Here is a 121693-nt window from a genome sequence, read left to right on the forward strand (position 1 = left end):
ATGCCCTCTCTCCTTGACCACCTGAGCCCTTGGGTCCATCTCTCTCGCTGACACAGCCCCTGTCCTCATCCTTGGGGATTTCAACGGCCACTTGAGAAAGACCTTCCAGCCACAGCTTCTCAGTTCCCTGATGTCCCCCCATCCAAGGCCCTGTGCTCTTTCCCTCCCATGACCACACCTGGACCTCGTCATGACCAAGGACACTAGACCCCTCTCAGGTGACCCTCCAATCCTTACAGTGTCTCAGTCTTTCCATTTTTCATGACCTGACACTGTCGAAGCGTGCTAGTGGGTATTTTGGGGGGTCCCTCAATTCAGGCATAGCTGATACTTTCTCATGAAGGGACTAATGGCCCTGGAGCAAGACCAGCTCCTCGCCCTGCATCACACCAAGAGGGGTCTTATATCAACATCCCTCTGTCACTGGTGATACCAAACTCGATCACTGCCTTCATCTTTATTATAACGTTTTCTTACCTTTTCCTTCACATGAAAAAATAAGACTCAGATAAGGCTTCAAATAAGCCATGTTCTGAGTCACACCGTGTGTTAGTATTAGCAGGACTACAACCACAACAGAAGGAAACCCAACAAGGAGACGGGGAGATTGGCTGCTGGGTCTTCAAGGTCCTTTCCTGCTCTAAATTGCAGTCCTGTTATAAGCTATTTACTCTTCTCTTATCCATATTGATAAAAACATATTGGAGTCTCGTTTGAAAGAAATGAAAACTCACTATGCTAGAGGTATAATTCCTGTAAACTTTCCCAAGAAATGCAACAAAATCATATGATAAAAGCAGGTAACGGAGTTTCCCATCGTGGCACAGTGGAAACGAATCCGACTAGTATCCATGAGGACGCCGGTTCGATCCCTGGCCTCGCTCAGTGGGTGAAGGATCCAGCATTGTCATGAGCTGTGGTGTAGGTCACAGATGCAGCTCGGATCCCGGGTTGCTGTGGCTGTGGGGAAGGCTGGCAGCTGCAGCTTCGATTCGACCCCGAGCCTGGGAACGTCCTCACGTCGCAGGTGCAGCCCTGAAAAAATAATAAATAAATGGGTAAGAACGTGCTCTTGGGCCATTCGGTGTTGAAACATGCTTCCACCTGCATGTTTCCTTGGCGGAGAGTAACAATAAAAAGTCGGCTGGAGGACCGGCCAAAACCAGGTGAGCAGAGACGGCTGGAAGTCAAAGTAGGAGCCTGCTGAAGGTGCAGCCGACACAGAGAAGGGCCCGGCCCCAGACCAGGAGAAGCAGATTCATCTACACACACACTGGAGCCGCCCTGAGAACTCAGGGGTGTCAAAAGAACAAAGCCCACAACAAAGAATTACCTACATTTGGAAATGGCTTCGGGGTTTTCAATAGCGTTTTCACTTTTCTCACTTAGCATCCACCATGTGCTGCTGCTTCTGAAGACACAGTGTTTACGAGAGGTTTAGGAACTTGCTCTGGGCTCACAGATAACAAGGCCCGGGGCTGGGACCCCCCCGACCCCGGGACCCCGGGACCCTGTGTACACCGCGCTTCCCACGGCACATACGGGGGCTCCGCCTACGAAGGTTCGTTTTCACGCTCCTTTTTGCTTCTCCTTTTCCATTCTAAGACCTTCTTGAAGCGATTTAAATAATCACTTCTTAGCAGCCTCCTAACAATTTTACTGGATCCCATGACAGCTTCTCCGGACTGTTTGGGAGGAGGTCTGTCTGTCTGCAAACTGGAGGAAGTCCACACACCCTGCTTGGCTCCCGGGAAGCAAAGGAAACGGCCCTGCTCCACACACCCCGGGTACACACACCGTCTTCAACCCCCAGAGAGGAAAGCTGCCACAGAAACCCAGCTTGGTCGGTAACTGCTCCGAAACCATTCCATCAAACTCAAAAGGTCCTGGAATCAGGCGAAGACGAGTCGGCCTACAGGAGACTGAGAGGGCCTTGGTATACCGGTCAAACACGATCCGGGAAATAAGTTATTTCTACCAGCACCGAAAAGAGAGATTTTAGACTCTCATAAACAAGGTGTATTTAAATAGTAAGGAAAGTATCAAAAGGGGGAAAAGCGTCTGAACACGTTTTCTTGAACTATTAGGGTTTCATTCTGTCTAAAGGCAAAGACTCTGGGTTGCAACCTCAAGCAACCTCTGGCTGATGGAGTCACCCGACCGCACCGCCCAAGCGCCCGCTGAGCGCCTGTCCACAAGGTCGTCCTCCCGGACTCTGGCCCCAGCCTCAGCTCGGGCAACGGCACGGAGCAGGTGGGCAGCTCCCCAGACACACTCCTCCGTCCAGAAAAGCTAACGGGAAGCGCTGACCCCCACGTGGATTTCAGAAAATCTGCGAGACTCAGAACCTAAGAAAGGAACATCTGACTCCACGGCCTCCTCCTGCCCGTGACTGCGGGCCCTGCGCCTGGTCAGGGGGGACACAGCGGGTCCAGGGCCATCGGCAGGCCTTGGGGATGCAGGCTCAGTGCTCACCCCCCCGGCCCCGGGGGGCAAGTGAACGCATCATTTTACCCCTAAGCAGAGGATCACAGCGTATCACGCAATGGACGTGCCCAACATTGAGCCTCCCAGAGAAGAGCCATGAATTATAGAACTGGAAGAAACACCAGCTGCCTGGGTCACTGCTTCCAGCACAACTATGAGAAAGGACGGGAGCACGTGCTGGCAGACGGGCGGCGTTCGCAGCGCGAGAGCCGGGCCCGAACACCCAGCCACCAGGCACCGCCTGGTTTCCTTTCAGGCCCTCATCCTTGGGTAAAAGGAGATGCACAGTCCGGGGACTAGTTCCCTGCGTGGCTGAGACCCTCCCCTGCAGAGCAGTGTCGCTCTCACAGGCCCCCCTGGACAACGGTTAGCCCATCTCGGTTTAGAACCCAACTCCCAGCCTCAGCTTCTTCAAAGAAAAGGCGGCTTCCGTTCGCAAGGGAAGCTGACACGGATCTAATGCCACGTGCGGTCTACGTAACAGATGACAGCTCCCAGGAGCAGAGGCTCCATCCACTGACCCCCCGAGAGGAACAGAAAGCGGGGGGCGGGGGGATACTCCCAGGGGCGGGCGAGACGGTGAGGCCACCGGGAGGGCTGGGAGCCCTGAAACCCACCAACCCACAGAGTCACCGTTCTGCTCACGGCCACCCTGAGGAAAGCCATGCAAACGGCAGAGAAAATAAGCAGACGCCTGGCTCAGGCACCGAAGTCCCTCAGCTTTCCCCAAAGACATAAAATGAGACCATTTAAATAAGATGAGAATGAGAAAGAAACCCTGATGATTAACTTTGCTAGAGGAGGCTGCTCCCACGTCAAAAGAGGCGGTCAGGAGGAATGGGTACAGAAGGTGGGGTACGTGCATGCAGCGGAGCAGACACAGTGCGGTACAGTGGGGTACATGCATACAACTACTCAGCCGAGAAAAGTGCCATTTGCAGCAACACGGATGGACCTGGAGATTCTCATACGTGAAGTTAGAGCGTGGAAGACGAATGCCATACGGTATCACAGGTATGTGGAATCTGCAGAAGGTTACAAACAAAAACTTCTCTGCAGAACAGAAACAAACTCCGGACTTTGAAAACAAACGTATGGTCACCAAAGGGGACAGGAGCGGGGGAGGGACGGGCTGGGGGTGGGGGACTGGCACACGCACTGAGGTCTCTGGAAAGACTGGCCAACGGGACCTGCTGGGCGGCACAGAGAACGCTGCCAACATTCTGTGATCGTCTACGCGGGAGAAGAATCAGAGGGAAGGGGTGCGTGTCCGTTTATAACAGAACCACTCTGCTCTGCAGCAAGCACGACGACAACCGTGTGCATCAAGTCTACTGCAATAAAAACAAAAAAACAAAAAAAAGAGGCCATCAAAACAGCGTCAGGAAAGGCACGGCAAAGCCCCGATGTGCTCCAAGGGGCGGGCGAGACGGTGAGGCCACCGGGAGGGCTGGGAGCCCTTGTGTTGCTCCACAAGGCAGGGCGGGCCCTGGGTCTGTGCTCTCCCCTCTGGAGGCCCTCCCATCCTGCTCCTGGACCCAACCTGTCACCAACTGTGAGCAGCTCTTTGAATGACCATCACAGGTCATAACAGAGCCAAGCTAATTTATGATCCTTAAAAAACGCTGGAAAAAAACAGAGTTCCCGTCATGGCGCAGTGGAAACGAATCCGACTAGGAACCATGAGGTTGTGGGTTCGATCCCTGGCCTCGCTCAGTGGGTTAAGGATCCGGTGTTACCATGGGCTGTGGTGTAGGTTGCAGACACGACTCGGATCCTGCATTGCTGTGGCTGTGGTGAGGCCAGTGGCTACAGCTCTGATTAGAACCCTAGCCTGGGAACCTCCATATGCCGCAGGTGTGGCCCTAAAAAACAAAAACAAAAAAAATTATTTTTAATAATTCCTAAGTTGCCAGATTGACGAAAATCATAAAGGAAAAAATCCCTCTAATGAAGCCTTCAGGCAGAACGAGCATCAGGCCTGGCTAAACTCCTCCCCTCAAAATTCTGTGCTCAGAGCCCCCAAAACGGTCAGCAGACCCATTGGTGCCTACGCTGCCAAAAGGATTTCTAAGCCAGGCGGCCCAGGCCCTGGGCAGCATGTTTCTGTGGCTTTGTCCTTGCAACTGGGAACAAAGAAAAGCAGGTAGAAAAATCACAACGGAAGAAAATGGATTTTTTTTTTTCTGATTCTTTGGTTTCTTCCCTTTGAGTCTCCCTCCACCTCCCAATTCCCAAAGCAAATAAAAATAACCGCAACAGAACACAGCCAAAAACTATTCTCAGTGAGGAAAGAAAAGTATTCCTGCCTTGAATTCAGCTTGAGGAACTTCAAACTGCCTCATTCTCCTAGAAAAATGAAACCAGCAAACTCTCACAAAATAGAAGGTACCGCAATGTTGTAGAAACTGTCTTGCAGCAGCTAAGAATTCCGAGATTTTTAAGCACCTGATTCTATAGAAGTCGACAGAATGCGTATTCTGTAGGAAAGGTCACATTTTTAGAAAAAAAAAAATTAAGTTTTATTGACGTATCCGTAATTTACAAGGCTGTGCTAACATCTGCGGTACAACAAAGTGACCCAGTCATACATACACACACATCCATTCTGCCTCAGGTTCTTAGGGAAGGTGACATTATTTAAGGGAGCTGCGACATGGGCTCATCTCCTTCCACCGAATAAATCTTTGGGTTCGGCCACTGTTTCCCGTGACCTTGGATGAGCGGATTGACCGCATGGACCGCAACGGCTCCGTGTAACGTGCTGGGGTGCCGGGCTGCCCGGAGACCGTGGAAGCGGTAACTGAAGCCCAGAGCTCGCAGGTGGAGCCCAAAGGCACCTGGAAACTAACCGGAGGGGCCCCTCAGCGCGCGAGCCACCCCCACCTCCGCCCCCGCCCCGGCACGGGAGCAGAACCTCGAGGGCAAGAGGGGAGAGTGGGAAGCCAAGGGGGTGGCGTGCATGTCTGCGTTACTTCTGCCACCCCCTGTTACTGCTGCTGGTGCCCTCGGCCACCAAGGACGAGACAGGGCGCGTTCTGCTTCCTCCTCTTACCGTGAAGAGCACCACCTGGCCAGGCTGTGCAAATGGAAAGTCAGAAGGAAATACCTGCGCAGCGACGGTGCAATCTCGGTGTGTTTTTAAACAATCCTGACCGCAGATGGTTCCATGTGCCTTGCATCTGTTTAAGGCTCGGTGAAAGCCAGCAGCTCAAGTCCTCGGGACCTTCGACGGCAGGGAAAGGGCCCAGGAGGCGCCGGAAGGGAAGACGGCTTAGACCCGCCCATAGAGATCTCTCTCTGGGGTGAACGCCACGTGAAGAGCATCCTTCTACTAAATGCCAGGTAACAAAAAGGAGAGAGAAGCAGGGACTTAGATGACACTAAACCAAAAGGACCCGCTTTTGCGTCAGACTTGTGACGCCCGCCAGGGTTCCTTCTGGTCACTAGGTGGCGCTGTGGGTCCCTCTACTCCCTGGGGTGCAAACCCCACCTTCACACTTTAATATCTGGGGGATCCACTTTATAAACTCCTTTTGAAAACAAAAGTTCTTCTCTCAGAGTTCCCGTCGTGGCTCAGTGATTAACGAATCCAACTAGGAACCATAACGATGAGGGTTCGATCCCTGGCCTCACTCAGTGGGTTATGGATCCGGCATTGCCGTGAGCCGTGGTGTAGGTCACAGACGAGGCTCGGATCCCGCGTTGCTGTGGTTTTGGCATAGGCAGGTGGCTACAGCTCCGAATGGACCCCTGCCCTGGGAATCTCCATGTGCCTCTGGTTAAAAAAAAAAAAAAAAAAAAAAACTCTCATCATTTATTGGCATTTATGAATGATGATTTTTTTCTCTTAAGTTACCAAGAAGGGTAGCATATCAAAAGGTAGACAGATGTTCCCCTCAAATTCAATGGAAATTTTTACACACACACACACACACACACACAGGTCAAAAAATGGCTTTTATTTTTAACATTTCATTCTTCACAATAAATGTTAGGTAAAATAAATTATTGGTGTTAGTAAATGTTTATGAGGTATGGGAAAATCCTCTTATAGGAAAAAACACCATATGAAAAACTTGAGTGCATTTAAGTTGTGCAAGCTCTCACTTTTCTAACTCAACGTCCACTGTTTTTATCTCTTGATTTGATTATGATTAAAAATACTCTTACATTTGATATTTTAGAAACTTTTTTAATACCCACTGTCTAAAAATGATACTTGAATGAATCATTCCAGAAAATATAGTCTCATACATTTTAATCGCTCCCACCAGGTGTTTCAGAAGAAACATATCGATAAGTGGTTTACCAGCAAATTCAATGGAAATTCTATTTCCCTCACATTCAGTGGAAATTGTCGTTGAGAGATTTTGATCGTGGGGCATTGACAGTTACAATGAACTTTTTAAACTGAAACCCAAAATGTCATCCCAAAGGGTCACTGAGCCTGTCCTCCTCCGTCTGTTCTTCCCCCCAGGCCACCAATGAGAAGCAGCACGAAAGGTCACTTCCCCAAAGAACTCGCCACCGCCTCGGAGCCTGAAAACCAGCCCTCCCTTGAATCTGCCTCGCTGGTCCCCAGACGCTGTCCCTCCCCAGCTCCCGGTGACCCTGCCTCCTGGTGCCCAGCAAGATGCGTGTGTGGCCACTGCCACTGAAAAGCCTCCGTCTGTTCTTTCAGACCTCCCTGTCCTCCCAGGCTCCCCTTGGGGTTGGTTTAGTCTAATTTTAACCACGCATGTGAGCTAAAGGAGTCGGCTACCGAGCTGTGATGGACCGAGGGGGGCTGGAGGACACGGGCTCACAGGACCGGGGAGTCCGGGCGCATCCCCCTGCCTGCCAGCTGACAGAGACCCCGCCACCTCTCCCGCTGGCAAACCCTCCTCCCTACTTTCTTCAAGGGGAACCATCTCAGGCCCTCACACATAGAGCCCCAAAGAAGGGAAGGAAAGGAACGGGGTGTTAGAGAAACCCCACTACCCGCTGATCTCACAGGACACGGGTTCAGAAAACCCCACTACCCGCTGATCTCACAGGACACGGGTTCAGAAAACCCCACTACCCGCTGACCTCACAGGACACGGGTTCAGAAAACCCCACTACCCGCTGACCTCACAGGACACGGGTTCAGAAAACCCCACTACCCGCTGACCTCACAGGACCCGGGTTCAGAAAACCCCACTACCCGCTAACCTCACAGGACACGGGTTCAGAAAACCCCACTACCCGCTGATCTCACAGGACCCGGGTTCAGAAAACCCCACTACCCGCTGACCTCACAGGACACGGGTTCAGAAAACCCCACTACCCGCTGACCTCACAGGACGCGTATCTCACAGGCCTGTGATGACCACAGTCAAGGAACAAAGAGCTGCACTGCTTCGTCTGGAGGACTAAGTTACATCTGAGGAGCATATGGCTTTTTGATGGACATCTGAGCCACGGCGCAAGGCTAACTGCAGGGTTTCTGTCCCTCCCCATGGATACAAGGCCCAGGCTTCAGACGACACACCCTGGAAGAGAGTTCTGGCTAAAACATGACAGGTCCAGTGATGTGGCAAACGACCCTGTGACCTGGGGAAGGATACCCACCCTCGCGAAGCCTCAGTTTCTCCATCTGTAAAATAGCCAGCTTACATCATCAAAAGAGGAAGGTGACACGTCCATTTCTGTAATCTGCAAGGCACCGTGCCATCTCACACTGTGATGTATCATGTCCCTGCTCTTCGTGGTAACATGCGACCAGAAAAGCACGTTCACGAAAATCTTTTGTAACCTGATTTTAAAACTACAAATCTAAACAATTATGATTATAAATAGTTATAACTAGTTATGAGAAAATTTAGGAGAAGAATTTATAATTTGGTGGTGGTATTATTACGGGGAGTTTAGGGGGGTTCAGGAAATGAGACCTTTTCTCTATCAAGTGTTCTATGCATATTTTAACTATATCTCAGGAGACAAATTTGACTAGCTGTTGACAACAGGATCTCACAAGTATCCTCACCCACAGTTAAATTATTACAGACTAGAGACATTTCTATTTCTTCAACATCTACTCAACATACCTTCTTTCTCTGTGTTGTGTCTTAAGAGAAACTTTTTCTTAAAAGACATTGGTGAATTGTCTTCCTGAAATAGAAACCATCAGTGTTAGCAGCTGATACTTTTTCTCTGAATATAAACAGGAGTCATCAGGAGTGGAACACCCAGCTATAACTGGACCTTGAGAATGGAGTTTGCAACAAAGGTGAGACCAGCAGAAATTTAGCGCACTCAAGAGCGATGTGCCAAACCACACAGCCCATGCTGGAAGGCCACCCATCGCTCCAGGTCCAGCATGGGTCAGCCTTCCTCTGGCCTGGCCAGGGAGTCAAGGATGAAGGAAGCATGGACCAAATAAGCTCCCCCAGTCTGGCTTCAGGGTCCAGGCCTTGTCTGCTGGACTCTTTAACTCGGGGCAGTTCAGGGACCAAACCGGAGACCAGGACCTACTAATTCTCATGGTCACTCCGAGTTTTCCAGCACCATCTCGTCCTCCCAAACATTTCCTGTGCAAAGATGGCCCAGCTTCCAAGAGAGTCCCTGCAGAGAGTCACTCCCACCCGAGCAAGAAAAAGCTAGATAATTGACAAATTAAAACCGTCCTGATGTCATCAGAGAGTCGGGTCACAGGGCAACCACCTAGGCTGGACTCTAAGGACAGATGGACTCCTCCAAGGAGGTGTGGGGCTGAGCACTGGCGGCCCTGGGGCAGAGCACGAGAGGAGGTGCCCGCCAGCCAAGGGGTCAGAGGACTTCCGCCCAAAGTTTCAGTGAGCACAGGGGGCGTGTAAGCACGTACAGCCCGGGCTCCTTGGCTAAAAGGCAGGTTCTACGGCGGAGGGCGTACAAGAGGAGCCTGGAGAATCCTGGAGTCACAGAAACAGAGGAAATCCTTAAAATAACAAAAGGTGCCAAAGGGACAAGTCAAAGGAACACAGGAGCCAAGCTGAAGGGACACCAAAGACCAAACAGGAACAACCAGAACAACGGCAAGATGTGCGTGAGTCCATAATGATAGGAACAAATGTAATACTGGATTGCAACCCAGAAGAGAAATACACATACATATATAGGAATCCATAATGCTACGAATAAATGCTTGTAGAAATAAATAAATTGGACATAAAAAACAAACATTCCCAGAGGAGACCCCCGAAGAACAGATACACAGAGATCAAGCTCCCTGCCACGGAAGGTGAGGGGTCATTCTCGGCCCACCGCCTTTGGAGTCTCGCCTTGGTGCCGTGCTTCCGACGAACAGAGTCAGGAAAGGGAGGAAGAGAGCGCCTACAGCGTGGAACCCTGACGCCCGTTAGACGAGGAACGAAGGTCAACGCCATTAGGGACGTCGGCGGGCTTCCCCTGGCACCACGCGACAAGGATCCTCCCTCCACCTCCGCGGCCTTTCCAAACCCCTAAGTCCAGTCTGACCAGGAAAAAAGCTCTCAGGAGGCCGGCATCACCCTGCCCTCAAACCAGAGACATTCCGGCAATGAAAACGGCAGACGGACACCGTCTTGGAAACAGACAAGAGGCTCCTTCATAAAATACTAACCCACCGAATCCAACTACATGGAAAGAATGATAACCCATCATGAGCAAGCGAGGTCTATCCAGGCAGTCGAACCTAGTTCAACGTTTGAAAATCAATCAACTCATCTCAACAGACTAAAAGAGAAAACCACACATTTGTCTCGAGAGATGCAGAAAAAACATGTGACAAAAAGTGCTTTTACTGCTTAAAAATGAGGGTAAGTGCGGGACTGCTGTGTTTGCTTTTTTCTTTTCTTTCTTCTTTCTTTTTGCTTTTCAGGGCTGCACCCATGGCACATGGAGGTTCCCAGGCTAGGGGTCCAAATCAGAGCTGCAGCCACCGGCCTGCACCACAGCCACAGCAACGCCAGGTCCTTAACCCACTAAGGGAGGCCAGGGGTCAAACCCGCAACCTCATGGTTCCCAGTCGGATTCACTTCTGCAGCCCCACGACGGGAACTCCTGTATTTGCATTTTATCAAACTGTTCAGCTGAGCAGGCAGCACCACTGAAAGCGTGTGGGGAGCAGTCTAGAAACCCTTACCATCACCTCAAAGATGAAACACTCAAGACCTATTTGCAAAAAGCCTCATCACTTCCCTTAAGAGGTCATAAAACACTTCACAGAAGCCCTGGGGTGGAAACACAGGCAGGAGACCACCCGGTCTTTCTGGGCCGCGTTTTGGGTCACTGGCAGCTGACACAGGCGTCGAGGAAGCGTCTCCTCACCTAGCTCCCCTCGCCCCTCCAGAGGCGGATGCTCCAGAAGCGCCCTCCTCAGCCGCAGGACTAAGAACAGAGAGAATAAAGCAGCAGCGGTGGGTCTTCTTCACGTCCACTCTTCTCCCGCTCTCACCTCGTCCACCAGGAGGGAGCAGACTGGTCCCCGCCGACACCAGGGAAACTCGGTGGATCCTGCTCCCAGCACCCACACGCAGCCCCTCGCCGGGGCCCGGCCCCATCCGTGCAGCTCCTGGGGAAACCTGCCCTTAACCTCAGGCTCCCGCCCGAAACGCCTCCGGAAGGGAAGCAGGTGGAATAAGAGGTGCACAGCTTGCGACTGGCTGTGTCCGTGCTTCCCTGGGGCGCAGGGACCGTCACGCAGGTGAGGCGGTTGGGGGAGTCCCTCGATTTTCAGTTACCCACGGTACTGATTCACGGCGGAGAATATAAGTTACCTCCACACAGGTCAGTGAATACAGGTGAGGTGACAAGGGAACAGCCACCAGCAGTGGGAGGGCCAGGGACAGCGCTCAAGGGTGACACCTCTGCTCCATGGAGAGAAAGCGCAAGAAAGCGGGGAGCGACTGACGACACCAGGGAGGTGGAGAGGGGCCGCGGCGCCCGGACCCTCAAGAGCTGAGGACAGAAGACACCATCGAGAAGGATGGAGGCTGCGGTCACGCAGGAAGCACGGACGGTCGCTCCTTGGGGGCTTGAGGAGAAGGAGCCCGACTAGAAGGAGCCGCGCGCACCCAGGGCGCTGAGCCGGAGGCCGGAAGTGGGTCCTCACTCCTGACGTCTTTGATTTGCCTGTTAAAGCCTAACACTGGCCAGTGGTTCCTGGTCTCTCACTGCACCCAGCACAGTTCTCGAGTCACCTCGTTCTCCCCTCGCTGCAACCCACCCGCTCCCGCGACCCACATGTGGATGAGGGGACCACGGCCTGGGACAGGCCACCTAACGAGGGGGCAGTGCTCTCGGCCCCACAGCTCTGCCCAGGGCCCAGGGCTCCGGCGCCTCCACCCTGGGCTCCCACGTGATGAGGCTGGAATCACATGGGAACCCTCTGCAGGAGATGCACGAAAACACTGTCACATCACCGCATCCGACGCCCTGGTTCCCAAGAGGTGGTCCCGATCCCAGGGCCACAGGGCCTTCCAGGGGGTCAGTGCAGTCCAACGCGTCCCAGGAAAACTGCGCCCTGCGGGCCTCACCCCCAGTGACACTGGCACACTAACGGTGCGAAAACAGCAGAGGTAAAACCGCAAGAGCCTGAGAGCAGCCGCACCTCTCAACACCGAATTCCTCGGGATGGGCCCCTGCAACTCCAGGGTAAAAAATGCCTGTGTCACTTAAAGTGTCTCTGATAAAGGAGCGGAAATGACCCACGTTATAAATATTGACCTTGAGCGCACGTCTGAACACTCTGTGTGAGGAAGTAAGAACACGGGAGGCCCTTTGGCTGCCATCACAGAACCACAATCGTCTCTCGACGGTCCGGAAGGGGCCAGGCTGGCCACCTGCCTCGAGCATCTGCCTGGAGCCTCTGCCTCAGGCACCTGCCTCGAGCCTCTGCCTGATGGACCGCTGCTCGACTTGAAAGGATGCACAGCAAACCACTTATTCAGCCAGGGGTGCTGGGCAGACGCTCTAATGAACAAAACAAGGCTATACCTTCAGTGAAAAAATCTCGCAGTGTCTGACAGCTCCCCAATACCGAAAGTATTTCCTAAAATGATTCCTGTAAATATTAATGCATGTGATCTTTGTTAAAAAATATTATGTAATTGTGTTGATATTGTCATAACCTTTTGAACCAATATTTCCCGAATCACCAATGCATCCTCTTGCAAAATCATGCATGTCTAACAATCTATTCAAAGTGCAAGATATTACAACGGATTTTAATGGAACAAAAAATTAAAAATTCACCGATAGGGTTTCTGATTCCAAACTGCAGTTTACCCTTAAGAAATTATCCCTTGTTGAGTTTGGGGTAGTATCAAAGAATATCCACAATAATCTGAAAAAGCTCTGAAAACACTCCTCTCTTTTCCAAGTACATATCTATGTGAGGCTGGAGTTTCTTCATCTACTTCTTCCAAAACATCCTATAGCAACAGACTGATGCAGAAGCAGATATGAAATCCAGCTGCCTGCTGTTGGACCAGATAGCTAGAGAGACCCGCCAGAAGGTAACACATGCCGCTCTGCTCACTGATTGCTTGTTTTCACAATTTTTTTCATGAAAAATGTTACAGAAAAATATTATTGACTTATTATAGCTATTTTTAAATGAATAAATAAGAGGTCCCGTCACGGCACAGAGGAAACGAATCCGACTAGGAACCATGAGGTGGAGGGTTCAATCCCTGGCCTCGCTCAGTGGGTTAAGGATCCCCAGCATTGCCGTGAGCTGTGGTGTGGGTCCCAGACGAGGGCTGGATCTGGCGTTGCTATGGCTGTGGCGTAGGCCGGCAGCTACAGCTCCAATTTGACCCCTAGCCTGGGAACCTCCATATGCCACGGGAGCAGCCTTAAAAAGACCAAAAAAAAAAAATTGATAGAGTACCACTGAATTCATCCAAGATATTACAAAGAATAGATGCTTGTGCGTTTGCTCTGAGTGGTCCCTGAGCCCATTATCAAACCTCCAAGACTGAAAATAAACTCAGCTACAACTTTCAAGCTCACTGTTTGCAAGGAGAAATTCCGAACTAGAATTTGGGGAAAGAAGTCACCAGCTTCGCCCATGCACACAGCTTTTATTATTTTCATTTTTAATCTGACCTTTGGGTTTCCAGTGCATATTTTTATATACAGGAAAAGCAAGAAGAGAAACTGCAGGAACAACACGGCGCCAACTCCCTCTGCCTCCGCAGCCTCCCCTCCCCACGCCTGCAGCCTTTCTGCCAGACTCAGGAGAGCAGCCATTCACGGCCAGGCTGCATCTTGCTGCATCTTTCTGAGTCTGAACTTTGCAAGGAGTCTTTTACACCCGAAAGCTACTGAACGCAGAGTATACCCTCACTGGATATTTGAAATTGGCTTAAAATATTTCTAATGTGATATGGAAATTACTAAAAATTACAACATTGAAAGAGGCAAAGAGCTCTTTCCACCTCTTCCTCTGTATCATGAAAGAATGGAGAAGAATCGTGTCTGGGGTGCTTCTGGCTCAAAAGGTAAAGATTCTGTAGACCCGGGCTATTCCACGGACCAATCACTGGCCAGGGCAGGGGGCCAGGGCTGGCCTGATACAGGCTTACGCAACAGGAGGAGGTGCACACAGACTCTGCGATACGTGACTGGACAGTAGCGACAGAGATGCTGAACCAAACAGAGGCTTCTGACACGGGGGATGGAAGCAGGATGTCCCGGAGCCTCTCACTGCTCCCCACATACATGCACAATTTGCTCAAATTCCTGCGTGTCCCGTGCCTACAATATTTGCCAATTTGTGAAATGCACGACTGCCTGCATTTCAGCACGAAATGTGCATCTGCTTTTTGATATATTACAACTTCAAAAAAAAAAAAAAGCCTCTCTCTTCCTTCTCACTCTGTTTACAAGCAGAAACGTGCGTTTGTTCAGAGAACTGTTTTTCACAAGGTCATGGATTCTCCTCCTGCAAATATCCACAGACAAACCCTGATGATGAGTAACTGAGAACCGTGCCTCCTCGACGTGAAGCGATACTACGCGGTCTCAGAGCCGGCTTCTCCAACCTCCGTACAGCCGACCTCAGCTCCTTCTCAGCGTCGCTCCCTCTTGGGGAAAAGCCGCCAGATTCACAGCAGAGGCGTGGAATCAGGGGAAAGGCCCTAGACAATCTCGTGGGTCAATTCGAAGCGCCGTGGCCCTTCCAGCCCCGCCCCCTCATGTTTCTGATTTTTGTTCCTCTAAGCTATTCATGGGAAAAGGTATTTTTTTCTCCAAAAACATGCAGCTATCAATTTCACTTGGCTGAGTTCACCCAAAAGTGCTTTCCCAGAATAGGGGGTAGGCAGCCAGGAAAGGTTTCTCATTTAACTCTCCCAGAAGTGAAAATCTTAAATGCTACTTTTTTTGTTTCCAGAAATGGGATTTATGGCCCTGTCTACGTTACACAGACCTAAACCCTAGGTTGGTCGGGACCTTCTAAAAACACTGGAGGCAGACCACGTCGTTCTCATAATTCAACATCATTCACATGCTTTAAAAGTTATAACAGCATCTCTATGTCACATGCGAAAGGCTTTCCTTTTGCTACTGCAATGGTTCGTGGATTCCGTGGTCAGATTTTAGTGACACCTCCACCTGAGACCACGAGATCATGACCACAAAACCACACAGGAGACAAGAAATGGATGACGATGCCTTTCCCGCCCCCCCCCCGCCCCCCCCCCCGGGCCAGACCCACAGCTCAGAGGCCAACACGCTGGTCCAGGAAGGGTCACTGCTTCTCCCTCTGCGCCGTCCCTGCGCCTTGGGCACCGAGTGCTATAGAGACCCCACAAAGGTACCTCTGCTGGCACTCCGAATTAAGGGTATGCTCACAGCGAAGTCCCAGGGTGTCCTTGTCTGTGTCCTAGCAGCTGGTTCATCTGCTAAAACCAATTTTCTGTAACAGACCACACTGCAGACCCCGGGTGAAGGGAAAAAACTAACAAAGGGACGGCCAAGCACAGGCTGGTGAGGAGCAGTGCGCCCACCTGGCACCTGGTTTCATCCAGGTCACCTCCTTCCCTTTCATGGTGTCAAGGTCAACAAAGAAATCTGAGAGACAGAGAGCCCGGCAACAACATATTCCCCGAGCGCCACCTCCACTGGGCCCTCTGCCCAGAGTGGGAGAGTCTGCAGAGGGGGTGGGGACGGCGCCCAGGCCACTGCCAACACAGGCTGGGAGAGGGCGCTGGAGCAGAAGGGGCGCTGGGAGGGCGTCTCGAGTCCGTAGCCTAGAAACCGGAGGCAAAGTTAGGAAGTTCCCAGGATGCAGCTGCTGGCGGTGGAAACTGGCCCAGGTTTGCTGGTCTTTTCCTCCAGCTTTATTGGGGTGCGACTGAGAAGTGAAACATATTTAAGTGACACAACGCCATGCTGTCTATGCCACAGCTACAGCAACGCTGGATGCAGCTGCATCTGCAGCCTATACCACAGCTCACAGCAATGCCGGATCCTTAACCCACTGAGCGAGGCCAGGGGTGGAACCTGCATCCTGACGGAGACAACATCAGGTCCTTAATCTGCTAAGCCACAACGGGAACTCCCCCCCCCACATTCTCTAAAGACAATCTCATAGATGTAAACGTTATGAAATGAGCCCCGCAAGCGAGTTAATTAACACACCCATGACCTACATCCTCACGCGGCCCGTGGAGCGAGGACACCTAACTCCACTCTCGGCAAATCCCAGGACACCACACCATCACCTGCGGGCAGCGGATCCCCAGCTCCCGTCCTCTTCTGTGCTCTTCCGACTCGCCGCGTTTCTAGACCAGATGGGAGTCACTTCCTTTCCCCCTTCAGGTCCGTAACGGCGATTTCTAAAATTGGCATGAATTCAACAAAAGTGTTTCAGTGGCGCCCACTGTAGGAAAAGATAAATGGATTCGTCCGTGTCTTCCTACCATCAAACATCAACACGACGCCGTCTGTTTTACTCTGAGAGCATCACACAGAATGTATGTCTGCCACTGTGTTCAAGGTGAAACACCTCCTCTTTTCTAAAGGGGACGTTTCTCCTTTCGCTTAAATCCAGATGTATTTCCTATGGATAGAGGAGACAAGCCTGATTTTTCTAAAGCCACATGATTCTCCAAAAAGTGTGTTTCTTAATATTTAATTTACCATATCCCACTCAGCATCACTGATGGCTTACACTTGGCTTTCACACTCCAGTGGGGCTCAGTATTAACCTCGTCTCTCCAAGAAGCAATAAAACACTTAGCTGTAGTGGCAGAGTGGTATCAAGATAACAATGAGAAACAAGAGTGACGATGCTGGAAAGGTGATGAATTTCAAAAAATCCATCAAAGAATCAATGCCATTTTCATTCGGTCATGAAAATCCTGAGTCAGGGACAAGCTAGATCAAAAGCTCCCGGGCTCTACTGGTATTTCTGGCAAGTGGTAATGAAATGAAATCCCTCTCCTGAGTGCACAATAAAGCACACGACGAGAGTCAACAACTGTTTTGGATTTGTGCGTGCATTTGACTCCAGCAAGATGCTTAAATGGTGCGTTCATCAGTGGCTGCAGATGATGGAAAATGCCTTGGCATTTGTTCTGAGCTCAGCATTTGTTAAGTATGTTAAATCGCTTGCATATGATTTATGTAAATTCATATAATCCATTACTTTGATTCTTTCTTTAAAAGGCTGCACTGTTTTATCACTCATTTGACAGCTAAAAACATATCAACCAGTCACTTTTTCCTTCCTGATCTTGTCTGGCACGAGGCCCACCCTTTCCCAGCTTAGGCAGCCTGGCTGAAGCAGAGGTTCACACAATAGGAAAAGCCCATTTCTTTTTTTTTTTTTTCCCTTTTTTTTTTTTTTGGCTGCACCTGCAGCATGCAGAAGTTCCCAGGCCAGGGATCAAACCCATCCCACAGCAGCAATCTGAGCCACTACAGTGACAACACTGGGTCCCTAACACACTGAGGCACCAGGGAGCTCCTCCTATGAAGTTTTGATCCACAATAAGATTTGAGGTGGAGCCATAATGACAAGAAAACTGCATCACCTCAGGTCACTGCTGTGGCACAGGTTCAAACCCTGGCCTGGGAACTTACACACGCCACAGGCACAGCCAAAAAAAAAGGATTTTAGGAACAATTTGTGCTCCCTGAGCAGAAGATATGGCCCCTACACAAGGCACTTCCACCTCATAGGAAAAAGAAACAGCGGGCATGCAAGAGAGAATTGTGTTGAAACTTGACTGCACACGCAACATGACTTAGGGGTCCTCAGGAAAAAAATGACACGATTAAAATAGCACACAATTGCCCAAAGAAGACAGCGTTAGGAAAGGACCAGAGAAGGCAATTTAAGAGTTTCTCAGAAGAGGAGTCTTGTGCACCAAGCAGAGATAAAGCCTGAGGAAAAGAGTGGAAGGTGGGGCCGGAAGTGAAGAAGTAGGAGTCTCCTTTCTCCAGGAGGGGGAAGGGGCGGGCCCTGCAGCTCAAAGGAGGTGTGGCCTCAGGGAGGAAAGCAGCCCCCAGCACTCACACCCGGTGAGACCAGCCATCACCTGAAGATACAGAGGCCACTTTTTCTCACCTGAGCACTGCTACTCCTGGCTCAAGGGCCCAGCGCTCTTAATGGAGCCCTGCCAGCTGAGGCTGCCTCACGTTAATTCCAGCCTAGGGCAGGGCGACGGCCGGCAAAGACAATCCCCCACCTTCCACGGCCACATCAGACACTAGACTGCAGAGTCTCCATTTACTCTTACGTTCTAAATGTTTTCATTTATAAACATCAGGATTTTAACAGAACAAGCGACACTCAAGCATACGTTGTTAAGTGTCCATACATCCCAAGAGTAAATGTAAACAGAAGTGAGCGCTAGTCGTGTGTGGCCAGATTCTTTTTCTCTCTTGCTTTTCCCATGAGGTGAATTATAAATGCTTCAAAGGCAGACAAAATCTGCTATCTTTCCATCACACTGACAGCATTTAACACAATGCTCAACAGGTTTTGAGGTTTGGTCCCATGTTGCCTTCAACATGCAGGTGAAGTGACTTCAGCCGGATCTAATCATGCATAAGTTGGTCACAAAAAAATGCACAAAATGCGCCTCTACAAGGTGAGGGAACATGTCATAAGCCAATTAACATATATGCTAAAAATCTTACCCAAGAAATTTTTTTTACTGATAGCGCACTTGTTAATCAAATTATACTTGATTCTTTTTTTTTTTTTTGTCTTTTTGCTATTTCTTTGGGCCACTCCTGCGGCATATGGAGGTTCCCAGGCTAGGGGTCGAATCGGAGCTGTAGCTGCCGGCCTACGCCAGAGCCACAGCAACGCGGGATCCGAGCCGTGTCTGCAACCTACACCACAGCTCACAGCAACGCCGGATCGTTAACCCACTGAGCAGGGGCAGGGACCGAACCCGCAACCTCATGGTTCCTAGTCGGATTCGTCAACCACTGCGCCATGACGGGAACTCCCTTTTTTTTTTTTTTTTAATACTTGATTCTTAAAGACTCTGAAAAAACTTTTCAAGGTTATCATTTCACCTCCTTATATATTTTGTACCTGGAATCTGTCACCATGGCAACCTGTCTGGATGCCTGTCAATCAGGAGTGGTCTATGTGTTCTGATGACAGCCTATGATGCAGAAACAGAACCAAACTGCCTGGGAACTCACACGCCCCGAGGTGGCCAAAAAAGAAAACAAAACAAAACAAAGCAAAACCACCAACCTGCACACCACGGCGTCTGAGGGTCCTTTGCTGGTGTTAGTTTCGGTTATTATCAGCCAATGCAGGATGGAAGCAGAGTAATTGCCACATCTAGTTTCATGAGTTAAAATTCAGTTTACATTTAAAAACATATTACTGGATAAATTATTCCGTTTGTTTACAACAGACCCTTGGACAATGAGGGACTACAGGACGACTCCTCCAGGTAGTCAGAAATCCAATTACAGGGAGTTCCCGTCGTGGCTCAGCCATAAAGAACCCGACCAGTATCCCATGAGGATGCAGGTTCGATCCCTGGCCTTGCTCAGTGGGTTAAGGATCCGGCGTTGCCGTGAGCTGGGGTGTAGTTAAAGACATGGCTCGGATCCCACGTTGCTGTGGCTGTGGGGTGGGCCAGCAGCTACAGCTCCAATTCGACCCCTAGCCTAGGAACCTCCATATGCCGTGGTGCAGCCCTAAAAAGAAAAAAAAGAAAAGAGAGAGAAAGAAAGAAATCCGAGTATAACTAGTAGTTGGCCCTCCACATGGGCTTCCTCCCAGTCTGAGGTTCCACATCCACGGGTTCAAGAGAGAGAAATAAACCTTTTCTTAACACTGGCATGAGATTAAATGGTCAAAACAGAAGACACCCAAGAAGGGAACATGCAACCCTGCTCTGGGAGAATTCCACACAAGCGCAGGACTCACGTGTTGTTTTGTTGGTGGATGTTTTTAATGTGAATGGCATCTCTGCTCAAAATGCTTAAATTTATTTAAAATAAATAACATGAGCATTTCAAAGTATATTGAGAAAGAAATTAAATGTCGAAAATACCCTCAATACTGATTCGCAGCTTTGTTACATAGATTTTTCTATTCTCGGCAAAGTCATGACCCCTTTACGCTGCATTAAAGAAAAAGTGGGAAACGAAGAATACACAGAAAGCTGAAAACAGACTCTAAACAGGAGTTCAGTGCTTTTATTTTTTCTTAAAAATATGAATTATTTATAATCTGATAAAGCACTCTTAACTTTAAAACATGAGACATCACAGAAGAAAATTCAATTTTAAAATGCAATTAATGACAACTATGAGTAAGGTACTGTGTGTGCCTGATGCTGAGAAAAATGAAAATACAAATAAAGTCAAATTCCTACTTCCAAGGACCTGAAGCCTCGGCTGAAACCATGATTAGACGGGAGAATAACAATAAACAACAGTAGCTATAATGAACTCTCAACCACTGCGTAAGGCACTTCATGACTCTTCCTAATCCTTACACTCACTTCACAAGGTAGAAATTATCCCAGTTTCACAGATAAAGAAACAGGCTCAGGGGCGTGAAACGGTGCTCCTGACACAGTTTGCCCGTGTCTAAAAGCCGCAGTCTCTAGCCACTGTGTTTGCCAAAACATTTGGATTAAAAGAACAAGTAACACTTATGCCCAACAAATGCTGTTTTCCAAAGAAACACTGGACATGAAAAGCCAAGCGCATGTCACTTAAACTTACAGGGACATCCGGTCAACACCCACCAGGGTCTCTCTAACGCAGGCTGGTCCCTGAGATTTCTGTCCCAAGGACAAAACGCAAGATAAAACTGATCACACTGGGAGTTCCCATTGTGGCTCAGCAGAAACAAACCCAGCGAGCATCCAGGAGGACACGGGTTCCACCCCTCCCCTCGCTCAGTGGGTTAAGGATCTGGCGTTGACGTGAGCTGGGGTGTAGGCTGCAGATGTTGCTCGGACCCTGCGTGGCTGTGGCTGTGGGGTAGGCCGGCAGCTGCAGCTCCCATTCAACCCCCTAGCCTGGGACCCTCCATACGCCGCGGGTACGGCCTTAAAAAAAAGGGATTACCCGTATTTTAGCAAGAGATTGAAGAGCGGGAACAGGCAGTGTCTACTTTCCAACTAGAAATCACGCGCTCTCATCATTTAGCTTCAGCATAAATAATGTAAACATTGGTGGAAACAGACAGAGAACACTTTTTAAGAACTTTCAAGTCCACTGGCTCCGCTGATTCCTTCACAGCAAGTAATGATGCAGAGTAACTTCGGATGGAATGAATGAGGTGCAAAGAGGTAAAACTACTTAACAAAGGACACCTGCAAATTAATAGAAAAAAAAACTGGACATCGGTGCTTCTTACACGGCCATGTGCACACCTGCAAGTTGACACACTCCCGGACAGAAGAGCAGCTCCCCAGAGACTGTCGGGGTTCTCCTACCCTCCCGTGTTTCTTCGTTGTTGTCATTCACCCACAGAGCAAATCAGTCCGCCCGGTGCTAAAACGGCCTCAGAGAAATTCAGGGCCACCTCCGCTCTGTCTCGCTGGGGAGCAATTTGTTATGTGTAATAACACAACCACAGAGCCGAGCATCAAGTGTGAGCACGTTTAACCGGATCTTCTGTTGCACAGAAGACATTATCGCAACATTGTAAATCAACAGTACTTCAGTAAGACTTTTAAAAATGAAAAAAAAAACAAGTATAGCATCAAGCATATTTTATCCATCCTGTCTCGCAGGCTAGAGGTTGGCTGTGTTATAAATAGATGATCAAACAACAAAGTTCCAGCAGAGGGAACCAAGGCTCTGAGAGCTTAGGGGGGCTTCCCACGGTCGCACGGCGAGAGTGATGGATGAGCAGAGAACTCCAGGCTGATCCGATGGCAAATCCCAGTGCTGGTTTTGATTAGGTATCCTCCCAAGGATTCGTGTTTACGGCCCAAAGGATCAGCATTTGTGGCCCAGGTGTTTTAGGGAGTGACGAGGCAGGCGTCTGAACGGACTTAGGAATAAATGAGTAAAACCTCAGACACAATCACCGGGATTGCTTCATCACTTAACACGTAACAGCGAGGCCCTGACTCTACCTAGGACAGAGCTCTGGACAGCAGCGGCCATGCGGGGCCAGCTGCCCAGCACAGCCACAGCCTCCCGTCTTCCCCCGGTGCCCTCCCCGAGCTCACAGCCAGGACAGCGTGGGTGCTCTGACTGCCTGGACAAGCCGAGGGGGTGTCTCCAGGTGCCTGCTTGCAGGTAACTTAGCCGGGCAGTCACCTGATACCCAACCAACAGGCATCTCCCCTCCCCTGCTTTCATCTGCCTTTGGTGGACCCGTCCACCTCCCCGAAATGCCTTAATGTTTCTCTTCCCCTGATTTCATTTCCCACCTCCAAGAACAGAGCTATACGGTGGACGACCGACGACGTAGACAGGTGTCACGTCCCTAAAAGGCACCTGACAAGGTTTTGGAATCCTCTGATTCGCTTGTCAGGAATGTCTTCAGAATAGGAGCCACAGAACTACAGAATCTGATGGTACAAACCTTTTTGTCATTATCCTCATAGAGCCTTTTCTCTTCTTTTTCCTATTATTACAAAAATACGTACAGTAATCAACTCTCTGCAAGAAGGATATGGCCAGATAAGTCCTGCATCGCCCGACGTCTTCTCGCCTTCCTGGTTGGGTCAAGTGCCTGCTTGTTATCAGTTTCCCACGGGAGCTGGGTCTCGAGCCTCGACTCATCCTTGGTACCACTTCTGTGGTCCTGAGGCTCCTCTTTCCCCTCCATCGCATCCAGCAATACCCCTTTCCATCAAAAGCTTTGTTTTGGAGTTCCCGTCGTGGAGCAGTGGTTAACGAATCCGACGAGGAACCATGAGGTTGCGGGTTCGGTCCCTGCCCCTGCTCAGTGGGTTAACGATCCGGCGTTGCCGTGACCTGTGGTGTAGGTTGCAGATGCGGCTCGGATCCTGCGTTGCTGTGGCTCTGGTGTAGGCTGGTGGCTACAGCTCCGATTGGACCCCTAGCCTGGGAACCTCCATATGCCGCGGGAGCGGCCCAAAGAAATAGCAAAAAGACAAAAAAAAAAAAAGCTTTGTTTTTACGTACGTTGGGTGACATATTTTTATGCAAAATGCAGCACAGAATGGTCTCTGTTGCCACTTGATTTTTTTCCCCTTAATTAACATTTTGGAGCCTCCACCCTCAGTACACATGGGTCCAGCTTATTGTCTTCATAGCTGCAGTGCTTTCGGTGTGGGCGAAGCATAAATTGATCAACCAATCCCGACGGATAACTATCTCGTTTGTTTCTTTTTTTTGTTATTTATGAGTATATTTGTGAGATATTCCTGGCTATGGTTTTAACATATGTGCTGAGTCAAAAAAAGTAATAAAATAAAGCAAAACATCTACAGATTTAGTTTTACTAAAAGAAGCAAAATTCCCTTCCCAAAAGGCTGCACCAATTTATATGTTGACCTTGTTAAGAAGCATTTGCTGCCTTTCTGCACCTTCCCAGCACTGGACATTGATAATCTGCTTTTTAAAATAAACTCATTGCTTACTATTTGCATTTCTTTTGTTGTTGTTGTTGTTGTTGTTGTTGTTGTTGTTGCTATTTCTTGGGCCGCTCCCGCGGCATATGGAGGTTCCCGGGCTAGGGGTCGAATTGGAGCTGTAGCCACCGGCCTACGCCAGAGCCACAGCAACGCGGGATCCAAGCCGCGTCTGCAACCTACACCACAGCTCACGGCAATGCCGGATCATTAACCCACTGAGCAAGGGCAGGGACCGAACCCGCAACCTCATGGTTCCTACTCGGATTCGTTAACCACTGCGCCACGACGGGAACTCCTACATTTCTTAAATTAGGAAAAACATGAAATTTTTCTCTTACATCTTTTGGGGATTTGTATTCTTCTCTGCGAATTTTCTATTTGTCTCCTTGGCCTTTCTTTGATTGAGTTGTATTAATGACCTAATGAACTCACTATAAATTAAGAAAATTTAATTTGTGTTGCAAGTGTTTTCTCCGTATTTTGGTTGCCTTCAGGGTATTTTCCAGAGAGAAAGGTCAGGGCTTTGGGCGCTATTACTGCTTAAGATGTAGTGTCTTGAGACGCACTGAATATTCTGCTTCATTGCTAGTCCTCTCTTTTGGAAACCATTTCTCAGCCCTGGCTTGGCCACACCCCACCTTCTTCAAAACCTCTCACCCCCAAAGCTGCCACTGCAACCCACAATGGTTACCTACTGTGGTCAAGGTTCTTGCAAATTCAGGACCAGTCACACCTGAGTGTCGGGTCAAGCGAAAGGTGCCAAGAATACAGTAGAATGAACTCTTCACAAAACTTAACCCATCAGAGCAGACAGCGGAAGCACACAAACAACACTAAGAAGAGCCAAAGTGTAATTCACAAGGGGTTGGAAACACAAGCAAAATACTACTGGGGATCAAGAAAGAGGAGCAGCCAGCTCTTGGTGAAGGATGCAAAAAAAGCCTAATCAGGACATTGGCATTGGCAAGGAGCCCAGACGGTGGGAGGAACTTGACGTGGCAGCAGTGGGGCCCAGGCACGCACGGAGCAAAAGGAGGAAGAAGCGCAAAGATGAGCTCCGAAGAAGAAACACTCAGCATCCGGACACTGAAGTCACCCTCTCCCTCGCCTCCTCCCGAAAACACAAAATTACCCCTGAACTGTTCATGTGCACAGCCTTTTGGAAGGTCGGGAAAACGAAAAACCCATCAGAACCTTGATGGCCCAGACCTCAGAGTCCGAACAAAAGCCCGAGAGTCACAGAGGCTGCAGCACTCCTGGGCATACGCACCTGCAGATCCCCCCCAAACGCTTCCCTGGATGGGGATTCCGCCAGCCTAGGAGACCCCCAAACACGTGGTCTGTGGACTCACCTTCACATGCCTCTGGAAAGGAACCGAATCTTTGCAAAACTTCTTCACACTGTTTACAAACCGAGGAGGTGGCATAAATTAAAAAGTGCTGCCTGAACATGGATGGAACTAGAGGCTCATCCTGAGTGAAGTCAGTCAGAAAGAGAAAGACAAACAGCATATGACGTCACTTCTATCTGGAATCTAATATACGGCACAAATGAAGCTTTCCACGGAAAAGAAAATCATGGACTTGGAGAATAGACTTGTGGTTGCCAAGGGGGAGAGGGAGGGAGTGGGAGGGATTGGGAGCTTCGGGTTAATAGATGCAGACTATTGCCTGTGGAATGGATCAGCAATGAGATCCTGCTGGGTAGCACTGGGAACCATATCTAGTCACTTATGATGGAGCATGATAATGTGAGAAAAAAGAATGTGTACATGTACGTGTAACTGGGTCACCATGCTGTACAGTAGGAAAAAAATCATATTGGGGAAATTAAAATTAAATAAAAAAATTTTTAAATAAGAAATGACAAGTGCTGCCTGGCGTCCCACTATGGCACAGTGGGTCAAGGTTGTGACATTGTCTCTGGCAGCGCGGGTTCCATCCCCACCCCAGTGCGGTGGGTTAAAGGTTCTGGCATTGCCACCACTACGGCATAGGTCACAGCTGCAGCTCAGACTCCATCCCCAGCCCAGGAACTTCCATACGCCATGAGTGCGGCCATCAAAAAATAAAAACAAAAACGAATGTTTTAAAAAGTGCTTCTTGCATATAAATTGCTTTATAATCAATGGATCCAAACACACTAGGCCCTCAAAGGACTGGAGAAATTGCAGTCGGCCTCAATTTGGACAGTTTTCAAGGACCCAATTTAATTAAAAGCGTGTGTCAGGAACGCAGTTTGAAATAGGGAAAGGGGGAAAGTATACATGCCATCTTTATAAGTTCACAGAAGAATTAATGAACGCTGCTAACATTCCATTTTTCAGATGGAAAATATTCTGAAAGTGCCAGGTATTGGCAGGGTTGTCCTGACTGCTTAATTACCATATTCGAAGCACTCCAAGGATGAAGGCGCATCACAGGAGCACGGGTCTGTCTCTGCACTTGATTTTGCTGTCGCCGACTTCTGCGCCTGCGACCCACATGACGACAAGATAAACACACTTGGCAGAACCCCCCTGGGCCGGGGCGAGTGGGATCAGCTCGTGGCACTTATCTCTAAGTCACTCCTTGGGTCGGAGGTTGTTTTAAATGCATACATGGGGGATGTGCTTGGGCTGTGGGATGGAAATCCTGTGAAATTGGATTGTTATGATCATTACACAACTACAGAGGTGATAAATTCATTTGAGTAATAAAAAAAAAGAAAAAAGAAAAGAAAAGAAATGCACAAATGACAGCAGGGTTGGAGCCGGAGCGGGGCCATGGGGGTCAGTGCCCAACGCTTACAGGGTTCTACTTGGGATGAGGAGAAAGAGGCTCAAGATCACAGAGGTGCCTACGCATCGCAAATGTGTTTAACGTCACAGAATTTAACGGCAGTGTTGAATTTTTTACGTCCACTTAAAAACCGGTCCAAATGGCCCATTTTATGCTGCGTGTGTTTTACCACCAAAAATCCCCCCCAAGGGACACAGAACCGTCGCGACGGTCAAACATCTGAAACACGTGTTTTCAAATAATGTTCGTGACGAGGTGCCGGACACAACGTCATCACCGTTCCCTGCGGGATCACACGCCGCGGTTTAAACGGCGACTCCAAGCAAACCCGCAACATTTATGAGGCACCCCCTGCATGTCGGGTGCTGCCCAGACCCTGGAGGGATGGAGAGGTGACAAGGGGGCCTTGGCCCCTGAAGGCTCTGGCACTCTAATTGGGGAGGGTGGTCAGGCCAGAAACACCCCCCCCCCACCCGCCCCGAGATACCCACCAATTCAATGTCATTACACATCACAGGATCAGGTTTTCAAACCAAAAGACAAATGAAACGCCAAGGGACACCACTGTCACACACACACAGGCCACTGCGAGGTCAGCTGCATCTCATTTACGTGCGTCATCACCGCCAGCTACGGGGACGCCCACGCATCGCTTGCTCTCTTTCCGATCCCACAAAAACACGGACGGGATTTCAGGGCGGAGGACCTTCGACTCCAGGGGGCGTCTCCACGTTTTTGTCCAGCTCGTGCTGAACCAGAGGGGGAGTCTGTGGCTGTGAGACAACCGAGACACATCCAGAAGGTCGCACAGGATCAGCGCAGCCCCGAACACCCAACACCGCAAAGCAACCGCTGGGGGGACAGACCGCAGGCTGGGACCGGACGCAACCAGCCGGCTTTGCTGGGGAGGAGGAAACGCAGGCGTGGAATGGTTCAAACCCAGGTTCAAAGCCAAGCCTCCTGATGCAGGGGCGGAAGCATCTGTGACGGGCCGTGGACATCCTCTGGCAGAGTGCCGCGAGGGCGACCTGGGAGGCGTGTGACCGGCCGGCAAAGGCTTCACCACGCTCCAGCCCATCTGCCCCACGTCGGTCGCCCCTGTTTGGGCAGGAGAAAGACGTTTGGCTGTTCCCGATCGCCTTCCTTCCCCAAAAGCTTAGGTCCTGGACCCCGATTTCTACAAGCTGGGTGCTTGGGTTCCCCACAACGCCGCTGATACTGCCTGCGTGAGGACCTGAGAGTCAGACCAAGGAATCAAGTCTCCCGGATCCAGGCTAGGGATGACGTCAGGCTTCCGACCCACAGAGGCCCCGGAGGTTTACCTGCAGAGCAAATCCCTAAGGCTGAGAGGGTGAATTTCAACAGCGGCGTGCGCAGACGCTCCAGGGGCTGAACACACTCAATGCAGGCAAAAGGCGGGGTGCGGCTTCCATTGGAACGTGGTGCTCGGTGGTTCCGGGACCGAATCCCAGCAGCGCCCTCTCCTCTACGGCCCCAACGCAAGCAGGTGGCCCAGGGCTCCGGGACCCACCCCAGACACCGTCTCACCTGTCCCCAGCCACGCTCGTCCTCGAGCAGCCGCCTGTGAAAGGCCCGCAACCACCCAGGTACACACAGGCTACCTTTCCCCGGACGCCACCGCCAGGTCAGAAGGAGTTAAGGCTGTAAGGAAGGGAGACAAATCCTTCGAAAGACGATTCCTGCTGTTTTAGACCCTACACTCCTTTTGTGATGAAAAACCTGAAGAAACCTCCGGAGACCCCATGGCCTTTCCCGCAAACGCCCTTTTCCAAGGTGGGAAAAGCCAGGCACCGATTCTGGCTCCGGGCCCCTCCCCCAGGCTCTGGAGTCATCGTCCCTCTTCCCGAACGGGAAGACAGGCAGCTGCGGGGCGGGTTTCAGAGCAGGAACGGACCGCTGGCAAGGCTAAGGCATCCGCGGATTTATTTATACTCCGTCATCAGAACAGACCTGCACTTGACATCCCAGCTCTGCTACAAAGACCCTGCCTGGGGCCAAACAGTTACAAGCCAGAAACCACCTTGAAAAACATCTAGAGATGGAATTTTAAAAACAAATTCCCCAAATCTGTTTCTTAGCTACTCAAATTATTTACACTAAATTTTGCCTTGAATATTCTCACCACCCCCTCAACACCCACACACACACACACAGACACACAGACACACACAAACACACAGACATACACACAGACACACACACGCACACACAGAGCTACGTTAATGAGCTTGATTGTGATTATCTCATAGTGTGTGTGTTTATCAAATTGTACACCTTAAAAACGTACAATTTTCAGTTGCCAAGTCTTCCTCAATTAACAAATAAACATACAAGTAAATTCTGTTTCCCAGGACACGCATTTTACATAGATCAGCCACATAATCTCCTCAAGTACCACAGAAACAAACATGCTTCCTGTGCTGATGGCACATCTAAATCATCTGGATGGGGAGGGAGAAAAAACACAAACCACACAGTGCGTTCTGCACTAGCTCCTGCCGCCATCTGTAAAGCGTGTGCTACGCGCATCCACAGCCAAGACGTGTTGATTACACAGCCCTGACAGCCCACAAAACCAATGTCCACGGTATCCATGACAACATGGTTCCCCTTTCCTTTCACCTCCTCTAAAAAGGCATCTGGGGGAGTTCCCGTTGTGGTGCAGTGGTTAACGAATCCGACCAGGAACCATGAGGCTTGCAGGTTCGATCCCTGGCCTCACTCAGTGGGTTAAGGATCCAGCGTTGCCTTGAGCTGTGGTGTGGGTTGCAGACGGGGCTCTGATCCCACATTTTGTGGCTGTGGTGTAGGCGGGCGGCTACAGCTCCGATTCGACCCCTAGCCTAGGAACCTACGCATGCCGAGGGAGCAGCTCAAGAAAAGGCAAAAAGACAAAAAAAGGGGGGGGGCATCTGGAAAGTTGTCACACAAAAAAAGCTTTCCAGTCTGTGGCTGGAAGCAGAGTACAGCTGATCGGGATCGGAGCAGGCGCCAGGCGAAGGACCCTGCGACTGCTGGCACACAGAAGACCATGGAAGGCGCAGCCCCTGAAGACACACGCGCTGGTCCGATTCTGTCGGAAGGACTGGGCTCTCGGACCCTTTCTCATCACATGCCCGCTCCACCCAACGAATTAAAAGAACAAAGAGATTAAAAGGTGCCTTCGAGCCGAGCTGCTGACTACAAGATAAAAGGAGAAACAACTCACCTTATTGCTTTCAAAATCAGGGCTGTTCCTGTGTGTCTCTTCAGCTTCTTTCACCATCTCCGCCGGTTTCTAGGGAGAAAAGGGCACATCTTAGAGTTCGTTGTCGTCAACCCAGGTCCCGCTCTTGTACAGACGCAAAGAGCGGGTGATGCCGTGTGACTCTCTAACCACTTCTACGGGCAGAGCCGAGGAGGGGCCGCAGCTCGTCCACGGTGGGTGCTCAGGCCCGGGACTGCGTCTGCTCTGCACTTTGACCTCTGGCTCCTCTAAGTGCCAGTCCATGTAATCAAACCGTGGGAGACACCTTTCAGAGGCCACATAAACCCCTCTTGGGTAGAAAGGGGACACTGGTCCCGTCAGACGCCTGTGCCATCCTCAGCGCCTGAGGACCCCAGCCAGCACCCTTCTGCTCCGGGTGCAAGAGCCAGGGCCCAGCTGACCTGCTCCCCACGTGGCAGGGGAGCTCCTCTCCTCGTGGGTTATGTCCCACGTGTCATGACTGGCTGCAAAAGGCAACAGGCTGTCGTGGTTGATGCCCTGGAACCTCCCTCCAACCCCGGGGACAATCCTGTGGTTCTCAGCCCAAAATAAAGGCTCCTATGGGAACAGGTGGACCGGCCAGCCCTCCTCCCCGCACAGCTCTTGTACACCCAGGAGACTCCAGGCCCCGGGTTCACGTGACCTCGGGGGCAGGGGGAGCTTGGGGCCAAGTCCCCGTTGCCTCTTAAGGCCCCTGCCTGGAGGTGCCACCTGTCATCGGTGACGGCAAGTCCTGATGCCACACCTGAATTAAAGTGGGTGGAGAAGCTGGCTCTTACTGAGCCACCAGAATGGGTGTTAGTGACGAGCCCCAAGGACCCGACAACTCCTGCCAGCTGGTGCGCGCACCTGAGCTCTGCCGCTGTGTAGACAAGTGGGTTCAATACGGTCGATCCCATTAGCCCAGACCTTCCGGGAAGTGAGACCCTGACCTTCCAAGCATTTTCTCCCTGCGGTTTACAGGGAGCAGAGACAGCAAGGAGGAAAACTCTGGGCGGGGCTCATATCACACTAAAGACAAGTTCAAGGCACACTTTCACTACAGAACTGCTGTGATGCTGGCCTCTGGCTCATTCCTTGATTCGTGGATCAGAGCCTCCCTGCCTCTCCCCTGAAAAGGCCGCAGGGAGGAAGCACCTCCTGTCCACGTTCACGTGGCTCAAGGTGCCACCCAGAGCCAGGCAACCGTCCTGGGGAAACAAGCCCAGGGCCAAAGGTCAAAGGCAGGTGGAGCCCGAGGAAGACGCCCTCGGGTCCCCCGTCCCCTGCGCTGACCAGCCCTGGAGCGTCTACTCCCGGAAGCCTCTAGACCTGAGACAGGCGGGGGAAGTGTTCCCCCCGGTTCAAGCCACTCTGCTTAGGTTTTCTGCTCTTCGCCACTGAAGGCAGGCTAACAGCGCTGTTACGCTTTGTAATTTACGCACTAGGATCAGAACCCCGCTATTAACCAACGTGCGCTTAGCCTGGGTGACTCTGCGCCTGGAAGCAGCAAAGCTTCAAAGCCCTGCCGTGTTTTGTCCAATTAGACAGTCCAGAGATGACATGGACTTCGGCTGACCTCCTAATTCATGTCTTTTGATTTTGTTTTATGTCTTATTCCGAGCTCATCTCTGAGTGGCGTGAATCCTGGCAGGTGTGGTAAAACTGCATTCTCGTGGATACTAGTCAGATTCGTTTCCACTGAGCCACCAAGTGACCTCCACTCTTTTCAGAGTATTTATAAAAATAAACATAATCTGAAATCTAGCAGAGGCCACTACTTTGGCGACAAATGTGTTCCTTAAATCAGACCCAACTTGAACACCAATGTCTTAATATCTGGATGTCATTTTTTCGCAGATTACAAATGCTAAAAATTGTTCCCTTAGCATTGGGATATAATAACTCAGGACTTTACAGAAAAAGAAGGACAAATACTATATGATATCACTTATATCTGGAATCTAACATACGGCACAAATGAACCTGTCTACAGAAAAGGAACAAACGCATGGACCTGGAGAATAGCTTTGTGGTTGCCAAGGGGGAGGGGAGGGAGTGGGAGGGACTGGGGGGTCTGGGGTTCACAGATGCAAATGATTGCCTTTGGAGTGGATAAGCAATGAGCTCCCGCTGTGTAGCACATGGAACTGTATCCAGTCACTCGTGATGGAACATGATGGAGGAGAATGTGAGAAAAAGAATGCGTATGTGTGTGTGACTGGGTCGCTTTGCTGCACCTGGGGCCCTGCGTTTACACAACCTGCTCTTCATAGAAAATTGACAGAAGCTCCAAACCAACTGTAATGGAAAAAATAAAAATCTCTGAAAAAATAAATTTTTTTAAAAGTTAAAATAAAAGAACTCAGGACTTTAAAATAGAAGCTAGCGTCAAAGACCACTGCTCTCCGAGAGCAAAGGTCACGAGGCAGAGAGTGTGTGTATCACCTTCGAGGCCCCCACTCAAGCTCAGGGGATAAAAACATTGGAGGGGAGTTCCCGGCGTGGCGCAGTGGTTAACGAATCCGACGAGGAACCATGAGGTTGCGGGTTCGGTCCCTGCCCCTGCTCAGTGGGTTAACGATCCGGCGTTGCCGTGACCTGTGGTGTAGGTTGCAGACGCGGCTCGGATCCCTCGTTGCTGTGGCTCTGGCGTAGGCCGGTGGCTACAGCTCCGATTGGACCCCTAGCCTGGGAACCTCCATATGCCGCGGGAGCGGCCCAAGAAATGGCAAAAAGACAAAAAAAAAAAAAAATTGGAGGAGACATGGCAACTGCCACTAAAACCGAAGAGAAACAAAAACACTGAAAACAAATGACAACTTTTTTTTTTTTTTTTTGCTTTTTAGGGCCACACCCGCGGCATATGGAGGTTCCAAGGCAAGGGGTCCAATCCAAGCTGTAGCTGCCGGCCTGCCCCACAGCCACAGCAACTCGGGACCCGAGATGCGTCTGCGACCTACACCACAGCTCACAGCAGCGCCGGATCCTTAACCCACTGAGCAAGGCCAGAGATCAAACCCGAAACCTCATGGTTCCGAGTCAGGCTCATTAACCGATGAGCCACGACGGGAACTCCTTTTTCTTTTCTTTTCTTTTCTTTTTTTTTTTTTTTTTTTTGGCAGGCCTGCATCATATGGAAGTTCCCGGGCCAGGAATGGAACCCATGCACAGCAGTGACCCAAGTCGCTGCCGTGACAACACCCGGCCCTTAACCTGCTGCACCGCAAGGGAACTCCAAAAATAAATCACAATTTCTTAAATGGAGACAGATGCATAGGAAGAGGGAAAGAGGGACTAAAGACTATGACCCTACCCCCGTCACCGTGCTTGACCCCCGTCACCGTGCTTGACCCCGTCACCGTGCTTGACCCCATCAGTAACGTGGTCACTTTCTAACGCCCAGACTCTCAGCCCCTGGTACTCTCGCCCTCTCGCTGTCATCACACTTCCCGCAACTCAGCTCTGAGTCCTCTTCGGGAATCACTTGGTTCAGGACAGGCCGGGTTCAGAGACTACAGCTTCATCCCTCATGACACAGGCACCAAAACCACTTGGTTGACGGAAACGGACCTCAGGCTCGAGTCTCTCGCAAGCCAAAGGTGAGTGTCAACAGAATTCTACAAGGATCTCGATGGCAAAGCTTCTTCTCAAGGATAAGCTTTTAGGACCAGGGCCCTGGATGTAAAGCCACACCTTCCAACAGATGCAGGAAAATGAGCAGCTCTTTAAAATCACCTGCAAAGGTCTCAGGAGGTAGAAAATCCGGTGGCTGACGCAGGAGGACAGAAAAGGGAGGTGTAGGATCGGAAGTTTATATCGCGCTGTGGCCAAGTTAAAAAGAAAACCATCGGGAGGCAGAGCCATTAAACTGGGAGCATCTGGAGTTCCTGCTGTGGCTCAGCAGGTTAAGAACCCTACGTAGCGTCCGTGAGGATGCGGGTTCAATCCCTGACCTTGCTCAGGGGGTGAAGGATCCAGTGTTACCCTGAGCTGCAGCGTAGGTGGCAGATGCGGTTGGATCTGGCGTTGCTGTGGCTGTGGTGCAGGCCGGCAGCTGCAGCTCTTTTGAGCCCTAGCCTGGGAACTTCCAAATGCTACAGGTGTGGCCATATAGAAAAAAAATGGGATCGCCGTAGGAATCAGAGCACAGGTCAAAATGCACAGTAACAGCCGTCTCGGGCCATCAGAAAAACCAAGGCTCAGAGCAGCCGATCACATCCCTTCGCCGCTAAGTGTCTGACATCTTTGCCCCGTATCCCTGCCCCACCTCCGCCCAGCTCCAAGGGGTTCGTGAACCAACTCAGAAGTCCTGGGGGAAGCTTCTAGGCCCTAGAATGAGGGAAGATTAAGGAGGACACAGCGTCAGCCTTGCTCGTCCTCACAAAAAAAAAAAGACGTTACACGACGTCAGAAGCCATGGACAGCCCACCTTCCTCACACACCGAAACCTCAGCTTCGACCTCCACTCGGCACCGGGCGTGCAGGGCACACGGTGATGCTGCCTGGGGGACGCTGGGACCGACCCGCCCACCCTCCGTTATTAACAGACACCGTCAGCCCCAAACCGCAGCCACGCCCTCCGGCCTGGAGGGCTCCTCATCCTGGAGGTTCAACCTCAGCTCGCTCCAAATACACACACCGCTAGTTGGGATGTCATGGTTTGTAACGTGTTACATCTCCAGCCACATGGAACTGGAGAGCGTGTCGGGGGCGGGCACGGGCAGGGTGGGAAAGAATCAGGCTCTCCTGCCAGCACGAAGCCCGTCTCTCCAGAACCGGAGGAACGAAGCCCAGATTAGGATGAAAGTCAGCTCTCTAACCCAACAGTCTAAGGCAAAGGCCAAGCCGTGCCTTGTTGATGATCAAGGAAATTCTAAGGGCTGAAAATGAGTACCTCCCTCTCCTTCCACAGGGAAACCGGTGGCACGGAGCTCACCCAGCCGCAAACAGCGAACTCAGGCCTCCAGGCGTGGGGCCACCCTGGTGTGGCCGCCACCGCCCCCAGGCCAGGGCTGCCCAGGACGAGGGCGCCCACCCCCTGCAATGAGAGAGGTCCTCTGGGCCCCTGCAGGCCACACGTGCTTCCCACCCCAGGACCACCTCCCTCCCTCGCCCTGCAGGAGAAAGCTCCTGGATGCGGCAGAAGGCAGGGCCGACCCTGGACCCGTGGGGCCCAGGGAGGAAAATCACTCGGGAGAAATAAAGTTAACCGAAAGCTCTAACATCGCCTTTAAACGCGAGGACGCCCCGGAAACACTGACTGCGAGCAGCAGGTTCCCCAAGACGCAGATCTCAACTTGCCAACCTGGGCCCGTCCAGACCATCCAATGTCACAGCAGCCTGAAGCTGCTCCCCCAGCTGCTCCCCAGATGCTCCCCAGATGCTCCTCCAGGTGCTTCCCAGCTGCTGCCCCATTAAAGGAGCTTCTTATCTCCTTCAAAGTCACGGAACCTGCTTTAGGACTCTCTCCCGAACTAGAAAGTCTCCACCCCCCAGGCCTGGAGAAACCGATAGACAGAAAGCAGCTCACCAGCCTCTCTCTCTTAGCTCCCCTCCCCCAGTGGCCAGGAGCATCCTGGCTCAGGCCTCCCCGTCTCCCTGACCCCCCCTCACTTCACTGCCCCCCCCACCGGGCCCAAACTGCCCCTCGTGGGGCATCACCCAGGTCTGTCATCCACGCCCCTCTTTCTTCTCACCAGCGGCCCGTGTCCCTCCACGGCCGTGGGCACAGCGGAGACCAGGTACACTCACTGGGGACTGGTATTTACGGTGCCCAAACAGCTGCCGAAATGGTACTCGTCACGGTGGGATTTTAGTTCTGCTTAAAACGGCGTCAGACACGCTCAGTCGCTACCCAGGAAACACATAATAATAGACGAATAATAATATTGAATGTTGGAGGTGGGAGGATGGATGATAAATTTGGTACAAAAGTAACTGCCTCAGAAGATCTAAATGGACATTTCTCCGAAGAAGACATACGGGGATGGCCAAAACCACAGGAAAAGCTGCTCAGCATCGCTCATTATTAGAGGAATGCGAACCAAAACTACCATGAGGTACCACCTTACACCAGTCAGAACAGCCACCATCAAAAAGTCTACAAACAAAAAATGCTGGAGTGTGGGGAAAAGGGAGCCCTGCCACGCTGGGGTGGGAATGTACGCTGGTACAACCGCTATGGGGAACCGTACGGAGGGTCCTCAAAAAGCTAAAAATAGAGTTACCATATGATCCAGCAATCCCACTCCTGGGCATCTAGCCAGAGAAATCACAATTTTTTTTTGTCTTTTTTGGGGCCGCACCTGTGGCACAGGAACGTTCCCAGGGCAGGGGTCGATCAGAGATACAGCTGCCAGCCTACACCACAGCCACAGCAATGAAGGATCCTTAACCCACTGAGCGAGGCCAGGGATTGAACCCACATCCTCAGGGATACTGGTTCATTATCACTGAGCCACAACAGGAACTCCCAAGAAAACCATAATTTGAAAAGATACCTGTATCCCAATATTCACTGCAGCACTACATACAATAGCCAAGACATGGAACCAACCTAAATGTCCATCAACAGAGGAGTGGATAAAGAAGATGTGGTGTGTATATACAATGGAATACGACTCAGCCATCAAAAAGAATGAAATAATGCCTTTGCAACAACACGGGTAGACCTAGAAACGTTCACGTCAAGTTAGACAGTGACAGACAAACGCCATGTGATACCACTCATATGTGGAATCTTAAAAAAAAAAAGGATACGAATGAACTTATTTGCAGGACAGAAACAGATTCACAGGCTTTGAAAAATGTATGGTCACCGAAGGGGACAGGTTGCAGGGTGGGAGGGACGGGCTGGGGGTGGGGGACTGGCACACGTGCACTGAGGTCTCTGGAATGACTGGCCAGCAGGGACCTGCCGGGCGGCACAGAGAACTCTCCCTAATGTTCCGTGACCGCCTGTGTGGGAAACAGTCTGAAGGAGAACGGATGGGTGTGTGTTTAACTGACTCCCTTTGTTGTGCGGCAGAAAAGATCAAACCTTGTAAACCAACTCGACTTCAACACGACATAAAAATCTTTAAAAAGCAGCTGCCTCAAGTGTCTTAATATTGGCCCTATAAACGTCTTAAATGTGCAATAAAAATATTGGGAGTTCCCGTCGTGGCGCAGTGGTTAACGAAGCCGACTAGGAACCACGAGGTTGCGAGTTCAATCCCTGCCCTTGCTCAGTGGGTGAAGGATCCGGCGCTGCCGTGAGCTGTGGTGTAGGTGGCAGACGCGGCTCGGATCCCGCGTTGCTGTGGCTGGGGTGTAGGCGGGCAGCTAGAGCTCCGATTCGACCCCTAGCCTGGGAACCTCCATATGCCGTGGGAGCATATGGCAAAAAGACAACAATAAAAAACATATATATATATTTAAACAGTTTAGGTTTTAAGATAAGACCAAACTCTTTGGTCATTTTTTGGTCTCGCGGAAGAAGAGGAGAAATAACGTCATGAATGACAGAAAATACAACCGGACACACGAGAACTGTCTCAAAATGCTGAAGAGAAGTGGGAGGTTAGTACATTAAGGGGGGGTCGAACACTTTTTAAGCATATCCTGGAAAAAAACCAGCACAAGTTAAGAATAAATGACAGGTGAAGAATGAACAGTTCTTGAAAGGGGAGCAGAAAAGCTCGCGGGTCACTGGGCTGGGGGCGCGTGCAGGGCCAGGACCTACTCTATTTAATGGGGATAAAAACGAGATTCAGATGCTAATGTTGGCCTTTTCCAGAATGTAAATTCTTTTCTCAAAAACCAACGATTGGAAATGCACCTGCAGGCAGACAGGAGGCAACGTCAGCATCTAGCGATTACCCCGCCCAGGCTCCCGTGAGGTGCTGGGATGGGCCCCGGGGGCTGTGAGTCCTGCCTGCACCAGGTGGGGGCAGAGCTGGGCTGGAACCAGGCCTCCGACTGGCCAGGGCCTCTGTCTGCTCCTGCCCGGCCCCAGGCCTCGCTGTCAGCCCCTTCCTGTCTCGCAGGACCCCACCCACTCCTGCGTGAGGCCAGGAGGAGGGGGACGGTGAGTGAGGGTCCCCGGTGCACCAGACCCTGGACCAGGCACTTCCATGTGCATGGCGCCCCTCAGTCCCCATGCAGACCTGCTCGGTGGCATCACCCGTCGCAGGGCTAGGGAGGCTGAGGCCTGGGGTGAGAAAGCCGGGAGGAGGAGGCAGACCCACCACTCCTGAGCACATGTCTGACTACACCATCCGATCCATCGTCCATCGCTCCACAGAGACGGCTCAGGGCCTCCCAACTGCCAGGAACTCTGCCAGGAACAAGGGCTGCCGACGTGAGCAGAGCAGAACCCTGTTCTCACGGGGCTTACAGCTTAGTGGGGGAGGGGAGGGTCTTCAACTAATGACAAGGCCAGACATGCACAAACTTCGACAAGCGTTAGGAAGGGTCCTGGCAGCAGAGGAGCCTTGCGGGGGAAGATGGGCCGCCAGGAGAAAAGGATGAGCAGCAGCTCCCTGGAGGGATAAGGAGCATTCTAGAAACCAGGGAAGGCTGGGGGGTGGGGCTGGGGACGAGATGCAGGCAGGGCCACAGAGCAGGAGCAAGAAGGCGCTGGGCACTGTCACACACAACGCCCGCCACCCACCTGGTCCACAGGTACGTCCACGGGCACGTCCGGGGCCTCCTTGATTTCCAGCGCACCTGAGGTGTCCTCGTCAAGAGTCTGGGCTTTGTACACGCCGCCATCTGCGGGACATCGACAAGGCTTTCAAACCAATGTCCATTTTCCCTTTTCTGACCCAAAGTTATAGGTCGCCATCGCAGAGCTTCCTGTGTCATCGTCAGATGGCCTGGCCCGGGGACCCCTCTGTTTCTCCATCGCTCCTGATTTTGCTTCAGTCGAGGTGCTGGGCTGGGAGGCCCTCGACCTCCGCACTGCCTGCCTCCGTCCGGGTCTGCGGGAGCCCTCCCCCTGGGGTCACGGTCATTCCTGCATCCCGGCCGCCCTGGGACTCGGGCCACAATGAAACACAGTGAATGTCTGATGTCTGTGTGTCCGGCTCTTTCAGTGAGAAATACACGCAGAGCAGCCCACCAGCCACCGACGTCGGAGCTTAAGGACACAGAGATGCACCCGCGACAAAAACATTCAGCACTGGGCTTGGACAAAGGAGAGCAGGCGCTGGACACTGCAAGGCTCTCAACTGGATTGACAGATAAAATCCTCTAATTCCATGACTGGACTATTAAATGCTTATAAACCTCCGAGGTCCTTGAAAAGGTTGTCCTCGAAAAGGTTGTCCTCCCCCAATCAGAAGCAAGAGGCGGGAGTTCCCGGTGTGGCTCAGCAAAAATGAACTCAACTACTATCCATGAAGATGAGGATTCGATCCCTGGCCTTGCTCAGTGGGTTAAGGATCCAGCATTGCCGTGAGCTGTGGTATGGGTGGCAGACTCGGCTCGGATCCCACGTTGCTGTGGCTGCGGTGTAGGCCAGTGGCTACAGCTCCGATTTGACCCTAGCCTGGGAACGTCCATATGCCGCAGGTATGGCCCTAAAAAGACAAAAAAAAAATTTAAATAATAAAAATCACTTCTGAAGTTTAATCTTTTTTTCTTTCCTTTTTTTGGCCACATCCCTGGCAGATGGAAGTTTCTGGGCCAGGGATCAAATCTGAGCCACAGCTGCAACCCACACCACAGCTGCAGCAACACCAGATCCTTAACCCCTGCTCTGGGCATCAAACCCACACTGTGTAGAGAGAATGCTAGCTCTTTAACCCATGGCATCCCAGTGGGAACTCCATGAAGTTTAACCTTTTCAATGCCTCTCAGACTGGGTTCCCTTGTGGTTCAGTGGGTTAAGGATCTGGCATTGTCACTGCTGTGGTGCAGGTTCGATCCCTGGCCCAGGAACTTCCACATGCCATGGGCTTGGCCAAAAAAAAAAAGAGAGAGAGAGAGAGAGTCTCTCACACTCAAAGAGTGGACCCAAACAAATCGGGTGGCTCTTGTGTCCATGTTTGGTTGCTGTGTGGGTTGGTCGTTTTCTGTGTCACTGGTCCTTAGGGGAGGAATGCCCGCCCTGGGGTCCGCAGGGCCCACAGGATGCCTGCTACAGTCCACCTGAATCGCGGAGGCTTCGGCAGGTGAATCCCACGGCCTGCCGCCCTGGGACTCTGTGTCTCTGTTCTCCTTGCCGTAGCCTGAGTAAAATCAGAGTTATGAGTCAGGTTGTTTCACCAGATAGTTATAACCACCTCTTCGCAGAACAAAACTGGCCTGAAAAGCACACCCTGGACCCGGCAGCGGGGGCACTGGGGCCGTGACGTCGAGTTCACGTACCTGCCCTGCTCGGCGTGAAAGGTTCTCCGTTTGGCTTCTCTCCCTCTTTGGCATAAAAAACAGAATCCTGGGTTTGGGGTGGAAAGCTGTCAGGGGTTTGCGTTTCTTTCTCCTTGGGCTCCTCCTACCGTACAAATTAAGAATAAAAAGCAGGTCAGCACAGAGGCGAACAGTGAGTCTTAGGAGCCATGTGGAGGGCAGCCAGGAAAGGCACAGGCCCATCGGGTGGGGTGGGGGGGGGCAAGGAGGCTGGAAGCCCCGCTTCTCGCACCATCTGGACCGTGGGGCTGCCTGCATTCCTCTCCCTAAAGTGGCAGCAACGCTCCCCCCTCTCCTAGAGAAGAGAGGCCCATTCTCGTCCTGCAGGAAGGTGGCCACGTGCCGCCTGGAGGATGAAGGGCTGCCTTGGCAGGGGGACAGGCCGGCCCTCAGAGGTCCCTGGGGTGTTAGACACACCCCTACCACCTAATAAAAACCGTTTCGACAAGGACGACCGCGCCATCCCTGCCGGAACCTCTGCACAGGACGGAGCATCTCTGGTAAAAATGAGACACATGGCAGACGTGTGTTGGGTTACGATGGAGGGGAACTGGGATTTTTAAAAAGTCTATAAACGGTAATAATAAAGCATAACTGGATCACAGGGCAGATGAACTGACTCGTAGCACCACCCCGAGTCTCCGCCACAGGACAGAATTCTGGTCCAATTCTGAGTTCCCGTCGCAGCGCAGTGGTTAACGAATCCGACTAGGAACCATGAGGTTGCAGGTTTGATCCCTGGCCTTGCTCAGCGGGTGAAGGATCCGACGTTGCCGTGAGCTGTGGTGTAGGTCACAGATGCAGCTCAGATCTGGCGTTGCTGTGGCTGTGGTGTAGGCAGGCGGCTACAGCTCTGATTTGACCCCTAGCCTGAGAACCTCCATATGCCGCGGGAGTGGCCCTAGAAAAGGCAAAAAGGCAAAAAATAAAAATAAAAAAATAATAAAAAAGAATTCTAGTCCAATTCCATCCCCTCTTTACACACAAGCCATCTTTTTTAGATCTCCTTTCTTTCTATCTTTACTGAAGTATCTGGAAGCAAATTCAGGCAAAACTATATAAAGAGCTGTTTGTCGTGATCTCATGAAGAAAATGTCAAACCAAAACCACCTACCTCGTACCGTTTATATAGGGCATCATACGTGCATTATACAAACCACCAGGGTTTTTTCCCTGGTGGCAGCGAAGGTGTGAAAATAGTTCTTTAGCCATATAGCAGAGCCAAGTAAGATCTTTCTACCTATTTTAGGAGGCTTTCTTGCAAGTTGAAATTGTGTTCACCAGTACAGGAAACAAGGTCCTTGCAGAATGGGTTTCAGAAACAGAAAATGGTAAATGGCGCTTGTGTCTCAGAAGCACCTGGGGGCTGGACCTACTGATTCTTTTCAGCATCACTCCTACGTCCTCATCACAAGCATCTCCCATACCTTTGGCCTCTGAGATCAAGACATCCTAGGTTTACCTTATTATCCCTGAAGCAGTAGCAAAGGACAGTGACAAAAAGAAATAGTCCCCCCGGGTTATAAGGGCCCAGAAGCAGCAAGGCCGCCCAGCAGAGGGCACAGAGCAAACCACTTCCTTTGCGGTTCCACCAGCTCCCACCACCATGGGGGCTGCAGAGACAAGAACTCCCAGGACAGGGGGACGGCGGGGGAGGCAGGCATCGCGTTACTGTGCCAGTTGTACTGTTTAATCTCACACCATACCCAACAAGCACAGAGAGGGGTGGCAGGCTTCTAACGCCCCTCCCTCCTCTGCAATCCAGTGAACCCAGAGCCCCGTGGGTTTGGCCTCATCAAGCACTGACTTGCACAGAACAACTGCATCTCAGACTTGCTTAGATGGCCCTCAGCCTCCCCCACCTGGCACACAGCAGGTGCTCAATGACTGAGAGCCACCCCACCGCCCCCCACCCCAGCAACCCTGCTCACGGCACATCTCCTCTGGGGCTGTCCCAGGACTTGATAAGAATTCCTTCTTGGGGTGACCATGAGGTGTGTGGAGCTTCATGCAGCAAGGATTTTAGAAGCCTGATGGGCAGACAAGTGCTCCTTGGGTGAGCAGGTTTGAATCCTGAGCTCTGGAGAGCCATGAGGACAGGGTGGTGGTCTGGAGGGAGGCAGGGTGCACTGGGTGGTGCTCCTCTAGACCCTGGAGGGGACTACCTGTCATGTCCTGTGAGCATCCCAGGTCTGCTTCCCCAGGACAAAGTGCAAACCCCAGGAGCGCAGCTGAAAGCACAGGCTCCTACCTCCCAGCCCAGCCCCACCCGCCAGCCCAGCCAGCCTTCCACCAGCAGCCTCAACACATGCCTTGCTGTTCCCAACAGGCCAGGACCTCCAAATCCCTGGGTTTCTCCTGAATAACCTCTCCTCTGGGGGCTGGCAAACTCACCCTCAGACCCCAAATCCAGCATCATCTCGTTCCTACAGAGACCCCTGCCCCACTCCCCACCCCCCCACTTTACACACCACTCCATGGCCACAGGCCAGCAGGTTCCTGCTTACACAGCTATCCCTTGGCCTGAAGGCTCCCTGAGGACCGAGGTGGGGCCGCCTGCATCTCCACACGCCTGGCGCTCGGCCCACGTGAACACTGGATGTCTTGTAATCGTCAGGGCAACACGGATTGACAGCAGTTCCCAGAAAACGGTGGAGAAGCAAGAACCAGAGTCCACCCACTGCTTTCTACCATCTTCCCTGCCCCCCGTCTCCAGCCCCTCAGAGCCAAGGTGAGCGCTACTTACAAAGGCCACAGTGCTTCGTTTCAACTTCCTTCATCTTTCTTTCTATTCAAACATTTGCGGGTCATATACCTGAGGCACTTCGGGTTTATTACTCTGGCACTTTATGAAATATCGTTTTCCTCCAGAGCCCAGGTCCATCAACCCAGCTGCTCCGATGCTGCCCTAATGGGTTATCTTGCTCAGGCACAGGAAGGGCAGCCCCCAGGGTGACAGCGGCTCATGGAAGAACATAACAACCCAACTCAGAGTCAGTTCATCCTCAGGTAGAAAATGACAGCACTTCCCCGGCTCCCCGAGTGAATGTCCTGGTTCCAAAGTGGGCCAAGGTCTTCCAGCAACAAACCAGTTCCTGCTTTGAGCATCACTAATGGAGAAGATCTGCTGACATTCGAACCGGGCTGACGCACCTCCAGGATGCTGGAAGTATGCGGTGCGTTTGTGAACTTGACGCCATCAGCCTGCAGACGTCAGTTCCGAGCATTTACCTCACACTGAACTTCTCAGTTTAGACCCAGACATCACAGCACAGGTGTCAGACCCCCACACACATCTGGTGTACTTGGTGTGCCTGCGCCGTAATCTCAGCTCAGTGCTCTTTGCCACCAACATCTGCGTTTATGTCCGAGAGAAAAGTAGGCATAGAATGGCAACTTCTGATTGCAGATGTGACAGAAGTACATATACTGATATTTTACAGAGGCTTTCTCCTAAAATATTCATTTAAATAGATGAATGCAATGTTAAGTATTCACTGAGTTGGCCTCACTCCTTTGGAAGGTAACAGCACAGGCAATGCAGCTGCCATTAAGCTGAATTTGATGTCACAGAGTAAGAGTAGCTGCATTCAATCACTTACATTGGACCCAAAGAGTCATGGCCCGAGTTAACTGGACCACTTAAGGCCTTGGCAGGCTCCTAACAACGTATTTTCCGGCGTTCAAATGTGTGAATCCAGCCATAAGTGAGCTGAGCCAATCCAAGAAGACAGCCAGTGTCCCGAGTACAGTTCAAGGGCGTCAAACATCTGTGAAAATGCACAGATGTGGTTTCTTTACCATCTTCCTGGTAATGGGGACTTTTTAACAGTGCAGCTTGAAGTTCTGCTACGTTAAGACAAAACCTTTCATTCCGTTCTAAATGTGAATCAAGATGTAAGAAGCAAACAGATTTGCTCTTCGATTTTTTTTAAATACTCTGTTAGGATATTTCTATTAGCCTGAATTAGAAATTCATGCCATTGGAAGGAAGTGTGATGACAGGAAAAGCAGGAAGTAAAAGCGGACCAGCGTTCACTGATGGAGACCCTGAGAGGTCGGTGGCATCGCGTCACACGGCTGCTCAGCACAGGGTTCCACCCAGCACGTCTGAGTCCAGAAGGCTTGTTCTTCACCTCAATGTCCATCAGCAGATGAATGGATATTTTGGTACATATACAAAATGGAATACTACTTGGCCATGATAAAGAGCAAAACAATGCCTTTTGCAGCAACATGGATGCAACTAGAGATTGTCACACTAAGTGAAGTCAGAAAGAGACAGACAACACTGTGTGACATGACTTATATGTGGGATCTAAAATACGGCACAAATGAACCTAAAGAACAGAAACAAACCCACAGACACGGAGAATAGACTGTGGTTGCCAGGGGGAGGGACGGGGATGGACGGGGAGTTTGGGGTTAGTAGATGCCAACTCTTGCATTGAGGATGGATGGGCAATGACGTCCTGCTACGGCACAGGGAACTCTATCCAGTCTCCTGGAGAGATGGTGACGGAAGACAGTACGAGCAAATGAATGGACACACGTACGACTGGGTCACTTGGCTCACAGCAGAAACTGGCGAAAAACTGTGAACCAACTATACTCCAAACAAAAAGTTTAAAAAAAGAATGCTTGCTCCTGAAGCCCCGGGCTTACCCTGGGTGGGAGGAATAGGTTTATTTTGTTTAAAAAAAGTTTGTTATCTTGAAACATAGAAAAGATGTCACCCACTTCCTACACATCCAATTTGATCCAAAGAAGAGTCATCGTCTTACTCATGAAAGAATCCAGACGAGGGGGCAGCAGACCCGTCCTCTGCCACATATTATACGGAGTTCTGTGTGACACTGACAAACTTTTCCGCAGGACACCGTCTCCCACGTCTTCCCTTCCCTCTCCCCGGTGAGCGTGCTGATCTAGAGCAAAGCAACTTCCCACACACACACCAACGCCAAGCCCTTCTCATCCTTTCCCATGGCCCAGGCCTCGGCTCCTGACCTGCCAGCGTTCCCCCCAGAAACTGGGAGGCACCCCTGGCTTCTCCCACCTCCTCACATCCCACAGCCGCCTGGTCCTGCCTCTGTCCCTCCCAGAGCTCTCCCTCCCGTCTCACTGAATCAAGATCCCAGGATCTCGGGGATCGAGGGGGCGGAGGAGCAGGATGTGGCGCTCACCTCCTCCCACGAAGACACCCAAAATACCACCTACGTGTGCGACGATTTACACAGCGCAGCTTCTGGACGGTGGAGAGGCTCAGCCCTCCAATAAGGGCAAGAAGCCTCCGCAGAGCCAAGGGAAGATCCGAGAATCCTAGGACACAAGGGAACTTCCTGTGTCGCTAACAAAGACACCAAGCTGCCCCGTGAGCCACGTCACGCTGCTTCCTTACAACCTAAACCTCCTTTTTTCTGCTTCCTGAAAAAGCTGTCTGGAACTGTTCAGACAGACATTTACCAGCAGATATTTATCACAGAAATGAGCGACTTGCGTCTTTCCAAGACTTTCCCTCCTGCCTGTGGCTCTTTTGAACTATTTTTGCCTCAGAGTCAAAACATCTATGCTGATGGCGGGGAGGGACTGACGGTGGGAAAACTCGTCTACACGACCGTATAAACCAGACGATTGTCGAGAACCTACTGTAAAGCACAAAAATCTACTCGAGGGTTTATAATAACCTATACGGGGAAAAAAAGAATGGATCATATGTATGTATGACTGATTCACTTTGCTGTATACCTGAAACTTAAGTTGAAAAAAAAAGAAGAAGGAAAAAAAATGGCATCTGTGCTTTTGCATGTCCTGGGGCTCACGGTGCCCACACTGGCCCTGGAATTCCCTTCCGGTGCTCAGCACCTGCGCTCTGCTGCCTGGACCGCGGGAGGCAATCCTGCACTAATCTCGGGGAGGAAACGCGGACCAGGAGGCGGGCTGCCCCCTGGCCACACAACCCCCTCGGGATGACAGCCAGCACCAGCTTCCAGACACGGGCACACAGCCAGCTTGGACGACCCAGCCCAGCACACCCTCCCATTCAATGCAGCCTGGCGAGTAACGCAGTGGAACCGGCCCAAGACCCAGTCAGCCAGCCCACAGAACCTACAGAAATAAGAAATCGTTGTTTCAGCCCCTAGGTTCGGGGATGGCTCTTTATTCAGTACCAGGTTATGGAAGCTGAGAGCGTGGGCAACTCCTTCTCCTGGGTCCATCAAAGAATTGGCTGTTGCTTTGCAAACAGAAAGGAATGGAAGGGGAATACGCCCCACTGACAACAAATTCACATCTCGCTGTTCTGTCTTTCTGCTTTTCCGCATCTAGAATAACTTCTCATTTCCATTCTGAATCACCAGCAAAATCACTCTGAAGACACTGACACAGCAGTTAAACTCACCGTGCGTGGCCCGGCCACGCACCCCTCAACCAAAGACACAGGAAAGTGAACAGGTGCGGCCAAGTTCACCATGACAACAAACTGCAGCATGACAGCCAAGTCGCCGGCAGCATAAGGTGCACCCCTGTTTCAGAGCCGCGAAGATGGGGAGTGCCCATCAGAGGACCGGGGCCACCCAGCAGCTCCCACCCAAAAGCTGCCCACCTGCCACCCCAGGGCACTGCAGCTGCCTCAGCACCAGCCTCTCTCCTCCCTTCTTGCTCCTTGTTTGGTCCGAACATTTCGCCCATCACTAGCAGTGACTGGGAGCAGTCACTCCTTTGCTGAGGTCAGGATTCCTGGGAATGCAAGCGTTTCACTTGCCCTGCCCGCCCCTGTGACCGTCCCTGCCCACCGTCCAGCCCGCCGCCTGCATCCCCCCTTCCCCACTGCGGGCACTGCCGATGGAGAGGCACAGGTGCGTCCAGAAGTTGGGTGGTTTACTAGCAGAGGGCCTGCCGCCCTATCGGAATTGTGTGCAGGTGAGGTGTATGTGTGGGGGGGTGCTGGTGGGATCCGGCACGGCGTCGCAGTGGGGCCCAACCAGGAACGGCTTCCATCCCCCGGGTGAGGACTGTGAAGGTCCCTGCGTCCTGCTCATTGGCACGTCTGCCTTCTCCATGGGCACAAACTCACACCCAGCTCATCTCTGTTTTCAGCACATAAAGGCTTCCTGGGTCACTGGATGAATCAATGGATGCCCCCTTCAAGTCTGCCAGTCTGTGGGTCAGAAGCTCTGCGCATGGCTGTAATCTGTTCCTGAAGAGTCTTGTACTGTGGGCGTGTTTTTAAAACACCTGCAGATTTAAAAGAAAACTCAGCCCTCGGTCTTACAGAGAGCTGCTACTCTGCACACCTCGACACCTTTAGAATGTGACAGTGACCAAGTCCATGGCAGCCCCCCATGTGCTACAAGGCCATGTCCCCACTGAGAGGCAGCCCTGTGTTGCCAGAATTGATTTTTGTTCGGTTTTGTCTTCTTAGGGCTGCACCCACAGCATACGGAAGTTCCCAGGCCAGGGGTCAAATCAGAACTGCATCAGCCGGCCTACACCACAGCCACAGCAACACCAGATCCGAGCTGTGTCTGCAACCTACACCACAGCTCATGGCAATGCCGGATCCTTAACCCACTGAGCGGGGCCAGGGATGGAACCCGCAACCTCATGGACACTAGTCGAGTTCTCAACCTGCTGAACCGCAACAGGAACTCCTCGTCCGTCCTTTTTGAGTCTCGATGATGCCTGCTCGTGCATTCAATGAACACCTCACAGTCAATGCAACCCTTAGAGAAAACTGGAAACAAGTAAGGTGACCACTCGGCCTGAGAAGCGACTACAGCAAAGAAGTCAATTCAGAGAAAACCTGACACCGAAAGCCAGACAACTGGCGACCGAGGGATACTAGGCCAGTCTCACATACCAACAGCCGTTTGAAAATCCCTAACCCCATTGAGCAAAACGATTCAGAAAAGCATGTTTTTAGCAAGAAGGCTTTTTCGGCGCAGGCGGGTGGGCCAAGGATTGTGGCCAGGAATCCGAGGTGAAGAGGGTGGGTCAGCGGTTATCACGTCCCAGAACACTGAGCCGAGGGCTGGGCTCCAAGGCTGGGCCTCCGCCAGGCGAAGGCCAGTGAGGTAAGAAGCCACAGCTCCTTGCAGGCAGGTAACAAAGGGGCAGATGCGAAATCTGAGCTGCAACAGGACAAAAGCCAACCCCAGGGCCTGGGGGGAGGGGGAGGGTGCAGATACTGGAAAAGAATGAGTGCATCCACCAGAGAGGCCTGGGGCCAGCAGGCTCCGGAGGCCGGGACTGGGGAGAAAACAGTCGGCGCTGGACTCTTGGTTGAGCAAACATTCACGCTTCTGAGCCACTAAGGCCCCGATTTCCGAGGCTGGTTTGGGGTGTGTGCACATCGCAGGTGAAAGGGCCTGTCTGAGCCGCCAAGATGCGGCTTCCACCCGCCTCCCTCGTCTGGAGCTTTGTGTTGCAATATCGAATTGTGTGTGTAAATGAGCACACGCGTGCACACACACATTCCTGTGCCTTCCTCCAGCTGGCACATGGGCCTGAAATCTCCTCCCAGCTCCCCCCAGGCCGAGCGTGGTTCACTTTTGCTCCTTCCTCCCCTAAACCTTGTCTCTTTTATCTCTGCAAGCACTGTGCCCCCTGGGCCCTGACTCTGAGCTCCAAGGATGCGCCTGATGGCCTGCTTCCGTCCTCTTTGTTGTGGTTGTTTTGTTTTTTGCTTTTGGGGGCCGCACATGCAGCCTATGGCAGTTCCCAGGCTGGGGGCTGAATCGGAACTACAGCTGCCAGCCTACACCACAGCCACAGCCACACAGGATCCGAGCCACATCTGCGACCTACACCACAGCTCACCGCAACGCCGGATCCTGAACCCACTGAGCGAGGCCAGGGATCGAACCCGCATCCTCATGGATACTAGTCGGATTCGTTTCCGCTGCACCACGACGGGAGCTCCCTGCTCCTTTTTTTGTTGGTGTCCAGGACACCAGAGTCAACCACAGCGGCCAGCGGCCCTTAGAAACTACTCACTTTTTTCTTTCTTCGTGAATATTTCTCCATGTCTGAGTACTTTCTGAAAAACAAAAGATAGTCCAGCTTGAAATCTTTACTTCCCAGCCTAAGACATCTGAACACAAATGTAGACGCTGCCTTGGCCTCGGGAGGCACTGACCCGAGGAAGGGGGTGACCACCCCACCCCCCCAGAGGACACAAGTCACATCGACAGCAGCCCCCAGACTCAGGGGACAAGGGACAAAGAACATCCGTCCACTTTCCTTCCTGGCGGTCTCTGCAAACCCCATGGCTTCTCCCGGGGCGGGGGGGGGGGGGCCGGTCCTGCCCCAAGGGCTATGCAGTTACAGGCACCCTCTGTCCTCAGGCTTTTAGATGATCCCGCGCGGGTGGAGGGGAACCTGAGCATTTTTTAGTCCTTGACAGTTTCTGAATCACGTTTGCAATCACGTGGTGTCTGCACTTGCCCGCCCCACGGTGACACGCAGAACAAGCCCTGCTGCCCCCCTCGGGCTGTAAGGAGCCCAGGCTCCAGGCAGGTGCGTTTCCCCAACGCCCCAGCCCATCAGCAGAACTACAGTCCCATCCCACACCCAGTCCACCCGCTTTCTGACCCACCGCAGAGCTCTTGGCTCCCTGCCCCACTCCCTCGGCACCTGACAGCCCTGAGGACACCCAGGCTGCCTCTCACACCTCCTCTCCAGGGCTGACTCTGTGTGCGCATCTGGAAAGGTCCCACCGGGCGTGTCCCCAGCACACGGGCACCTCCAGGGTCCGCTTCCTGGACTTCAGCCTCTCACCGACTCTGCGGACTCCTGTTACCCCAGGCCCAACCTCTCTGGGAGGAGGAAGATGCTTAAACAACCAATAGACTCAGGTCAGGGTTCGACACGGACAGGAGACACAACGCACTGGAAGGCAAAGGGACTTGTGCGGGGCGCAGGAGACGTGGAGCAGAGAGAACCATCCAGCTCAGTCCACCAGCGCACCAACCTCCAAAGCCTGCGGTCAGGGTCACCAGCAATGAAGAAAGAAGCCGATAAAATCAGGAAATATCGATACTCGTCAGACACGCGGGCAGGACCCCGACCTAACCGCCTGCCTGAGCCTCACACTGCTGGGGGGTCACCAGCATCAACAGGGCGGGGAGGCCTTAAGGTAAAACCCGAACACTGCAGCCAAAAGAGACGCGAGGTCCACCACAGACACTGTCCCCACGGTGGGATCTCAAGTGTCCCACAGGCACTGGAGCTGCAGCAGGGACCTGAGGGGGGAGGGGGGAGGCCACCACCCGCAAGGCTGGGACCACCTGCCGGCCCCGCACACAGCAAGGGGACAATGGACACCTCGTGTTCTCAACACAGTGACCATAAAAACCTGGCCCAGAAGCACGACAGAGAGACTGGTTCCCTGACGAGCCCTCGAACACCGCATGGGGTCTAAGCAGCCAAGGATGCGAATCCCATGGACGGAAGCTGCTGTCTCAGCAAGACCTGGACGTCAGGAGCGCCGCGTGGTGCCCGCCTTAAAAACCACGTGGACAGTCTCCTGAGGAAGCCCTGGGCGCGTGTGTACAGGCGCGCACGCCCCATGTGCCGGAGCGGGGAAGGCCCAGTCCCCTGCAGCTGGAGGTCTGTCTCCCCCAGAACACATCTGGGGACCGCCTGCCATACCCCAGGCACACACCTGGCACTTCCACTCGGGACCAGAACTGAGACGCTGGATCAGTCCGTACCTCTGACGTTCAGGCCCGCAGGTCAGCTGAGCCTGGTCCAGCCCCGACACCCAGTGTCAGACACGCAGGGGCTCATCAGGGGCTGCGGCCCAGGGCCCCAGACTCCCAGAGAGCTTTCTGCGTCTGGCCAGCACGACAGGAGACAGGGAAGGCACTGGGACCCTCCAGGCCTGCAGAGAGGGGGGCAGGAACACTGAGGCTTTACCTACAAATGCCACCGGGGGAGCAAGGCGGGGGGCCCACGGAAATTCAGGGGAATTCTGCCCAGACCACCTCGCCGGGACCTCAAGGAAACGGCACACAAGCCAGAGCTCAAACGCTGGGCTCTTCTGCTGCAGCGTGAGCCCGGGGGCACCCTGAGGCCTGAGCCCACAGACAGCATCCCCTTAACCCGGCGGGGGGGGGGGGGGGGGGGGGGGGGCAGGCGCTGCCGGCCCTATTCCAGATGCAAGCACGGGCCGAGGGCACGTCTCATTCTCTCCCGTGACAGGAGCGGGGTCCCCACTCCCCATCCTCCTCCTAGCGGTCCCCAGGGAGCACAGACGCACACACGAGGTGAGCCGTCAGCCAGGCCAGGGGTGACCAGAAAACCACTGCCGAGCTCTCGGGGAAGCGTCCGGCTCACGCCCTATTTTCCCCTCTAAGAAAACAGAACCTTGCCGGATGGAGCGGGGCCGCCTCGACCGTGGCGGGGGCCAGCGCCCCCTGCATACCCAGGCCCTGACCTCCCGACCCCAGGGACCCCAGAGAAAGACAGGGGTCACCTACGATTTCACAGCCTTGTGACTCTATCAGACAGCAATGATTCCTCCGCGCCTAGAACTTGGAAAATTCGAGACTGTACCGCGCGTAAACCAAGAGGATGACGTTTCAGCACAGAAGTAACTTGCGGGGAGGCCGGTTCGCCGCGCAGGGAGGCAAGGAAGGAGAAGCACACTCACTGTCGCACTGCGCTGGGCACCCTCGGGGACTTCCAGTAAGGACAGCGCTTGAAGGTCTCCAGCCCCACGGCCACGTAGAAATGGTTGTCTTGCAGCTCCTTGGAGTCTTCCAGAAGACGCCCGTTCATCGTGAACAACCTGCGAAGAAAGAAAGAAGACGCAGAGCCGTCAGGGCGGGGCCCGTGTGCCCGCGGGACCGGTGCGGGGTGGGGGGGAACCCCGCCCCCGCGAGGAGCGCACGTGACCCCACAGGCGGAGGGAGCCCTGCGGGGCCGCTCCGCCACGATTGGGCTCGCTTTCCATGTTTAGACTTTTTAATTAAAGTGCGTTTTTAATTCTGTACAAGTGCTCAGAGGCCCTGGAGAACATTTGAAGCTGTTGGTTGGGGTTCAATTAATTTGAACGAATAACAGCTAAAATTAATGCAAATTGGCTCGTATCGTGTAACAATACTTGGAAAACAAACCGGCATTTATCAGCAAATAATATGTCCTTTCATAAGCACCAAAAGACTAATATTTGTCTACATTTTATTCTGCACTCTGCTTTGTAGAGTATTAATTCGCTAATTTATTTATGTATTTTATTTTGCTTTTTAGGGCCGCACCCTCGGCATATGGAGGTGCCCAGGCTAGGGGCTGAATCAGAGCTACAGCTGCCAGCCTACACCACAGCCACAGCCACAGCCACTTCTGCGACCTTCACCACAGCTCCGGGTAACACCAGATCGCTGACCCACTGAGCAAGGCCAGGCATCAAACCTGCGTCCTCGTGGATACTAGTTGGATTCATTTCCGCTGCACCACGACAGGAACTCCCACTAATTCATTTATTTAAGAAACTATTCAATTCAATCAATGTTGAGTATCTGTTATGCAACAGACCACAAAGTAGGTAATGCCTTGGATAAAAAATACAAACAAGAAAGTCAGAGCTTGGCGTTCCCACTGTGGTGCAGTGGGTTAAGAACCCAACTGCGGTGGTTCAGGTCACTTCAGAGGCATGGATTCAATCCCAGGCCTGGCACAGTAGGTTAAAGGATCCAGCATTGCTGCAGCTGTGGCATAGGTCGCAGCTGTAGCTCAGATTCAATCTCTGGCCCAGGAACTTCCATGTGCCATCAGTTCAGCCCTGGAAGGAAGGAAGGAAGGAAGAGAAAAGGAAAAAAAGGAAAAGAAAAGTCAGTGTTTGCCCCAAGTCAAGAAGTATGGGAACACCTATAAAGACAAATAGGATCAGAGAAGGGCAAGTGCCAGCCTCCTAAGAGAAGCAAGATCACAGGCAATAATTGTAGGGGTCACTAAGCTGGGAGAATGTGCGGTGGGGTTTGCAGGGCGGGTAGGAGTTCCTCATGTGAAGCTGGGATGAAGCTCTTCGGGCGGCAGTAGGGCCTCTTGCAAGAAGCCAGAATGTGGGGTTGACTGTCACCAAAAGATGAAATGAAACACAGACCCAGAACTTGAACACCGAATCCCAAAGCCTGGAATCCTAGGTGGCGTTACCATCCATTTAGAGTAAAGTGCAGACTCCCATGGACGCGCTGCGATTTAGCAACAGTGGGCTGGGGGAGGGGACGTAAAGGGGAGTCAGAGGATTGCGGGTGGGTGCCTGCGGGTGGGTGACGGCAGGGAGCCCAGGAGGGGGGTGGCCGGGAAGGATGCGATCCCGGAACAGGTGGGCGGGAAGGATGCAGGGCTCCCGGAACAGGACTCGCCCCTTCCTCCATGGAGCACCCCCACCTCAGCACAGGGACCACCAGGGAGGCTCGCCCAGGCGCAGGCTGATGGGCCCCAGCCCCAGAGGTCCTGACCCGGAGTCTCGCTGAGGCCAGAGCATCCATTTCTAACAAGTGCTGCTCCTGCGACTCAGCCTTGGATCAGCCCTGAGGACAAGCAGGACAACGTGAGACGCAGACAGCCGTGGTGAGTCTCAGGGAGCGGGACACAGGGCTCGGAATTCCCGTCTCCCGCCGTCACCTCAGGACAGTCAGCACCTGTCCCCTACCCCACCCAGGGCTCACAGCGGGCACAGTGTCCCCAGGAACAAGTGCAAGTACAGACGCCCCCCAGCGGCGGTAAGGGGCCCGGGGAGGCGGTGGGGGGGATGCGGGGGACTGACTGCTGCAGCCTTAAGGACAGCCTCCCCCCCAGAGCCCAGGCGCAGGGGGGTCGGGGAGGGGGTGGGGGGCGGGATCCCACTGGACGCGCAAGTGTGTGACAGAAACATGGAACTTAACGTGAAGATGGAAAATGTTATCAAAGAAGCAACGGGGGAAAGAAAAGGTACAAAGTACTATTTGGAAGATAAAACCGAGGCACTCAGAGTTCCCGCCGTGGCGCAGCAGAAATAAATCCGACCAGCATCCCTGAGGACACAGGTTTGATCCCTGGCCTCGCTCAGTGGGTTAAGGATCCGGCGTTGCTGTGAGCTGTGGTGTAGGTCGCAGACAAGGCTCAGATCCCGCGTTGCTGTGGCTGTGGCGTAGACCAAGAGCTACAGCTCCGATTTGACTCCTAGCTTGGGAATCTTCATATGCCGCGGGTGCGGCCCCGAAAAGACCAAAAAAAAAAAAAAAGGAATAGAGGAACTCCCCCAGAGAAAGACAACAGAACAGAGAGAAGAAAAGCTAAGGAAAAAAAAAGAGAGACGTGCCAACCTCCAGGTAATAAGAATCCCCGAAGTAAGTTAAAAAGGCGTGGAAAGGAAGATGCAGACCCAGAAATAATGAAGATGAACGCCACAGCCGGAAAGAAAGAAGGGAGGCCTCCAGCTGGGAGAGCCCGCCGATGCTAAGGAAGCAGACAGAAGAGCCTTAGGTCTGACGCAGGTGCCCAACAAACTCGGATTCAATGAAAATTGAGACTGGAAATAGTTGTATCTCGGAGTCTCAGACACAACCTCCCAGGACGCTCCCCACCCTCTCCTCCGGCAGGTGGCAAGGAAGCAGCCCGGGGCTTCGAGCCCTTGGGCAGCTCGCCCTCCTTCTTGCTCAATTTCCTCCCCATGCCAACACCTTCCCTTCTTGGACAGCATCTGGCCAACCCTCACGTCCAGGCATTTCCACAACTGCGTTTCCCCACCAGGGCTGGACCAGGGGAGACCAGAGAGGCACCGGCGTACAAATCTGGGGGTGCCCCCTTTAGGGGTGGGCCAGCACCTCCTCCCAGACCCAGCCCACCCCCCCGCCTCTACACACTCCCCCAGCCTCGGCGAACCCCTCTCCTGAGCGCGGCCCTGGATGGGGCTCCAGGCAGGTCACGGTCCACTGGGATGACTCTCAATTCTGCGGGGGGCCACAGGCCTCAGGGGGGAGCGGAGCAGGCTGGGCTCAGTCCGGAGCCTAGCACGTGATCGGCACACAACCCACATCTGCGAAAAGCATGTCTTTCTAACACCGAGATTAGCCGTAATCAGTCACACAGACCCACACGCGATCCTACTTAAGGATTTCCCCGCAAAGAAAATTCAGAACTACCCACTAAGCCAACTAATTGTAATACCACGGAGCATGTGGCAAAGTGTCCATCCGACACAAGGCAAAGGTCTAATAGAAAAACCTCCGCCGAACCACGTGAATATTATCTAAGGAGGGAGAAGCGCCGATAAACGCAAGTGACTTTTCAAGCGTGTGCTGAACATTCTCTGTAGGTTCCATTCAAAGGTAACACGTACCTTGAATTTAAAAAACTAGAATGTGGAGTTCCCTTCATGGCTCGTCAGTTAATGAACCCACCGAGGATCCAGGAGGATGCGGGTTTGTTCCCTGGCCTGACTCAGGGGGTTAAGGCATGAGCTGTGGTGTAGGTCGCAGACACAGCTCGGATCCCGCGTGGCTGTGGCTGTGGTGTAGGCCAGTGGCTGCAGCTCCAATTCAACCACCCGGCCTGGGATCCTCCATTTGCCGCAGGTGCGGCCCTTAAAGGCAAAAAATAAAATAAAATAATAAAAAATAAAAAACGATAATGTGCACACTGTATCCCTCTTTCAAGCTTATCATTTGCACTTTCAAAGCATGTCTTTTATTTCCAAGCTCTGCGCTTTTTCTAAACTCAGCCATAGAGAACTAATTTAAGCCCGGGGGAAAGAAGAAATAAGCGTATTGATCTAATGTTTGTTTTCCCTCCAAATATCCTATTTCCTTGCTTTCTGCTCCTCTCCCAGGACTGTCTCTCTTAACTCTCACCGCTACGTGATACTCACAGTCTTATATGCAACGCTTGTGACTAACTCCGCTGCTGTTTCTGGCTTCTTCCAAAAAATAGGCCCAAGTCTATCTGCTCCACACAAATCGTCTCTATTTCTTTAAGGACAAAACACTAATATTTCTCATTGCATTCTGGAGTCACTTGGGCATTTCTGGTACTAATTATATAAACCGCTGCCTTCTGGAACATTTGATTCACCATTTCTCACCAGCCGCGATAGGCCAAGCTCCATCCCACTGCGGTAAACGTCCTGACAGTTACGTCGTAGCAGGAACACGTCCGTTTTCAGTGTTGATATCACAACTTGACTGTAAATCTATCTTCTATATTTTAATTTACCCCTCAGAGAATCAGTTCACCAAAAAAGTGAAAAAGGAATAAAAGTGGGAGTTCCCCTGTGGCCTAGTGGTTAAGGACTTGGAATTGTCACTGCTGTGGCTTGGGTCCCTGCTGGGGCACAGGTTCAATCCCTGGCCTGGGAGCTTCTGCGTGCCAAAAAAATAAATAAATAAATGCGTTCTTCCAGCCCAGAGCCCACCAGCTGGTTCATCACTTCCGCAAAAACAACCCTTCTAGTAACCCTTCAGCGTCGTATGCCTCTCCTGACTCCCTGGCCTGAAAGAACTCTGTGTCTCCCGCGTCCCCAGCCCACTCCCCCGGCAAGACTCTGGGCCTTCTCGTCAGCCCAGCATGTCCCCACCACCAGGCCCTCAGCTCTCCCGCTGCAGCCCCGCAGCCTTGCCACCCCCCATCGCTGCCCCCTCCATCCTCTGACCGCCCGGCCTGAGGTCTAAGACCAGCGGGCTATCCCTGGATTCACTGGCACAGCCACCTCTCCCTCCACCCACTTCGGCTTCGCCCCTGCATACCCAGAGAGCCCCCCACCATCCCTCCCAACCTCGGCAGTGGACCAGTCCCTCCCCCGCCCATCCCCCGCCCCAGGCTGCCGAGGATCCTGGGACACCCCAGTCCTGCAGCGGGTCCCACTGCCAGTCCTGGGTCTGGGCTGGCAGGGCCCCCAACACGGCGACAACCCTCCTGTCCCCCCCGCACGCTGACCCCCCACCCCCGTCCACCCACAGGAGACCGCCTGTGAGCACCCATCCTCCAGCCCAGCCCCTTCCATCTGCTCAGCATCTTGTCCCCCGTGGCCACCCCGCCTCTCACCCCCGACCTCCAGTCCGCCGCTGTGACCGCCACTGCGAGCATCCGCCCACGTACACGGGACCCAGCGGCCACGAGACTGCAGGATGCCAGCCTGAGGGACGCTCACGGTCTGGGTCCCAACAGCTGTTGCCACCTCACGGTGACACTCACTTGTGGACATGGAACCGGATAGAATTTGCCACAGACGCCAGGCTCCTTGACCACGATCGCCAGCCCGCCTCCCGCTCAGGTCACACCGAGCGCTCCGCCAGGACCAGAGCCACATCAGGACTCCTGGGAGCAGGTTCTGTTACCACTTCCGATCGTCCACATGAGGAAAGAGGCCTCGGGAAGCTACGCACGTCCCCGAGGGGGCCAGGGCAGGCCCAGCTCCCAGCCACCACACCCACTGCCCAGTGGTGCCAGGCCTTAGCTCCCACTGTTAGGACAAGTCTGCTCAGAGGCCGGTCCCCCCACAGATGCCGGACTCCTGCTGCCCACGAGGCGTCCTTACATCGCTGGAGCATCGCATTGAACGTTCACTGTTGCAGGGGCACAGGGGGCGGGGGGACCCGTGGGCAAGGGGACAGGGGCACGTCTGCCTTGACAGCTGTACTCAGCACACCCAGTGAGAGGCAGGTGCTCAGTAAACTTTGCTGAATGAATAAATGAAAGAATTAAAAATACGTCTGGCCCAAAGACAGCGGGAATCTCGTCTGCCTGAAGACTTAAAATTCGAGCTCACGATGCATCGTCTTAGACCCCACGGGTCCCGGCAAGGAATTCTCACGGAGAAGCACCAAGCCAGCCCCTGGGACCCACGGGTCCCGGCAAGGAATTCTCACGGAGAAGCACCAAGCCAGCCCCTGGGACCGGGGTCCCCAGGGCCAGGCGGGGGCCTTACTTTCGGACGCCTCCCAGAGGAAAGACCTTCTCTCCAATCACGGCCAGCACGCAATTCCAGTCCGTCAGGCAGAATCTGGGAATAATAATCTTGACAGGTGGGAAAAATAATCTCCCATTTGTGAAAACGCTGCAAGAATAAAAGAGAAAGCCATGTTAGTGCCTCACACTTTGGGGGGAAACACTGGAAATTCAAGAAAGATACATCATTTCAGGACCAACTGTGAAAGGCACCTGGAGCCCTGAGCAGCCCTCAGAGGAGGGTCCGCCATCCGCAGGAGACGGGGACAGAACAGGAACGCTGGGGACACAGCCTCATAGGACAGAAGAGGCCCAGATGAATAGAATTAACTCTATTCTTTTTAAAATGTGCCTCCATGACACAGGATATCATGGAAGAAAACTGTGTCCGTTTGGAAAACAGGGAATTTTTGCTGTTAAAATAGCAGCCATTGTCCCCTCCATGGAGCCGAGAGGATATCCCAAAGGAAATAAGGTGCAGTCCTTTGGAAAGAGGATAAAAACAGCTGATGGAGGTCCCATCGTGGCTCCGTGGAAACACATCTGACTAGCATCCCTAGAATGCAGGTTCGATCCCTGGCCTCGCTCAGTGGGTTATGGATCTGGCAGTGTTGCCGTGAGCTGTGGTGTAAGCCGATGGCTACAGCTTGGGTTTGACCCCTAGCCTGGGAACCTCCATATGCCTCAGTGCAGCCCTAAAAAAAAAAAAAAAAAAGATAAAGTTTGGAGTTCCCGGCATGGCTCAGTGGTTAACGAATCCAACTAGGAACTATGAGGTTGAGGGTTCAATCCCTGGCCTCACTCAGTGGGGCTTCCCAGTGCATGAAGTCATGTTGTACCACACCATAGTCTACTGAGGATGCGACAGCAGGATGTCTATAAAAACAATGTGCAGACCTTAATTTAAAAGATACTTTATTGCTAAAAAGTTGCTAACCGTCATCTGACAGCAGAGAGTAGCCAGAAATCTTCCATTCGTTACAAACAAAAAGAAAAGAAAAGAAAAGCAGTATCTGTGAAGCACAACAAAGCAGAGCTCAGTGAAACAAAGTGCACCTGTATTTATCAAAACAAAAATAGAAAAACAACCTAAAAGTCCAAGTGCAGAGGATGGTTAAATAAACTGTAGCACAGCCATGCAATAATAAATAAAGCGGCTATTTAAAACTGTTTACTCAGAATTTGTCTTTGGGGGGAAATGGTCAAATACAATTAATGCTGAAAAAAACAAAAAAAGCACAAGAGCAGCTATAGAGAGCCAAGATCACATTCCTCGGGTGAACAGGGCTTGTCTCTGAGGAGTGAGAGAAGAGTTTTATTCTTAACACATTTTATTCTTAACACATTTCTAGATTCCCCTTTTTCTAATAAGCATGTAAATATGAGGGAAACGGCCTACAAGGATTCTTTAATGATTTTTATTTTTTCCATTATAGTTGGTTTAGAGTGTTCTGTCCATTTTCTGCTGTACAGCCAAGAGACCCAGTCTCACACACACACACACACACACACACACACACACACACACACTTTTATATATATATATATATATATATATATATATATCTTCTTTTTCTCACATTATCCTCCATCATGTTCCATCACAAGTGACTAGATAGAGTTCCCAGTGCGATGCAGCAGCATCTCATTGCTTATCCACTCCAAAGGCAATAATTTGCATCTACGAACCCCAGACTCCCTCCCCCTCCCCCTCCCCCTTGGCAACCACAAGTCTGTTCTCACGTCCGTGCGTTTCTTTTCTGTGGAAAAGTTCATTTGCGCCATATATTAGATTCCAGATATAAGCGATATCATAGCAAAATGGCTTCAAGACTTAAACGTACGACAAGACCCCGTCAAACTCCTAGAGGAGAATATGGGCAGAACACGCTCTGACATCACCTGGAAGGGTTTTTTCAACTGCGAACAATAAATGCTAATCCCGTTGTGTAATTTAGGAAGCTGCAAGCTCGGAGGGAGTGATGGACGTAATGCCTCTCCAGCAGTTGGCTGGTTGAGCTGGAGAATGGCTGAGAGGAAAAAAATCTTTGCTCTGCCGGATTCTATGTCTGTGCTGTTCAAGCATCAAACAGCCCATCTTCCACCTGACCATCCAGGGCCGCGGATGACCACCGCCAGCAGAAACACCCAAAACGTCCCTGGACGGTCGGCGACGGAGGGTGATGGAGGGGCGGGAGCTTCCGCACACACGCTAAAAGCCCATCGCCGCCAGATTAGACGCTGGCGCCTTCCGCTCTGCAGCACCACGCGGCGGTTTTTCAAAGCGCTCATCCGTTCGTGCACACGGAAGGCGTATTCTCTCTCCAATCGTTCACGGTCTCGTATACAGAATGGATAAGCGAGGTCCTGCTGCAGAGCGCACGGAACTGCACGCGACACCCTGGGATAAGCCATCACGGAATAGAATATGTACACGAAGGTATATATATGGGAATAACTGAATCACTCTTGCTGTACAGCAGAAATTCACAGCATTATAAATCAACTATACTTCCATAAAATTAAACAAATAAATACATGTTTTAAAAGAAACCAGGGTAAATTCTGCAGTAGGATGCCGTGTATGCAGCATATCTATACCCCTCTAAACCCTTGAATAGGCAGAGCCAGAAACTTTTAACAATCGCCTCTGGGGATATAAAGTGGGCAGAAGACTTACTTTCAATGTATGCTTTCTTTTTTTTTTTTTTTTTTTTTTTTGGCTGTGACCACGGCATGCAGAAGTTCCCGGGGCTACAGCAGTGACCTGGGCTGCTGCAGTGACATTGCCAGATCCTTAACCCCCCTGTACCACAAAGGAACTCTGTAACATATACCTTTTAAAAAAGGACTTATTTACCATGCACATAAGTTACTTAGGCCATAAAAAATAGTTTACTTTTTTTAAATAACTTTGAAGTAAGACTAGCAAAAGGCATGAAACAGCTTTGCTGATATACCTCCTAATGTGCTCATTCATTTTTAATAAATAATATTTTAAACCTTTTAAGAAGGATATTTACAAATTTTTTTGTCTTTTTAGGGCCATACACACAGCATATGGAAGTTCCCAGGCCAGGGTTCCAATTGGAGCTGCAGCTGCCGGCCTGCACCACAGCCACAGCAACGCCAGATCTGAGCCACATCTTCAACCTACACCATAGCTCACAGCAATGCCAGATGCTTAATCCACTGAGCAAGGCCAGGAATCAAATCTGCGTCTTCATGGATACTAGTCAGATTTGTTACTGCTGAGCCACAGCGGGAACTCCAGATATTTACAATTTTTAAATAAGAAATCTTTAAAATTTTTCAAAGAAGGAGTTAGCCCCTGGACCTAAGAAAGGAGTTCAGGTGACGTAATGGTGATGCTGGTGGCTGCATTCCTCGGCGCTTAGCCTGCTGCACAGCTCAGTTCGTGACAGAACCGACACAGGCCTGAGCCTCCACCTCCAAGCTGACCACCTGGCCTGGACGTGGTCTCCACCCTCTGAGCTCTGAGGAGACCCAGACAGGCAGGGGCGTCTCTTCCACCATCCAGCTGCTGCAGAGCTCACCCTCAGCGCTCCCACCTTGGCTCCCCACTTACAAGGGCCAAAACATGCTTCTCCCTCGAACACTGCAAACCCTGAAAGCCGTTGCGACTATTTCCTGTGTGCGTGTAAGTTACAAGGTCTCCAAGCAAACATGATCAGGTCTCTCCTTGGTAGAAAAGGCCCTGCGTTTGGATGGTTATTTGGGTCCATCTAGTGGAATTTCAAGCACACCAAAGGAAGGCGAGGAGTATAGGTCTTAAAAGAAACTGGTTTACAGTAGAAAAAAGTCTGTCAAAATAAGTGAGCACCACTGATGTTCTTGCATCATGCCAAAAATAAAAAAATATATATATATGCATCTCTAGGGGTAGGTGTCCTTGCTAGGAAGGACCCATCAGCCAGTAAAGTTCCCTGGGACCTCCGCCCATTCTTCAGAAAAAGACGTAGCTGATGAACGGGTCACGTTGGCTCTGTCCTTGGGCCTCCCAGGTAGGGGCTCTGCGGGGTCTGAGGTGGCTTCCAGCCTCCTGCGCCCCCAGCCCTTCGCTGGTCAGCGGGGCACCAAGGACGACGCTGCTAACCGAGGCTGGGACTGGCCAGCTGCGGGCCCCCGGCCCTGGGGCCACCACGCTGGAAACGCACTGAAACGCCGTCCATGGGAGCAGCACCAGTGAGAAGGAAGGTGCCATGTGGGGCCTCCCCAAACCCTCAAAACACCACACTGTAAGAAGGACTGGGGGGGATGGCTGCCGTCTGGAGAACTCCCGCCCCTGAGAGGCACCAGGACCCTGCAAACCGATGCCACTCAGAGAGAGAACGCGTGGCCAGGTCCCAAAGCCCCAGAATGAGAGGCTGGACTTGAACCAATGTTTTGTCTGAGTCGAGGGAGCACTCTCTTTTTCTTTTATTTTCTTTCTCTTTTTCGTTTGTTTGTTTGTTTGTTTGTCTTTTTAGGGCCATACCCGCGGCACATGGAAGTTCCCAGGCTAGGGTAGACTCGGAGCTGCAGCTGTCAGTCTGTGCCAGAGCCATGGCAGTGCCAGATCTGAGCTGCATCTGCCACCTATGCTGCAGCTCGCAGCAACACTGGATCCTTAACCCGCTAAGGGGGGGGGCCAGGGATCAAACCCACACCCTCACAGAGACAAGGTGTCAGGTCCTTAAGCAGACGAGCCACAGTGGAAACTCCAAGTGAGTTCTCATTCTAAAACCCAATACAAGGCAGGCTGGCCCACGAAGGGGCTGTGATTAACCCAGACAGAGTCCACCGGCACCTCTGCACCCATCTCTGTCGGCCGCTTCCTGGAGCAGCTGGTCCTGTGGCCACACTTGACCAGGATGTGTCACCCCAGAGGCCTCTGGCAGTAAGAGCTCATGGTGGGAGCATAACTTTTACCTTTCCCATCATCCAGCAGCTGCAGTGACTAGCTTACCCCAAAATAGATAAAAAGCTAAGGCTGAGTGGCGCTTCCACCCCCACGTGAATTGGGAACTGCAGCAAGGCAGTCGGATTGCTTTTCCAGAATCAGGATTCAAGAGAACCTGTATCACGCGAAGGGCCGAATCTTACAGAATCTTCCCCCAGGAGGAAGGATGAGCCATCGCGAGGAGGTGGGGGAGGAGGGGGACAAGAGTGGCAGAGAGGAGGGGGAGGGGCCAGGGGAGCAGGGAGGAGGGGGGCGGGGGGCTACCATCTGGTCTCCCCCACCGGCTGTACTCACTTTATTGGTCGGGATAGCCGATGGGACGTTTGCCACCTGGAAGGCACACTGATGTCACAATGTACCACGGGCTTGACCTGAAAAAAGAAAAAAAGAACTCTCAGAATTCAGTTCAGCGAACAAGCCGGCGCTAAATACCCAGAGGACACATAGCACTGCTGACAGAACACGAGGGAAGACGGGGGCTCGGGGAAAGCTGGGCTCCGGGCTGGGCAGGACTCCGGCCCGGGCGTGCAGACCACTGGCTGCAGGGCCGTGAGTTCCCCGGGGGGCGGGGGGAGGAACGACGGAGGGGCCCGGTGAGGGTTAGCGGGATGGGTGAGAGTGCGGGCCACCCTGAGGCCCAGCCCAGAGCACAGAGGACCCGGCTTCTAGTCCAGCCATGAGGCCTGGGCGGGAGCACCTGCGTGGGGTTCTGAGCCTTCGCCTCCCTCTCCTGTGACCCCAACCTGAGGGCTGAGCCTCTCCGGGGCCCCACTCAAGTTGAGCTCCACGTCCATGGTGCCAAGACACCCAGGCAGGAAAGCGTCTGGAAACCTGCCCTGGGGGCCCCTCTCCCTGTCAGGTGCCTCTTGTTTCCATGGAGACCCATGGGTGAGCGGAGGGCTTCTCACTGCGCTGATGGAGAGACACCTGTGCCAAGTACTGTGCCCGGGGCCGCGTGCCCCGCCCTGGGCTGCCTGCAGGATGCCGGCCCATCCTCCCATCATGGCCCTCCGAAGGAGCTCCCTGTCCCCCCACCAGGCTGAGGAGCTTGGGCCCTCCGCACCCTCCAACAAGCGCCCCCTCCCCTGGCCACACCCCCCCATGTACCTGCCAAGCACATTGTGCCCTCTGCCCTCTGCCCTCCACGCTCTGCATCACGACCCGTCAGCCACTGGCCTGCTGGCCAAACCCCAGCCTTTGTTGCTCAGACCAACCTCCCCCACCTCCATGCTCCCATCACCCTTCAGGGCCGCCTCCAAAGCGACAGGATCAGTGCCCCTGAGGGAGGCTCGGAGTCCCCCACACTCCTGCTCTTCCTGCAGGAACAGTTTCCTCTGGCACCCCCTGACCCTGAGCGCCCGCAGAGATGCCCTAGGACCTGGCCCTCACCCCGTCCGCAGGCCTCGAAGGGACCTCTGTCTGGGGCTGCTGCTTCCCTGAGACTAGCGGGTCGCTGCTAACCCGCCCCCCACCGCTCCCCAAGGCTGGGACCGGACCCCTTTGCGACCGAGACCAACACGAAGTTCACAGAAGGGACCTGAGTCTTTGCTGCCCTGAGGTTCCAGCCTGAGCCTCTCTCTCCCCACCACCCACCCCCGGAGCCTGCGGCCTGCTGGAGCCCGACTCTGTGATGACAAGTGAGAGGCGGCTCTGATACTCCAGGAAGGAGCTCTGAAAAAGGGAGCTCGCTGTGGCCACGCACCCCGACATCCGCGTTCCCCCATTTTCTTCCTCTCTATAAAATTACACACACCTGCTACTAAAGTGACAAACTCAGTGCCATGACTATCAACAACTACCATGAATGTACAGACCTAGTTTGAAAACAAAACAACCCAAATTACCCTCTGCAAAATCCTGTTGAGGTACAGCTACCCCAAGAACCAGCTTTCTGCTCGACCGCGTACAATTACAGAAACGACAAACGAATCGCTTTTTTATGTGCTGATGATTCATCACCGCCGTCACCCGCCTAGTTAAATATCTCCAGCAGTTACATGCGCGATGCCAGACTCTTTCCCCGTGCTCACGACCGCCCAGGAAGGGTCAGGCAAACACGCCTTTCTGTTTCTCTCTGAAGCTGGTGGCAGCTCACCCCTCCGCTCGGAGAGGCAGGAGGTGCCGGGCTTTCAGGCTCTTCCACAGTCCAGGGGGTGACACCCATCAACCTCCGGGTCGGAGGACACTCGAGACCCCCCCACGGCATGTCTCCCCGAGCAGCACCTACGGTTGATTGAAAGCCTACTCTCTGTCGGGCACTGCCCTCCCACCCTACGTGCATTTATACCTAATCCTCAAGACACCGGGCAGAGCATCCAGGTAAGAAGACTCAGAGGGGTTCTGTCATCTTCCCGAGAACACGGCCGTTAAGCGTCCTGGCAGTGATAAGCCAGTCAATAGATCTTCCTTGGGAGTTCCCACTGCGGCGCGATGGGATCAGTGGTGTCTTGGGAGCATGGAACACAGGTTCAACCCCTGAGCCGGCACACTGGGTTAAGGACCTGGCATTGCCACAGCTGTGGCTTGGGTTGCAGCTGTGGCTCGGACCTGACCCCAGGAGAGTTCCTGCCGTGGTGCTGCGGGTGAAGAATCCAACTGCAGTGGCTTAGGTCACTGCAGAGGTGCAGGTTCGATCCCCAGCCTGGCACAGCGGGTTAAAGGATCCGACACTGCCACCGCTGCAGCATAGGTGGCAGCTAAGGCTCAGATTCAGTCCCTGACCGAGGAACTTCATTGTGCCATGGGTGCAGCCATAAAATATACATGTGTATACATATAATGTATATATACTGTAGTTTTTAACAAAGTGGCGATTTGAACCTATGCCAACACAGCATTTCGGAGCCTGTGCTGCATTACCACGATTCTAGGAGTGGCTCCGTCACTTGCTCACTGTGTGACCTTGATCAAGCGGCCTCCCTTCCCGAAGCCGGCCCCTCACGCGTGCAATGCAGATGAGAGCAGGGCCCGCGCCCTAGGCTTGCTGTGTAGGAGAAACACACAGTGAGATAACACACCATCCAGGGCCAGCAAGGCGCCTGGAGTGGGGCAGGGGCCCGGCTAACAGTTGTGGTTGTTATTTGTGTTGTTGCTCAAAGGCCTTGAGCTTTCCACCCCATCATCCCGCTCCAACAGCCCTCAGCGAAGACCCTCGCAGCCTTGTTCATGCAAAACAAGGAACCAAAAGCCCCCATGGCTGATGTGCGTGCCCTGGTGCCTCGGAGGAGGGATTCCAGCTCCTGCTGAAAAACGGATGGTCGGTTGGCACTGTCACTCTAAATGACTCCAAAATTGCTGACTCCTTAAAGTCAGGGAAACCATCCAGAAGAAACAGCCACCCCATGATTTATGGAGCCTGCTGGTCACCCTGGCAAGTCCCCACTCAGAAGCAGGGCTGCAACTAAAGCCAACCCACGGCTGGGAGCATACCCGCCCTCGCTCTGCCAGGCTGCAGCCCCAGAACGGCACTTGGTCCTGGGTCCATTCACTCATTTAAGCCCTGGAGGACCCTCCCCCGTGGCAGGAAATGTGCCAAGGCTTAAAGATGCAAAGGGAACAAGCTGGGCAGCACACGCTCAGGGGCCAGGGGCCTCGGGGACACAGACAACCAAATAAGCGACCTTTAAACAAGGCTCTGGAGGCCGTGGGAGCACCAGGGCACCTAATCCCCGCAGCAGCACACAGGAGGCGTCCTGGAGGAAGGGGCGGCAAGGGGGACTTGACCGAGAAGGAGTCAGTCCGTCGAGGACGGAGAAATGTTGGACGCGGCAGGAGGACCAGCTCAGTCCTGGCTGGAGGATCGGGGACACATCCTCGTGGAAACAAGATCTTTGGGAAACTGGAACCTCCTCACGGACCAGATCCCGAACACACAGGGAGGAGTGGTGAGCGCTGGGGCTGTGGACAAAAGCAAGGGCCAGACCAAGAAGGACCTCGACACTCGTGGTCAGCGGTGTGGACTCCATGCACTGAGGGCAAAGAGGCGTGTGAACCAAAGGTCTGAACCAGGGAGCGGATGTGATGGAGTGTAGGAAAGGGCCAGGCTGGACGCAGGGAGACCGGCTGGAAGGCACGAGACTTTCTAGCAACAGCTCGTGGTGCCCCCACAAGAACAGGAGTCAGGGACACAGCAGTAACTGAAGGGGCTTGAGAGGAGGTGGTGGGAGGGGTTGGGAGGAGGGACTGGGAGGGGCTGGGAGAAATAAAGGCGAAGCACAAGACCCAGGAGTCTGGTTTTAGCAGGTGAGCTATAGTTCCATTCTCTGAAAAGGAAGCACAAAGTAACAACTGGTTTGGAAGAAGAGGCCAGCGAGGTCGAACCTGGACACGCTGACTGGAAGTAACCTTAGGACATCCAAGTGACAGGGCCTGTGGACATGCGTCCCCAGCCGGAAAGAGAGCGGGGAGCCTCGGGCACAAGGATAAGGACGGGCGGTGCACGCAGCACGCTGCCTGAAAGGGAACAGGGGAGGAGCCAGGGTCGCTCCTGGATGACAATAGTTTCCCAGGCAAATTTAGAAGAAGCAATCAGAGGGGCTAAGAAAAGAAAGGAATCTCAAGAATGAGAAAGAGGGAGGGCCAGTTCCCACCCACCCTCATGGCCCTAATCAGAAAGGCCCAAAAGTCCACCGACTGTCAAATGGATGAATAAATTACGATCTCTGCACACCGTGGGAAATCATTCAACCAGAGAAAGGAATTTTTAAAAATACATGCTACCACATAGATAAGCCTTGAAAACAGTATGCCTCATTTAAGAAGTCCCATGCAGGAGGCCACCCACCATATGATTCTATTTACATAACGTGTCCTGAACAGGCAAATCCATAGAGATGGCTATCATTATTCTTAGCGTTTTTTCTCATCCGTTTATGGAGGGTTCTCAAGCAATTTTCCCTATTTGCTCCCACATCATCAGTTTACCCAAAAAGATGATGAACCGCCAAAGCTATCTTGACAAGAAGAACAAAGCTGAAGGCAATTATAATCTATAGATATAAGCTAGTATATACTCAAGACAATATGGTATTCGCATGAAGACGGACCAATAGCTCAGTGGGACGGAAAGTCCAGAAATAAAGCCACGTCTCAATTCATTTTCAGCAAAGGATCCAAGGACATACAATGAGGAAAGAACCGTCTCTTCAGCAAAAAGATGCTGGGAAAACGGGATAGCCACAAGGGAAAGAATAAAGCTGGACCCCTCTCTTTCCTCACAAAAATCAACTCAAAATGGATTGAACGCTTGAAGGTAAGACCTGAAACTGTAAAACTCCTAGAAGAAAACACAGGGAGTAAGCTTCTTGACATTGGTCTTGGCAATGATTTTTTGGATTTGACCCCAAAAAGGTATGTGTGACAAAAGCAAAACTAAGCAAGTGGGTGGGATTTCCCTGGAGGCTCAGCAGGTTGAGGATCTGGCATGTCACAGCTGTGGTGCAGGTCTGAGCCCTGGCCCGAGAACTTCCACATGCTGCAGGTGTGGCCCAAAAATAATAATAATAAGCACTGGGACTACATCAAACTTAACCACAGAGAGCTTCCATGCAGCAAAGGAGACAGCAACAGGATGAAAAGGCAGCCTACTGAGTAATGGCAACTATTTGCAAACCTTGCATCTGATAAGGGTTAATTTCCAAAGTGTACAAGGGATTCATACCACTCAACAGCAAAACCCAAAACCAAACCAACAGGCTAGTTTAAAAATGGGCAAAGGACATAAAGAGACGCTTTTCCAAAGAAGACACACAACTCGCCCAAAGGTGCTCAACATCACCCATCACCAGGGAAACACAGGTCAGAACTACAATGACGTGTCACCTCCCACCCATCAGAATGGCCATCGTCACAAAGACGACAAGGAGGGAGTTCCCGTCGTGGCTCAGAGGTTCACGAATCCGACCAGGATCCACGAGGATGCGGGTTCGATCCCTGGTCTCGCTCGGTGGGTTAAGGATCTGGCATTGCCAAGAGCTGTGGTGTAGGTCGCAGACGCGGCTCGGATCTGGCGTTGCTGTGGCTGTAGCTCCAATTCGACCCCTAGCCTGGAAACTTCCTTATGCCACAGGTGTGGCCCTTTAAAAAAAAGTCAGCAAATATCCAATGTTGGTGAGAATGTGGAGAAAAGGGAAAAGGGAGCCCCTGCACTTTTTATTTTTCATAAAGGCATGCCCCTTAGGACACAATAAAATGCACTGCAGAGGAGATCAGTTTTATGCTGTGTGTTCCACGCGTTTTGTGTCGGGCTTTTCTTAGAACTGCTCTGGCTGCATGACAGGTTATTATTGCATATAAATTCAAATGACTTGTTGGGGAATTTATGGTAACATTGTAAGACCCATGTTAAAAATAGAGTGCTTGGGGCGTCCCCGCATGGTGCAGGGGGTTAACTATTGTGGCTCTGGTTACAGCTGTGATGCAGGTTCTATCCCTGGCCTGGGAACTTCTGCACGCCACATGCAAGCCAAAAAAAAAAAAAAATGGAGTGTTTGATAACAGGTTTTAAACAAATTAAGAGCTAATGTTCCTATAAGAAAAAAAATCCCACTACTGGCAGGAATGTAAGTTAATGCAGCCTCCATGAAAAACAATATGAAAAGTCCTCAAAACAACAGTTACTACATAATCCAGCAATTCCACTTCCAGGAACACATCCAAAGGAAATGAAACCATTTTTTTGAAAAGATACACGTACTCTGGTTAGTGTTCACTGAAGTCCTACTCACCATGGTAAAGGTATGGACAACCTAGTGTCTACCAGTGGACGGGTGGACAGAGAACGCGTGTTAAATACATACAATGGAATATTACTCAGCCATTAAGAAGAAGGAAAGTCGGCCATTTTCACCAACATGGAAGAAACCGGAGGTCACGGTGCTGTGAGTAAAACAAACTAGACAGAGAAAGACCAATACTGCGTGGCAGCACTTGTACGTGGACTCTAGGAGGGGGAGGGTCCAACTTGTAGAAACAGAGGGTGGAAAAGTGATTGCTGGGGCCGGGAGCCAGGGAAGCAGGAAGAGATGGGTCAAACAGGTACAAACGTTCAGTTGTAAGACGAATAAAGTCGGAGGCTCTAACGTAACATGGTGACAATAAGTGCCAACATCGCCTTGCATAGTGGAAATTTGCTAAACATTCTCATGGGAGACAGAGAGAGAAAGGTAACTACGGGAGACGATGTGTCAATTAACTCAATGGGGGGGTCCTTTCGCATCAAATCACCCCAATGCACATTTTCAACATCTTACACTTTTCTCCACTGCACTGCAGTAAAGCTGAGAACTACGGTATGTATCACTTAGCGGAACACTCTGAATCCACTAAAAATTGTTATAGAAGCACATCTGTGGACATACTAAGATTTCATGATTCGTTGTTAAGTAAAAGAGCATGTGTTTAAAAATGTAAAATCTGCTTTCATTTTTGCTGAAATAAATATATTTATAGAGCAAGAAGTGTATGCAGTGGACCACTGAACAACACAGGCTGGAACCACACAGGTCCATTTACATGAAATGTTTTAAGTGAATATATTGGAGTATTTTTCAGAGATCGGCAATAACTTAAAAAAAACCTCACAAACTTAGAAATATCAAAAAATTAATGTCAGGTATGTCATGAAATATCAAAAATAATACCAAAAAATTAATAAATATAAAAAAAACTAGAAATAGCAACAACTAATAAGTTAGGTGTGTCATGAATGCATAAAATAAAATAGATGTAGATACTAGTGGGTCCTTACGTGGGCATCAGGTGAGTGCTATTTAATACAAAATTAGTCATGTGTTAGCTTTTTCTCCTGTTTTTAATAACTTCGCTTTCAAAGAACTATATGACCGTCTGGTCTGCCTCTCTCTTTCTCATAATTAGAGAAACTACAGTTCAGCCTATCGTCCCAGGGACGTGTGCTTTTTTAAGGCAATAACATTCCCAGGACTGGGTCGCGAACGTGACTGTGATACCGTGTGCCTTAGAAACTTCACACCAGTGCGTTCTTTAGTGGGTAGGCTAGGCTACCAGAAAGCAGTCAGACTGCTGCTGCTTCATTATCAACGCATGAATCACTACACCTATAAATAAAGAGGAATTCTCTTTTCACATTATGTTTTCATTTTTTACACCTGGTGTTGGTAACGTGCATAACATTTAGAGTTTCGTATCATATAAGACAACATTGGTATTTTCTAAGACTCATCTTGTGCATAGATGACTCAAATGACAGTGTCAACACAGTACGGCACTGTAAGTCTATTTTCTCTTTCTTATGATTTTCCTTTTTTTTACATTTTTTATTAGAGTTGAATTACAGTGTTGTGCCACTTCCTGCTGTATAGCAGTAGACCAGTCATAAATACATATGCACATTCTTTTTCCCTCTTCTATCACGGTCTGTCCCAGGTGACGGGACAGAGCTCCCCGGGCTGTGCAGTAGGACCCCCCTGCTCATCCATCTGAGCGCCGTTGTTTGCGTCCACCGACCCCAGCCTCCCCGTCCTCTTACTTGACTGCAAAACACAGTGGGTACCACACTAACACACAGAATTTGTGGTAGTCAACTGTTCCTGTTACCTGTGAGGCTTCCAGGCAACAGGAGGCTATCAGTAGTTGAGTATGGGGGGAGCCTAATGTGACCCATGGACTTTCGACTCTGGGGGGGCCAGCGCTCCTGACCCTGCATTGTTCAAGGGTCAAGCGTACACAGAGGCGTATGTGCCTACATGTGTTAGAAGCATGTAGAAAAACATGGTGGTCAACCTTTGGATGAATGGCTGATGGGTGTGTTTCCTTTTAAATTGCCCACACTTTCGCATTTCTCCGTAACGAATTATAGAGCCATTTTTGAAGCAAAAACAGAAGCTTCCAACACATGTGTTGGGGTCAGTTCAACAACAGGGAGCACCCATGACAAGGCCGCTGAGGGACGTGACAGGACTGGACTTGGGCTCAGTCCGTGCAGAGCACTCAGTCTAATCTTGAGTCAAAACAAAGTTAAATCTCATTCCCCCAGCTCTTCAGTAAGATAGGGAAGCACATAAAGCCCTTTATAAGCATTTATGTTAACAGTTCATTTTAATCTTTAATATACTTTTTTTTTGTCTTTTTACTATTTCTTGGGCCGCCCCCACGGCATATGGAGGTTCCCAGGCTAGGGGTCCAGTCGGAGCTGTAGTCTCCCGCCTACGCCAGAGCCACAGCAACGCGGGATCCGAGCCGCGTCTGCAACCTACACCACAGCTCACGGCAACGCCGGATCCTTAACCCACTGAGCAAGGGCAGGGACTGAACCCGAAACCTCATGGTTCCTAGTCGGATTCGTTAACCGCTGTGCCACGACGGGAACTCCATAATATACTTTTTACAAGAGAACAGTCGATCTACAGTGTTATGTCAATTTCTGCGGTACCTTGTAGTGACAAAAAGTCAATTTTAAAATTATTTCTGTTAGAATCCTGTAACTGCAGTTATCTGGAAAATTCACCTCCAAGAATCACTTCCTTCGCTCCCATGACAACTTGAGATAAACACAGTCTAAATGAGTGGTTTAATTGTTTTACCATCAGTATGCTATTTGCCAGGATGAGCCCACTGAGAGGCCAGAAGACCAGCCCTGATGGGCGAAAAAATACTGAAGTGGATCTCATGTGTTCCTAGAAGTGTAGAGAAAAGGACTGGGCGAGCGGCTTTCTAAACGCTGCCCAAATCTAGACAACTTGACATTACGAACCCAAACTCTAAGAGGCAGCAACGGAAGTTCTTGAATTAAACTGAGACCAGGGACCTTACTCTCACGAAAACCAATGGGACATCATCATTGACATTCAAGATCCCAAGAGCACCTGTTTCAAGTCTAATTTTCCTTGCCCCCCCCCATTTAATGAAACATAATTCCGAAATTATTATGTTCAAGCATCTTATAAATCATAATATAATCAAGTTTAATATAATCAAGTACATAACGGTACTCTCATTCATCTTAAGTAAATTTCTATACTAAAATCGAGGTCTCTTGAGAAGCGTGTTCAATTTTCCCACTAAAACATTTTGATCGAAACAGAAATTCTATGAAAGAATCTACAGAAAGCTAGGTAATTCTACTTCATGTGAATATCTCACAAAGAAGGCAGAATAACTTCGGAAACCATTTAAACATTGAACACTTGGATTTAGCCAAAGCTTAGAGTATAGCATATTTAACGTTGTTAACAGTGTGCCCTGGTATTCAAATTGGTAGGCATTTGTGGAGCTCGAAATTGGTAGGCATTTGTGGAGCTATGAGTGTAACGTCAGGCAACATGATAGCAACCATTTACTGAGCTCTTCCAACAGGCCCAGCTCCATCTCATTTCATTCCAACAATATTCCAAGAGGTACTACTTCCGATCAATACCTAGAGATGGAAACATAGCGAGACGCGTCATGAATCATTCGACTCTTCCTCCATTGCTGGACATTCGCTGTGTTCCCAGGGGGTCGTATTTATCATAAAAGCTGCTATGAACATCCTTAAGGCCCAGCACGGGGACAGGTTAACGGCCATGAGCTGAACGTGCTGCCTGGAGCAGGGGCAGGGGGGCTGCACGTGGCCTCAACTTCGGACAAGGCCAGGGGAGTCAGTAGCACCAGACTCACTTGCAAGCTGTTCTCCACTGTCCCAGGAGGAGGTGGAGCACGGGGACCAGTGCCTCCTGCCGGGCATCGCCTCCCCCAGCCCTTCGCACAAATCCTGGAGGACCACGGGCCCCACTCTGCAGACCCCCTGCTTCCCAGCAGAGCCTGGGCCGACTCTACTTGGCACTGGGGGGTCTGCCTCACCGCCTGGCACCCAGGGCTGCCCTTTCTGTAAGGCAAATGCCCACATGTCCCCGCCTTCCTGGGAAGAAAGGCCCCAGGCTGAGAGCTGGGGGCCCGCCCTGCATTCTCGGCTGCACCTGTCTGCAGCGGGAGGAGGACGGAAGGTGGGGACCAGGCTCTAACCCCACCGTACGACCTTGTCCTCAGTAAGAACAACGTTCATAATCAGATTTTTCTGAATGAAGAGCGCTGATTCCAAACAAACAGCACGAGGCTCTTTGGGCAGCTAAGCCTCGCGGCTGAGCACGCGGCAGCTTTGGGAGGCAGAGCCTGCCACGGGCGCTCCGATTCCAGTGCCTGGTTTCACACAAGGCGTGTCCTACCCTCTCCCACCACAGCATCCTCAGCTAGAAGACAGGGAGTTTTCATAAAATAATCTAGATGTTTCCTTCCTGTCCTAAAATGCCAAATGTTACCTTGTAATCTTTTTTTTTTTCTTTTTGTCTTTTTTGGCCACACCTGCAGCACATGGAAGTTCCCAGGCTAAGAGTCGAATCAGAACTGCAGCTGCCAGCCTACACCAGCAACGCAGGATCTGAGCCTCGTCTGTGACCTACACTGCAGCTCACGGCAACACTGGATCCTTAACCCACCGTGTGGGGGCAGGGATGGAACCTGCATCCTCATGGACACTAGCTGGTTCATTACCACTGAGCCACAAAGGGGAACTCCATCATGTCTCTTTTTTAAATCACTGAAGTGGACAAAGGACAGACACAGACACAAACTTGAACAGATATGTTCAAGGGCTCCGCCTCAGAACTGCTGCTCAATCCCACACCCCACCTGGAGAGGGCAGAGCAGAGGCCACATCCTCTCTCTTTTTCAGCTCACCTGCAGCACGTGCAAGTCCCCAGGACAGGCATCAAATCCGAGCTGCAGCTGCGACCTGCGCCACAGCTGGAGCAATGCCAGATCCCTAACTTCGCCACAGCGGGAGCTCCCCTCTCTCTTTGTTAAGGCAGCCCTGCCATTCAGGGGCTGCCAGAACTGCTTTCTTGTTGGGAACTCGCCTCATGCAAGTTCCAAACTAAGGTGGGTGAGTAACAAATGTGACTCGATTCATCACAGGGCCCTAACGTATAGGCTTGAAGGAAGCGGCTAAAAGCTTCTGCAGGCAGTGCCTGTGGGCAACTCGAGAGCTGCTAGAAAGTCCTTCACTGGAACACCGGGTGGAGTTCAAGGGCGCGGAGAGGTCCCGCTTCTTTAAAACACAGGGAATGAGGAGTTCCTGTCACGGCGCAGCAGTTAACGAATCCGACTAGGAACTATGAGGTTGCGGGTTCGATCCCTGGCCTTGCTCAGTGAGTTAAGGATCTGGCGTTGCCGTGAGCTGTGGTGTAGGTCACAGAACATGGCTCAGATCCTGTGTTGCTGTGGCTGTGGTGTAGACTGGCGGCTACAGCTCTGATTTGACCCCTAGTCTGGGAACCTCCATATGCTTTGGGCGTGGCCCTAAAAAGACAAAAAAAGGGGGAGAAAAGATGAAGGGGGTTTTGGCTATGAATCAAGTGAAGTGAACAGACTGGTGGAAGGTTCCATCCTGAAGACCTTTCAAATGTCTATCAGGTACAAAAATGTGCGGAACACGGAGCAAATCTTTCAATGCAGCATGATAATTAGCTGCAACCCTGTATTACTTAAAATAACCGCTCCTGACACCTGTCTTTCCAAATCACCAAAACAAAAGAAACCAGGCTTCACAAATGACTGCACGCTGGTTCGCAAAGATGCTCTCTCCCTCACCGTGGGCTTGGGATGCTCTTACGGACGCCTTCGTCACCCCGGTGACTTGAGGGCTTTGGCAAGGAGGACAAGCTTGCCCAGCAATTTCTGGCTTTCAGAGCAACGTGCCTTTGCCCGCATCCCTACAAAACGCTGTTTTATCAGACTTGGGTTCCTCGACGCCGGCACGCTCATCTTTACCCAACCCTCCAGGGCACCCCATCTTTAGCAGTCAGTCGCAATGACTTACGTCCTTCGACTTTCTCATCTTCGCAGGTTTTCTGGGAACTATGTGAATATAACTGCAAAAGAAGGCAGAAAAATCTAATTAGCAGGTAAATATGTAGAGAGAAAATTTGAGCCTCTTCAGAGATGACGCCGTTGCAGCATCACAGTGCACAGCTCCACAGCAACTGAAACCTGAGACCTAGAGCCTGGCCGCGCTGGCATCAACACACAGGAGCAGCGTCTCTGCAGGACAGTGTCCTCGCTGGCTGCCATGGGCACCGCCAGGAAAACCATCCTTACCTGGCACCGCGTTCCCTCATATGTCATTGGTCAGAGAGCAGACTTTCCAGGTCATTGCTGGGCCCAGGGTCCCACCACTGGCCAAAGCCAGGGCACAGCCCCAGATCCTGCCCAGCTCAGGTCACCTCAACTGCCCCCGCCCGGCTCACAGGACGTCATCACTGCTCCCGTCCTGCTGGGAAAGAGCCGCCCGAATAAAATGTGTGGGAGTCCCAGTAACACAATCTCTGATCCTGGGGGACTTCTGGAGAGCCTTCCCTGTGCCTCAAAAACAGAACAGCTACTTCTAATAAAAATAAACAATACCTTAGGGCTTACACATGATGAAGTTCTTTTAATTTTCCCTAGTTGATTTACAGTGTTGAATCAGTTTCCTGCTGTACAGCGTAGTGACCCAGTCATACACACACACACACACACACACACACACACACACACACACACACACACACACATATTCTTTCTCTCACACTATCTTCCATCATGGTCTAGCCCAAGAGACTGGACAGAGTTCCCTGTGCTGTACAGCAGGACCTCATTGCTTGTCCGTTCTAAATGGAATAGTTTGCACCCACCAACCCCAGACTTCCCCTCCATCCCACCTCCTCCCCTGTTAAAGTTTATTCTTTTTTTTTCCGTCTTTTTAGGGTCACACCCACAGCATATGGGGTTCCCAGGCTAGGGGTCGAATCGGAGCTACAGCTGCCAACCTACACCACAGCCACAGCAACACAGGATCGGAGCTGTGTTTGCAACCTACACCACAGCTCACAGCAATGCCGGATCCCTAAGCCACTGAGCAAGGTCAGATATCGAACCCACAACCTCATGGTTCCTAGTCAGATTCATTTCCACTGCACCACTACTGGAACTCCCCTATTTCTTTTTTTTTTTAATATATATATTTGAGATGGTTTTGTTGATGGTTTTGGTTAGCCATAGTCGGAGAAGGATGGACTAAGAGCTGGTAAGTGGAAGGAAAAAGGCACTTCAGTATTCAGTGCACAGTCAAGAGTCAGAAGCTCAGATGCCTCCAGAGGCCAGGCAAGAAAACAGTGACGGTTACAAAGGGTGGCGTTAGGGAAGGATGGGGACCAGGGCGAGAAGGAGCGAGGGTCCCTCCACGACAAACAGAGCGCGTCACTCCGGGGCACTGTCTTCCCGTGAAAGGCAGGCAACGACAAACCAAGACCTTCTGAACAATTGAATCCTCAATTTTTTTTTTTAATGCAAACAAATACTTCATAGTACACGAACTCCCCATTGGAGAATGCTGCAGCCGCGTCACACCTTTGAGAACTGGGTGAACCAAAGAGCCAGCAAAACTTCAACTCACCACCTGGCTCCCAGGCCCTTCCAGGCGCACTTCTGCTCATCCGCCAAGGGGTCTTTCTGTGTTAAATCCCCAATTTCTTTACCCACGATCAACATTAACACCCGCCCAAGGGAAGTTATGATCACTAAATAGAAACACAAGGTAAAAATACACACAGAAAAATGAAAGCACAGAAAGACTGAAAAGCCAACATGGGCTGTTTGCCGCTTGGCTGTTGCTTTCCAAGCCCACAGAAGTGGACCAGAAAGTAGGAACAAGCGGATCCTCAGCGAGCCACTGGATCCCCCTTTCAACAGGTGCTGGGAGGAGGCTCCCGCTTGCCCTTGGCCTTCCTGGGGGTGTGGTAGGAGGTGGGAGCAGGAATTTGAAGCAGAGACTGGACGCTAGTGTGCAAGTCCCTCCTTGCTGCGTCCAGAGATAAAGGAGAGGAGAAGCAGCCTGGGGTGGAGCCTACATCTCGTGCTCACAGCACCGCAGGGGAGCTCCTAGGAACTGGCCTCACTTTGTTAATGAGGGAGCGGAGTGACAGTGAGGTTGTTTAATTGGCCCAATGCCACCCCAAGGGGCAAAGCCAGGAGTCCATCCACCCAGGGCTTCCTGCATTGAGGCCAGGCACCTCTTCCTGGGCGTGGCTGCCTCTCCACACACCCCCACTTCCCGGTTATCTGAGGATCCTCAGGTACAGGTCGGTGGTAAGGAGAATCCGAGTCCAGGTGGGGGCGTCACTGAGCTGCTGGAGTTTGATCGAAAGAGCACCTTCACTTTGCATCTCAACACCAACCTCCGAGGGTCACCAGGAAAAACCCCCTCCCCTAACTCAGATTCTCTGGGGTCTCCACACACACACACACACACACACACACACACACACACGCAGACACACACATGCAGACACGCACATACATGTACAGACACACACAGGCACGTACACACATGCACACCCATTCACATACACACACACAGATACACATACATACACACATGCACACAGGTATACACACATACACATAGACACACACACACACTGTGATCCAATCTACATTTTGTTGTGAACCTGACACGCTCCGCAAAAGAAATCCCTAATTCCAGGCTTTATGGGACATTCATCTTTTAAGAAATTATTAGTCTATAATATTTTATTTTCTAGAGAAAAAATTACATTCCTCATCTCAAATTAATTTATTCCAGAAAATGTAGGGAAGGTTTGAATAATGTTTGGGGTAGATTGTGTGGTATTTGTCTTCTCAATGTGCTGTTTTTCAGCCATGATTACACAAAGACTCCCAGGATGGTTAATATATCATCAGCTTTCCCTTCAAACTTCATCTGTTGGTGGCCCAATTAGATTATTTGATGGTGAAAATTAACTGCAACTGCCCAACAGCTCAGTAATTACAGAAAATACATTCTGATAAGCGCTAGCTTAACCCAAACCAGCACAAACCAAGCCAACGTAGTTTTCAGGAGATAGATCAAGATGGCACAGGAGTAAGAGGTCGCTTGCACCTTCTCCCATAAACACATCCAAAAACAAAACAAAAAAAAAAACATCTACATGTAGAACGATGGACACAGGACCTCTCCTGAACGCTGGCAGAAGATCATAAACCTCCAAAAAGGCCAAGAAACCCTCCACATAATTGGGTAGAAAAAAGGGGAAAAAGAGAGAGAGAAAAGGAATCAGGACGGGAGTAGCCCTCTGAGGGGGAAGCTGTGAAAGAGGAAAGGAACCCACACCCTGGGAGCCACCTGACCGGCAGGGAGATCAGCCGAAGGGAGGGACCTCAAGGTCCCAAGAGAAGCACAGCAGCTGGACTGAGGCGGGCAAAGCAGACTGAGAGCCGCGCAGACCATCTGCACCCCCGCCCCGGACGCCCCAGCCTGAGCTGCTCGGGCAGGGGCTGGGCGCTGAGACTCAGGCTCCAGAGGTCAGTCCCAGGGAGAGGACTGGGGCTGGCTGTGTGGCGGCAGCCTGAGGGGCTAGGGAGTGGTATGCCACGGGCTGGGGAACCAAGTGCCACAGCCAAGGGGACCCAGGAGGAGGTCTGGGCCTGCAGGAGAAGCAGGGCACCATTGCTGGGGAGGGCTAGAGGAGGAGGGGTGGACCACCATGGGACTCTCCCTGCACCTGCCTGTGTGAGCTCTCAGAGGGTGGGGCACCTCTGGCGCAGGCTACAGGTGGCAAGAGACCACTTGCTCTGGGCAACGGGTGGAGGGGCATCTCTTGTGTGGGCAAGAGGTGGCCAGACACCTCTCATGTGGGCTAAGGGCAGTGGGGGGCTAAGTGCCACGTGGTACCCCTTGTATGATCTACAGCCAGTGGGGACAAACCACAGCAGTCATCTCAGAAACTAGAGGGAGGCATGGCCCACCCCCACTGGGGGTCTGTGATCAGGCACCACCTGCAGCCCCAGTCACCTCAGAGGCTGGCAAAATAGAGGGCACTGCAACCAAGCACCACCCATTGTTGCTCTCACTGCCCTGGGAACACACCTGCCCTGCTGCTGCCATTACCAAATGCTCTGGGCACCACCTACGGCTGCCTGATCAGTCACTTCCCAGGACCCTGCAACTAGGGCAGCAGCCTGTGCAGCACCTCCTGCATGCACTAAGTGGGATGGGGTGCTTCTTGCATGGTTTATAGGTAGCTGGGGCAAACCACTGCAGTTATCTCTGACTCCAGAGGTGGGCATGGTCTGCTCCCACTAGGGGTCCATGAACAGGCACCACTTGCAGCCTCAATCACTTCCGAGGGCACCACAGAGGAGGGCATTGTGACCAAACACCACCTGTTGTTGCTGTCACTCCCCTGAGAACTCACACACCCTGCTGCTGCCACTGCCAAGTGCTCTGGGTACCACCCAAATATGCCTGAGACTCATTACCACTTCCCAGGGCTCTGCAACTAGAAGCAGCCTGCACCACCTTCCCACGGGTCCTTGCCACTGTCAAGGGCCCAGCAACCAGGCCCTGGCTATTAGCCCTGCCCATTGCCTCCATCTCCCTGGAAGCACACACAGCACCCTAGAAATAAAAAGAAAGCTCTCACAAAATACCCAGGGGTGCTCACCCATACAAATAGCCCTCCAAGACTACAGTAGTTGTTTTCCCTAAACTCATAGAATCAGAAAAGTACAAGCAAAATGAAGACGCTCAGGAACCGTTCCCAGTTAAAAGAACAGGAGAATTCACCTGAAGGAGCAAATAACGAAATGGACCTATGCATTCTAATAGACACTGAGTTCAAAAAGGAGATAGTAAAAATACATGAAAGAACTAAGAGTGAATGTGAAGGAATAAAGAGTGGGTATGAATATTAATGCAGATTACTTTAGAAAAGAGCTAGAAAATACAAGGAGGAGTCAAGAAAATACAGAAAATTCATTTGCAGAGATGCAAGCTGAGTTAAAGTTACTGAAGAAGAGCAGAAGAGATAATGCAGAGGAACAAATCAGTGACTTGGAGGATAGAATAATGGAAAAATCAGAACGGCAGGCAGAAAACCAAGTGAAAAAACATGAAAGCAATACAAGAGATCTACGGGATAATATAAAGTGGGCCAATCTAAGCATAACAGGGATTCCAGAAGGAGAAGAAAAAGAAAAGGGGATTGAAAATATATTTGAAGACATTATGGCTGAAAACTTTCCAAATCTAAAGAAAATAAATATCGAGATATGGCAAGCACAGAGGGCCCCAAACAGGCTGAACCCAAATGGGCCCATGCCAAGACATATTATAATAAATTCGCGAAAAGTTAAAGATAAAGAGAGAATTCTAAAGGCAGCAAGAGAAAAACAAAGAGTTAATTATAAGGGAACCCCTGTAAGGCTAACAGCTGATTTCTCTACAGAAACACTACAGGCCAGGAGAAAGTGGCAAGATACATTTTCAAAATTCTAAAAGGGAAAAATTTGCAGCCTAGGGTACTCTACCCAGCAAGAATATCATTTAAAATAGAAGGAGAAATAAAGGTTTTCTCCAACAAACAAAAACTAAAGGAGTACAGCAATACTAAACCCATTCTAAAAGAAATGCTGAAAGGGCGCCTCTAAGTAAAAAAAGAAGAAAAAAAGGAATAGGATGTAGGAAATCACAACTGGAAAGCAATCACTTAAATAAGCCAGTATACAGATCTAAAAGGGGAAATAAAAACTACTGTAAAAGCAATGACGAACACAAGAGCCAGCAAAAGGACAAAATGAAGATGTTAAAAAGACTCCAAAATCATAAAATGTGGGGAAGGGAAGTAAGAAAATCTAGACTTTTTTCTCAGATGTGTTTGAGCCTATATGACTATCAGGCTAAAGCCGGCAGATATAGGAAGGAGTTAACATACTTGAAAAACAGGGCAACCACATATCAAAACCAAATATTACATCCATAAAATCTAAAAAAAAGAGAACACAAGCATAAAATAAAAGGAAATCATCCAACCCAAAAAAAGAAAGGGACAAAGGAGAGACATAGAATCAGCTGGAAAACAAGGTTTAAAACGGCGATAAATATATATTTAGTAATAATTACCCTAAATGTTAATGGACTCAGTGCTCCAATCAAAAGACATAGAGTAGCAGATTGGATAGAAGGCAAAAGTCTACAATCTGCTGTCTGCAAGAGACTCACCTTAGGGCAAAGGACACATATAAACTGAAAGTGAGGTATGGGGAAAGATATTTCATGCCAATGGACAAGACAGGAAAGCAGGAGTTGTAATACTCATATCAGACAAAACAGACTTTAAAACAAAGGCCATCAAGAAAGACAAAGAAGGACACTATTTAATGGTTAAAGGATCCATTCAAGAAGAGGATATTACAGCTGTCAATATATATGCCCCTCATAGAGGAGCACCCAGATACCTCCAACAAATACTAACAGACATAAAAGGAGAAATTGATGGGAATACAATCATAGTAGGAGACTTTAACACCCCACTCACAGCAACGGACAGATCCTCTAGGCAGAAAATCAACAAGGCAACAGAGATCCTAAAGGACGCAATAGAAATCTTAGACTTAGTTGATATTTTCAGGACTTTACATCCAAAAAATCAGAATATACACTCTTTTCAAGTGCACAAGGAACATTCTCAAGGATTGACAGCATCATGGGACACAAAACTAACCTCAACAAATTTAAGAGTATATAAATTATTTAAAGTATCTTCTCTGACCACGTTGTCATGAAACTAGAAGTCAACCACAGGAAAAGAAATGAGAAAAAACTGACTACCTGGAGACTAAACAACACGCCACCAAAAGAAAAATCAATGGGTGAATGAGGAAATCAAAAGGGAAATTTAAAAATCCCTTTAGACAAATGATAATGAAAACACAACCACTCAAAATCTATATGATGCCACAAAAGCAGAGCTGACAGGAAGTTCATAGCGATACAGGCCTTCCTCAAAAAAGAAGAAAAATCTGAAAGTGACAACTTAACCTACCACCTAAAAGAATTAGAAAAAGAAGAACAAACAAAACCTAAAGTCAGCAGAAGGAAGGAAATCATAAAGCTCAGAGAGGAAATCGATAAAATTGAGATTCAAAATACAGTGGAAAAAAGTCAATAACTAAGAGCTGGTTCTTTGAAAGAGTAAACAAAATTGACAAACCTCTGGCAAGACTCACCAAGAAAAGGAAAAAATAAAAAAGGAGATATCTCAAAGGATACTGCAGAAATACAAAAAAAAAAAAAAACTAAGAGAAAACTGTGAACAATTATATGCCAACAAATCTGACAACCTGGAAGAAATGGACAACTTTCTAGAGACTTACAGCCCGCCAAAACTGAATCAAGAAGAAATAGATCAAATGAACAGAATGATCACTAGAAATGAAATTGAATATGTAATAAAAACACTCACCACAAACAAAAGTCCAAGAACCAGATGGCTTCACAGGTGAATTCTACCAACATACAAAGAAGAAATTATACCCATCCTTCTTAAACTTTTCCAAAAGGTTGAAGAAGAAGGAACACTCTCAAAGACATTCTATGAAGGCACCATCACCCTAATACTAAAACCACACAAAGATACTACCAAAAAAGAAAATTATAGGCCAATATCTTTGATGAACATAGATGCAAAAATTCTCAACAAAATTTTAGCCAACCGAATCCAACAGCATATAAAAAGATAATACACCACGACCAAGTGGGATTCATCCCAGGTTCACAAAGATGGTTCAACACACACACAAATTAATCAATGTCATACACCACATTAACAAAAGAAAAGTCAAAAACCATATGATCATCTCAATAGATGTGGAAAAAGCATTTGACAAAATCCAAAACCCATTCATGATGAAAACTCTTATCAAAGTGGATATAGAAGGAACATACCTCAGCATAATCATAGCCAATATAATACTCAACGGAGAAAAGCTGAAAGCTTCCCACTAAAATCTGGAACAAGACAAGGATGCCCACGCTCACCACTTTTATTCAACATAGTATTGGAAGTCCTGGTCACAGGAGTCAGACAAACAAAAGAAATAAAAGGTATCCAAACTGGAAGAGAAGAGGTAAAATTGTCACTCTATGCAGATGACATAAGACTATATAAGAAAACCCTAAGGACTCCACGCAAAAATTACTTGAACTGATCAATGAATTCAGCAAAGTAGCAGGATACAAGATTAACATTCAGAAATTGGTTGCATCCCTGTATACTAAAAATGAAATATTAGAAAAGGAATATAAAAATACCTTTTTAAATTGCACCCCCAAAAATTAAATACCTAGAAATAAACCTGACTAAAGAGGTGAAAGACTTACATGCTGACAACTATAAAACATTAACCAAGGAAATGAAAGAGGTTTCAAAGAAATGAAAAGATATTCCATGCTACCGGATCAGAAGAGGATTCAAAGAAAGGTAAGGAAATTGAAGAGGATTCAAAGAAATGTAAAGATATTCCATGCTCCTGGATTGGAAGAATTAATATTGTTAAAATATTGTTAACCCAAAGCGAGCTACAGATTCATTGTGATCCCTATCAAAGGACCCAGGACATTTTTCACAGAACTAGAACAAACAATCCAAAAATGTATATGGAACCATCAAAGACCCAGAATTGCCAAAGCAATCCTGAGGAACAAAAAACAAGCAGGAGGCATATAACTCTCCCAGACTTCAGGCAATATTGCAAAGCTACAGCAATCAAGACAGTGTGGTACTGGTGCCAAAACAGACATACGGACCAAAGGAACAGGGTAGAGAACCCAGAAATAAACCCAGATGCCTATGGTCCATTAATCTTCAACTAAGGGGGCAAGAATATAAAATGGGAAAAAGACAGTCTCTTCAGCAAGTGCTGCTGGGAAAACTGGACAGCTGCATGCAAATCAGAGAAATTAGAACACACCCTCACACCATGCACAAAAATAAACTCAAAATGGCTTAAAGACTTAAATATAAGACAAGACACCATAAAACTCCTAGAAGAGAACACAGGCAGAACATTCTCTGACATCAACCACACAAATGTTTTCTTAGCTCAGTCTCCTAAGGCAATAGAAATAAAAACAAAAATAAACCAATGCGACCTAATCAAACTGACAAGCTTTCACACAGCAAAGGAAACTAAAAAAAATTTTAAAAGGACAACCTACAAAATGGGAGAAAATAGTTTCAAATGATGCAACCGACAAGAGCTTCATCTCTAAAATATGCAAACAACTTATACAACTCAACAGCAAAAAAAAAAAAAACCAATTGAGAAATGGGCAGAAAACCTGAAAAGAACTTTTCCAAAGAAGACATATGGATGGCCAACAAGCACATGAAAAAGTGCTCCCCATCCCTGATTATTAGAGGAATGCAAATCAAAACTACAATGAGGCACCACCTCCCACCAGTCAGAATGGCCATCATTAGTAAGGCAATAAATAACAAATGCTGGAGAGGGTGTGCAGAAAAGGGAACCCTCCTGCACTGTTAGTGGGAATGAATATTGGTACAACCACTATGGAAAACAGTTCGGAGGTTCCTTATTCCATTGAGTCTGCTGTAAATGGCATTATTCTGGTTTTTTTATGGCTCAGCTGTTTTCCATGGTGTATATGTACCACATCTTCTTAATCCAATCATCTGTGGATGGACATTTAGGTTGTTTCCATGCGCTGGCTCTTGTGAATAGAGCTGCAATGAACAGGCGGGTGCATGTGTCTTTTTCAAGGCAAGTTTTGTCCAGATATAGGCCCAAGGGTGGGATTGCTGGGTCATATGGCAGTTCTATATTTAGCTTTCTGAGGTACCTCCATACTCTGTGCTTGGCCCTTTTAGACAGTTAGAAAAATTTCGGGAGAAATTTCTTATGAATCTGGATTCTTGCATCTTTCCAGGCTTAGAAAAGCCCTGAAATCATTCACTGAGGCGTCTGTTCCTCACGACGCCAAGGTCACCTGTACCCTGCGCCCCCACCTCTTCAGAGCAGGTCCTTGGGGCTGGCTGAGAGGCTGTCCCCCAGGCCACAGCCCTCGGTAAGACACGGAACAAACTCCACTCACGGCTCTTACACTGTGCACTTTTTTGAGTCGGCATCATCACACTGCGGAGCCGGGGGGGGAGGGGGGGGGGGCGTGTCAGTTTCAACAAATGAATTTCAAGAGGAAAAAAAATTCAGTGTGTAGCATACAGTGAAAAAATCACAAAAATCAAAACATCTACAAAGGAATACATTCTTGTCGGTGACTTCTCATACACATCAGGATTATCACCGTAATAAATTCAACATGTCACGGCACTAATCCAACCTCTACCTCTTAGTAACTACGTCTGTGACAAGATTTTTCTTCCAAAATAGGAAGATGAAGGTTTGCATCTTCACAGATGTCGTTAAGAATCTGGATCCCAAGCCAGAGAGCTCACAAAACTACACTACCTGGGTGGTTCCCAAAAACACTCAAGCTGCCGATGTAACTCGGGGCGTCTTGGAGGAGGGAGCATTCCCGGCGTTTGGCAGAAGAAAACGGACATCTTCTCTGGAGAATCGCACCTTCATCTCAGCCCCCAAAGAATTTCCTCACATAAGCTCAATGAAAACGAGTCCTTTGCAGTCAAAAATAAGTAAACTAACAAGAACAGAAACGGCGTTAGAGAAAACCAGCTGAAATAGGAGGAAAGCAAGACGAGGTTTAAACCCTGGGATCATAGGCAGAGACCACAGTAGGACAACACTTCATGAAAAGGCAAGCTTGAGAATACACGCGAGACCAAGAAACTCGAGGGAATGACACAGAGGACGTGAAAAAGAACAGGACGGCATTTCTAGAGATGAAAAATGAAATGCTCTTTTCTTTTTTTGCTTTTTAGGGAACATATGGAAGTTCCCAGGCTAGGGATCGAATCAGAGCTGCAGCCACCGGCCTACACCACAGCCACAGCCACACTGGATCCGAGCCCCCTCTGCGACCTACACCACAGCAACACCAGAAGCGAGGCCAGGGATCAAACCTGCATCCTCATGGATATTAGTCGGGGTCGTTAACCACGGAGCCACGAGGGGAACTCCGACACTGCTCTCAAAGAAGTGAATGATGACAGCTGATTTCTCACCCGCAACCACTAAGTTAGAAGACGGTGAAAAAATACCTTTTGGAGTTCCCGTGGTGGCTCAGCGGTTAACGAAGGTCATGGCTCATCGGTTATCCGCATCCTCCGTGAGGTTGCAGACGCGGCTCGGATCGCATGTTGCTGTGGCTGTGGTGTAGGCTGGCAGCTACAGCTCCGATTGGACCCCTAGCCTGGGAACCTCCATATGCCGTGGGAGCGGCCCTAAAAAGACAAAAGACAAAAAATAAAAAATAAAAATAAACAATTCAGAAAAATCTATGTGTGAAGGGAAAGGGTGAGAAGCCATCTGCATCTGGGAACATGGGCTCGGCCACCCTGTCCAGCCCTCCCACAACAAACTAGTACAACCGGACAAACTGAGAAACACGTTCTTCGAACCTAAGACACCTCACAAGGTAGTGCGGAATTACCACAGGCCAGAAAAGAAAGCAAATCCAAAAACGCGAGGCCACCATCTGGGGTCCCCTCAGCGCTGGGTGGCTGTTCTATGGAACAGAGGGCAGAGGGGACACCGTGGCCTTGTCAGGGCAAAGCGCTGGTTCAGGCCCAGCAAGAACGGGGCCCCCTGAGAACCACCCTCTGTGGACCGGGGCCCGCTGGCTGCACCTGCGGAGTGGTAGGCATCCCGGACGCCAGACTGCGGGGTGGCCCAGGCCACCTCACACCCCAAAGCTGTACGAACTGGATGACACAGGGAGCCAGCCAAGTGTTCAAAAGTCCACCGAGGCAACAGGTAATATCCCAGGCCTCAAAGTCCTTTCAAAAGGAAGTCTCAAGAAGTAACATCCAGCACACAAAGATAACCAGGCAGGAGGAGAGAACACAGCCAGAGAGCCGGCCGTACCAGCAGACACGGTGGCTTCAGGCTGGGGACAGCCAGCTGGTAAGTCACCCACAGAGAGGCTCGTGGCCTGGGGGGGGGGGGGGGCAGGGACCTTCCTGCCTTGGCCACGTGAGTCAGCCTGCAAGCACCCGCCCCAGCGGGACTTCAGAGAACCGAAGCCAGCACCTCGACTGCACAGGCAGAGGAGTCTCGGAGCCAGAACCACTCAGCTAAGCTGCTCTCAAATTCCTGGCCACAAAAACTGAGAGAGAATGTTTTAGCCAATAAGCTTGTGCGAACAGGTTATGCAGAAATAGATAAAACTAACACGCTCTCCTAGAGAAAGTCCTACCCACAGGCACCAGGAGCCAGGGAAAAGGATTTTACAGCATCGTTGCTTATTTTAGCATAAAATTTAAAACGACCCAAATTATCCATCAACAGATTGGATAACCAAACCGGTGTATTAGTCAATGAAATAATACACAACAGTAAAAACAAATGACCTGCGGCTACACGCTATGAACCTGGATGTGTCTCAGAAGCATATGATTGTGTGAAAAAGCAAATAGGAAAATGCATGCAGCATAATTGAATTTATACAAAGTATATAAAACTTTGCGAAAAACCTATCCCTCGGGGATGGATTGTTATGAAAAGACAGTTATCACAAAAGCGAAAATAGTGGTTCCCTGTGGGCAAAGGACTGAGAAGAAGGTAGAAGGTTTTTAAAACAGTGGTAACGTGGAGATTCCGTCGTGGCTCAGTGGTTAACGAATCCGACTAGGGACCATGAGCTTGCGGGAACCATGAGCTTGCGGGTTCGATCCCTGGCCTTGCTCAGCGGGTTAAGCATCCGGCGTTGCCATGGGCTGTGGTGTAGGTTGCAGGTGCCACTCGGATCCCACACGGCTGTGGCGCAGGCTGGTGGTTGCAGCTCTGATGCGACCCCTAGCCTGGGAATCTCCATATGCTGCAGGTGTGGCCCCAAAAAAGTAAAATAAAATACTGGAAACGCTCTTTCCTTTAATCTGGGTTGTGGTTTACGCAGAGGCTGGCTTTATTACTATTCTGTAAACTCTACATAAAACTGTATACACTCTTCTGTAAATACGATATATGTCAATATAAAAGCAGCGGCGTTAACAACAACTTAAGGAAGGGTAACAAGACCTTAAAGGGCAGACACGAGAAAGGAGCAGAGCCCAGGCGGCTCAGGAATTCATGGAGGACTAAGAAGGAAACAACGTCCTCCCTTCCATCCTGTAAAGGAAGCCTTTTCGGAGGTGCTGCATCTCCACAGAATTCAGCCCGTGCTCCTGTCCTCCAGGTCACCGCTTTCTCTTTGGTAGTTCTGTTTGTTCCTTATCGCCCCAAAACATAGCCAGCCCCTCGCAGCCTCCGCAGGACCCTGGAGGCCACCCTACAGGAAAAGCACACAGTGGCCTTTGTTCAAGAACTGCAAGCTGGGTGGCAGCTGCTGTCACCTTTGTAGAACGACCATCACCGGGAGACTTTAGAGAAATTAGAAGCATTATTCAAGGACACAAAAGACTGAGGTGCTCTTGGGAAGAAAAGTGAGCGTGAACACAGAAGCGTGTCGCATAACCCTCAGCCGTAAGATCTCAAAGGGGCTGCGATGCCCGTCCCAGGGCACCTGGAACAGAATTGAACTGACCTGCTGAGCGGGGCCCTCCGGTACAATGACAACCTGAACCTGGCCCCTTTGGCTTCTGGCTTTCTGAGTGGCCCTGCGTTTACACACAGACCTGTTTGCCCCTGGCTTTTTCTCTCCAGCACTTAGGGGTCCGGGGATGGCAGCGCCCTGGGCTCCCCACAAGGCGGGCGGGGGCCTGGGCCGGGTGCGCGCGGTGCGCTGAGACAGAGAGCCCGGGGGAGAAAACCCCTAAGGGACGGTGGCGCTCAGTGGGGACGGGGCGGGGGGGGGAGGGGGGGCACCATGCCTGGGTAGACGCCAGAGCTGTCCCCAGCGCCCCGACGACCCCCCTGGGGTGGGGGGGTGGTCGGGGCGCTGGCTGGGGGCAGACCTGGCTCCACCGTCCCGGGCCCTGCGGGGCCAAAGGGGCCACCGGGCCGCGGCAGACCCAGGGCACAGTCGCGGGCCCCGAGGGGGAAGGACGGTGGCGCTGGCTGGGGGCAACCCCGGGGGGCGGTCCCCGGCCCGCGGAAGCAGGACGCCGGGGCCCGCGGGCACTTACTCCAGCTTCTTGAAGCGCTCGCGGCCGGCGGCCACGTACTTGCCGCCGGCCTGCAGCGCGTCCAGCTCGCGCACCGGGCGCCCGCGCGTCGGCGTGAAGAGGCGCCGCACGCCGAACGGGGCCTGCACCTGCTCCGTCAGCTGCTCCAGCAGCGCCTCGAAGGTGGCCACGCGGCGCCGCGACAGCACGAACTTGCGGCCCACGTAGAACTGGTCCCCGTTGCGGTACACCACGATGGTCTTGGCGGGCGTGGTGTCCACCAGCACGTGCGGCGTGCGCGAGCCCATGGCCACGCACCTGCTCCGCCGCCCCGCCGCCGCCCCCTGTGCTCCAGACGCCGGGCAGCCTGGGCACCCCGGCCACAGTCGCCGCCGCCGCCCCCGCTGACGCCACCGGGCGATTGTGACCATGGCGGGCCCAGGAGAGGGGCGGCCCAGCCAGACAGGGGGACAGAGCCAGGACAGGTGAGGGGGAGACAGAGCCAGGACTGTGAGGAGGCATGAGACAGCCTGGACAGGTGAGGGGGAGACAGAGCCAGGACAGGTGAAGGGGAGACAGAGCCAGGACAGGTGAAGGGGACAGAGCCAGGACAGGTGAAGGGGAGACAGAGCCAGGACAGGTGAAGGGGACAGAGCCAGGACAGGTGAAGGGGAGACAGAGCCAGGACAGGTGAAGGGGACAGAGCCAGAACAGGTGAAGGGGAGACAGAGCCAGGACAGGTGAAGGGGACAGAGCCAGAACAGGTGAGAGCAACAGAGCTCAGGCAAGGGAAGGGAGGCGGGGCTCCTGCAGAGTTGGTAGGAGTGGGAGGGCTGAGGATCCCCTGGGCCCCGAGCTTGGCCCCTCCCTCTGCCCCCTCTGCCCTCCTAGGCACACGAGGTGGGGAGACGGCTTGAGCGGGAGGTGGTGTCAGGACCATCTTGACAATAAACACTTCATCATAGAGGAATTGTCAGGAACCATTCAGAGCACGTGATTCACCAGGTTACTAGGCTCACGTGGTATCGCAAAGGTTTAATCTTCCCAAGGCACTTTCATGTGGGGATGAATTCAAGGGGTCGCCTGTCCTTGGGAAAGTCCTTCCCTATCCCAGGTAAAGGTCAGCCAGTCCTGTCTTTGTGGTGGGACAATGGGTGGTTCTAGAAATATATGTTTCCAATGGCTTTGATGGGCTTAAACTTTTAAAGAAAAGACTCTGTATTAGCTACTGAAGTACCTCTGAAGGTAAGGAATACTGACACTATAAATATCAGTATCTTGTGTTTCAAAAAAAAGCAATTCTTAAGAGACCGCCTGCCGTTCACAGCCACACCAGTTTTTGAAGTACCCAGTGTTTCACAGTAACGTTAGATACAGATACCCATGCATGAAAATGACCACTTTATTAAATCGCCAGGAATTATATCGATCTTCAAAAGATTAATTGCTAGAAACTTCTCAAGGCTCTGGTATTGGAAACGCTTCAGAAGAAGAGTGTGACTGAGTGGTTGCATAACTGGCACGGTTTGCGTGCCATTAGAGGTTCGCTCGGAAGCCCACCTTTACCGCGAACCGCATCCTGGGCTTCTCCCAGGGCCGCAGGAGGCAGAGGGAGCTGGGGAAGCCCTTGAGTCGCAGGCGGCTCACACCTCCGTCGGGGGTGATGGTGAACCTGGCGTGAGTGATGACGTCTTGCAGCTCCGGGGTTAGGCTGTCCAACAGGTGGATCGTGTCAGGGTTTAGCTGAAAAGAGAGGCAGGCAGGCGTAGAGGCCCTTCTCATAACCAGTGGGCCGACTCGCCCAGCACAACCCGCCAGCTTGGACTTAGGGGGTCTTAAGAGGTAAAAGTGGACTTCCGGTTGTGGCTCAGCAGTAATGAACCCGATTAGTGTCCATGAGGATGCGAGTTCGATCCCTGGCCTTACTCAGTGGGTTAAGGATCTGGCGTTGCCGTGAGCTGTGGTGGAGGCTGGCGGCTGCAGCTCTCATTCCACCCCTAGCCTGGGAACTTCCCCATGCCATGGGTGCAGTCTTTAAAAAAAAAGGTAAAAGTTACTCCACGATAATCGTTTGGTGTACCACGGACACCTGCCAGCGGGAAAGGATGCCCAGTGCGCCTGACAGGAGCCCTCAGGTCCCCATGATGTTTCACAGGTAATTAAGTGGAAAACTGATGAGAAAAGGCAAAGGGGGGTGTCTCCCAGAGGCCGTCCCCCCTCCTGACAGGGAGCAGCCCTCACCCCCGTCTCTCACGCAGAAGTAACCTCTTCGCTCCTACCTGATCAAAGAAAACACTTCGGGGACCTCGCAGCATCCACCCCACAGGTGGACACCCGCTGAGCTTTAAGTATGCCCGCAGGCCCTCCTAAAAAGTTAATTTAACGCAGAAGCTCTTCCGCAGATGTGTTCTTTGCACATGGTGGTATAAAACAAAATCCGGTTGATAGATATCCAAAGGTAGGGGAATAGACCCGCCCTTCTTATTATATAAATGCTCAGATGTGGTCTTTACAAGCTCACGGGGTTTCCTCTTAAATGGGCAGAAGTCTTGGCGTGGCGTCACCATCCTTGGGAATCCAATCTGAGCGAGGTGGGCCCGGGGAGGGCGGGGAGGGCGGGCTGCCTTGCTCCTGGGGGAATGGGGACCTCGCCAACCTTTGTGACTGGAAGCAGTGGTTTCCACCTGTGGCCGGGATGATCCCACTTCTGCTTGACTGTGTCGTCAGGATGCACCCCTCCAGCTTACAGCTGTCGGGGGCACTGCCTGTTGGGAAAAAGAAAGGGTGACTTCCTCCAGCCCGTGTGCACCCAGCACGGTTTGCTTTCGGGAATACCGGGCTTTTTCAGCTGGACCAAAAACCCAGCAATGGGGAGTTCCCACTGTGGCACGGTGGGTTAAGAACCCGGCGGCAGCACCTTGGGTCGCTGTGGAGGGGAGGGTTCCCTCCCCAGCCTGGCACAGGGGGTTAAAGGATCCAGCCTGGCCCCAGCTGTGGCACAGGCAGCAGCTGCGGCTCAGATTCAGTCCCTGGCCTGGGAACTTCCCTAAGCTGCGGGTGCGGCCACTTAAAAAATCAGCAAAGAACAAATCAGGGGTAGGAAGCATGTGAGAGAAGGAACATGCCAGCTTGCCAGGGAGTTGGACTGCCTCCGGAGACCGATGAGTGTCTGCTTTTCAGAGGAATCCGAAAGGCCGGGCCTATGTTCATGGGCTGGTGTATTTGAGCTGGAACACAGGGCATTTTACTTTGAAAGGTGAATGTGTTTGATAAGCTTCCTAGATTGCATACTTTGTGACTTGCATCCTGCTAGGTGGCTCATCTGTAATTCTCAGGAAGCTGCAAAGTATTTCCCCTATGGTGTCATATCAAAGGATAGAATCATATAATCATGTAAGAGGAGGAAGAAGCTGGACTAACCAGGGCTCAGCACCTGTCAAACACGCTGTATTCAAGGACGTCGAGGCGCTCCCGACGGGGCTCAGTGGGTTAGGAGCCCGACTGGTAGCCATGGGGATGCAGGTTCAATCCCTGGCCTCGCTCAGTGGGTTGAGGATCTGGCGTTGCCGTGAGCTGTGGTGTAGGTCTCAGATGTGGCTCGGATCCCGTGTGGCTGTGGCTGTGGCTGTGGCTGTGGTGTAGGCCGGCAGCTACAGATCCGATTGGACCCCTAGCCTGGGAACGTCCATGTGCCACAGGTGCGGCCCTAAAAAGACAAAAAATATATATATATATATATATATATATATATATATATATATAATAAAATAAAGAAATAATAAAATAAAAAGAACGCTGGCAGGAAGGGAACGCATGGAAACACTGGTCTCCAAGGTAGACGAGAAAACCCGGGGAGCAGGAGAACGTGGCTGACTGCTGCTGTGTCTTGAACACACAAACACACACGTGTATGTGTGTGTGTGTGTGTGTGTCCATCCTGAGCCTTGTGTAGTGGATGTTGTAACTGGATGCTGGCACTCCCCCTCGTCCCCACCGCTGTCATCGTTGGTGATAGAAATGTCCTAAGGGCCACCAGCAGTATGTGTGTGGCATGTGGCCGCCTGGAGACCCGTGTCACATGGATTTACTGACCACTACCTGGTTTTGACTAAACTATCCCTCACAAAAGTAAACAAGTGATTTTGAACTGGCCATGCCGAGAACCACGGGTTAAAGATACGACCAGGGGCACAGCATCCGCAAAGAACAAGAAAATACCAGAGCTGGCATTTCTCCCCACCCTCAGGACGAGCCTTTGCTCAGCCGTGTTGAAAGCAGAAAAGAGTAACCGGCTTCTCCTGTCTAAACCATGGTCTGGCCCGTAGACGTTTCAGTTATCAAGACTTCATCTCCCACCACCACCGATGAACTTCACCTCAAATACACACTGTGTTTGGATGAAACAGTGACTGGTTGGCTCGGGTCATAATGACCTGCAAGTCATTTCAAAATCAAGCCTCCAGGAGTTCCCACTGTGGCTCAGCAGCAGAAGAACCCAACCAGTCTCTGTAAGGATGGGGGTTCGATCCCTGGCCTCGCTCAGTGGGTTAAGGATCCAGCGTTGCTGCGGCTGTGGCATAGGTCACGGCTGCAGCTCCAATTCGACCCCTAGCCTGGAAACTTCCCTGTGCCACAGGTGCGGCTGTAAAAATAAATACATAACTGTCAAGCGTCCAGTGTATGAATATAAAGTGCTGTATTTTTCCAGAGCCAGCCCGACAATCCCAAGAGACCCAACCAGGTACTTATCAAAATTTCACCTATTATAGAAGTTTCATAACCTCTTGAACTTCCTTGTATAGATGACACGTGTATCTATTTCATAAGAAAGTAAATATAGAAGATCAAGGATGCTTCTCCAAATTTTTTTTTTTTTTTTTTTTTTTACTAATGGAAGTGCATGACTCTTACAATGCATAGCTCACTGCCCTCAGAGTCCAGCCTGGAGAAGGAAAGGCCACCCGTCTGCTCGGGACCCTTCCTGGGAGGAGATGCCCCGTCCAGTTCTTCTTAGGCTCTAACCAGGGGGGGTGTTTCCTAGGCTTCTTCCAAGTGGAATTCAGGCCCCGACGGTAAGAACCTCACAGGTCTCTAGGATCTCATGTGACTTCTGTGGTCATTCCTCCAAAGCTGGCATTTTATAAAGAGGGCGACCGTGCAAAGAGGTAAAGCAGCGTGCTCGAAACCGCGCCGCCCTCCTGCCGTCCTGATCCCACCCGCTGCAGCCTGCCGGCCTTGCAGCCAGCACGGCCGCGATAGCGAGGCACGTCCTCGCTGCGTTTACCTTTGAAATATCTCGTATCGATTTCAGTTTGAGTTATCACTCCCGGATGTGCCAACCAGAAAACTGCCCATTCACAGCCCGGAACCAGGAGAACGCCACGCTCATCGTTCTGGAATTCAAAAAGGAACAGAAAATGGGAGTTCCCGTCGTGGCACAGCTGAAACGAGTCTAACTAGGAACCGTGAGGGCACGGGTTCGATCCCTGGCCTTGCTCAGTGGGTTAAGGATCTGCCCTTGCTGTGGCTGTGGTGTAGGCCGGCAGCTATAGCTCCAATTAGACCCCTAGCCTGGGAACCTCCATATGCTGCCAGAGCAGCCCTAGAAAAGGAGAAAAAAAAAAAAAGATTGCCATGAGCTGTGGTGTAAATTACGTCTCGTGTAAAGTGCCTCTTTGCTGTCATTCTGTAAATGCCTCGAGCCGACTCGTGAGCGTACTGGGTACTTGGTAAATGTTTATAAATCTCTAATATGATTTTCTATGTCAGTTATAAATTCAGGTAGGATGCTGAACACAAAATGACCTGTCTCACCCAGCTCATAGCTGCTCTGTCAGTTTGATTTGAGCCGTTAAAGTAGGTATGTTTTTGGTCAAACCTATACCAATATATGACCTGCCTTCAAACACTAGTGTCTAGCAAGGAGAGCTTATTTATTTGTATCTGGAAGCACTGGGTGACACGAAAACTAACCCCAGAAGGGGCCTTTTACGACTAAATTTGCAGTGGGATCTTCACATTGAAAGTTCCTTTCATTTTTACTTCCTTAATCTCAAGTTAGCTACTGGCCAAATTTACCAGCAGAGCCACCTCTAGAGTTCCCTGTCGCAGGCTCACATAAGTGGTCACACACAGGAACACAGGGAGATTAAAAATGATGAAATGGTGGGGGGTTTTCTTTCGCTCCAGGTCAACCAGTGAATTTACTCAAGGGTTTTGTATCATTAAATCATAGATAGCCTTGCTTTGTTTTGTTTTTGTCTTTTGCCATTTCTTGGGCCGCTCCCGAGGCATAAGGAGGTTCCCAGGCTAGCGGTCCAATCGGAGCTGTAGCCACCGGCCTACACCACAGCCACAGCAACTCGGGATCTGAGCCGCGTCTGCAACCTACACCACAGCTCACGGCAACGCCGGATCATTAACCCACTGAGCAAGGCCAGGGATCGAACCTGCAACCTTATGGTTCCTAGTCAGATTCGTTAACCACTGCGCCATGACGGGAACTCCAGATAGCTTTGTTTCTTAAGAAAAAAAAAAAAAAAAAGGACAGAGGAGTCACCCCAGCAGTGCTTTAGAGCAGCTGACAGGAACTGCCAAGGTTGGCCTTCTGCATCTTTCTAGCTAGTCTGGCCCTGATCTTCTGATATTTGATGACCCAGTGGAAAATTTAGAAAACATGAAGTTCCCATTGTGATTTAGCAGGTTAAGGGCTCGCTGTTGTCCCGTGAGGATGAGGGTTTGATCCCTGGTCTCACGCGGTGGGTTAAGAAGCCGGTGTTGCTGTGGCCATGGCGTTAAGTCGTAGCTGCAGCTCCAATTCAACCCCTGGCCTGGGAACCTCCATATGCTGCAGGTGCGGCCCTAAAAAGCTTAAAAAGGAAAAGAACATTTAGAAAACATGGGGAAGTGACAAAAATTTAGAAAAATGCCTAAGTTTCTCTCTTTTTTTTTTTTTTTTTTGAGTTCCCATCGTGGCGCAGCAGAAATTAATCCAACTAGTATCCATGAGTTTGCAGGTCAATCCTGTCCTCGATCTGTAGGTTAAGGATCCGGTGTTGCCGTGAGGTGTGGTGTAGGTCACAGACACACCTCAGATCCCCCATTGCTGTGGCTGTGGCCAGCTGCTAGAGCTCCAATTCGACCCCTAACCTGGGAACCTCCATATGCCACAGGTGCAGCCCTAAAAAGCAAAAAAAAAAAAAAAAAGGTTTTTTGGGTTCTTTTTTAAGGTCTGTACCTGCAGCATATGGAGGTTCCCAGGCTAGGGGTCCAGTTGGAGCTGCAGCTGCCGGCCTATACCGCAGCCAACACAACGCCAGATCCAAGCCCCATCTGCAAACGACACCACAGCTCACAGCAACACCAGATCCTTAAACCACTGATGGAGGTCAGGGATTGAATCTACAACCTCATGGTTACTAGTCAGGTTCATTACCACTGAGCCACGATGGGAACTCCCAAGAGGGTTCTAAAATAGGAGTCTCCTTGACATGAAAAATTTAAAAAAAAAAAATTTTTTTTTAAACTTTATTTCTTGGGAAACAATAGGGCCTGGTGTTTCTCTTCTCACTGCCAGTATTGGTGGCCTGTCTGGTGTTCACGCCGTTTCCCAGCCATCTGCCATAGACTTTGCCTTGCCGACTCCTGCCAAAAACACCACCATTTAATGGGGCAGCCCGGCCCGTCCCATTTCGTTAAAAGTGTGAGAATGACTGCGCTGGCGGGATCAATGACACCCCCATGCACCCGGCATTGCTATTGTCCTGTTCTCATGGATGTTTCCAGAAACTCAGGTACAACCACGGGGTTAGCAATTTTTACTTTTCCTTTTTTAGCAACTGCCTAAAAGCCAAATTCGGAGGGGGAAAAGTGCTGTGGTTGTCCACCACGTCATGAGGACGTGAAATCCCACGAATGGGCGTGGTCGGGCCCCCCACACTCACGCTTGGAGCGAGACGGCCCTTCCTCTTGGGTAGTGGATTCCGGCCGCATCGGGGTGCTTAGGGCCCAGGTGTCCCCAGGAAAAGCCAGCTCCTGGAGCATCGTCTCACCCATTATGTTGTTTGGGTGCCCCAGATGCGCGTTGCTAAACCCTACACAGGCGCCCCCGAAAGCGATGGTCACCAGATCTAATGGTTCTTTGGGGTCACTCGCAGTCCAGTCTCTTTGTCCAATGCCATAAACCCTAAAGCGTGCGATTCCGCCGTCTGAAAAGCAAAGGTGCCATGGTGACACCTCCTTGGAAAAGTGGCTGTTTGCAGATCCTCCACACCTGCTGCTCTAGCTACTCAAATATGCCAAACCTGCTGCCCCAGGGACTCAGCACGCGCCACCTCCCCCTGTCCCGGGCCCACTTTCTCAGCTCCCCAAGGACTACCTGCTGTTCTTAGGTCTCAGCTTAAGTGTCACAGCCTCAGAAAAGCCCTCCCCCCACCCCCCACACCCCGATGCTGCCTGACTCCCCAGGTTCAGTTTCTCACCTCCCTGCTTGTTTACTCCATTGCTCTAATCACAGTCTGAAACTATCTTGTGGGGGTTTTGTCTTGGGGGGGGTTTGGTCTTTTTAGGGGGGCACTCGTAGCATACAGACGTTCTAGGGATAGGGGTTGAATCGGAGCTGCAGCTGCTGGCCTGCAGCACAGCCACAGCAATGCAGGATCCAAGCCACATCTGTGACCTACACCACAGCTCACGGCAATGCCAGATCCTTGACCCACTGAGGGAGGCCAGGGATCAAACCCGCATCCTCCTGGATGCTGGTCAGGTTCGTTACCCATGAGCCACAATGGGAACTCAGGTACTGTCTTGTTCTTTAAGTCCCTGATAATACCAGAATCCTGAAACCAGAACATAAAATCTTTGAAGGCCAGCACTGGAAACCATGTCTAGTCACCTATGATGGAGCATGATAATGTGAGAAAAAAGAATGTATACATGTATGTGTAACTGGGTCACCATGCTGAACAGTAGAAAAATAAATAAATAATGTATTGGGGAAATTTAAAAAAAAAATCTTTGAAGGCCAGAAGAGCTGCCCCTCTTGTTTGCATCTGTGTGGCGCCCAATTTTTAATTGAATTAATAAGTCCAGGAAGGCCAAAAAGCAACTGCAAAATTCCCCACAGATGCAATGTTTGGTGCCGGAAATCAGCATTGCTGCATCCCACACCGACTCGCACAAGAGCCTTGCATTTTTATTTTCACAATGCAATTGAGAATTCTAAAGATAATAGTCACAAAATCAAATAGCTGCTAGAACCACAGCAGCCTGAGATTTGGTCTGCAGAGCAGAAAATAGCTACCAAGATCCCTTCACATTATCTGATTCTAATAAAGTGAAGGTTTTCTATGTGTCGGAATATTACTTCCTAGAAAGTGGAAGCCAAGGGATTTTTATACAGAAGCTCACAATCATGTATCAGAGGATTCTACGGAAACCAAGTGCTATATATTTTTACATGAAAAACTTGGTGAAACTGAGTGATCTGAAAAATTTCAGTAGAGCAGTGGAAGTCTTGATATTTACAGTAAATAAAACCAGCCCGTGTTGGCATAAAAAACCAAGAACATACACTAGCGGGAGTAATTCAGAACAATTCAGAACACCATTCTGGTTCATTGAACATTATGATCTGCTTTAACGGTAGAGAATGTTAGTGCAAAGCTGATTTTACATTTTTAAAAAAATAAGATTCTTCTTTACAGAATTAATATCCGGCCTCGCTTTCAAGCAAAACGACCACAGAATATCAGAGCTTCAATGAAGCAACCCTGCTCCCTTGCAGGGGCCCCCTGGGGCTCTCCTGCTGCTCCTCCCTTTAAACTTGGATCTGGGGGAAACGCTCGGCGAGCAACAGGCGATGCTGCTGGAGGGGGAGCAGAACTCTGCCCACGACAGTGCCCGCCCCCACACGCCCATCGGCTGAGGCGGACCAATCACGCACGCCCTTCACTGTGCGCAGGAAACCTCCAGGACCAATCCCACCAAGCGAGGCTCCCACGTGACCCTCCCTCAACTCCTAAGCTCTGTAGCAACCGAGTTGGGCACCTGACCTGGCTCTTTCAGGCGCTCGGAACAGCCACATCGAGGCATTCCTTTGGTGCGCAGAGGGCCAAGGATCTGGCGTTTCCGCTTTGGCTCCGGTGGCAGCTGTGGCGCGGGTTTGATCCCGGCCCGGGATTTCCATGTGCCACAGGCGCAGCCACAAAAAAAAATTTGCGGAATAGAAATTTCTTAGGGCTCGAGAAAAGTCCTTTTGTTGTGACACGTATGACTGGTTGGCAGTATTGGGTTTCCTTGTACATCTCCCTGCCTGGGCTGTTCCCTTCCTAACTCTGTCCCTTCTCTACCACTCACGGCCCCTTGGCATCTACTGTGCTGTGCCAGGTGCTGCGCACCGGCCAAGGGCAGCCCAGACCCGGGACCCCTGACGTCATGAAGTTTCCGTGCAGTTCGCTGCGCCCTAGTCAGCATCGGGGAAGTGACTATACAGCCAGTGCTAGGTCCCTAGCTCAAGGCACTACACCCTGAGCGCGTGCTGAAGAAGCCATTGTGGGAAGCCCTAAATCCCTCTTGCTGGCTTTGCCCATTCAGGGGCCTCCACTGGTTTTAGGACAGATGGTTTCAGTGAGCAATCAGCAGCGCTAAGCGCGTGTTCAGATCGCTACACTTTGGTGTCTTGCTGTAACCCATGATAATCAGAAACTAGCCCGCATCGAAGGGAAAGATGTGTTCCAGGCAGGAAGGCCTGTGGTGCTATGCTGACCCACGGCCAGTGAATCTGGTGAAAATTTGGGGAAAAACGACTGCCTGAAGCCTCCGGAAATAGTCCTAAGGCACGCAGCCGGGGAAGCCGCATTTATTCCCCAAATCTACTAGAACTCAGCAAGACCAGGAAGAGTCTGTGGGGTTGGAGCCTGGTCCACACCTTTGCTCCCTCCTCCCGCTGCAGACAGGTACAGCCAGGAATGCAGGGCTGGCCCCCAGCTCTCAGCCCAGGCCTTGCTTCCCAGGGGGTGCGGACGTCACTGTCTCTCATCGTGCCCGTCGGCCTGTTGTGAGGCTAAGTCCCAGGTGAGTGTACCTGAGCAGAGGGACGTCTTCCTTCCACCCAGGCCCCTCAGGAGACGGGCTCCACCCCGCATGCAGCCCCACGGACATACGGGGACGGTGAGCACCAGAGCCTCTGTTGACAAGGCTTGGGTTGTTGCTATGGGTTTGATCCCTGGCCCAGGAACTTCCACATGCCGTGGATGTGGCCCAAAAAAAATGCTGACATTAAAAAAGAAGCCATACTTAAAGGTTAAACATAGACAGGACACCACTAGACTCCTGGAAGAGGAGTTCCCATTGTGGCTCAGCAGAAACAAATCCAGTTAGTAGCCATGAGGACACAGATTCCATCCCTGGCCTCGCTCAGTGGGTCGGGGACCTGGCATTGCGGTGAGCTGTGGTGTAGATTGCCGATGCGGCTCGGATCCCACATTGCTGTGGCTGTGGCACAGGCCAGCAGCCGTAGCTCTGATTCGACCTCTAGCCCGGGAACTTCCATAAGAAGCAGGTGTGGCCCTAAAAAGAAAAGAAAAAAAAAACAAAAACAACTCCTAGGAGAGAACATAGGCAAAGCATTCTCTGACGTCAACCTTACAAATGTTTTCTCAGGTCAGTCTCCCAAGGCAACAGAAATAAAAACAAAACAAAAATAAATGGGCCGTAATCAAACTTCCAAGCTCTTGCACAGCAAAAGAAAGATTCAAAAAAAAAAAAAAAAAAAAAGACAACCTGCAGAATGGGAGAAAAGAGTTGCAAACAATGCAACTGACCAGGGGCTTAATTTCCAAAATATACAAACTCATACAATTCAACAGCAAAAACAAACTAACTAAAAAAAACCCAATTGAAAAATGTGCAGAACACCTAAATGGATATTTCTCCCAAGAAGACATACAGATGGGCAGCAGCCATATGAAAAAGATGCTCCCCATCCCTGATTATTAGAGGAATGCAAATCAAAACTACAATGAGGTACCACCTCCCACCAGTCCGAATGGCCATCATTAGTAAGTCATCAAATAGCAAATGCTGGAGGAGGTGTGGAGAAAAGGGAACCCTCCTACCCTGTTGGTGGGAATGTAAATTGGTACAACCACTATGGAGAACAGCATGGAGGTTCCTTAGAAAAGTAAATATACAGCTACCATATGATCCAGCAATCCCACTCCTGGGCGTATATCCAGACAAAACCTTCATTCAAAAAGATATATGCAGCTGGGTATTCATTGCAGCACTATTCACAATGGCCAAGACATGGAAACAAACTACATGTCCATCGACATATGAATGGATTAAGAAGATGAGGTATATATTCACAATGGAATACTACTCAGCCATAAAAAAGAACAAAACAATGCCATTTGCAGCAGCACTGATGCAACTAGAGAGTCTCCCACTAAGTAAGTCAAAAAGAGAAAGACAACTACTGTATGATATCATTTATATGTGGAATCTAAAACGTGGCACAAATCTATCTACGGAACAGAAACAGACGCACAAACATAGAGAGCAGACTTGTGAGGGTCAAGCTGGCGGGTTGGTGGGGGGGGAGTGGGAGGGGCGGGGAGTCTGGGGTTGGAAGATGCAAACTGCGACACTTACAGTGGATCAGCAGTGGGGTCCTGCTGTGCAGCACAGGGAACCCTGTCCAGTCTCTTGTGATAGAACATGGTGAAGGTGGTATGAGAAAGGGGATGTGTTTACAGGAAAGACCGGGTCGCTTTACCGTACAGCGGGAATTGACGCAACATTGTACGTCCCCTCTAATGAAAGGTAATTAATTTTTTTAAAAAGAAAAGAAGCCATAGACCTAGAGGTGGCTCCACCTCTCTTTACCTGGGAAGATGTTGAGTCGTAGGTGAGTCCACCTCTGCTGGGAGTGGCCGGGAAAGTAGTTGTGTCTGGAAGCAGGGGTCCCTGATTGAAGCTCTGTCATGGGAACCCAGCAACCCCAGTCGCTGGACTTGAGCTAGTGGTGCACAGAAACCTGTCAGCGGCAGCTCTAGGGGACACGACATTCTCTCATCCCAGAGCCCTGTGAGGCTTCCAGGACAGAGACACTTGGGAATAAACGTTAATGACAGATGCCTCGTGGAACACTTGACTGCAAACGCTATCAAAGGCCAGGTCCCAGGTTTCACAAACAGAATAAAGGCCTGAGGTTTTCCCACCCTGATCACAGCAGCCCCTGGGGGGGAAGGGCAGGAAGGGCCTGGGGGCGGGGGGAGGGCCTGGGTGGGGGCAGGGAGGGCCTGGGGCGGGGACGGGCCTGCAGATGCCGTCCTGGGAGGACGCACAGGCAGGAGCCAGAATGGTGATGGCACCGTTCACGGGAAAGCCGGGCTCTTCCCTGGACCTTGGGGGAAGTGGTCAGCCTGAACCCCTGCGTCGGTGCCTCGCAACTGGAAGGACCCGTGTGTGGCGGCTGTTATTTTTCTCCCCGTCTGTTCTGGAGCAGCCCTTTCGTAAATCAGCGTAAACCATGTACTAGACGAGCATTGAAACATAAGGATGTCCCCAACACAAGCCACACTGATTTCTTAAATTCGTCAGACATCGGGTCCTCTGGCCAGTTGCTCTCAAAAGTATTTAAGCTGGTTTAAGAGAGAATCACCTTCCGTGTTTTATCGCATCAAGCAACATTTTGCAGACGGTCCGGCAAGCAGATGGCCCTGTGAGAGGCAGGGACCTAAGCCTCCCTTGGGCTGTCGTGCTCCCTCCTGCAAGGACCGCACAAACACCTGGCGCATCTCCGTAGGGTCACCCAGAGCAAGGGCGCGAGGGCCGAGGGTCCCAGGGGAGCGCCGAGCATGGCCGGCAAGCAGAGCTGCCCCCCTGGCTGTCCTAGCTCCCAGGACAAGCCCCAGGTCCCTGGGGACGTGCACCTCGGCAATAGCTTCAAACTCCTCCGGGTGGCTGCGGCTCCTGTCCTTTCTTCTCGCCGTGGGACTTCTGGCTCTTCACCTGCAGGGAGAGTGATGGGTAGAGTTTCCGTTCACGTTCAGAACCGAAGAGGATGTACTCTCGTGGTGGGTCGTGGGCTAATTTTCATCTTGTCAAATAACACGAGAGACGCCATTGCTTAAGTCCAGGCGTCCGAGGATCAACGTAATAGACACACTTGTGAAAAGTTCCTCAGTATTTAAAATACTAAACGGCTGGAGTTTTCCAAAAGCTGGATCTATGATGTTTCAGAATATTCTAAGTCAAATCCAGAAACACTGCTTCCACCAAGGCATCCTTAGAATGGATACGTGAGGAGTGCCTGCTGTGGCGCAACAGGATGGGTGGCCTCCCTGGAGCACCGGGGTGCAGGTTCAATCCCTGGCCCGGCACAGTGGGCGTTGCCACGGCTGCAGCCTAGGTCCCCTGTGCCTCGGATCTGATCCCTGGCCCAGGAACTCCATAGGCCGTGGGGCAGCCCGAAAAGAAGAAAAATCAATACATGTGAGCATCATAGACTTGATCCACGAGCAATTCCGAAATAGAAGCTCTCATGGACAATGGATAAAGAATGGCTAAAGAATCCTACTCATGGTCGCTCGTCATTCCCACTTGTAAACCAGCATTTCTCCCAACATCCTGTGACTTTTCCAGTCCCCCCCCCGGCCCCCCCACTGTCTCTCGGGAGCAGGACCGGGCACATCCACAGAGCCTCAGGTGGTTCTGGGCACGCAGTGCTTTCACTAAAAATTGGCCAACCAACATGATTTGTCTCCTCTAAGTCCACTTAGAGACATGCGCATAAGGGTACGTGTTTGCAAAAAATTAATTCTGGGACCCAGTTAAAGGGCCTCATGATCCCTATGGCCCAGCTTCCAGGAGCGGAAAAGAACCGTTTCCCAGCAGAAGCCTGTAGCTGCAGCATCACCGTGCAGACCCGGGGCCACTGAAGAAGGAGCTGGACCCTGGCCCCACCGCTGGCTCAAACGTCCTCCAGCCCATCCTGCCCCTGGCCCAGTAACCTGCTCGCCACATCCCACGCAGACGTGTGGGGCTGCCTCTGGGGGTCTGCAGAGCAGGGATCACAGTTAAGCTAAAACTCAAAGCCCAGAGCGCTTTACCGGGACTCTGGCTGCAAGGCTCCCTGGCAGTAAAGGGCCTTGGACAGGCTGCAGGGCCCTCAGGTGGGAAGGGCAGTGTCAGGGGCTGATGGGCCCCACGACCCCCACCCCACGTTCCCACGGCACCTTCGTCCACGTGGGCCGCTTGAATTGACACACGGGGTGCGTGGTCTCCCCCGAAGTAGGAAGTGTCCACGTCGAAGCTCCGGATGATCCCTTGTGTCCCCGGCTTGAGGACACACCAGTCGTGACCTGGAGACAAATGACAGGAGTGTCCCCACCTTGGATTAATTTGGCCGGCAAAGCGCGTGATCGAACACCACCGAAAGGAAAGCGAACGCCAGGAACACGATCCTCCCGGCACAGAACACGTGCAGGTTCGTTCTCAGCCACCAGCCCAAGGTCGCCGAGATGTGGCCACACGGGACCACCGTTCCCCACACGAAGCCTCAGTTCTACTCAGACCTGAACGTGCAGAGGCCTGGGATTCCGAGAGACTGACTCTGCTTCCAAATGGGTCGTTTCCTGTGTGTCTTTGGCAGATAGTTTGGCCTCTCTGAGCCTATGGCTTCAGCTGCAGATCAGGATGAGAGGGCTTCCGGAACCTTTATCGGCACCTGTGCTGCAGCGAGTGGCGAGCTGGGTCTCCTGGGGACATCGCACTGTTTGTCGTCTTGAGCTTCAGGGATTTTCCACAGGCCCCACCCAGGACGCCCCAAGGAGGCATCGGCTGACGTCAAAGAGCTCTTGTTTTCTTCTTCTTTTTAGGGCCACACCCTCGGCCTGTGGAGGGTCCCAGGCTAGGGGCTGAATGGGAGCTGCAGCTGCTGGTCTACACCACAGCCACAGCCACGCCAGATCCTTAACCCACTGAGGGAGGCCAGAGATCCAAGCCACATCCTCACGGGTATCAGTCAGGTTCCTAACCTGCTCATGATGTCTAAGAACACTTGATCAGCGTGTCTCGGTGTTGCTCGTGATGGCTGGCAGTCAGATTCAGACCCACCTCCAAATATCCAGATTTATTAGACTCTAGCAAGTGTGCCATAGAAATATAGAAAATTGGAGAGATCCGATCTTTCTGTAATACTTGTTACAATAGCAAAAAAAAAAAAAAAATCCAGTTATCAGCCTAATTCTGGATTAGCTTCCTTTACAAGCATTTCTGGAAATTTACAAGGTGCCTTTTGATGGACGAAGAGCCGTGAGCAGAAGTAGCGTCTTAAAGTGACAGGAAAGGTGGGAGGATGCGGGCTCGGGTCCCAGCTTATCTCACCAGTTACAACATCTGGGCTAAGTTAATGAGCCTGTTTCCATAGCAACCAGATGGGACAAGGACGCCTCCTGCCGAGAGTCACGGAGAGGCCCCCGCGAGGCCAAATGTAACGCGCAGACCAAGCGGTGGTTGCCCACGGCTCGGTGCCCGCTCTTCCCCTTCGTCCACAGCCCTCGCGTGTTTTCCTTTTCCTAGTCCTGCTCCCTCTGTGCACAGACGACCAGGGATCACCCTCCTGAATTCCCAGGGCCTGGTGTTCAGAGGAACATCCGAGGGGACAGAGCATTCCAAGGGTCCCGTGTGGCCACTGACCCCAGACGCACCCCCGCCCAGCAGCCCCTGCTTCCAGGCTGGGTGGCCGTGAGGGACGCACGCCTCTCACCTGGGATCCTTTTCCTCCTGGTCTGCCAGCCATCCATCCGTTTCCCAAACGCCGTGTACTCATCTCCTCTGAAGCGCGGGCAGTCCCTCTAAAGCAGAGATGGGTGACAAGCGGATGATTAACAGCCATGCCAGAGCCTGGGCTTCCAGCAAATTCCCTTCGCCCCAAGGGGCCAGGTGGGCCTCAGGCAGGGTCTCCAGGGGAGGCTGCCCCACCTTTCCGCACTGGGAACTCGCTGTCCACGGAGAGGGGGGTACCTCCCCCTCCCTGCGTGGCCTCCAGAGAAAGAAGCCCTGCTTCTCTGTGGGCCTCCGTTCACAGAACGAGCCCCCTGACAGCGAAGGCTCAGACCACATCACGCCACCGGCCCCACAAACAGTGCCACTCCCAGCTATGGCCTCAATGCCCCAGAGAAGCCATGGGAACACGTCCTACCTTTTTATAATTAAGCAGGTTAAACATTTGCCAAAAAATGCAGGATGGCACCATTTTTCTTCCCCTGCCTGAGGATGAGGGCCACGCGGGGCCGAGAGCCACGCGGGGGGGCCCCGGTGGTCGTCCCCATACAGCCATGTGGGCCCGGGTTCCTGGGGCAGGTCCCCGATGGCATCTGCCAGGTCTTAGCCTGTGTCTGCGGCTCTAAGATGCTCATTCCCTGGTTGGCATCCGTGACTCCCACCCCAGGTACCGGCGCGGAACGCACATGGCTGTGAGGTGGCCCTACGCGCACTCACGTCGCAGAGGCCGATTCACTGTGCCTTTATAAGGTTTTCTGCAGGAGCAAAAAAGTCATCTGTTGCAAATAAAATCTAGACAAAGAAAGGAGTAAAGATAAAATAACCATAAATTAAAAACCTTTTTATTTCATTCCCTCGTGAAACATTACAAGATGCAGTAAAGAGAAAACGTGGAATTGCCCGGGGGAGAGAAATGATATGCAATTAAGCCGAGATGCCTTTTAAACGTTTAGCTTTCATTGCCTGCCTCCCCCTTAATCTTCCCCCCTCCTCTTTTTTCTTAATCCCCTTACCATCTGGAGGCAGAAGTGCTAACTTCTTACACTTGGAAAGAAAATAAACCCACTTCTTTTCAAGAATTGAGGACACTGTGGCTTTGTGAACCTTTCACGGAGCAATGGCCAAAAAAAACCGTGGGAAGGTTCACCCTGCAGCTTGACCCTCCCCAAAGCTTGCTGTGCAGGTGGGCTGGCCAGGTCACTTGCAGAAAACAGAACGTGTTTGAGAGGGAGGGGAGGTACTACCCACGCCTCAAGGGTCAACTGGCTGCGGGCACCACACCTGACCTGGGGCCCAGGGACAGCTGCCGTCTGGAAGGCACAGTGCCCTGGCCTCCGACCCCAGTCCAGAGCCTAAAAGGCGGGGGAGGACCCAGCGATTTTAGAGCTGCCGGCTGTCTGGGGGGGCCGAGTGGGGCGGGGGTTTGCTGTGGGGGCAGGGGGCAGTGATCTGCCCCCTGAGAACCTGCCAAAAGGAGGGAAGTGCAGGTGAGTCTGTGGGGTCCCCCCACTCTCCGGGGCCTTCAGGGGCTCCTTGGCAGGAACCCTCACAGGCACAGGGCCCCCTTCCCCTCCAGGCTCAGGGCCCTCAGCCCCCACACCGACTCCCTCCGTGGTGTCCTCAGTCTGAACCTGCCCCACCCCACCCCCCCTCCGCCTTGCCAGCCCCCTCCCCACCTGAGGACGCCTTTCAGCATCACTTACCTGCAGGGCCCAGCCTCCTCCCCACCGCAGGCGCTGCAGAGGTCTTGGGGCACAGCGAGCCTCCTGAGCGGCCTGGTCCTCCCGTCTGCGCCCCCCCAATGCTCCCACACCGCCCCCTCTCCTCGCGCCCGCACATTAAGTTAGGTTTTCCAGGGGAGCCTCGCTAAAGCTTGGGAACCCCGACCTCTATGGCGAGAAAGCATGCAGAGGGATGGGCATTCCTGTCGCAGGTGCAATACCTGTCCATTCAATATTGTCACCGTTAAGGCAGCACTGCCCTTGCTCACGATTGCCACCAATTTAAGAAACGTTCTTGGAGTTCCCATCGTGGCGCAGTGGTTAACGAATCCGACTAGGAACCATGAGGTTGCGGGTTCCGTCCCTGCCCTTGCTCAGTGGGTTAACGATCCGGCGTTGCCGTGAGCTGTGGTGTAGGTTGCAGACGCGGCTCGGATCCCGCGTTGCTGTGGCTCTGGCGTAGGCCGGTGGCTACAGCTCCGATTCAACCCCTAGCCCGGGAACCTCCATATGCTGCGGGAGCGGCACAAAGAAATAGCAAAAAAGACAAAAAAAAAAAGAAACGTTCTTTGCAAGAAGCCCCCTCTGGGGCGGCCATCCTCGCTCCTGACGCTTGCTGTTCCCATCGGGGTCCCTGCGGTGGGGGGCTGGAGCCCTGGCCTGGGGCCTTAGGGTCCTGTTCTCCTTACTGGCCAAACAGAAACAGACTCCGAGCTTTCCACAACAAACGTGGGTTCCGGGGCAGGGAAACACGGGCGGGGGAGTGGGTACACTGGGAGGTGGGCAGTGGCACTTACACACTATTACACACAAAATCCATGAGTACAAGGGCCTCATCCACTGCACAGGGAAGCCTCCCCGATGCTGCGGAACAGCCTCTACGGGAAGAGAAGGTGGATACCCGTACGTGGATCACAGAATCACGTTGCTGCACCCCTGACGCTGGCACAACTCAGTAAGTCACTATGTTGCAATAAAACATGTTTTCTAATTTTTAAAAATTGCTTGTTCTCCCCAAGAGACCCACTTACCTTGCCACCTACCAACTCAGATGCCATGTCACTCAGCTGGGTGAAGGCCAGAGGCCTGGCCAGTTTCCCCTCCCAGGGCAAGTCAGCCATGCTTCCTGCGAGGAGGGGACGGGCCGGGTCAGCCTGGGTGCAGAGGGTAGGCCTAGCATCAGGCTCCCAATCACAGGCTGGAAACAACACGCTTGCTGCCAGCCCGAGGCGGTGGGTGCCCTCTGGCTGCAGGATCCCTTCAGGGCGAAGTGAAAGGCTGCTTTGCACCAACGCGCTGAAACGGGAGGACATGAGAGCACGGAGTCCTTCCAAGATATTTAAGAATAAACTCTCCAGAGCCTGCAGCCACAAAAAGCCAAGTTTTAGAATTCCTGTTGTGGCACAATCCGACTAGGCTCCATAAGGACGCCAGTTCGATCCCTGGCCCCGCTCAGTGGGTTAAGGATCCGGCACTACCGTGCACTGCAGTGTAGGTCGCAGATGCAGCTCGGATCTGGTGTTGCTGTGCCTGTGGCGCAGGCCGGCAGCTGCAGCACCAATTTGACCCACCCCTGGCCTTTCCATACGCTGCAGGCGCAGCCCTAAAAAGCCAAAAAAAAAAAAAAAAGAGGCAAAGTTTTATTATTCAAAGAGGAGACAATATTTTCATTTGGAAAAGAACAATTTGCTTACACTCAAAAAGCACGTGTTGGAGTTCCCGTGGTGGCTCAGTGGTTAACGAATCCGACTAGGAACCCTGAGGTTGCGGGTTCGATCCCTGGCCTTGTTCCGATTAGACCCCTAGCCTGGGAACCTCCATATGTCACGGCAGCAGCCCTAGAAAAGGCAGAAAGACAAAAACAAAAACAAAAAGCACATGTTGAGCAGCCGGGCGGCAGGCCGTGTAAGGAAGTGGGGTACAGAGGACAGAGCAGCCCTGCCCTCGGAGGCTCCCCCATGGTGGGGACAAACACCCAGGCCTTGCAACGTTTCAGCATCTCCAGGGACCGAGTTCTCCACCCCGGAGGACTGAGCACCACGGGGGCGACGCGACTGCACCCCACACCCAGCACCCTGATCTCTGAGCTGAGGAAGCCCATTCGGAGGGGGGGGAGCGAGGCCTCGAGGGGCCGGGGGAGGCAGGGGCAGCCTCGGTGGCCCCACGCCTGAGCCAAGGGGCCCCTTCCTTCCCACTCTTTCCCCCCGGCCCTCCTGGGGAGAGAACCACGCACAACACAACACCCATTAAAAATGATTCTTGTTCACGAAAGACTCAAGCGGGCACCGGACACTGGAAGAGGCCACTGTCCCTTGAAATGGCAGGAATACAATTAACACGAAAAACAAGCCTTTCTCCTGTGAAAAGAACCCTTTTTTTAAACAGCAGGCACCGCACAGTCTGCTCTCGAGACCACAAATGGGCAGAGTCTCTGCGGTGACGTCTGGGAACAGCGATGAGAGGGCAGGTGGCCTCGCCTTCCTCACGGTGACTCCCGCCCCCCACCCTCCCCAGCCTGGAGTGTCCCCACTCTTAGCACCCAGATGCTCCCCAAACACATCCGGCCTGGGGGACTTGCACCTGCCCGCTCACCCCGGGTGTGTGATCTGTCCCCCGCCGGCAGGTGCCACCCTGGGCTCTGGCCCCCCCCCCCCAGCCGGTGGTGCCTTCGTCCCCCCAGCCGCTCAAGCCAATCCTTGGATCCCCCCCTTTCCTCCCACCTCACATCCGCTCTGTAGGAAAATCACATCCGCCTTCGGGTTGAGCCAGAACCTTGAATGACGTCTGGGATGGTCTTTAAAATCATCTGGAGCGTTTATTTTGAGACATTTCCTCAAAATGTCTACAGGGGAGGCGGATGAGGGCAGGCGCGAAACAGCTCGGGCCGTGCGCTCGTCGCCAGGGTAGCGGATCATGGGAGCGTGAGGACAGGGTCATGTTTTTATCTACTTTGCACCTGTCTGGGATCTTTCCCAAGAGAAGTTACACATACCACGTACATGACACACATACCCACACCAGGAAAGCGAGAGCAGAGGGAGGAGAGATGGCTTCCCCGTCCCCCGGATCGTCCCAACATCCCCACTGACCTCCCCCCCAGCCCCCTGACTGCCTGTTGTCAGCACAGCACCCAGAGCAATCTTTTTTTTTTTTTTGTCTTTTTGCCTTCTCTAGGGCCGCTCCTGCGGCATATGGCGGTTCCCAGGCTAGAGGTCTAATCAGAGCTGTAGCCACCAGCCTACGCCACAGCCACAGCAATGCCAGATCTGAGCTGCGTCTGCGACCCATACCACAGCTCACGGCAATGCCGGATCGCTAACCCACTGAGCAAGGCCAGGGATCAAACCCGCAACCTCATGATTCCCAGTCGGATTTGTTAACCATTGAGCCGCAACGGGAACTCGCAGAGCAATCTTTCAAAAACAAGCCAGCCAGCCAGGAAGGGCCTGCCGTTCTTCCCCTCCTGCCCAGAGAGTAAGGGCTGGTCCCCTTACCTCGGCCGCAGGACCGTCCCAGCTCCGATGCTTTCTCTCCTCCCCACACCTCTCCTCTCCGCCAGCCACACCGTCCTCCTCGTCCTGCCTCTGGGACTTCGCAGCAGCTGTTCCCTCTGCCAGAATGCTCTTCCCGGGCATCTGTGTGGCTCACCCCTCACCTCTCCTCGGGGCTTGTCTATCGTCTTTGCTGTAAACCTACTGTCTGCACTCCCCTAGCTCCCCGACCCCACCGAGCTCTGTCTCCAGAGCAGAGACATCTGTGCGACTTGCCGCCTGCCGTTTTTATTATCTGTCTTTCCTGCTCAGATGCTGTGAGGACAGCGTTCTCTCTGGGCCGCGGGTGTCCCTCCAGGGCTCAGAACATTGCCTGGTTCGCACAAGATGCTTAAGAAATCGCCGTTGAACAAATGAATGAGTGAGTAATGCTTTCTAACGTGATGTGTGCTTGAAAACACTGGTTCCCTCCATGGACCACGACCTTCCTGCGGATGCAGAGGGGCGGAAGCAGAAAGGTAGTGACATCGACCTGAGTTTGCGATATGTCATCATCCTCGGTTCATTTATTTCACCTCATCTGAATCCTCGGAACAACGCTGTGAGTGTGGTGTCACCCACACCTTACAAATGAAGAAAATGCCTCTCTCAGAGGCTGAGCAGCTTGTCCAAATCACACAGCCGGGAAGTGAACGGTATTTCCCACCCAGATCCGCCCTTATATGGGTGACGCTCGAAAGCTCCTAGCACAGCACTGGCTCCCGTGTTCTGTAAGACGAGGTTCATGCCGACCGCGTCCCGACCGGGCCCCGTGTTTTGGGGTTACACCAGCTCTCAGGGAGCGTACGGCGGAGGGTGGGGCATGGGCACAGCAGGAGATGGTGGTGACAGAAGTGCCCTTATAGCAGGACAGGGGCATGGGGGGCAAGCACCTCCCTTTAGGAGGGACCCCGTGGTGGGGAGCTGGGGAGGGGAAGCAAGAGAGACAGCATGCAGGCAGGTGGCATCCGGGGCCGCGGGACCTGGACGGCAGCACAGGTCAGACCTCCAAGCTTGAACCAATTTAATGCATTTTAAGTTCATCGCAATTAAAACCACACACCCAGGAGTTCCTCTGGTGGCGCAGCAGGAACTAGTCCAACTAGATTCCGATCCCTGGCCTCACTCAGTGGGTTAAGGATCCAGTGTTACCGTGAGCTATGGTGTAGGTCGCAGATGCGGCTCGGATCCTGCATGGCTGTGGCTGTGGTACAGGCTGGCAGCTGTAGCTCTGATTTGAGCCCTATCCTGGGAACCTCCATATGCCGCAGGTGTGGCCCTAAAAAGCAAACAAAACAAAAAAATAAAGTGTACATTCAGCACCACGTGTACTGGCTGCATTTCAGGTGCCCTGGGGCTCCCGTGGTGGGCGGCACAGAGGACTCTTCACCCTCCCGAGCCTGGATGGAGGAGATGGTGATGCAGAGGCCACCCCACCACCAGCCAAATGACAGCCAACACGAACCCACCAGGCAGACACCCCCACATCAGCTGATCAAACCACCTCTCTCTGAGCATCCCTGCCACACTCCAGGGCAGCCGTCAGGGTCGAGACACCTGCTCTGCTCAGCTCTTGGGGCCTCTCGGCAGCAAAGGGGCTCAGAGGCACGAGGGGAAGCCAGGCTGGGAGACGGTCCATCCCAGACCGGGGGGGCCCAGCCCGAGGGTCATGCCTCCCCATGACAGCTCAGTACCTGTCCCGTACCCTGCACAAAACCCCAGAGCCAGCCCAGTCCCGCGCGCCCCACACAGGCTTGCGGAGTAGTTAATTGTCTTAAATAATTACGGAACATTTGAGCACCCAGCCACTGTTTCAAAAAGGCTTGACTGTTTCCCAGTCAGCTGCGGGCAGCTCGAGGCCCAGGACAGAGCCCCACAACCTTGCCGGAGTCAGGGGTGCAGTGTTCCCCGCTTGACCGGTGCCAGGGACGGGAAGGCCAGGCGTCGTGGTAACCCGGGCACCACCCTGCCCACCCGCAGTAGGGAACGGGGGGGGGGGCATTCTTTCTCATCTTTGCTGTCTGTTATCTTTTTCTCTGGTGTGCCTGGGACTAGACCAAGCCATCTGTCTGACACGCAGGGACCAGAGGCTGCAGATTCAGGAGAGAAGGAGATCAAGGGGAAAAGGCATTTTACACTTTTTTCAGGGTCTCTGTCTCAGTGCTTCAGGTTTTTCTACTCTTACCCAAAAAAACCTGACACTCCATTTAGACAATAAAACACTCCAGTTCAGCATTTGGTTTTTTTGCGTTTTTTTTGGTTGTTGTTGTTGTTTTTGGGTTTTTTGTTTTTTGTTTTTTGTTTTTAAGAAAAAGAGGAGTTCCCGTCGTGGCGCAGCAGTAAGCGAATCTGACTAGGAACCATGAGGTTGTGGGTTGGATCCCTGGCCTCGCTCAGTGGGTTAAGGATCCATAGTTGCTGTGAGCTGTGGTGTAGGTTGCAGACGCAGCCCAGATCCTGCGTTGCTGTGGCTGTGCTCTGGCTCTGATTTGACCCCTAGCCTGGGAACCTCCATGTGCCGCGGGTGTAACACTAAAAAGCAAAAAAAAAAGAAAAAAGAAAGGAAAGGAAAGGAAAGGAAAATGCTTCTTTTTGGAAATGAGTGTTTCCATTTGGAAAATATTAAATAAATTAAAAGCCCTTCTTGGGCCCACGTTAGCCTGTGTATCAGTGCCCTCTGTAGCTCACGTGTAACGCAGACAGAAACCGCCTGTGTCCGTGTGTGCGTCACAATCGGCATCCAGGGTCACGACGCAAGGCCATTTGATGCAGCCTGTTTCTCAACGGGCTGAACACGCTTTCCTCAAGCTCATTAACATGCATTAATTATATGCATATGCACGTGTATCTATACATTGAGGAGCACCTCAGCAGCAGGTGGCAACCTCCAAGGCTGGCCTTCGTTTTCCCCATTGAACTCTGGCCCGGGGAAACATCTGTTTCCATTGGCAGAATGAATCGGTTTGGAGTAGAAATTCTCCCAGGCATCTTCCTGGGCCTCCCCTGAGCCTGCAAGCTTCCCTAGAGGGGAAGGCTTACAAAGCAACCTTGCAGCTACTCCAAGACCCACTCACTTAAATGCTTTATCCTCCTCTTGGCAAAGCTCCATTTGCAGTCAAGACCCCACTACTACTGTGTGTTTAAAATGTGTTACGTTGAGATAAAAGAAAAACAAACAGCCCTTTGTGAAATACAACAAAAGAGCCAGGATAGAGATAAATCTCAGAGGAGAATTAAACTCGATTTAATAGAAGAAGCAGTAGTTGGGGGGGCGGGTGCAGGATGCAGGATGCAACATCCAGCCACTGTTTTCTTTTTGGCCCTTCACGCTTTTCAACTACCTTGTGTTTAGACAAAGCATTCAGACCTTTAAAGACGAGAGGTGCTTAGTCCTGGATACTGAACGCATAAAGTTCAATGCTGGCAAGGTGTCTGCGCATTTCATGGTCGCACTAAGATGGGAACCATTTGCCATTTAAATCACTTAAGTTTAAAGCTAATGAAATTTCAAACCCGGCGCTCAGGAGCCGGGTATGTACTGAAGAGCCAGAAGAGAGATTTCCACCGCTGTAGAGGGTCTGGTCCGGGTGCAGGTGTGTGGATAAAAACAGGTTCATACACATTGCAGAAGAGCATCCGTTATTCTTACCTCTTTTTATGAATGAGCTCTGTGTGTCCATTCATCCCACAGACTCCCCAGCTGACCGGGTGGGTCTGAGTTCAGATAAGAGGCCATGAACACACACTTCCTAGCCTTAAGGAAGGGTCCAGGAGGCGAGAGAAGCCAGGGGCCTCTGGTGATCCCACAACAGTGGCAGGTGCAGAGGGAAGGCCCAGGGGCTCGAGCACATCCCCCTGCGGTGGGCTGGAGGCCTCAGCCGTGTGTGTGCTCCCTAATCCTGGAAAGCTGGGTCCCCGTCACTGTGCTTGCCAAGGGGTTATGGGCCCTAAGAGGGAGGTAATTCTGGAAAATCCAAGTGGGCTCAGTCTAATCACATGAGGCCTGAATCGCAGGGAATTATCTCTGCACAGGAACAACACAGCAGAAAGAAAGCCAGAAAGGAGGGAAGCTTCCTGCCAAAGGGAGGAAGACCCCACTCGCCCCGCTGGTCCTGGAGCCATGTGCCAGGAGCAGAGGGTGGCCCGCTGACAGCCAGCAAGGACAGGGACCCTCAGACCACAGGAACGTCCCTGCCACCACAGCAGGAACCTCCCAGAGGGGCCTCCTCGACCCCAGGGGAAGAGCGGTCAATGAGCCCGCCTGGATTCCAACCCACAACCCGAGAGGTCATAGATGGGTGCCGTCTAGGACCCTAAGAAGGTGCGACAATGCCAACAGGAAACGCACACACACATTTTCTCGTTCGAATTTCTCAGCAACTGAGAAGAGTTATCAGCAAATTAAGGTAGAGAGAGACAGAGGCAGAAGCAGAGGAGGGATGCTGTTAGCTCCGGAGGCCGAGGACTGCCACAGCATCATCCGTGCCCCCATCTCAGGGGCAGGGCCAGCCTCCTGGGCACACGGAGGACTCTCGGCCTGAGCCCCGCAGAGAACACAGGCTGATCGGTCTGTCAAGAACCCCCACCCTGAGGAAAAGCCCCTCCCTGACCAACACGCTGGGGGCCTCTGATTTCACAGCTGATGGAATGCAGACAGCGCCCCGGGGCAGGTGTCGTTAGAGCCCACCCCCAGCTCGAGGCGTGTCTCTTTAAGGGTTGGCTCCTGCCCCGTTGCTCAGGAAACCTGTGTCACAGTGTGAGACAGAGGCCTGGCCAGGGGATCGAGGTCATTAAGCCTCCGCCACATCTTCACATCCGTTCTCCAGCCTGATCTCGGGGGGTCACGTCCACCCAGGGGATCATATCCGCTGCAGAGAAGCCCAGGGAGGTGGGGCACTGGCCGGCTCCCACTGCAGTGAAGGGGAGGGGGGCCTTCGGTAAGAAGAGCCCCGACCCACGTCATCAATTACAGAGAAAACAGTGGAGGCTTCTCTTCCTCCTGAGGCCACACAACTTGTCACCCACACAAGGACAGAAGTCCTGCCCCCACGTCTTCCCTCCTCCCACAGACCCTGGGGCCTCGATGACAGCCGGGGCTCTGCAGGGCCCTTGGGAGGCCCTGAAGACTCTCCCCCCACCGGGAGCTCGCTCTGAAAGAGGCCAGTTCTCCACCCTCGGTGCAGGGAGTTCACGGCTCCTCCCGGGGCTATGGCTCACCAAACCCCCAGCTCATGGTCCCTGCTGTTGGTACGGATGGAGCAGCCCGGTCTATATGGAAAGAAGCCCCCCCAGGCCTGGCCGTCCCCCTCTCCCACCCGCTCAGATCCCCCCGTGACGTCTCCTCCTGAACCTATGTCCAGAAGCCCCCACCAGTGCAATTAGCTTTAAACTCATTCCGGGCAAAGGAACACGATTTCCTGTCAAAGGGGCCGGGACCGAGGCCAGGCTGGGGGTTTAAGGGCTACGCTAGCACTTTGGACGCAAATTGCCCCGAGTCATCAGAAATGAGGAGCCTGAGGAGGTCCCTGCCACGAAGCCATTTTTCTCTCCTGATGGAAAAGCAGCATTTGGAAATTATCTCTTCCTTTGGGATCTGCCTTAAGCTAGGCAGCTGCATCAGGGCGCATGCAGGAAAGGGGGAAGGGGGCTTCTTCCAGGCAAAGCCAGGCTCTGTGGCGGGCTCGCTCCTGTTCTAGAACACGGCTCTTGCCCTCGCTGTCCATGAGTCTAACCAAAGGCTTTGGCCACGAGGGTGAGTGTGGGACCAAACCAGAGTGAGTTTGGGCAGCGACGTGGGGGAGCCCACGGCCGGCGCTGAGACCCCTGGTGGATGTGCCCGGGGATCTGTTCAAGTTTCGAGAGGATGGGTTTCACCTCCGCCCCCCACCCCGTGGCGGAGTCTGTCAGTGTTTGGGGGTTTTTTGGTTTGTTTGTTTTTTCTTCTTTGTCTTTTTAGGGCTGCACCTGCAGCATGTGGAGGTTCCCAGGCTAGGGGTCGAATTGGAGCCGCAGCTGCCGGCCTGCACCACAGCCACGGCAACGCCAGATCCTTAACCCGCTGAGCAGGACCAGGGATGGAACCTGCGTCCTTCTGGATACCAGCCGGGTTCGTAACCTGCTGAGCCAGGATGGAACGCCACTGTTTTGGCAAAGACCAAAATCGTGTGACTCAGACCCCAGCAGAGCGGGACCAGAGCCTCTCAGCACATCCTGAGGCTGTTCCTGGTTCTGCAAACACTGTTCCCGGATCCAGTCATCCCCAACAGCAAACATCTGCTGGGATCTGTCCCACCCTTACCTCTCAAAAGTGTCGGTCACTCACCACGCCGTTACAGTCATTTCTGTCCCCTGTTCTTTGGCAACAACTTAAAAATAGCGAGTTATTCTAAACGGCGCTCCAAGCTCACCCGGGAGTCCAGCGTTCCGGGTTTAGGGTTGGGTTTCCTGCTTCCCGCAAGCCCGTCACGGCCCCACGGCACGCAAGACCCCGCCAGGAGAGCCTACGCAGGGGCCGGAGCCGCAGACTTCTCCAGGACTGGCCGGGCCTTGTGATGTCACAAGGGCCGAGGGAGGACGGAGCTCCGAGGCGGCGGGCGGCCCAGGGAGCCTCCGTGAGGCCCTGTGCCAGGCCCGCTCCATCGCTGACCCTGCCGTCGGCGGCCAGCCCCCAACTGCGTGACCTCGTCCCAGGCTCCCAGGCGCCCCCACCGCCGGGCACTGTCTCCAGGAGGCTCCCACCGCGGCCAGCAATGGCTCCTAGCAGAGGACAGCTTGGGGGTGGCAGAGGGGGACCCTCAGCCCAGGAAAGGGCAGACGTACCTGCAGCCTCCACGCGGTTTAAAGGGCCTGCGGGCCTCTGCCCGGGCTGCCACAAAGACACAGGTCCCTGCTCTAGGAGCCCCACGTCCAGGGAAGGGAGCCAGGAACCACCGAGGCCGGGCCTGACACGTGTGGTCACGCCTGACACTGGAGGGGCACAGGTGACCGCACTGGCCACCACAGCACCTGCGCAGCGGCGTCACCCTGCTCGCAGATGGAGAAACCGAGGCTGGAGGTTGCCAAGGTCACCTTAGGTCGCCTGCGTGGTGAGCGGCCGAACCGAGCGGAAACTCCAAGCCCCAGGGAGGCTGCAGCGGATCCTTCCCACTTTCCCTCCTGGGTTCTATTCCCCGGGGCGGCGGGCAGGGGCGCACCCAGCTCCCCCCGCCTCCCCGACCCCCCCTGACGCAGCCAAACAGCGGGAAGGCTGCCCCTGCCGCTCCGGGACCCCGCCTGGGCCCTTACGGTGCGGGGACACGTGTCTTCTCTCAGGCGACCTTCTTAAGAACCAAACCCGTGTTTCTCTTTGTAGCAGGTTGTGCTTTCGTCAACTAATGGGTGCGATTCTACCCGATGTTTCCCGCCACCCACGACTGTCCTGAGCCGGCAGCTACGGGCTCCGTGCTGCCATCTCTAGTGGGTCCAGGAGGCAGAAGGGCTGCGGTCATCCTTTGTTTCACCGAGTCCAGGCCCGGCTTGGAGAACAGCCACAGAAGGATGCTCAGAGCCAGCGAGGCCTGCTCGACACTCTCACGCCCAGGTCCGGAGCCCAGGCCCGAAGGGCAGATGTGCCTCGAGTCACTGGGAGCTCGTTAAGTGTGGATTCTGACTCTACGCCCCCGAGTCTCAGTGTCTCCAAGCTCCAAGGCGGGGCTGGCGTGCTGGCCTGCGGACGTCATCATGAGAAGTTTCTCCAAGGTGCGTGTCAGCCGTGAGTCATGTAAAAGTTTAAATGTGAAAGTTCCCATGTGGCTCAGAGGTAACGAACCTGGCTAATGTCCACGAGGATGTGGGCTCGAGCCCCGGTCTCGCTCAGTGGGTTAAGCATCCAGCACTGTCATGAGCTGTGGTGTAGGTCACAGACATGGCTTGGATCCCGCGTTGCCGTGGCTGTGGTGTAGACCGGCAGCTGCAGCTCCGATTCGACCCCCTAGCCTGGGAGCGTCCATATGCCTCAGGTGCGGCCCTATACATACAAAAAAAGAAAAGTTTAAATTTAAATTAAATGAAGTTTAAAACGTAGACCCTCAGCCTCACTAGCTAAATTCCACGGGCTCTGGGCCCACGGGCGGCCCGGGTCCGGCGCATTTCCATCACTGGAGGACGCCCGGCCGGAGAGCTCAGCGGTACGGAAACAGGAGGACAGGGTGGTTTCTGGTGAGAAGGGCCGGGCCCCACACGGGCATCTGCTGGGTAAGCTTAGTGCCACCATCATGTCCCCAGGTTTCCCGGGAGGCGAGAGGGGAGGTGCATCCTGCATTAATGGCTACACTGGATGCTACACACACACACACACACACACACACACACACACACAGAGACACACATACACACGCATGCACACACACGCCTGCCATAGCAATCGAAGAACCTCCCAGCTGCTGACCCTAGATCACAGTTGGAGGGCAAACGTGGGGTTACTGCGTGAAGTCACTAAGTTGGGGTGGCTGGTTAAGCCACCTGATACCACCTGCTTGGGGTAGAGGTTCCCTCCCATGGACACTGCAAACTGCCTACTTTCCCAGGCTCGTCTATCTATATATCCAGGGCACAGGCACCTACAAAGCCACCACGGGCGGGATGTTCTCTGGGTGGGGCCTCAGGTCTGTGCAGGGCACAGCCTGTGCAGACCCACTCCAACCCTCAAAACCCCCAGTGGTCCACCATGCAGATGGCAGCAATAAAATATTTTGGCACAAAACCATCAAAAAGGAGCTCTGAGACCTAGGTACCCAAACAGACTCGCCACCAACACTGAATGGGGAACTGGGGACAAAGGGTGGTCACTCCTGACAGCAGCTGGCTTCTGGCGGAGGGACCCTGCAGGCCCACGGACAGCCTGCCGTACTCCACAGAGCACCCAAGACGCCTTCCAGCCTTTCCAAAATTCTTCTGAACTGCCAAAAAGCTTTCATCGAATTCTCTTTCTGCTTAAATTCGCCAGACTCAGGTTTCCTTGCTTACAGCCAAGCAGTGCCCCCTGGTCCTTGGTTCTGCTCTGCTGGATTAAACTGGTGACCCCTGGTGACCACCCCCAGGCCCTCCCCTGCCACCCACCCCCAAGACAGCAGGTGGGCACACTGTCCAAGCCAGTCATCAGAGGCACCAGCCCATCGTGGCAGACGGGAGAGCCATTTTTCAAGCCTGGGCGAGGCAGGCACATCCAGACCAAGGCTGCCTCGGAGACAAGAAAGGGTCAAGGATCCCAGAGAGCCACAGGACTGCTGGCCGGGAGGGAACACCCTCCTACCATTCCCCCAGAGCTGTGTGCTCAGCGCTGCAGGCCGCAGGGACCAAGGTAAGAAGTCCCATCTCCCTGCTGGAGCTCGTCTTCCCACCCCCAGTCAGAAGCCGCAGTGCTTTTCCTGGCTAGTCTCTGAGTGTCCAGGTGATGGCTGCTGCCACCTGGGGACACACTCCGACCGGGAGGAGAGCCGCGCGGCACGGCCGAGTATTGCCTGAAGGGTCGGGCACCTCTGGGTCTGGGGCCGCCTTCCCTCCCTGCGGCCCTTTGTTCTTCCTGCGTCTCTCAGGTCTGGGTCTCTACCTGGTCCCCTCTCCCTGCCGGCCCCCCTCCAGCGCGAGCGCGCGCGCACACGCACACACACACACACACACACACACACACACACACACACACACACACAGGGGCGCGTACACACAAACCCCACCCGCAGCCTCTGGGCAGCGGGCAGCCCTGCCCGCCCTGGA

The 121693-nt window shown here is 52.0% G+C and overlaps 2 protein-coding genes across 2 annotated transcripts; both read right to left on the reverse strand.

Moving 5' to 3' along the window:
• Positions 1-10897: 10897 nt before the first annotated feature.
• DCDC2C (doublecortin domain containing 2C) lies at positions 10898-90209 on the reverse strand. The gene is made up of 12 exons (XM_047782829.1): positions 89923-90209; positions 75681-75732; positions 63143-63219; positions 57866-57994; positions 51611-51748; positions 48952-48994; positions 39919-39985; positions 38219-38319; positions 34502-34603; positions 29545-29613; positions 11892-12024; positions 10898-11148 (listed from the first exon to the last, which is right to left on the reverse strand). The coding sequence occupies exons 1-12, from the start codon at positions 90207-90209 to the stop codon at positions 10898-10900; spliced, it is 1449 nt and encodes a 482-aa protein (XP_047638785.1).
• Positions 90210-91359: 1150 nt separating this feature from the next.
• Positions 91360-109534, reverse strand: ALLC (allantoicase). The gene is given in 13 exon segments (XM_047779247.1): positions 91360-91644; positions 92558-92616; positions 92619-92666; positions 95186-95294; positions 97472-97545; positions 97953-98108; positions 102790-102922; positions 103839-103867; positions 103870-103917; positions 105144-105269; positions 106676-106763; positions 107434-107484; positions 109445-109534. Coding segments are annotated over 13 exon segments (1218 nt in total). The 3' UTR covers positions 91360-91437.
• Positions 109535-121693: the final 12159 nt, after the last annotated feature.

The sequence above is a fragment of the Phacochoerus africanus genome, chromosome 5, assembly GCF_016906955.1.
Source record: "Phacochoerus africanus isolate WHEZ1 chromosome 5, ROS_Pafr_v1, whole genome shotgun sequence".
Taxonomy (NCBI): Eukaryota; Metazoa; Chordata; class Mammalia; order Artiodactyla; family Suidae; genus Phacochoerus; species Phacochoerus africanus.

Coding starts and splice junctions, on each gene's coding strand:
- DCDC2C (XM_047782829.1), bottom strand. CDS start 90,209: ATGGGCTCGCGCACGCCGCACGTGCTGGTGGACACCACGCCCGCCAAG. Junction 34,604..38,218: donor TGGACGTACCTGTGGACCAG/GTGGGTGGCGGG, acceptor CTCTCATTGCAG/GGGGTGGGCGCCCTCGTCCT. Junction 12,025..29,544: donor CTGATTTTGAAAGCAATAAG/GTGAGTTGTTTC, acceptor TCGCACCGTTAG/TGTGCCAGTGTCACTGGGGG.